The 144,179-nt window shown below is 38.0% G+C and overlaps 6 protein-coding genes and 1 pseudogene across 7 annotated transcripts; 3 read left to right on the top strand and 4 right to left on the bottom strand.

The window, feature by feature from the left end:
* Window positions 1-22,824: 22,824 nt before the first annotated feature.
* LOC107771732 (transcription factor TGA9-like) lies at window positions 22,825-30,496 on the bottom strand. 2 transcript variants are annotated; one of them, XM_016591175.2, is made up of 13 exons: window positions 29,896-30,496; window positions 29,658-29,818; window positions 29,446-29,534; window positions 28,998-29,083; window positions 28,612-28,851; window positions 27,824-27,868; window positions 27,667-27,726; window positions 27,293-27,370; window positions 27,135-27,183; window positions 26,103-26,374; window positions 25,796-26,017; window positions 23,888-24,030; window positions 22,825-23,759 (listed from the first exon to the last, which is right to left on the bottom strand). In XM_016591175.2, exons 2-13 carry the CDS (start codon window positions 29,786-29,788, stop codon window positions 23,672-23,674), a joined length of 1,503 nt encoding a protein of 500 aa, XP_016446661.1. In that variant the 5' UTR covers window positions 29,789-29,818; window positions 29,896-30,496; the 3' UTR covers window positions 22,825-23,671. The 2 variants fall into 2 exon arrangements, with proteins under 2 accessions (XP_016446661.1, XP_016446660.1); XM_016591174.2 differs by having other exon boundaries at window positions 29,658-30,496.
* A 17,754-nt stretch (window positions 30,497-48,250) lies between these two features.
* LOC142175875 (F-box/LRR-repeat protein At1g67190-like) lies at window positions 48,251-49,374 on the bottom strand (annotated as a pseudogene).
* Window positions 49,375-50,271: 897 nt separating this feature from the next.
* On the bottom strand, window positions 50,272-52,882 carry LOC142175874 (protein FRIGIDA-like; the record flags this gene model as incomplete). Its single annotated transcript, XM_075242883.1, is given in 2 exon segments — window positions 50,272-52,599; window positions 52,601-52,882. Coding segments are annotated over 2 exon segments (1,341 nt in total), but the record flags the coding sequence as incomplete, so codon positions are not given.
* A 5,377-nt stretch (window positions 52,883-58,259) lies between these two features.
* Window positions 58,260-93,316, top strand: LOC107771737 (transmembrane 9 superfamily member 5). Its single transcript, XM_075242882.1, has 10 exons — window positions 58,260-58,380; window positions 58,465-58,547; window positions 58,972-59,121; window positions 86,073-86,182; window positions 88,132-88,172; window positions 88,596-89,184; window positions 89,270-89,401; window positions 91,179-91,335; window positions 91,420-91,904; window positions 92,588-93,316. Exons 1-10 carry the CDS (start codon window positions 58,260-58,262, stop codon window positions 92,802-92,804), a joined length of 2,085 nt encoding a protein of 694 aa, XP_075098983.1. The 3' UTR covers window positions 92,805-93,316.
* A 4,778-nt stretch (window positions 93,317-98,094) lies between these two features.
* On the top strand, window positions 98,095-100,663 carry LOC107771734 (large ribosomal subunit protein uL1z). Its single transcript, XM_016591177.2, has 5 exons — window positions 98,095-98,254; window positions 98,789-99,008; window positions 99,697-99,862; window positions 100,048-100,253; window positions 100,391-100,663. The coding sequence occupies exons 1-5, from the start codon at window positions 98,250-98,252 to the stop codon at window positions 100,442-100,444; spliced, it is 651 nt and encodes a 216-aa protein (XP_016446663.1). The 5' UTR covers window positions 98,095-98,249; the 3' UTR covers window positions 100,445-100,663.
* A 1,808-nt stretch (window positions 100,664-102,471) lies between these two features.
* LOC107771736 (ferredoxin-3, chloroplastic-like) lies at window positions 102,472-104,392 on the top strand. The gene is made up of 3 exons (XM_075242881.1): window positions 102,472-102,559; window positions 102,764-102,819; window positions 103,931-104,392. The coding sequence occupies exons 1-3, from the start codon at window positions 102,472-102,474 to the stop codon at window positions 104,390-104,392; spliced, it is 606 nt and encodes a 201-aa protein (XP_075098982.1).
* Window positions 104,393-105,084: 692 nt separating this feature from the next.
* LOC107773788 (retrovirus-related Pol polyprotein from transposon RE1) lies at window positions 105,085-107,090 on the bottom strand. Its single transcript, XM_075242879.1, has 4 exons — window positions 106,850-107,090; window positions 106,676-106,800; window positions 106,016-106,564; window positions 105,085-105,159 (listed from the first exon to the last, which is right to left on the bottom strand). The coding sequence occupies exons 1-4, from the start codon at window positions 107,088-107,090 to the stop codon at window positions 105,085-105,087; spliced, it is 990 nt and encodes a 329-aa protein (XP_075098980.1).
* Between the last annotated feature and the right edge of the window lie 37,089 nt (window positions 107,091-144,179).

Below are 144,179 nucleotides of genomic sequence, written 5' to 3'. Positions count from 1 at the left end.
ACCAAGGTTATCGGAGTACAACTTCAACATTGATGATGTCGGCATCGTATCATCCATCGGACGAATCAAAGATACTAAGTGGCCTCGGCCATTGCAATTTGATCCTGCCCAAAGGGACCCCAGCCTAACGTGTAAATATCATGGCACTCACTGCCACAGAACCGAAGAGTGCCGATAACTGAGAGAAGAAGTAGCCCGGTTATTCAATAACAGACACCTCCGAGAGTTTCTGAGTGATCGAGCCAACAATCACTTCAGGAATAGAGACTCCAACAAGCAAATCGAGCAAGAGGAACCTCAGCACGTCATTAGCATGATCATTGGAGGAGTTGACGTACCCCAAGGGCCGATGTTAAAGCGCACTAAAGTGTCTATTACAAGGGAAAAACGGACTTGAGATTATGTATCAGAGGGAACCGTATCTTTCAACGACGAGTACGCTGAAGGAATCTTACAGCCACACAATGATGCACTCGTAATATCTGTACTCATAAATAAATCTCGAGTTATGCGTGTGTTAATTGATCTAGGTAGCTCGGCCAATATCATCAGATCGAGGGTCATGGAACATCTGGGTCTACAAGACCAAATAGTACCTGCAGTTCGAGTTCTGAACGGATTTAATATGGCATGCGAGACCACTAAAGGGGAGATAACCCTACTGGTGAACACCGGCGGAACCGTCCAGGAAACAAAGTTCTACGTGATCGAAGGAGATATGAGATACAATGCTCTATTCGGGAGGCCATGGATTCACAACATGAGGGCATTACCCTCGACGCTACATCAAACTTTGAAATTCCCCACATTGGGAGGAATCAAAATAGTTTACGGGGAGTAACCGGCCGCAAAAGAAATGTTCGCGGTCGATGAGGTGGTCCCGATATCCGCACTCTCGACATCAAAGAACCCAAGTTCGGCCACCAAGGAAGAAACCAAATAGTAATCATCAACACCAGCCCTGACCGAGCCAGAAAATCTGGAGACAGATGAGGATGACGATTATGGAGTCCCTAGGTCTTTCATAGCCCCTGACGATTTCGATGCCACCAAGTCAACGGTCGAGGAGCTGGAGCAAGTCAGATTGATCGCGCACATGCCCGATTGGAAGGTATATCTGGGCACAGAGCTAACTCCTAAGCTCAGGAAAAAACTCATTGAATTCCTTATAGCTAACATAGATTGTTTCACTTGGTCCCATCTTGACATGACAGGATCCCACCGGAAATAACTACACATAAGCTGAGCTTGGATTCGAAGTTTCATCCGGTTGAACAGAAGAGGAGGCCTCAGTCCGAAGTCAAGCATGTATTCATCAAAGACGGGGTATCCCAACTCCTTAAAATAGGCTCCATTCGGGAAGTTAAGTCCTCAGATTGGTTAGCAAACGTAGTGGTAGTTCCTAAAAAGGAAATAAATTAAGAATGTGTGTAGACTATAAAGACTTGAACAAGGCATGCCCTAAGGATGCTTTTCCTTTGCCTAACATCGATCGCATGATCGATGCGACGGTCGGCCACGAGATACTCAGCTTTCTCGATGCCTATTCCGGGTACAACCAGATCCGGATGGACCCAGGTGACCAAGAAAAGACTTTCTTTATCACTAAATACGGCACCTATTGATATAACGTAATTTCATTCGGACTAAAAAATGTTGGTGCCACTTACCAACACCTATTAAATCGAATGTTCGAAGAGCAAATAGGAAAATCAATGGAGGTCTAAATTGACGACATGTTAGTTACGTCCCTGCGAGCAGAAGACCATTTGGAACATTTGCAGGAAACCTTCAACATACTAAAGAAATACAATATGAAGTTGAACCCGGAGAAATGCGCATTCGGAGTCGAGTCCGGGAAATTCCTTGGATTCATGGTGTCCAACCGGGGGATCAAGATCAATACCGACAAGATCAAGGCCATAAAAGACATCACCGTGGTGGACAATGTCAAGGTCGTCCAAAGGCTAACCGGGCGCATAGCCTCCCTCGGTCGGTTCATTTCAAGGTCCTCCGATAAGAGCCATCGGTTCTTCTCGTTAGTGAAGAAGAAGAATAACTTCTCGTGGACCCTGGAGTGCCAGCAAGCTTTGGAAGAACTCAAACGGTACCTTTTGAGTCCACCTTTGCTTCATACTCCGAAGGCAGACGAGCAGTTGTACCTGTACTTAGCGGTATCTGAAATAACGGTAAGTGGAGTCCTAGTTCGGGAAGAAGTAGGTACGCAATTTCCTATATATTATGTTAGCATGACTCTAGGCGAGGCCGAAACGAGGTATCCTCACCTGGAAAAATTAGCGCTCGCATTGCTAAGCGCCTCCAGGAAGTCAAGGCCCTATTTTCAATGCCATCTCATATGTGTCATGACTACTTACCTATTGAGGAATATAATGCACAAACCTGAGCTCTCGGGACGATTGGTCAAATGATCCATGGAAATTAACAGGTTCGATATTGAATATCGACACCAAACCGCCATCAAATCTCAAAGTTTGGCAGACTTCGTGGCTGACTTCACGCCGGACTTAATACTCGAAGTCGAAAAGTAATTGTTGTTAACCTCGGGGACCTCCTCGAGGATTTGGACCCTCTTTATAGACGATGCCTCGAATGCAAAGGGCACCGGACTCGGCATCGTGTTGAAGCCGCCCACGAGTAACGTAGTTAGGCAATCTATTAGAACTATGAAATTCACTAACAATGAGGCCGAGTATGAGGCCATGATTGTAGGTCTCGAATTGGCTAAAAGCCTGGGGGCCGAAGTGATCGAAGCTAAATGTGATTCCCTCCTTGTGGTGAATCAAGTCAATGGGACATTCGAATTAAAAGAGGAACGAATGCGAAGATACTTGGATAAACTACAGGTAATACTACATTGATTAAGGGAATGGACCCTACAACACGTGCCCTGGGACAAAAATAGTGAAGCCGATGCTCTGGCTAACTTGGGGTCGTCGGTTGATGACGATGAATTCAGCTCAGGAACGATCGTACAACTCATAAAATCGGTAGTGGAAGAAGGCCACGCCGAGATAAACTCGACAAGCTTAACCTGGGACTGGAGAAATAAGTATATAGATTACCTGAAGACCGGGAAGCTACCCTAGGATTCTAAAGAATCGAGAGCTCTACGCACGATGGCGGCTAGGTTCAGCCTGTTCGAATATAATACCTTGTTCAGAAAAACATTCGATGGCCCACTCGACATATGTTTGGGACTAGGAGACACCGAATATCTTTTGAGGGAAGTTCACGAAGGTACCTGCGGGAAACATTCGGGGGCCGAATCGTTGGTTCGTAAGATAATCAGAGTCGGCTATTACTGGATCGACATGGAGAAAGATGCGAATGAGTTTGTGCGAAAATGTGACGGCTGTAAGAGGCACGCACCAATGATCCGTCAGCAAGGGGAGCTACTACATTCGGTCTTGTCACCTTGGCCATTTATGAAATGGGGAATGGACATCGTCAGTCCCCTACCATGGGCACCCGGTAAGGCTCAATTTATATTATCTATTACTGACTTTTTTTCTAAATGGGTTGAAGCTCAGGTATTTGAGAAAGTCAGTGAAAAAGAAGTTATTGATTTTATTTGGGACCACATAATATGTCAGTTCGGCATGCCGGCAGAGATCGTAAGTGACAGCGGAAAGTCGTTCATCGGCAGTAAGGTAAGCAAATATTTTGAGGACCATTAGATCAAAAGGATCTTGTCAACACCCTATCACCCTAGTGGGAACGGGCAGGCGGAGTCTACAAACAAGACCATACTCCAAAACCTTAAGAAAAGGTTGACCGATGCCAAAGGAAAATAGAAGGAAATTTTGCCCGAAGTCGTGTGGGCCTACCGTACGACCTCAAAGTCTATTACCGGGGCTACCCCCTTTTCGTTGGTCTACGGTGCCGAAGCACTAATATCGATCGAGATAGGAGAACCGAGTTTCAGGTTCTGATATGCGACCGAAGAGTCGAACGGTGAGGCCATGAGCACGAGCCTTGAACTATTAGAAGAGAGGCGCGAGGCTGCCCTCGTCCGATTGGCAGCCCAGAAATAGCGGATCGAAAGGTATTACAACCAAAGAGCCAACCTCCGGCACTTCAATATCGGGAACTTGGTGTTAAGAAAGGTGACACTGAACACCCGTAACTCGAATAAAGGGAAGCTGGGACCGAATTGGGAAGGTCCATATCAAATTATCGAGATTACCAATAAAGGTTCGTACAAACTCGAAGTAGGGAATGGTGAGCAGCTACCGAACAACTGGAACGACCCACTTAAAATGATACTACTGCTAAGGTACGACCCCATTCATTCTTGTTTTTATATATATTGCGAATTGGACTAACACTTGTAGGCAACAACCAAAGGATGATGTAGTTGTTAGTCCTGAAAGCACACATTTCACTCTTTTTTCCTTGAACCGATTTTGTCCCAGGTGGGTTTTCCAACAAGGTTTTTAACGAGGCAATAATGGATCGTGCTAACTTAGAATTGAAGACCGGTTTTGAATCGGAGTCGAATATTGGGGGCATCACCCTCGGGTCATGATTTTTAGCAAGGAAGGAAACTCTATGCTCGATCAGTCTAGGCTCGGTAGTGAGGATTCAGTGTAAGGGCAAATGATCAAATGAACCGTGCTCGCGTAGGTCATACCGGCCGCGATACGAGCTTTTATACAATCTTGTACATTATGCACAAAAATGAAAGAAAGTTTCTACCTTGCTAACAAACATTTTTTGCTTCTTAAAAGTAATGAGCCTAAGGGATACAACTGCCCGAGAATTATCGAGCCCAAGGGCCACCCCTATCCGAGCCCAAAGGGCTACCCCCACTCGGGGACTGTCGTCCTTGATAAGTTCAGACGGCTCGGGTTATCGAAACCTGAAGGCACAAGACCTATTAGGCAGTGCCCAAACCTAAAGGGCTTGGCCACCATAAAAGCAGCTCGAAAACGTTCGAAGCCCATAATAAAAAACATAAGTCCTTCAAAATTTCAAACCGGTTTAGAGGTTACCCTCGGCAAAATTATAGTCCAAAAACATTTAAACAAGCATTCTGGGGAAAGCTTCCAGTCATTCTGAGCCCCCACAAGTTTCAAACAAAACTTGCATCGAGAACAAGTCTTGTTCGGACCTCCGAGAAACAACTTATTTTTATTCCGTGCTAAGGCATTTGAAATCTTTGAAATTGTAAAAAAGATGCTAAAGTAATAGACTTGAGAATTGACAAAAGGGAAAAAACCTTATATATACATTTAGAATGTCTTTACAAAGGCCAATGAAAATAGCCTCAACAAAATAAATGTACAAAATGCAAAAACAAAGACAAAGATTCCTAAGGCACCTACGCCTGATCTTGACCAGAACCCGCCTCGTCACCAGAGTTGTCGGGGTCTTCTCCATCTTTGGGTTCGTCGGATCCCTCAGAGCCTTTTTTTCCCTCGGGTTCAGCAAGCTTCTTGGCCTCGACCTCGAGCCTTTTTTTGCCTCTTCGATCTCGGCTGACAGATCGAAACCTCGGGCATGGATCTCTTCGAGGGTCTCCCTTCGAGATAATCGCTTCACTTACTCAACAGTGACTTTCAGTCAGGCCTCGGCTGCCTCAACATCAGCCCTATACTGGACCACTATCTCTTCAACATCAGTCCTAGTTGTTTCCGATCGGACCTCGTGATTTTGAGCTCCTTGCCAAGGACATCCCGTTCAGTAATGGCCGAGCCCCGTTGAGCTTGGAGGTCCTCATTTTATCGAGCTCGTGCATCAGGTCTCTCTTTCGCCACTCGGATTTGAACCTCTACCGATGCCAGCTGCTCCCGGCCGGTCTCTTTCTCTGAAGCCAGCCGGTCAATTTTTGTATTCCAGACATCGGCCATGGCCTAGACCTTGTTCATTTCAGCTCGGAGTTGGTCGATCCAGTCAATATTTTGCTGAACCTGTGAGGTTTGGTCGTTAGTCGCCATGGCTAAGTCGTCATTGCTAACTTCGAAAACCTGTTCCACCAAGTCGGCATGCTCTTTCTGAGCCGCATCCAATTCGTCCCGGAGACTCTTAACGACACCTTCGTGTTGCTCGCTGAGAAGCTTATACATGTCTCTCTTCCCGGCGAGCTCCCTGGCCTCAGCCTCGAGTTGGTTAACCTTAGCCCGATATCAAAGAAAGCTTTCATGATGGAGTATCGAGGCCTGCAAAAAGATAAAGGAAAGAAGATATGAGAAATATCAAGAACTAAGTCAAAGTATGAAAGAGATTAATGGTGCCTTACCCGGTTCAGCGCTTGCTGCGCTTTGTTGAACAAGCACGACGCATCCACCTCATTCATTTTCACCTGGTCTTCTTCGGTTACCAGGCTCTGGAGGTAGCTCGCTACTCTCACGGGAGCAGAAAGAACCCGGGCATCCTCCGGGATGGTGATGATTATCAAGATCTTACGGCCGGGATCCATACTCGGGGCAGGGAACTGGTTGATTAACTTTGGGGTCGAGTTCAGCCCGCCGACCTATGAAGACAGATCTTTCCTCGGCACTTCCAAGTCACCCAGCCCGTAAAAATCCTCCAATATGGATGAGTCCATACCATCGAAAAAGGAACGAAGGGGATCGTCCATGCCATGAGCCCCTTCGTTAGACCTCTCTTTCCCCGCTCGAGCCTCCTCGAGCATGTACTCGGTATAAGAAGGCGATCCTGAAATATCTATTACACCGGGGGCCTCCTTCGGAACGTGGCCGGCATCCCGAAAAGTTTCAGTCCCGGTCTCCTCATCGATCTCCCTGGTCTAAGGGAGATCGGCCTCGTGGATGTCGGCCGGTGGGCCACGAAAAGGTCATCTTCCTCGGGCTCATCTCTGAGTCGAAAAAACGAATCTGAATCGGGTGCTCGAGAACTAGAACTTTCCTTTGGCTTACAGGCCAACCTTCTCTTTGGTTTCTTCTTCTCTGAGCTCGGGGAGCCCGGAGCCTTCCTTTTCTTCTTTTCTCCTACTGCAGCACCGAGCTTCCTCGAAACAGAGGGTTCAATGGACAGATCCCCATCCCCTACTGTAGGCCTAAGCTCGATGGTTTTAGGAAAACCTGCAAAGGGAAAAATGAAGGAAAAAGAGGGTAAGTACGATGCGAATGGGAGAGCCAGATGTTACCTATTCGAGAGTTTGTGCCATGAGAGCACGAAATAAGGCATCTATGAACATATGCCCTCGATCCACTCCTTGAGCCGATGGATCGCGTTTGGAACTCGTGTGACGGCTGCACCACCACAAATACCAGTAAGAAAAGATGAGATGAAGGTAAAATGGAATTCAAGGGGAAACTATACTTACGAGATGTGTTTTATTTCTCGAGGTACGACATGAGTTCGGGGGGAACCAAGTCTTGGTCTTCACCCGAACGAAACATCCCTGCTAGCCCTGGTCCCGGTCCTCATCGATACTCGAGAATGGGGCTTTGATGGCCTGACGTGTGAGCTTTATTAGTCCCCCTCGAAAGATTCGAGGACTGTATAGGTGGAGAAGGTGATCGATGGTAAACCGACGGGGCTCGGTCTTGTTCATGAAATAACGAAGGAGGATCACAATACTCCACAGTGACGGGTGGATTTGACCGAGGCATACTTCGTACCTCTTGCAGAAATTCAAGATAACCAGGTCCACCAGGCCCAACGTGAAGGGATAAGAATAAACACTTAGATAACCCTCCACGTGGGTAGTGATGGAGTCCGCAAGCCCAAGGACTACTGCGTCCTTACCCACCTAGTTGCAGTCCTCTCGGACCGCGAGGAGGACATCTTCGATAATGGAGCATATATATCTTGATACTCCCTCACACCGGCCCTGCACCGACTAGGGCTTCTCAACCTTAAAGTCATCAGCAATCGAACAACCCCCGGGAACGAACATTTTCAAGGGAGGCTCGGCAGCAGGTTCAACGGTAGCCGCGTCAGGAGCAGACCTCTCGAGGACGACCACATTGGGAGTAGTCTCATCGATTTTAGCAGTTAGTTGTGAAGAAGAGAAGCGACATTTTGGGGAACAGATTTGGACGTTTTAGTTATTGTTATCTGGAAAAAGCTTGAAAAATGTGAAGAGAGGTTGAGAGATGAAAGGTCAAGTGCGCTGATTTGGGTAGAAAATAAGTAAAAACTTGCAACTTACTGAGAAGTTTTGAAGAGCGAAGGTGAAAATATTAGAGTGTGATGAAGGGTAGTGATATCCTGAAAACTCGAAGGTAGAAGCTTGGTCAAAAGGTAAAAAATGAACGAATGAGGAAAGTATTATAGAGGTTTTGCGCCGTTTCGCATTCAGGGATGACCTGTCGATGGCTGACGCGTGTTTGAAGTTATAATGACACGACTGACGGGACGTTTCGGATTCTTTGTCATTTCTGTCACGGTGTATTGAAGAAGGAATCGAAGTGCATATGTCGTTTCTCGTCGTTTCCGTAAACTTACTCTCCGAGAAATGAAGGACTATTTGTATACGGGCGAAACCGGGCCCTGTGGACGCCTCGATTCCAGATGAAGTAAACAGAGCAGATATATGACTGTAAGGAACCGGAATCGAGGCAATAAGCCTCTCGAGTCGGGGTCAGGGCAAAACACCTGCCCTCGGAAGAATCGGGGCCACGTCCCCCAGGTCCGATTCGAACCCCAAAACTTCGGAGAGCATTACCAGATAATAAAGCACGACAAACAAAGGGCCGCGATATCCGTGCCCAACCGGATGTTACAGTATGAATATCGGCACGTATCGGCAGAAAATCAGTGATTAGTAAAACAGAAGATTTTTACCTCTTTTGGAATTGTATTTAGGGTAAAACTCCCCTACTATATGAAGGGGAGTCTAACTATTCATTAGGCATGATTGTAACACGCATATCAAGGCAATATACTCTTATTTTCTGTTATTCAAAGTTCTTACTTTTGTTCATCAGTTCTTCATTATTGTGAGCTCAGGACCGAAGGCATGCATTTCATTAAAGTTGTTACTGAGTCCGGGATCACTCCCCTTAATTGGTTTGATAATATATTACGTCTTTTATCTGTTTAATCCAACGCAATTTATCATTTGTATTGAATTAATCCGTGTGTCCTTAAAACCATATATAAATTTAATTGTTATCCGTTTTTGTGGGACTCAAACATTTCAAAGAGGAGAAGCGAAGATGCTTGATTAATAGTATTTGATTCAATGCTCTTTTGTTGCCTCGTGCGGTTGCTTTATTAATATCTGATTCAATGCTCTTCTGCTGCCTCGTGCAGTTGCTTAAGCAGCTCCAACGTTGTTAAAGTAAAAAATTTAAAACTTTAATGTTGGAATTTTTAAAGTTTAAATACTCACAAATGGGTTTTGTGATTTGTTGAAATTTCTGACAAAGTCATTTGGGGATGTCATTTTGAAGTTGTGGTTAAAATTTAAAGCTATTAGGTGAAGATTTAAAATATTTTGTGATGTTTTTTTAGAGTTGAAGTTTGTCGGAGATGAGACTTAATTTTTGTATAATTTTATATAACACTATATAATTTTGTAAAATAGTGTAGAAGTGTGTATAAACACCTCGTATACATCATTACACTTTTATACAAAGCTGACACATTATTTATAATAAGAGAATAATGTTGTATATCATGTGTATAAATACTGTTGTGGAAAAAAATCAAGTACAATCAAATCTCTCTATAACAGCTTTATTTGTTCCGAATTTTTTTGAATATTATAGTGAAGTGCTGTTATAGAGAACATATATTATAACATAATATAAAAATTGGTTCCGGAAAAATTTGGCTTTTATATTGAAGTGTTATTATATAGGGATGACGATGTAAAATGAGAAACCAAATTTTAAGCCAAGTCCTAAATCAATCATTACAAAGAAAAATTGTAAGCAATTAAGCAAGTGTAACTTTTTCTTTCTTCCAGTAGTGTCAAACTATTTTTTGCCAAATTTTCTTAAATGGCAACAATAATAAGTATAAACAGTGGTGTCAAATCATTCTATTCGTGCAAACTCCCCATTTTGAAGGCCCTTCCAAAAGGAGTGTTGGACTGGATTGAGTTGTTACATCGTCCAACCCGCTAGGGATGGGTGGGCCGGCCTATTTGACGGCTCTACAGTGGGATGTTGGATAGTAAGTTTGATCATATCATTTGCAGTTATTATATCGTTCTAAGAAATAATAATCAAAAAATATATATTTTTTATATTAATATATAATATATAAAACATATACCTATTTTATATATGATCAATTTATATTTTTTGTATATTAACTTTTAAATGTAATTACTTTTGGCGATCGGCTAAATGTGTTACTTCCCTAAAAATAATCAATCAGCAATGGAAAATGGACTAAAACATATTTGCTACTCTCTTTTCCCCTCTTTAGTTATTTTATTTTATTTATTTTTCTTTTCGTAATAATGGGTTGTTGGGGATAACGAAAGCTTATTAAGTAACGTAGGATTTGTTTACTCCCCTCTATTTGTCCTTATGTATTTGTTTAAGTTTGGAAAGTCTGGTGAGCTGCTGCAATCATATTTGCTCCAAATTTCAAACATAAAAAAAAGGAAAAAGTTGTACTTGATCATTCAACAGTTAGGTGTATAAGAGCCTAGTGATTCCTCTATAAAACAAATTAGTTGACAACAATTAAGGACTTAACAATGTTAATTTATATATCAAAATTCAAAATTGTTTGGATATAAGTATTGTGAAATTTCAAAAAAAAAAAGTAAAAATATTTTTCAAGTGAAATGATCTTTGAAAATTATAGTAGTGTTTGGAGCTGTTTTTGAATTTTGTGAGTAATTTGAAGTGAAAATTTTGAAAATAACTTTTTAGAATTTTTAAAATTTTCGAAAAATTCTGAAATTCATCTGCAAATAAAACTAACATTGATTCCGAAAAAATAATAAAAAATTTTGAGAAAAAAGTGAAATTTGTTTTACGGGCAAACGGGCTGCTAAGTGTTCAATCATCAGACTGCGACAAAATGTAGTACTCCCTCCGTTTTAATTTATGTGAAACTATTTTTCTTTTAGTCCGTGCCAAAAAAGAATGATCAATTTCCTTATTTGGAAACAATTTACCTTTATGCAATGATTTATAGTCACACAAAATATATGTGCTTCATTTTACACCACAAATTCAAAAGTGTTCTCTCTTTTCTTTAACTTTGTGCTCAGTCAAATGAGTTCACATAAATTGAAACGGAGGGAGTAATAAAGAAACAAGCGCCTAATACGAGGATGGTCCTGAAAAAAATACTTTTCCCGTCCAATTATTCTCTTAATTGTACTGGTTTAATTTTGCAGCTTATTGGTCCTTTAAGAAAAAAGAAAGAGAGAGAGAAAAGGAGGACTAAACATACATTTCTAGTGCAGTTAGTTGTCTTTCCTTCCCCTGGAATCAAATGAACGCAGGCTGCAGAAAATTTAATTGATATAAAAAAATTGAGCGCATAATACACAGACATTAATTTGCAGTTCTCGTATTGGATTTGAACTGAAGATGACAAAACCTGTTGTACAAAGAACGTACGTCAATCTTAGCAGTTGTAATAGCCTAAATGGCACAAAAGTATTGAAAACCTTCAGGTAGAGAGAGACCACTATCTACAATTTACACTAACACACACACACCATCTACTCCAAGATTTGGAATACATGATTTGTTTTTGTATCTAGTGCAATTGGTACTGTATCTTGCTAGAATCAGTGGCGTAACCGCCGTATATAGGGTGGTCAAGCGTACACCCTTCGCCGAAAAATTATATTGTGTATATAAAATAAATATTATTTTATATGGCTATATATTATATTTTGAACACCTTAACACAGTTGAGTAAGGCAGTCCGGCGGTTCAGGATGTTCAAAATAACGTGTTGTTCATGGTTCAAAGAGCTACTCATTTTATTTGCCAAAACTAAACGGAGACCACCATGTATGGTATATTTGATTCTTTTACAATCTAAAAACTTTCCTAATAAAATAACTCTTAAAACTTAAAATTTGTGTAGAAATAAACAACTAATTTTAAAAGTAATTTTTTTACTAAAAGTTATTTCTTAAATAAATTTTATAATTTAAAAGTCAAGTTTTACAAAACTTTCTTCAACAAAAGCTTTCTGAATACAAATCCTCTCGACTCTCTCTTTCCTATGGTCTTGTGCTTATTTTTATTACTAAAATTTTTAATGTTGTTTTTTCGTTATTTTTATTTTGATTTAAAAGTTGTACAAGTTAGCCACATGCATTGGCAAATTTATTTACTTAAGAAAATGAATATTTATGTGAATATACTCTTAAAGATAGAAGGGAATAAATCAAAGTCCTTTTTATTCTTGTCTTATTTTTTTTCCAAATTTTAAGTTAATTTATTTTGTCATTTGAGAGTTAACAAAAATTTCAAATGCTTGTGCCGTAATAAATAGGAGACAACCTCTTCAAGAACACTGTAAACATAAGGGTCCTCTCTTATGAAACCCTCACAGTAAAGAAAATATTTCGAAAATATTTATGCCCGAAGTCAGAAGCTATTAGATGAAAAAATATACCCGAAACTTCATCAACTAAACATAAATAGAATTTATTTTGTACAACACTTAAGCAAAAAAAATTTTTATTAAAGTGTCAAACTTAATAAAAGTTTTGGCATAATTCTAAAAGATAAAAGAAAAAATTCTACATTATTCTTTGCTACCAGAACCCGAGGGGGAGAAGGATCTTCATTCTCTCTAGCGAAAGGAGGTTGTTCCCCTGTCGGCTCGGGGCCCGCATCCTCTTCGGTCTCTCCTTCAATTCCCGAATACTCGAAACTACTATTCGAGGAGTCAGTTACAGTAGGCCGAGCGGGAAGATTCTTACGAGCAGTTAACTTCAATTACCGGGCTTTGGCAATGCAATTGTCAATATCGCTGATGCCCACTTTGGCCTCCTCAAAAGTCCTCCTCTTCATATGGTGTATGGCCTAAGTCTTCTCTTAGACGAGAGAATTTGCTTGATCTTGGAGTTTTGCTCGTAGCTTATCAATTTCGTCCTGGAGCTCCTCTCTATCAGCCTTCATTGCGTTGAGTCAGGAATCAAGCTCAACATTGGCACTTGAGTGAAGCCGGTTTTGTTCCATGACCCTTTTGAGCCTCTCCTCCATTTTGGCCCTCTTCTCCTCGTCAACATTAGCCTCCTCAGTTTTGGAGCATACGTTGGCCTTGAAATTATTAATTTGCTCCTCGAAGGCAGACTCACGCTCGGCAGTAGCGGTTACAGTATCCTAAAGTTTGACCCACTTAGCCTTGGCCTCTTTGAGGTCTTTGTGCAATTGGACAATTTCTTGGTTATGGACCATTTTATCTTGCTCGGTTTGTAGTAACCGAGCTTCAAGCTCGTCCATCTGTGCAACTTTTGCCTCCAGCACCAGGAGGTGAGCGACAAGCAGATTCCTTTCAGCCAAAAGTTGATCCAGCTCGGAAGCAAGTCCTTGTTTATCCAGGATCAAACTTTACAGGTCCTCAAAAGCAAGGAGGTTGGCCTAAAAAAATGTTAGAGTTAAGTTTATCATTGCAACATGTAAACGGAAAAGAAATAGGAGTAAGTTAGGATGGTACCTGTGCCGAACAATACATGCTATTATTTATCAAGCACTCCCCAGAAAGGAAGCCCATCTTTTTGCAATCTTTCGTCATATAACCACCGGCTTGGAGAGGACATGGCATTCCTTCGAAACCAAAAGAGTGGTGCTTCGCCTTCCTTGGGGATCCTGAGAAGGTGTAGCATAAGTGTTCCTCAAGTTCTCGTGGTCAGGAGACTGAGGAGAAGAAATTCCCTTTTTTGTTCAGCAGATACCGGTGGAGAAGATATAGTTGGTACTGGTGGCGAAAGAACAGCTGGTGTCGGTGGATATAAAGATGTCGGTGTAGAAGGAGAAGAAGAAGTTGTGGCAGAAGGAGTAGTTGTTGTTGCTGCTCAGTGGTTGAGGGCAGAAGAAGATCAGGGTCCAAACTCCTTAGACCGGAGATAGCAGTAGGGGCCAAGAAGAGAGAATCATCATTCTCAACCAAGTCCCTTTCACCCTAGAGCGCTCGAACTTCATCTGCTTGTGGGTTTTGAAGCTCCCCCGGCTGAGCATCCGGTTGAGCTGTGAAGATCCTTTACTCCTTTTAAGGGAACACTCTATGTTCCCTTCAAAGGAGAAAAGGATCATTGGCTTCCCCTTCTTCATTGAGGACTATTGTGGCCGGCTCAGTTGGCGTTTTCTTTACTCCCTTCTCTTGAGTCCCAGCCGAGGAGAAACGTCTCCTATTCGGTTTCTTGTTCTTGGACTGGGACTGGGGACTCCAAGAGGAGGTACCCTCACCGAAGGTTCATATAGATCCACGAGCTTTGCTTCGTTCAAGTGCATTCTACAACACCCTTCTAGCCTCCTCGAGGTCATCTATGGCGTCGACATCGGGGCAGATGACGGAACCCCTCGGGAGTCCTACGCAAGTAAAAATATGATTAAGTACAATGCTCTTAAACTACCGAGATAAAAGAAAAAAAGGGGAAGAGAGAAATTTTACTTACCATGGTTCTTAGCTCTCCACTCGTACTTGGGAGCCATTTCTTTCAACCCGTAAAAAGATGAATTGTAATATCCAGAATTTTCTGAACTCATCGGTCCAAACCATGAACCCGTGGTGGTTTCCAGCAGGTAGCTGAAATGAAGGAAGCCAAAAAAGAAAAAATCAGCAAAACAAGAAATTATCTTTTAACGAAGAAAGGAAATGAATATCTGAAGATTTACAGAAAAGATTCCATGATTCGGGGAAAGTTGGAGTTGCGATCGGGATGATATCCCTGGTAGCAATAACAACGAACCGTTTCATCCATCCACGGTAATTTTTGTCACGACCCAAACCGATGGGCCGCGACGGACACCCGGTACCTTACTAAACCGAGTACCAACGTAACGCATCTTTCGTATCATACTATCATAGGTAAATGAGTCGGAGAGGCTATCGTGAGATAAGTAGAATAAAACATGAGGAAATACTCAACATTGGATGACCCAACATGTAATACAAACTTATACATATGACATACGTGCCTATAAGACCAAAATGATCACTCGTACACTGAACATAGTCCGACAAGGCCATACAATCTTTCACGTACATGACATATGTCTATAGGCCTCTAAGAGTAGATAAATACCATAAAGGTCGGGACAGGGCCCTGCCATACTAATCAATACACGACCAAATTATATTGACCAAATAAGCAACTCCTGAGCAAATGGAGTGCACTAACACCTCCCGCTGAACTGATAGCCTACTTGGAGGAATCTCAACCTGTCTATCAGGACCTATGGGCATGAAATACAGCGTTCTCAGGCAAAAGGGACGTCGGTACAAATAATGTACCGAGTATGTAAGCAATAAAAATTAGTAAATAAAAGACATAGATAAACATGGAGTAAAAGACTCAACATGCAAGTCTGAATAGCTCTGTGAATCATTTCATATCTATAATGTCATGCATATGCGTATAAATGTCATACCATGCATAGGTATATGCGTACATAACATCATCAAGCCTCTGAGGGCATCTCATTATATCATCTCGGTCACTGTGGGCAAAATCATCAACATATACCAGCTGATCAGGTGGTGGTGCGTATATAACGCCGTAACCTTTTCACATATCCCATATACATATAATATACGCGTATATAACGCCATCTGGTCATGGGTCAATATACATATATAAATGAATGAAATGCATAAGAAATACGTTAATAAGACTTCTCGGTATGTCATAAGATCAATATGCCTTCGGATAAATTTTATCAACTACGTATTTTTTTTAGACCCATGAACAGAAGATATAATAATAATTCACATGGGGAATCAAGAACATAGGCACCCCTAATACTTCTATGAATAGAGTCATTTATGAAAGTTGTTCTTTTGGTCGTTTCGTTTGTATCATATGAATCATGCCAAAAAGAAAGAAGAGATTGCTTTAACATACCTGAGCCAGTTCTCTTGACAATCCCTCTAACACACGACAATCGCGACAATACGTGACAGCAATATTGGAGTAGGAAAAAATCCGTATGATATTCTTGAGAAAAATTGCACCGTACTCCCTTAAAATTATAAAATCTCACGTTGCTAAGATTCTAAGAAATGTTGTTTTAAATTTGTTGAAGATCCGTATTAACAATTTTGATATATGCACCTCTCTTTGAATTAGAGAGGTCTTATACTTTAATGGGTGTGGACCCCATTTCATGTGGTGACTTAGCCACATAACCCTCTAACTTTGCCACCTTACCATATAAGTTTAAGAGTCACTAATTTGGGGTAGTTTTCTGCCATGTTTTTTGGGAGGGATTAGGCTTATCCAAAATTTATGATTAATTAGCTAATCTCCCACAAAATAATTATTAATTAACCAATTATCCATATAATTTGGTAATATCTTAAATTACTTAAAATACTACTCACTTTTAACACACTTTATATACCCTACTATCATGGTCATGTGGTACCGTGTATGGCACTAGTCCATAAATACCGAGTATTATAGCTCGCACCGTATTTTATTCCAAATTGACAACCTTCAACGAAACTCATTTTTTTTATTCATTTACCCTTTAACATTCACGGCACTTACCTGTCGCCTATTTTAAATAGCATGAATGCGTATGACCTCAAAAATAATCTCATCCCCAAGTATACATCGATTAACTTACGACGAAACTTTAACGTACGAAAACGTGAAATGTAACAAATCTTGTCCTTGAGCTGATGTAAATTATCTTACGACAAATCCAACGTACAACACTATGGGGTGTAATAGTTTTCATCGTCTACATTGGTAAGAAGGGCGCGGTGACCACGCTTGCTGAAGTTTAACACCCCCCACGGAAAAATCTTAGGGGAGTAAAGCTTCATCATATGTGCAAGAGGTAGGGTTTTCCTGGTCTCAGTGCACAATTGACGAAGACAGGCCACCGTCCGCCATATGGATGGGCCTATTTGTGCTAAGCAAACCTGGTACTTGTGGCAAAATTCTAAAATTATTGGGTCGAGCCCTTCACTCGACCCCAAGGAAAAGGGACCCAAAGTATAGTGATATGTATAGACATACATAAATCCCTCTCTGGAGTAGGTAACTCGCTCTACCATATCTGGGGCGAGAATTTCGACATTGGGACAGTTACACTCATCCTTCATAGTAGGGAGACAAGAAGGATGAATGGAGGAGGGGTACCTACGAGCTGGCCAAAACGTGCAGCTTTAAGAGTTTGCAGATGCAGCTTGTTCTTGAAGATCGGATGTGGTGCTAAGATAGAGTGGTATGATGGTGTTAACAGTTAGAGGTTCAAACTCAACGTCAGCCTCTTTGGCTTTGTTTTTCTTTGGGCCTCTACCAAAAAGAAGATCAGTGTTTCCGTAGGAAGCTGTATAAGAAGATATGGTAGTAAAAGATCGATAAAGATATTCTTGCTGAGAAAGTTGAATGTTGTAAAAACGCTTTAAGGAAATTCAGAGAAAGAGAAAGATTATGAGAGTAGTAAAAGTGAAGAAGTAAAAATGATTAGTGACGAAGATATATATAGAAAATATTGTGGTCATGATTACCTTGAAACCCGACGAAAATACTTGTTGAATCACGGGGCAACACATGTTCGTAGCCTTAAAAGCGAGAAGAAGTGCGTCACTTCAAATGTTAGAGACCGTTCAGGAACTTTTCCGCCAAGAAAGGAGTACTCATCTACTTCTCGGTAACACTAAGTTGCGTCACCAGAAAGTATGGGGACTATCTGTATGAGGTGAAATTGATTGATAACATGTGGCAAATAGCGAGGTGACTCGTGGAAATGAGAATAGACAAAAGCTGTGTCGGCAAATAATTGGCACCTATAGTGAAGATTCCTAAGGGAGCACAACCGATAGTGAAGATTCAAAGGCTTGACATCAGATAGCGTTTAATGAGCAGACATTACCGAGAATATTTTTATTCAAAACCAGTCGTTATGCACCCATCAATGACATTTTTATTCTTATTCAAGAGGAGCTTGATTTTAGGATATTGTCTCCCTGGGAATAGCTATAAATATCAGATTGGCAACTCTTGTAAAGACATGAAACATTCTGTATATAAAAGATACAACATATTATTTTACGCTCAATCTGAAGAATTTTGTCATTGCTTCTTCTTTTGCCCTAGGAAAGACCGAGCTTAGAATCAAGCTTGCTATTTTCTCTAACTTCAATCGCTAATCTAATTTTTATTCTTATTCCATTATTATTTTCGGATCAAATAGATTCACTTGTCTATAAAGCACGCTATAAATTTAACTATATCATTTTACGGGTAAACATGAGAAGTGTTACGAAATATTTGATTATGGTGGATGTCGATAACTCTGATCCTAATGGAGTAACACCCTCTACTCTTTTCCAATATCTCTATAATTCCTACTACTCCAACACTTATAGTTGTAACTTTCATATCTCCATAATCTCTATTTTTAAGAACTTTTGACTCTTCAATAGAAATGTCAAACCATATTATATAATTAACCAGATTATACGTGACTACATTAGATATTGACTTACATGTTAATATTTACAAAGTTGTTATGACAGAACTATTTTTACCAACAATTCCTTCGGGATCTTCCCTTATGATTTCAATAATTAATACATGTTCATGACATCCCTTTGTACTATTACCTCAATGTCATCCTATAAATAGAGGGTTAGGATATCACATTACACACACTTGAACACTTGAAAGAAATAAAAAAATTATCTCTTCTTCTCATCATCTATTGTATATTTTCTTGTTTCATATTGTTACTTCGAGCTTAATTTCTTAACGAGGAATAAAATATTGAGGGGATTAATGTAAAAAATGATTATGGGAGAATGTTTACGGGACTAATGTTGAGAGCGTTTTCGATCCGGTACAGCTTATAACAAGATAGTTCCTTAATGCAAATGCTGACTTAAATTGTTGTTGATATTAGGAGCCTGTTTGGATGGACCAGCTTTTAAGCACGTTTTAACTTCTGAAACTGTTTGGCAACCAAAAAAAGGGTTTTAAAAAAGTTAAAATTTGCTTAAAAAAAGACAAACCCAACTTTTTCGAAATTGGCTTGAAAGCCATATTGCTTTGACCAAGGATATTAAATTCTTATCCCTTATAATTTTTCTTAATCCCGAAATTATTCCTTAGTAGAAAACCCTAAAATATACATCTTTTTTTTCCTCCATTTTTGTTGCAGCCTCTGCTTTCTTATTCCATAACTTTCCCTAACTTCATTATATTCTGAATCTTTATTAGTTAGAGGAACAAATTATTTTTCTTTCCTCTTCTAGCATTTTCTTTAGGTGTTTGCAACACTAGTCTTCAGATGCGACATACTTCTGCTTATTGCTCCTTTTGGTTTGGAGCTCTTGCTGGCGAGTTGGACGTTTGTCTACTTAAGAGTCATTACTTGCTCTTTTGAGTTTTATTTTTCTTTTCTTTTTGGAGCAACACCCGAAATGGCTGGTCGGATAGATGCTTCAGACCAAAAAGAGAATGAGAAAGCTATAGATTATTGATTTGTGTAGCTATCCAATTTACTCCATTTATATATGTTGTTTCATATGGTTTAAGACTTACTCCAATTTGTATGACATCATTTCTTTATTAGTCCATACAAAAATAAGCTTGAAATTTATGGAAGTTTACTTGAATGAAAGTGGTGAAAAATGAGCATTCAAGAATTATATTTATAAAAATTATCTAAAGTAATCAATCAGATTGAAATTAAATTAAAATATAAATTATGTTTTATTTTTATTAATTCAGAATTAAATATATTATAGTAATCAACTCATTTTTAATGTTAACAGCTTTAAGAATATTTTTATCTTTTTAACAGAAAAAATACTTACCAACACTTGTTTACCAAACACTTCAATAATTTTTTTAAAGTTTCAGCACTTTTATCCAAACAGGTAACTACTTATTTATAAAATAAGCTCCAGCACTTAAAAGAACTACTTTTTTTCGGCTAATACAAACGGGCTCTAGTTGCATAGATATAGAGGTTCCACGTCACAGGCAATGGGTTCAGGATGCTAAAGCACCCATATGGGTACCACGTGGATCCGCCCATGCTTTTATGATAATCATTCAAGGATTTGAGAGACGGTGCTTTATTATCGTGCAGGGATGTTAACGATTTGATCCGCTTATATCTAATACGTGAACTTTATTAGTATCAAATTAGCATCGAGTAGAAATCGAGAGCTTAGCGAAGTGGTAAGGCAACGGATTCCAACCCATTACTAGTATCAAATTTAGCAACCAATAAGAATCTAAATGGAGCATAGTTAGGTTAAGGACCTCTGTTTTAATTTATACATCTACAGCCCTCTAGCTTGTTTTACGACCCGATCGAGTGGAAGCTCATTAATTTTCATGCAGAAATCACTCTTTCAACAATCACATAGCACTTTCCGGGTAAAGTACACAAGTAGCTTTTAAAGTGATAATCTTCAATTTTTGTTTTTGTTTGCTCTATAAACAGAACTTCAAGTTTAACAAGTGTCGTACGATATAATATTTCTACAATTTTTTGGTACTTTCCAAGTAACTTTTTTTTAGGGTATAACTATAACCACTATTTCTTTCTTCCATTTTCTGATTGGGAAACTTTCATTTTCCTCAGAACGGACATTGTTCTTGAACTCCTTTTCACCTTTTTATAAACTAAAAAGTTACCAATCATTAGCATATCATTAAGAAAACCTAATTACTATAACGACATGAGATTATAATAGCAAAAATATATGGTCATAAATCATTTGGTAGCATCCAATAACAATTTAATTCGGTAAGTGAAAGCACGCGGGTAATGACAGGTAATGTTATTTTTCCCCTTTATTTAATTATATTATCATAATTTAATTTAAAATACTTCTCACTAGGGAAATCAAAAGTAGTACTTAGTTATAAAATGATTTAGAAAAATAATTTAATATGTTTCATTTTTTTGACAAAAACGTATAATAAAATCCATCATAATTGAAGGCATTTTTTCACCTTTCGAGAATTCATGATTAGCTCACATTTTTTGCTGTTGCATTTAAGATCAAAGGGCTGTCCTATTCAAGAGGTAAATTGGGTAAGGGGTTAAGTGAAATTTCTCTCATGTTTCCTATAACTTTTCCTTCAAAAGGTTCCTTGTAATGTATTCTTCAATACTTGCTCATTCTCTTGTTTTTCTTCCATTTCCACTCGTAATTACTATGATATTTTTACAGTTCTTTTGTTAACTGTCCCCTCAAATTGGTTACGTTGTTATGGTAGTAGTATAATATTTTTCGAACTATGAGTTACCGTGCACCTCCTAGCCTAACATAAAAATTGACAATCTTGACACTTGAAGTGTCATCCCAAGTCGAAAATCTATTCGTATAGGCACTATCTTCCTTGTCACCAACCTAAGAGTTGGTGAATTTATAATGAAACCAAATGAAGGTTTAAACAAACAAAAAATCATATATAAAAAAAAAAAAAAAAACAAGTTGCAAACAACTTCCTCAAAATCATGGTAGTGGATAAATTAGGTATTCATAGCAACTCATTTTTGCTTATCTTTTCTTTCCCAATGGCGAATCCACATGTTGTTACGCGTGTGCCATACTTAAATATGCAATCTCGCTAGAGGCGGTGCTAGAATTTGGTTTATGAATTTTAAGTTTGCCAACGAACCCATATTTCATTTTTAATTATTGATTCACAACTAAATATTTATATATATATTTATGTATTTTTCAATAAAAATATAAAATCTAAGCAAAAATTACTGAGTTTGTCCGAATTTGACGGTAATGCTCTATCTCCGCCGTTGAATCTCCTCTACTATATCCCCTCCCCATATATAAAAGTAGGGGTGTACATGGGTCGGGTTGGTTCGCATTTTCTAATTACCAAACTAAACCAATTGTATCGGGTCATTAAATCTAAATACCAAATCAAACCAATAAAAGTCGAATTTTTTAATCTCAATTTTTCTCGGATTTTTCGGATTTTTATTTTTTTTCTTCATAAAGTCTTCATAGAATAAAATGTAAAATTTGTACTCCAAATATTTCTTTAATCATAGTAAGACAGAACTATATAAAGTGTTTTTCAGTAAAATAATAAATATGAGATGAGTCATGGCATTGTACAAAAATATTCAACAATAAAGATAATAAAATCGCATAAAATAAATATTATTAATAAGACATAATAAAAACAAACATAATTTAAAATTATGACTAATAAGTATTATTATTTGCATGACTAACCACTAAAAGAAAAATAAGTTATACATTTTATTTAAACCATGAAAAAACTAAAAATAGATATCTAACATTATTTTCATGCATAGTACAATTGAATTGATTGTCTTTTATTAGCATTAGTATTGATTTGATTTTGGTTTAGGATTTATTTGAGTTACTAATATTTATGGACTATAAAACTTAGCTTATTGGAGCATCCAAAAATTATAAATCCAAGCTTGAAATAATACGTTAAAAGATAAAACTATGAAAACTTAAGAAATATTTATAAACTATACAATCATAAATATTTTTATTTTTATGTATTAAATATATTTAAAACTTCTATACATAGAATGTCGGGTTGGTTTGGTTTGGTTTCGGTTTGACTTTTTTTAGTTAAAACCAAACCAAACCAAATATGGTCGGGTTTTTTTTCCAACACCAAACCAAATCAAATCAAACCATAGTCAGATTTTTTTTCTCGATTTGACTCGGATTATCGGGTTGGTACAATTTGTCAGTTTATTTGTACACCCCTATATAAAAGTGTCACGTTCTCTCTCTCTATGCTTTCTTCATTAAAATATGAATTTAACTTAGTATTTAATATTTTACAACGCCATTAACATATGTAGTATAGTTTCATTGGTTATAATAGATTGCTTAATATCTCTATAGGTTATTATTCTAAGTTTTAAGTTTTTAAGTTTAATTCATACAAAAATTGATAGTCTCTTCATGCACGCCAAGAGTAAGCCACCCTTTTAATTAGCATCATATGTCTTCCATTTGCAAGAGACAATTTTACCCAACTAATAATTTGCTTCTTTTCTGTCTCTTCCTCTTTAAAATAATTTTCTCAACCACTTCACAGAAATAAAGAGCAACCAACCATCTTTCTAAATATCATCTTCACTAGAATACTTCAAAAGAAGACAGTTGAGACACCAACGTAACTCCTCCCTTCTTTCTCTCTTTTCCTATTCCACTAGAAAATAAAGGTGCTTTCTTTTAATTCCCCTCCCCTTTGATCTCCTTTGTGGGAGTTTTTGCTGCTTTGGTGACTCGAACCGACGATCTTGGGGTTATAAGTGGGGTTATGACGGTCTGAGCAACCCCTCTTGTCAGAAAATAAAGGTGCTTAATATTAATTTCATATTATCGCACGCACCCTAGAGGCAGCTTTCTCATGCACATAAACTTGATTCTTTACATTTACACGACAAGTCAGTAATAACATGGAAATATCAAGAAGCTAACAACAAAAAGAATAAATGAAAAGAAAAGAAAATCCTAATCATCGTCTAAGTACGTAGCTCTGATCAGAAATACAATTTGATCATCATCAAGAGTAATATGATCAGAAATTTGAGAAGTGGTTCTGAGAGGAGCGTACCATTTGTAACTCCGTTGTTGTTTGACAAGAACTATCATCTGGGATCAGTGTCCTAAACCACAGATAATTAAAAAAAAAAACATTACAATACTAATTAATTGGAAGACCAAATTCATTCAGATATTGATTCTTTTTCCTTGTCTAATGACAAAATTTCATTACAAGATTATAGAATCTTACTCTCGTGGACGAGATAACCATAGAGAACTTAAGGCTCGTAATCGACCATAATACTCCCCAATCACCAAGAAACATCGGGCTGCTTGCCTAACTGTCAATATTCTGTGTAACTGATGCAACGTTTGTTGTCTCAAATTATCGGCCTGGAATTAAGATTAGATTAACAAAGAATAAGTCAAAACTCTACATTCTGAATTAAATAATATAGACAATTGAGACAAAAAAAATTGATTAAATATTATCTAAACCAAAACCATAACTAGGGGTGTTCAAACCGAACCGGAAAACCGCACCAAACCGAAAAGTCAAACCAAACCGATTATGTTTGGTTTAATTTGGTTTGGTATTGAGTAAAAAAATCCGAACCAAACTGACATATAAATATATAATTTTTATATATACTTTTAAGATTTAATATAAAATTTTCTTTAAAAATATATCTAGAAATATTTGGGATCCTCCCATGGATGTATATTTAATAGAACAATGAAATGCATTCATTTTTATTTACTTTAAATAATAGGTTATATCATTTTTTTATCAAGTGTTATTGAAATACGTCAATCATTTTTTTGTTCTTTCATATTCATAAGTCAATTTCTTATATCTTTTTCGAATTTAAAATGGTATTTCGATAATTTAAAATTAATAGAGCATATCATTATTTAGGTATCAAATTAATTTTTATGTTTATTTATTAAAATCGGTTAACCTTGAAAGCGTACATCAATGAAAAATTATTGTTAGACGGCTAATAAAATAGCTACTATGTGTTATTAAAAAAAATCTCTAATAAGAATATTTTAATAGATCATATGTTTGTCAATTTTTTCAATTTTTACTAAACATATATTCACTTATCATAACTTTAACAAAGTAAGTTTGAAATAATATTCATGTAACAAAAAAACCCGAAAAAATCGAAAAAACCGATAAAACCAAACCAATTCAAACCGATATAGTTGGTTTGGTTTGGTTTTGATAAAACCCGAACCAACCCGATCCATGTACACCCCTAACCATAACAATCAAGTACAAGTTAGAAATGGACCCGTAAGTCAGGCAGGCAGGCAGGCAGGGCATAATCTTTAAAACAATGTTTAAAATGGTTGGAAGTTTGAAACTCTCCAAGTTGTCTTGTATAGTTGTATGAGATACATTGGAATATTCCATTTCATTAAATAATTTTCTAGTAGTATTTTTTCCATTATTTTGAACTATAGCAATATGTTGACATGATATTTATAATTGGAATTCCTGATAGCTCTAGTAGGGCGTTCTATTGGAACATGCATCACTTTCAGATAATTAGACAATGAAATTAAATGTTGCATAAATTAAGTATGATAATGAAGACTGATCAAATCAAGCATACATGTTTTCTTTATCTGCAAATTAACCAGAGTTCTTTATTCTCCTTCTGGCGCTTGAAAGGGAATCAAACGAAAACGAAAAAGGATAAGTGATGCCTAGAGTTACATAATTAAGTGTCTTTAATGTACTATATGGAAGAAGACAAATAATAGAAAATAACAAAGTCATAATCTCAGGTCTAAAGGGGCATCTATCAAGGCTCTGGCTTGCCAATTATTTCAATTGTGGGGACCAATATATTAGGAATTTCATTAAGATCTTCAATGGAACCAAATGACACTGCTTTGACAAAACATGCCAACAAATTCTATATATACTACTTATGAGTTCACCTATGAGGACTGAAAAATAGTATTACTGGAATATGATTGGTTTGTTACAATAGGTGCAAATTAATATAAATATATATGTAGTAAACATTTTAGACTTGATATATATAGTTGGAACAAAAAACATGAATAGTTGAATGTGCCTATAACATATATGCACTTAAAATGCGACGATCATACATGATGATTGGCATAGTAATGTTACCTGACGAACAAATCCTTCAAGATTGGAAAGCTTGCCCAATGCAAGAGCCATATGATGCATCCCATCATTGATAGAACCACTTGCAACAGTATTAATTAAAGATTGTTGCAATTGTTCCAATCCCTGGGAAAGGGCTTCCTCTGCTTGTTGGGAAGATTGCTGGAGGCTATAAATTCCCATAAGTTGCTGCTCTGTTAAAGGGTCCAATTGTCCAATCAACATCTGCTCATTTTCACAACAAACAACATATAGGCTTTAATAATAAGGAACTCATTCTTACAAAATTGCATGCAACGCCAACACTTACCTTAATAAGTTCAGATGGCCTAAAACCACCCATCCAAAGGAAGCAGCGTTCAGCTGGAGTTGTCCACATTCCAGTAATTAAGTGAAATACATCACATTTTGCTGCCACACCCTTGAGGCTGAAAATTTCATCGTAATGAGCTATATATCCATCAACTATTAACCTAAGATCACCATCTGATAAATGTGTTTGTAATGCAGTTCGGAGCTCCGACATGTGCCTGTGATCATCATCCAACCACCTTGAATATTCCATGTCAAATAATGCAGCACCTGCAACAAAAATATGAGCATGCTGTTGTTTAGAACAGAAGAAAGGGACAAACATTCTGTACTCAAACTGAATTACAAAGACTCCACATTCAACATAAAACTATTTTTATCCCTTTTGTACACCAAGAATAATAGGCCTAAAATAATAACTCTAATTTGATGAGCATTATAAAAAATAAAGTAAAAGGCATGCTATAACGAGTTAAAATAGGTTTTAAAAATTAATTATATTTCTAATGTATATCAGTTAAATCCATATTTCCTGGTGGCTCTTAAAAAATGGGAATGGGTTGGTTGAGAAAATAAATAATACTCTCTCTCTTTCAAATTATGTAAACTTATTTGGGTAGACACGGAGTTTAAGAAAAGAGATAGGACTATTGAACTTGTGGTGTAAAATGAGACACATATATTTTGCATGGCTATAAATCATTGTATAAAGGTAAATTATTTTCAAACAAGGAAAATGGTCATTCTTTTTTACACAGACTTAAAAAGAAGATAGGTTCGCATAAATTAAAACAGATGGGGTAAACATCAACAACGAACCCAGTGTAATCCCATAAATAGGGTCTGGAGAGGATAGTGTGTACGCAGACCTTACCCCTGCCTTATAAAGATAGAGAGGTTGTTTTCGATAAACTCTGGCTCAAGAAAAAGTGGAAATAAGACAAAAGTAACAAACAATAATAACAACAATATATTAAGGTAAAGGCACAAATGACATTGAAAAGGATGGGGGTAGTAGTTCAAAATTTACCAGAGCTGATGTTGGCACCAGCAGAAGTACCTCCTCCCAAGAAAACCCCCTGTTTGCCACAACAGTCAGCAGAAAATCTTTAAATACCCACTTGCATTTATTATTCTATATTAAAATAAAAAATAAAAAGATGAGTTATATTTTCAAATATTATTAACCTGAGATCTAGCCCGTTGAAGTTCTTGCTCTAGCTGAGAAAGTCTTATCCTGCTTGATTCTAACTGTTGTACATAAGCCTGCACAAATTATAATGTTAATACTTTTTCCGTTCCAATTTACGTGAACATGTTTGACTGGGCACGAAGTTTAAGAAAAAATAAAACTTTTAGAATTTGTGGTCCTAAACAAGTCAAAAAGAGCTCAGTGTATTTGTGTGGTTATAAAAACTTCTTATTAAAGGTAAAATTGTAAGTTTAAGCTAAATTGTTATCAAATTTAGAAATAAGTTATTTTTTATTGAACGGAACCGAGGGAGTACAAACTAAATTGGCTGTTTTTGACTTTACAATGGGAAGCAAGAAAATCGTCCTACCTTTTTTCTTAGCCTGCTTTTCTTTGCTGCTTCTCTATTTTGTGCTAAACGTCTCAATGTCTGCAGTAAACAAGCAGATAAAAAAAGACTTTAATAATTTTAAAAAGGTCTAATTTCAGAAAAACAAGTTTATTAATTGTAAGTGCTAGACAGCCACCTTAGGATCAGCCATCCTCTCTGAGGTTGAACCAGCACCCTTTCTCTACAACACATATCAAAAGAAAAAACTAATTTTATATTTCTGTTGTTGATTATCTAGAAAAAAATAGACATATTCAAAAAAGAGAATACTTCAATAGCGTGAAGTTAGTTCTTTTCCCCTTATTTTTTTTTATCTCCTTTTGAATTTGTTAAGCAATTACTAAAAGGTATAACGTGTCAAAAAAGGCAGAATCTTTGGAATACTAGTACTATGATTTTTTTGATAGACACTATCTAGTTTAATTATTACTATAATGCTCTGATGTTAAAAAAACATTTGATGTTTACATGAGCTAATCCATGGTATCTTATCACCTGGCATTCTTGTGATACTGGTTTTTATGGTTCCAAGAAAGATTAAATACCTGACCTGAAGGACAAAGAGTTAACTACAGTTCTGGGGATGAGAGGAGATGTTATTAACAGTAACTTAAACTACAGTTATGATTAGTCCACAGAAAAAAGATAAAGTTAAAAAGACAAACAGTATAAGTACTGTAAAGATTCTCTTTTTTTTTCTCATCTCATGTCAGAATGTAAAATCAGAGAATCATTCAGAAAATCAAAAACTCTGTCTTTGGTGTATTCTTTTGCAGTTGTTGGGATTTGTGATTGTATCTATACAAACAGTGAAAGGAGTATAGTTAATTATGAGCCACAATAAAGATGCCACTTTTTTCCTGAGATCTTGGGATATTGTGATAATAGAATAGGAAATTACAATAAATAGTGAGAAAAAGGAACCTTTTCAGTGTTGGGCTTTGAAGCTAGTTCAGTTTGTAAATTTTCAATTCTTGGATTATTATCACTAGACATTTCTTGATGAAGCTGCTGCTGCTGTTGTTGTTGTGTTATCTGAAGTTGATTTTGTTCTGAGGATGCTTTTCTACTGATAGGAGATTCTGGTTCCAAATGGCCTTGAGCTCTACTTGAAAGTGAACCTGAATCTGTACTGATCTCTTCTTCTCTTGATTTTGAGTTTTCCTGTATGTAAAGATAAAGCCAAGAAAAATATTAATACAAACCTTACAAAGCGTTGCCTATTTTGAGTTAAAGTCCAAGCTTATATTGCACAAAGGACAATATAAAAACAATTTGGTCAAAGAAGGATAAGCACAAAAAGGAAGTACTCTAGGGGTCTCTTGGAATCTCATAGGCCAAGAAGGGAACATATCCAGAGTTGCAGCAGGCTTCCCTGTGGCTGCTGCATATAAAGCTGCACAGAATCACAAAAGCAAAATCTTTAAGGATCATCACAAAAAAGATAACCAAAAAACAAAAAAAAAGACTTTCAAGATCAAACATCATTAAAGTGGAGGAACCTAATCCTCCCCTTTAATTTTTTCCTTTTTAGCTGCAGTTATGGAGTCAGTAAATCATGCAAAGGAGTATATGCTTCCTTGTTTGAAACCCCACGCCATTCAAGTCCTTTGCCACAAGAATGATTATTGTACTGAAAATGGCAAGCCCCTTAAATGAGACTTCCATTGACATATTCTAACTCCATAACCACTCTACATTGCAAACGTCAGAAAAGGAGAGAGAGAGAGAGAGAGATAAAAGAGAAAAAAAGCATACATGCTTTAGCTTCATCATTATTGATCTTAAATCCTTGTAGTGCAAAAGCTTCTTCTAGCTCTCCAAAATCAAAAGATCCTTCTTGATTACTATAGCACAAATTTTTTTACAACAAAAGAAAAATGTTAACACATAGAACAAACTTAAAATGCTAAAATTTAAGAGGAAAAAAGGAGGAAGAAACAGAATTCATCACATGAATATATACTTACTTGGGAGTAGAATGATACATGAAGCTTGTGCTAGCAGGATTTAGCCCCCTAAAAACGGCATAAGGCATATTATGGAGATTTGATGGTCCTGAGTTTGTTAAACCAGTCTCTCCAATTCCTTCACTTGCCATGCAAACACCTTTTAGACCATTCTTGGGCTTCTGATTAGAGAATATATTTAAAGATGTTATACTATTAGAAAACGAAAGAAAGTTGCTAACTTGTTGGATTATTCTACCTCTGTTTCTAATTCTTCTTCTGGAGCAAAAACTAAAGACTAAAGAGGAAGAGTGAGGAGCAATAAAGATCAAAGCTTTCTTGTCAAAGCATAATATGTGTGTACACATACACATATATATAACACTTGTCTATCTATCTAAACAGGAGCCGCCAACAAGAGGGTCCAGTCTTTCTACTATAGGTCGACAGCTTTTTTTTAACTCCCTCCTTTTTAATCTAATAGGTACCCAAGTTTCAAGAAAAAAAGATTAAAACTTATAGTCGTAAATATATTCTAATATTTGTCTAAAACCTATACAATATGGTACATATCATAACATTTCTATGACACATAAACTGCTATAGAGGGAGTATCTTTTACTGGTCTAAGAAGAACCATGGTCCATAAAAGCTTGTCCTTGCAAACCTGTCGTCTCTAAAGCCTGTTGTGGGGTTTGAGAACAAAAAATAAATTTTTATGTGTAGTGAAAACACACAAAACAAATCTCTATAATACATATGAAAGAAAAAAGACATTAGTGAGGGGTCTTTGGCTGCAGAAACCCACTGGATCTAACTGCCTGTTGTTTCTCATTCGCCCTTTTCTACTGCCCTTAAGAGTTGCAAACACAAAGACCACCAAACTTGTGATGAACATAAGGTCCTTGTGATATTTTTGGTTGTAAGGTGTTTTTTTTTTTAATCTTATCTCCGATCAGCATATGCATCGTGTAAATATGTCCACTAATAATTAAGCAGATTTAAAAAATAATGTACCATATTATTTGTCTATGCTGAAATTTGAACTATAATTTCCATGGGTTGGTTGTACGTACTAACACAAAGATTACCAAACAAATCTTTTACTAACATAGGGATGAAATGGATTTGAATAGAGCAAAATTTTTATAGAAGAATCATGTTAAAATGGATTGATTGAATAAGCAATTTGTTTTATTTCACAAAAAAGACAATAAAAGCGAGAGAAATAAATGATTTAAAGTTCTAACGAGATACTTTTTATACGCCATATGTACATGCATATGATGTTTGCAGCAAATAAAGCAATTTAACCTTTTAGTGTACTTACTAAAATGAATACTACATATCACTTTAAAAAAAATTATTTGCAATTGACATGTACTGCATTAATTTATTTTGTGCAGACTTGTGGGCAAATAAATATTTTGTCCTTTTCTCCACCTCTAAATAGGCAGAGCAAAGTGAGAAAAATCACCTTACCCCCTTCTTTGAATTCTGCAAATTTGATACCTCAGTTTGAAAACTTGAAAAGTACAGTAATTTTTTATTAGAAAACAAAATTCCAAGTGTGTGGGGAGGGGAGGAGGATAGGGACTAGGGTATATTGGAGTTTTTTACGTGCCTAAGAAAAATATAGAAACGATTTTCAAGCTTTATTGTTGTAGCCTATCAACCAAATATTTTTTTAATAAAGTTGATCACTTCCACTTGTATTTCATAATTAACTAATCAAGGCTTTGAAATGGTTTTTTTGGTATTATCCCCTTTGTTGATAGGTCAACATCCAATCCTTCTCATCACCTAAAATAAGGGCACACTAAAATTATTTTTCTTATAGAAAAATTATTTCCTTATGTCCCTTGCTCTCAATTAATTCCAAGGGAAAGTGGACTTAATAGTAATATAGGGTGCGTTGTTTGTATTGCATTAGGTATATCTTTGGCTTTTTGAAGCCAAATAATGTTCATAAACCTTCTTTCTCTAAGCATAAATTCTCAAGAAATGCCCACTGTGCCTGGAATAATTCTTGAGTGGAACAAAATATTAAACCCTTTGTTGAAGCCCATTAATTGACCAGGCAAATTATTCAGAAATCTTATTTCAGAAATATTTAATTTTCAAAACAATTATAATAATTACGTCTTAGTTTCAAGCTATCTGAAAGTTCATTTTCCAACATATTGTCCAAACGCCACCTTATAATTTGATACTCTCTCCGTTCACTTTTACTTGTCCATTTTGGACTTTTCACGTCCCTTAAGAAATAATAAATGAAGTGCATAATTTATCATGATACTCATATTAATTGATGCATATTTTTAATGGATTTGAGAAAATAATTTAAAATGAGTAATTAATATTGTGGGTATAACAGGAAAAAAGAAAGTGCCTTCTTTTGATATGCTAAAAGTAACAAGTAAAAGTAAAAAAATCTATATTTAAAATACTTGACAAGTAAAAGTGAACGGATGGAGTGTTTATTAAAGATATATAGAGAGAGAGTGTGTGTATCTTATATATAGTAGAAGAGTAAAAGGATTAATATATGCGTGACAATGTGTATTTTTAGTCAATTTCTAATATATAGATGGCATTTTAATCATTTCATTGTTAGCTTTTATATATATATATATATATATATATATATATATATATATATATATATATATATATATATATACACTTTAGACATTGCTATGTAATTAATTATTGAGAGGCACCAGGCGAATAAACAAATCATTTTAAGCTATTAGGATCGACCTTCAATTATGCAAAGTTCAGTTATCTGTTTCCTAGAGTAGTTGGACCTTTAAAAATGTACAAAGTTCCAAAACTTTTTCTTTGTGTAATGTTTAAACAATATTTGTGTTAGTCTACCAAGGAATTAATTGCTCTCTTGTAATTTTCCCTTATTAACAACTGAACAACAACGCATATCTAAATTTGATTTGTAACCTATAATAACTCTATCAAATTGCTTGATCAAAATATTAAATATTTCCCTTCAAGATAGCCAAACACACATATCTTTCATTGTTAACCAGAAGTTTTGGGTTTAAATTTCAAAACCCCAAAAATAATTGCAATAGGAGTCCCAAAATGGATACCAAATAGTGGGTAGGGTGGGGGTAGAACATACATATACACTTTTTTACTCATCAATCATCATAGTCGGAGTTAGAATTTAAAGTTTATGGATTCTAAATTTACCATAAAATTCATAGCTCGTCTTAGTTACGGGATTCGTAATTGAATATTTATACATATTTAATGAATTCTCTAATACAAATACACTAATATTTAAGCAAAAGTAACTAGATTTAGCCAAAATCGCACCTAATTAATAGTCTAGCTCCTCCTCTGTCAACTACCTTTGGAGTTTGGAGGTAGAGGGTAGAGTGCCCTGCCAATAGTTGCTTCCTAAAATCAATGATCGGAAAATTATATTTGAGTGTAAATTAAGGGGGGGGGGGGGGTAGTGCTAAAACTTTTATTCTTTCATGAAAACATGTTCTTCATTTGGGAAATTGTGAACACACTTTTGAGAGATGAGTTCCGTTTGGATCTAACATTCCCTCTTCTTTTTTCCTGAAAAAATGATTGGAAGGTATTATTCTATGGCTTTAATTATTAATTAATCTTGTCAGACTAGATATTCAAGCCATTGCTTGTCACTTAAGCATGGAACTTATTTACTAAGTGGAGTATATTATATTAGTTGCGTGACATGTTACGTATCATTAAAACTAAATTCCGTTCTCTATCGTTTAGGTTTATTTACTAATTTTAATCTTGCGCAACTTCTTTTCAACAAAGTATTATATGTATAAAAAACTTACCCCCTCTCCCACCCCACGCTACCATATATATATATATATATTCCCGAGCCCTAACCTAGGTGAGAAAGAAAGTGTACTTTTGGAAAAGAAAAAAGAAGAGTAGGACAAAAGAAGAGACGATTCTGCAAAATCAACGCCACAAAAAATCCCCTAAAAGCTAAATACTGGTTTAGCTTGCTACTTCCATCCATGTTCGGGTGATTCTTATAGATTTTTGGTGTATTGAATTCAGCCTCTCGTTAGCGAAAGACTACAAATTTAACTCCTGTAAAAACCTCAAGGGTCGTTTGGTACAATGATGGGATATCCCGGGATATCTCATGGGATTAGTTATCCCACCTTTTATATAGGATAACTAATTAATCCCATCATTTTAGAGGTCGTTTGGTTGGGAAATAAGTTATCTCATAATTAATTATCCCGGAATTAGTTATCTCATCCTCACATTGGGATAAAAAAAATACTACAATCCTGGGATAACTAATCTCATTATTAATTATAGCACGATTTTATTCCAACCAAATGTGAGATTAACTCATCTCAAATTTAATCCCAGAATTAATTATCTCTTACCCCTCGTACCAAACGAGCCCTTAGTGTAAAAATTATCCCGGAATTAGTTAATACCTCAAATCAAATATGGGATAAAATTAATCCCAAATTTTATCCCCGAACCATGTACCAAACGACCCCTAAAAGTACAGTTTCAAGACTTAACGTAACGCTTCTTATAAGATTTTATTTACAATTTGACAAGACCTTGCATTAATAAAAAGGTGAGATGGGCTGCCTAAAAAAGCTTTGCTTCTTCCTAGTGATAGAAAAATAATTTTAATCTAAAGTAAAACATAAAATAAAATAACGTGTATAGTTTTTTTTTTTTTTAACAATTACGCCGTATGGTGGCGTAGCCCTATCATTCAACCAACAAAGAGTACAAAAATATGAAGAGGGCCTATATTGTTACCTCGCACAAAGGAGGCAACGACTGCCCCTATTTTCTAACTACTTACTGCCCTTATGCATTACATACATAAACAAAAGTGCTCTGTGCTGTTTGGCATACTACCAATCAACAAAAACTCTTCACAAAAATGTATTCTTCCTATGTTTATGCCTTAGTGACACCATCTGGATGTAATCCAATCTGTAAGGTCCAACTGCAGAAGAAAGAAGATCATGATGGGAGAAAATAAGAAGTTCTTCATTGTCAATGCTCCATTTTGCTAATGCATCCGCAACTTGATTAGCTTTTCTATAACAATGGCGAATAACACAATTGAGTTGACCGGCAATGTCTTGAATCTGTCTGATAATGCCTTGTATTTGCCAAGGAGGTTTTGATTTACCATTGATCAAATCAACCACAAGCTGGGAATTGCACTCCAGTATAATATTATTGCAACCATTGCGACTACACCATTCCACCCCCGCTAAGGCTGCACTAGCTTCAGCCATGTTGCTACTTGTTCTGCCAATTAAAGAAGCAAACGCCATAGTTAGCTTACCCCTATGATCTCTGCAAATGCCACTAATACCCGAATTTTCATCCGCGTCTTTGCTTCCATCAGTATTAACCTTAAGCCAATATTCAGGAAGTTTATGCCATTTAACAACTATGTAATCAATTTTAGGAATAAGTAATAACACATGTTGACAGATATCTACCCAACTCCCTGCCCACTGCCTATTACACTTAGCCTTTGATATCACCCATTTCAAGTGGGATAAAATCTGGTAATGTATTCTCTTCAAGTAAACTCTAGCATCGCCATATCTTACTAAGCATCTGGCCTTCTATATCTCTCAAAAGATTACCACAGGTGTTATCTGAAGAATAGTTTGATGAATAGAGTTCTTTGGTTTGATGTCCCACCATCTTTGTATCATAACTCTAATAGGTATATCATCCCATGTAATACTGAGTGGTCTCCCAAAGAACTTCCAAGTCTGTTCAGCTACCGTACCACTAATAAAAGTATGATGAAGAGTTTCTCTTTGTGGGTTAACACAACAGAAATATTTGGATACCATACTCAGTCCAAACTTAATAATTATGTCATCAAAAGGTAATTTCCTTTTGAATATTCTCCATAGCAGAAAAGATATTTGAAAAGTTAATTGCTTTTGCCAAATTTTCTTCAAGAAGATACAAGAATCTTTTCTTTGTCTAACTCTATCCCAAGCTGAAGATGTAGTAAAGTTACCAGTACTATTAGGCATCCAAACTGGTATATCACAACAACTTTGGTTCCCTATGCCAATAGATCGAATTTGTTCTATAAGGAACTCTGGTAACTGCTGTCACACCTCCTTTTTCCCGAGGGGATAGGGGATAGGGAGTTTTTCTAATTTAAGTGACATTATTCGAAATGGGATTATTTATTTATTCAGAGTCGCTACTTGAAATAATTTATGCTGTCCCAAGTCACCGATTTATTTTAGAATTCCAAATCGAGAAAATTTGACTCTTATTTTTGGTTCGCGAATACAAAAGAACGGGTAAGGAATTCTGTTAACCTGGAGAAGGTGTGAGACACTCCCGAGTTCCGTAATTTTAGGACGGTCGCTTAACAATTAATACTTGGCGTAATTATCTGATTTATTACATGTTTTAAACCCATTGTGTATTTTTATCTTTTACCGCTTTTTAATATTTATAAAATTTATTTTAACAAGTCGCGATGTCGCACACTTGTCGTTTTGGTACACATTGCAAACCGCTCCACGTGAAACGCACCCGCGATTTATAACATATTTATTTTTATTATTATTTAAAGTTATGGTCAAGTCGCGTGAAATGCGCACTTGAATTGGGGTTTACGTATCATGATTATGCCACAGGAACCGTACCCATAGTCACAATAATTTATTATTAATCGCGCCTAAATCAAGCTACGGTGTTCGAATATTATTCAATTACTAATTTTGACATTATTGTAAGGTCATGAGGTATGTATATTGTTATGGAGGAAATGAAGTAAATTAATTATGGAGAAAAAGTTGGCTAGCTTGTGAACGTTTATTTATTTTTGGTCATGTGCAACAATTAGCCCATAAATACGCTAGGGAAGTTCATTTAAATTCTTACACCAATCATGGTCCAACCTAATCTCTTATAATTTTACTGCTAACCAATATTTGAAATTAGACTAAATTTATGGCAGAAAAATATAGATACAGGCAGGATCAATTTAGTCACTAAGATAGGAGATCAAAATGAAACTAAAGCATGCTAAAATGGAAAGCCATTCCTTCATTGAATAAACAAGAAAAGTAACGAATTAATACATATTCATCAATAAAATTAATCATATGAACTACTAAAAAGGACAATAAATTAATCTTAACAAATACTCAACATGAAAACACATTAATCTTAGCACACTGATATGCGAACTCGATCATATCATACTCAAAGTTAAATTAAAACAGAGTGACCCAAAACATTAATGAGAAAAAAAAAATAGAAAGAGAAGTGAACCTCAGTATTGATGATTGTGGATTTAAATTACAACCACTCAATGATCAGATAGCTCTCAACTGGACCCTTCGGACCACGGAAAACTCGAGCGGCAAATCTCAACTTGCAACCTCAATCGACCTTGCAAAACTGACGATTTAGTGGCTATTTTTGGAACTTTTTTCTTTTCTGGCTATTTTTGGAGCTTTTTTTGGGGTTAATGATGGATCAAAAGTGGTCAAGGGCTGGTTGTTTTGGGGTGGTGAAGCTGTTGGAGTTTTCGAAAGAAAGCCGAAGAAAGAATGACACGAGTAGAAATTTTCTTATCCTAGAAGAAGAAAATAATTTTTTTCTCAATTCCTTCCTCCCTATTTTTTCCTTTTTCTCCCTCTCCTCTTTTTTTTCATCACATTTCTCTTCTATTTATAGAAAAATAATTTCGGAATTTTCAGATTTTTATTTTTTATTTTTTATTTATTTTTTATTTTAAATTAAAAAGAATTTCCACTTCCCATTTTTCTTATTTTTTTAAAAAAATAATTCCCCACTTTTATTTACTTTTATTTTTTAATTTCTTACTTTTTTACTTTTAATATATTTAAAATCCCACTTTTTACTTTTCTTTTTTTATTTCCCACTTATTTTACTTTTATTTTATTTTATTTCCCACTTACTTTTACTTTTTTTTAAAAAAAAATCAGATACACTTACTTTTATTTTTTAATTCCAACTTTATTTTACTTTTTATTTTTTTAAATTTCCACATTCTTTTACTTTTATTTTTTAAAATTTTTCTCTTCCCTTTACCTTTTTTTATTAAACAATTTCTACCTACTTTTACTTTTACTTTTTAATTTTATATTTATACTTTTCCTATTTTTTAATTCCCATCCGAAATTTGTTTTAAAAAAAATAATTAATTTTTATTTATTTTCGGTTTTTAATTTATTTTATTTAAAAATAAAGATAAAAATAATAATAAAAATAATACTTATAGTAATAATTGACCTTTTAAATTATTAATAATTTTTCTATATATATATATAAGTGTAACAAAACTAAAAAATATATATATTATATTCTGAAAATATTTACATAGTAGAAGGTGATAAAAATTCAAATATAGTAAAAAATTAGGTGCTCACATCTGCAACCGATCCACGTCCCATTTATCATCAGTAATAACATCTCTAACAATCTAGACCCTATAAATGTCTTGTCTATGAATGATTTGAGCCACATCACCCATTTCAGACCAATTGTCCCACCGAAAACTACTATTTAATTTTCCATAGTAGTTTTTCCTCCACCTTATCTCTTATTTTGAGTAAGTTCTTCCATGCATGAGATTGAGAAATATGAGCATGAACAGAAACAGGATGATTAGTACAATATTTGGCCATTAAGAAAATCGACCATGAGGATTTATAGGTTCTGAACCTCCACCACCTTTTCATAGTCAAACTTTCACTAACATCCATAATACTTCTAAACCTTAACCCTCCCTCCTCTTTATGGTAACATAGATTGGACCATGAACTCCAGTGATATTTTTGCTTACCTTCATCTGATCTCCAGAAAAATCTCACCATATAAGTCTCAAGTTGTTTTAGCACTGTTTTTGGAGGTTCCAATGCTGATAGCAAGTAAATGGGTTGTGATTGCAAAACATGTTTGATGAGTAGTGTGGCTCTGCCACCAAAAGACAAAAGTTTTCCTTGCCAACTAGTGGTCCTTTTCACAAGTTTAGATACTATCTCACTAAAATGCGATATTCTCTTTCTTCCTACATATAATGGGCATCCCAGATATGTTATAGGGAAGTTAGCATGCATGTAGCCAGTCACCTCTTTAATCCTTTGGATGGTAATGTTGGATGCTTTAGGATCCACCAGAAAGCAGCTCTTTCTTGTATTGATCAGTTGCACGGAGCACTTCTCAAAATTCTGTAATTGATGCATGACTAGTTTCAATGTCCTCTTGTCACCAGAAGAGAATATTACTATATCATTTGCATATATAAAATGAGTAACCTGTGGACCACTTTGCACCATGCTAAATCCCCTAAACTGATGAATATGAGGTAACTAATTAAGCATAATAGACAAAACCTCTGCCCCTAGAATAAAGAGAGATGGAGACAAGGGGTCTCATTGTTTCAAACCTCTAGTAGAATGAAAGAATCCTTTCCTGCCCCCATTAATAAGCATAGAGTACCAGACATTTGAAATAGACCTCTAAACTAAATCAATCTAATTCTCTGAAAATCCAAACTTTCTCAATGCATTCAACAAGAACTTTCAGTTGACTCTATCATAGGCCTTAGCCATATCCAGTTTAATGATAGTGTTCCCTCCAAAATTCTTCTTACCAATACCATGGATAATCTCCTGAGCTAATAAAATATTTTTTTGTAATGGATCTTCCTTTTAGAAACCCAGTCTAATTGTCAGAAATGATCTTTGGCAATATGGAGTTCAATCTAGAACTCATGATTTTGGAAATTATCTTATTAGAGCAGTTACTGAGACTAATCGGTCTCATATCATTGAATGAAGAAGGATTCTCAACCTTAGGTAGTAAAATAAGGCATGAGCTGGTAAAGAATCTGCTAAGTATTGCTCCACCAAAAAATTGCTGGATAAACTCTATCAACTCTGGCTTGATGATATCCCAACAACTTTGGTAGAAAGACCCTCCAAATCCATCTGGTCCTGGAGAACTATTCGGATTTAGATCAAAAACAGCTTTCCTAATCTCCTCTTCATCAGGGATGCCACAAAGCCTAATACTATCCTCATGAGTAACCTTTTGATCAATACAATCCAAGTGTTCCAACTCTGGTTCTCCTTCATTTTTAAACATAGCTGAAAAATATTCCACAGCCTCCCTAGCAATATCTTCCTCCCCATTGATCAATTGCCCATCAGATCTTTGGATTTTCTGTATAGATGCCCTTCTTCTTCTTTCGTTGATGATTGCGTGAAAATATTTAGTATTGGAATCTCCCTCCTCAATCCATTTGATATTTGTCCTCTGCTTGAGGATAGATTCCTCATATTTTAACCATTTTGTGTGTTCCGCTTGAGCTCTGTGCACTTAAGGTCTGAGGTCTTCAACATCATTATCAATGTATTCTATTTCAAGATCTTGCATTTTATGCTCCCATTCTTTGACTTGATCAAATACATTCCCAATTTGCTCTCTGGACCACTGACTAAGCTTGGTACTAACTTGTTTCAGCTTGAATTGTAGTCTTCTCATGCAGTTTCCCCCAACGTCTACATTTCGTGCCTCTTGTACAATCGTTTTAAAATTTGGTTGGTCAGTCTAAAAGTTCAAGAATTTGAAATATTTGATAACAGGTTGTTCTAAATTAGAACACTTCACTAGCATAGGTGTGTGGTCTGACCCTGTACTTGCTAAATGTTCTATATCAATAAAAGAAAATTTGTCAGTCCGATGATGATTAATAAACACCCTAACTAGCCTTTTCCAGATTCTTTGATGCCTTCCCCTTGCATTACACCAAGTGAACCTCAGACTTTTGTAACTTGCATCCACCATACCACAATCCTCTATACACGATATAAATTCCTAACTCTTCTCCATTCTGTGAGGATTGCCTCCTTTATTTTTTTCTGGACTCATAATTGCATTGAAATCTCCACATATGCACCAGGGATCATCAATATAGTTGTTGCAGTGTATCAAATTATCCTACAAAGGAACTCTTAGATGTTGTTTAGATTTAGCATATACTGTTATGAACTAGACAACTTCACCGTCATTCTTCCTGGTAATCTTGAGTGTAATTTGTTGCTCATTATTCTCTGCCACTACTACATCAAATTCAGCTGACCATAAGACTCCGATTTTTTCATTACAATTTGTATAACAGCCTTCGAAACCCAAACCTCTTCTATATTTGTCTATTTTCTCTGCTTTAACAAAGGGTTCTTGTATAGCTATGATTTGAATTTTATGAAGACCTGTTAAAAATTTCAACCTTTTAAAAGCCCCCCCTGGACTTTACTCCTCTAATATTCCAAATGATTGTGCTAATCATTAAGAACACCAGAAGAAACTTCAACACTTTGAGCTGCTTTCCCCATAGCCCTTGTGATCGGGCGAGGCTTTGGCATGCCTTTGTGGCCTTCATGTTTACTTTTGCAAAAATTCCTTGGAGATAAGTTTCCTGTATCGATGAGCTCCTTCCTCTGTTGTGAAACAGCATCCTCCATCACCTCATATTTTCATGAAGTTTTAAGCGCAAAAGCTTCAATAAGAGCCTCTTCATCTGAAGAATTACATTATTCATATTCGTACTCCGGAATATCTTCAGTTTCACTCTCTTGTTCTTCTCCATAATTAGAATTATAATCACTCGAATCCTTCACCTTGTCATTAATCATCCTATCAGCAGCAACATCTGGTTCCGGAATAACCACATGAAGTGGAACATTCACAGCAAACTAGGATTTCAAAGTTGGACCTCCAAGTTAATAGCTTGTACTTCAGTTGTCTTAGAAGATCTAGGCTTTAATGTTTCAAAATTCTTCTTGTTAGAACTAGATGGTATCCTCTGCTTAGCTGAAGCATCAGACTTGCTCAACACTTGCCTTGATTCCTCATTCTCTTGATGTTCACATGTCTCTTCTTCCACTTTTAGTTGTTGAAAAGAGATTGAAATAGGAACATGACTGTATGTGATGTTGGGGATATTAGATCGCATATTCTGAACTATGTTGTCTTCATTAATCTTTCCTTCTGCACTAGCCTCTACCACTACAACATTATTCTTTTGTAGAAGCTTTTCAAAAACTTCCTTAGCTTGTTCAATTTTCTGTTGTTGACAATTACTAGCAGATGGTCTTGCTACCCATTTCATCTTGTCTTTCCTCCGCAGCTTGGTTCTAATCCCTTGCTGGATTCTCTGTCTGTTCATCACTTTCTTCTTCTGTATAGTTGCCCCTTTATTACCAACAGGTAGTTGATGAACTTGAGGTAATTTCTTGTTTGCTAGTTGAGAGAGCCTAGGTATATCACTAGTGGATGCAATTACCACTTTGTGATTGCCCCTATTATTAGGAATAACATTCTGCTTGGCAGAGATTACATCTGTATTAGCTACAACTTTAGGATTAACACTTGTTGATGCTTTGTTAGACACAACATTGTCTCCAACTAGCTTCTTGTATCATTTTTGTTGGGTGCTAAGCATACCTCCTCCACATGACCTTGATGTCTACAAGCATAACAGTAATCCGGAACAAAGTCATATTTAATATTTTGCCACAATCCACCCTTCTCCTCTCCTCCTTTCTCCTTGATACCCACCCAAATAACGTGTATAGTGAATTTAAGTGAAAATACACATTTAACGTCACGGAATAAGAAGTGAGAAGATGGCCATTATATGTTGTTTTTTTTTCGGGGCCATTATGTTGTCGAATGTTCAGTCTTTTGTTTTTCACATTATTTGATGATTGCAACTTCTTGACTCTCAAATTAGTTCAATCTTCAAATACTCATTCCAATTAGGACACGTCACGTTATCAGAATATACAAAAACGAACTCTTAATATATACTACTATATGATCTAGATGGTATTTGAAAAGTTTTTTTTTTTTTGAGTGATTCTTCTTTATCCTTTGAACAAGTCTTGTAAGCAATTGAACGAGGCATTCCTGAAACTTGAGACCTTTCGAACAAATTGATAACTCATCTAAAGAGTAGCAGACCATGGTTCATGCATATAGAGTATAAAAGAGGAAGAATTAACCTAAACAGCCGTCCGCTTAAACTTAAAATAGCCAATAGATGAATATTATATAAATAATTAATATGGCTGGCTATTTGCGTAAAAATCTCTATAAAGAGCCACTTAAAGGAGATATCTTACTGAAATTCTATTGTAGATCCTTCTGTTGTAATAATATCTGCCTCTACCATTAATACTTATGTTTAGCACTGGAAGTACAATGACTTCCTCACAATGTTCCTATAAATAATCTTGGTTAAATTTATTTTGCAGTTAGCACCATCATTACTAGAAGTAATATAAGTACAGTCTCCACTTAATTAATCGAATGAATATTGACTAATAAAATATAAGATTCTTGAACCATTGGAAGGAGAAACAAAGTTCTTAAAGCAAGATGTCAATCATTTTAATATATCCTACTCAAACCTATATGTAGAGCCTTGTTCATGTCAAAACTATCTTGAATAAATCAAACAATTTATTAAAAAGATCAACAAGCAAAGATAAAACCAACTGCCACCTTGACAGCTACAAGTTCTCTTTATAAATACAAGTGATAATAACATATCATATGCAGTTTAGAAGTGTTTGAAACTCTTATCAGTATGCCAGATACATGCTGCTACCTTATCCTTAACTGGAAAATAATAAATGTCTATAAAGTTAAAGCTACTATTCTTTGATCTGAGCATACCAGCCAATACATTAACTAGATAAGTACAAAAAGTCAAACTTCACCTGCACTATGAAATACAACAAAAACAAGTTTTAAATGTGGATACCAGATAATGTGTATCTGCAGCTCAGAAACTAAGATGGAAAGTTAGAATTTTGAGAAGATGGGTGCTTTTGTTAAGAAGATCAACATGTTTATTAAGACCAAATAACGGATCTTAGGCCCTTCATCTTTCGACACATAAGGAGCAATTTGTTCTAAACTGATTTTCTAACATGATTAGGCCAATAACAGAAGTCAGAAACAGTTAACCATGGAATTGATTTGATAAATCTCCATAGCTATATGTTTTGATAAACGCCTCTATATGTGGATTTAACGAAATCCTACATCAATTGCTTAAGAACCAAAAGATAATGACAGCATTGTTTTACTATAATACCATATATGAGAGACGAGCACAGAATATTTATTTTTATAGGGTACAAAGGAGAGAGGAGATGATGAAACAGAGACTATACCATATATGAGAGACGAGCACAGAATATTTATTTTTATAGGGTACAAAGGAGAGAGGAGATGATGAAACAGAGACTTTTACTTCAGACTTCTAGAAAAATGTTAAATCATGGTTTTCAGGATATGTCAAATTCCTTGACATTTACATGAGAAGAATCAAAGGCAACTCGCCAGCTCTCGTTTACAGTATTGACCAAATCTCGCTTTCAGAAATATAATATCACACACTCAGCCACTTAGCTAGGCAGGGAAGAAACATCGACAAAAATTAATTCCTAAGTCAACAACAACATGCCCAGTGAAATCTCACAAGTGGGGTCTGGGGAGGGTAAGATGTACGCAGCCTTACTCCTATCCTGGAAGGGCAGAGAGACTGTTTTCGATAGACACTCGGCTAAAGAAAGGATGAAAAGAAGTAATGGCAACAAATAGTAACAAGAACATGATAAAAGAAAACCGAAGCAAAGGTAGCAATGAAACGGTAGGTAATAATAGCAATCTAAGAGTAAGGATATCAAACTAGCACTAATGCTATCGAACAGAGGAAGACAAAGGGAAACGCTCTCCTACCTACTACCTTTCTACACTAATCCTCAACCTCCACACCCTACTATCAAGAGAGTCATGTCCCGCCTAATCACCTCTCTCTAAGACTTTTTAGGCCTACAGAGGTGGATCTAGAATTTTTTGGACATGGGTGCACCACTAAAAAAGTAGGGGGAAAAGTATTAATTGGGAACTGATCTTTGTTCCTCAAGGTAAATAACCCAATATACAACCAAGTGCACCATTCAATCATTTTGGAGCATGGGTGCCAATAAATAATATTAGACTAATTCTAACAAATACGTACATAAAATACCTAGTTTAACAGTAAGACCATGGGTTCACGTGCCCCATGATTGGGGCTATAAATCCACCCCTGCACCTACCCCAACCCCTCCTCATACCCACCAAAGCTAACCTCTTACACCTCTTAACTGGGGCTTTTATGCTTCTCCTCTTAACATGACCGAACCATCTCAACCTTGTTTCCCGCATCTTATCTTCCACAGGGCACTCCCACCTTATCCCGGATAACTTCATTTCTAATCTTATCTAACCTGCTATGCCCGCACATCCATCTCAACATCTTCATTTCAGCTACTTTCATCATAAGTCAAAAATATTAATTCATAGGCTGAAGGTCAACTACTAAACTCTTCACCAACAAGAATATCATACTCAAGACTCTCAGGCTGAATGGCCAAAGATCGGACAATTTACAGCAAGCAACGAATTACAACCTTTTGTAGGCAATCCATACAAGAAAATCTCAAAGTTCAACTTACTTTTATTGAAACTAAAATGCAAAAAAATTATAACATTTTATACCACCAGGGGGCCAACTAAAAAGAGGCAAGTCCAACATTTAATCATAAAAATGGAGAGACAAACATATACAAGTACGCATGCCCACATAGACTCCAGTCAACAATTGAATAGATCATCAAAACAACAAACAACAACGCCTCAGATCTAAACAAGATAGGATCAGCTACAGGAATCCTCACTGACAATCCATTTAATTTCATTCTCAGGCAAAAGATACGAGTGTCACACTTGGGAAAAGAGGACGATGCATGTTTGAGGAATTGAGCCCTTTACCTTAGATTTTCCAAGGAACCAGAGTTACCAGCTGAAGTGGAATCCTTTTCACAATTGAACAGATCATCACAATACTAAAAAGTGCTTCAACAATTACACTTAGGAAATTCAATAAAACTTGAGACAAAAAAATAAGAAAGTAGAAGCTTTCAATTATTCTATTGTAAAATGTTGTAAAACGACTAGAACAAGACAATAATGATCAAACACGGTGGAATATATATATTAATAAAGTGTTTCAAACCACCATGACAAACAGTGGATCAGGGCATAAGACCTGTAGGTCCTATTAATGAGCTCAAATACATATGTGAAAACAGAGAAGCATAATGTAAGAGTTAAAAAGCTATAGTTATCACCTCTTGAATGCATTTTAGATGAATATGTAATGTAGAAATAGTGATCTTAAAAATAGGTGAACTAGGATCTGTCTGGTCTTCTGGATGAAAATAGAAGAAAAGAATTCAAGATGTCAATTTAAAATCCATACAGGTAATTAGCACTAGTCATGATTACAGCAAACAAGAAAACTATTTATGAAGCAAGAAAAAGTGCAGGTGCAGGATCACTTCCTGCTTCTGCGTTAAGGGCAAGAACTGTTAGAACATGCAATATAAGGAGACAGACTGCTGGCACCTGATTTGCACTATATGGTACACTAGCCCATTTGTTCCAATCTTGTCTAACTTTGCTAACTCCCCCTTCTCAACCAGTATCTTGTTCCTTCTGCGAACACGTCTTCCTATACCGTAGAGGTCCCAACATTTGAGACAGTTATCACATTAACAGGTCAAATTTGAGCACATACCATTCAGTCACCAAAAGAATCGTAGTAATATACATCACCATGAAGTCATCTAAATAAGATACCATGTAATAACGTACAGTGAAGTAAAGCCCACAAAATTGAGAAGATAAACTACCAAATGAAAAATATATTTTGATATGAGGCGTTCTCACAAGATTTACAAAAAAAAAAAGAGAAACATAAAAGATACTCATGACATTTAAACATAAGAACAATATATTATCAAATCAATAGGACAGCCTTCATCAAGAGGTTTAGGAATATCACACGGCGAAGGTCATTAGATGCAATGCAGCATACACAAAAAAAGACAGTTCACCATTAGAAACTCAGAATATGGTAAAAAACAAGTAAAAACAGATAACAAGTTCCATGAGCAGCTCCTTCACCTCTATGATCAGCTCCTTCACCGCTATGATTTGACATTATTCCTTTCCCATCTCTTTTTCTAGCTTAGCTTTCCTGTCTTTTCTTTTTCTTTTTCTTTTTTGGTTTTGGGGGGGGAAGGGGGGGAGGGGGGATGATCTTGCTGTGGGAGCTTTATCATAATTGTATAGCACTACAAACAGAGGCGGAGCTAAAAGGTTGGTTCAAACTCGGTATTTCTTTAAGAAATTCATTGAATATATACAAATTATTAGTAATTTAGAACCCAATAACTTAAAAAGAACTAGAATTCCGAACTCCTAAGCTTCAAATCTTGGCTCCGCCTCAGACTATAGCTGCAGATGATTGCTCTTTCTATTTTCCTTGTAGTTCATTACTCCATAAATAGGAACTCGAACAGTCACGTGCTAGTGTAGTAACTAAGAGAACACAATTTCATGTTCAGTGACTAATGAAATCCAGTCTCCTAGAAAATGTATCCCATATGTAAATATTTGGATGTCGGTACTTTACAGCAATAGAAAGCAAGCAATTTAATTTCCATCCAAAAGGTAATCCAGTGGAAAGGATCATTAAACAGAAGAGAATCCTAACTTCTTTTTCACTTTGAATCAACTAAAGGGGAATCACAAGAAGATGATAAGAAACTTCATTGGAAAATGATTCAAAAATCTCAACCAGTTCATTTTATAATATTAGTAACAAATTATAGAAAACAAGAGAGGAACAGGCTTGTCATACCTGCTTCTGTTATTGTAGATTTAGAAGATTCCACATCTATGTAGGTTTCTAATCTATTTATATACAAATTGCAGATCCACATGCATGTATCTCATCATCAGCTGAACACTATGTGTGGGAAAGCTGGAAAATCTTTGACACTCTAAAATTACTAAATGAATAACTACTTTACTAAGATTAGGGCATCTTTGCAGCAGACCAGCAACCCAATGTGTAAAAACATCATAATTGCTATCAAACTCAGCTCCAATACATGACATTCTCTAACAGCCTCATATTCATAATTAAATACATATCAAAACAGGAGCCTTTTAATTTTTTGATGATTTAGACAACATCTGATAGAACTTAACCAACGTATTCTGAAGTACCTAACGTCTACAGACTCAAGATTATGAACAGCTCACCAATGTCAATGTCGCAGGCAGTCCGGTGCATTAAGCTCCCGCTATGCGCAGGGTCCGGGGAAGGACCGCACCACCAGTGGCGGAGGTAGGATTTCCGCTAAGGGGGTTCAAAAAGAAAAAAAGTTCAAAAAGATTGTAGCTAGTGGGAATTGAACCTCTGACCTTACAAAGGTTTTGAACCCCCTTGACCACTAAGCTATGCTTTTAGGCTATGTCAAGGGAATTCAAAACTTAATATATAGAGGTAAAAAACAGATTTTGCTTCATATATACAGTGTAAGTTTTCGGTGAAGGGGGTTTCCGCCCCCTAAATCCGCCCCTGTGCACCACAAGGGTCTATTGTATGCAGTCTTATCCTACATTTCTCCAAGAGGCTGTTTCCACGGCTCGAACAGCTCACCAATGTCAATGTATTGACAATAATATCATAATTCTTTAGAACACTTCAATCTTCATTTTGAAACGAGCTACAGAGGCTCAATTGCACAATCTATTAAGTGGAATTTTCAAGGCTGTCAGCCTCCAATATAAATGTGTCCAAACATATTGCTTCAATGCAATGCTCTTCTTTGTCGTGCTGTTCAGATCACCAGTTACTTTTTTTACAAGAGCTAACATTTCAATCTTTGGACAAACTTTCAGTTACAAACTAATATCTAATGCCAAAACACTGATATAAATCAAAGAAAGGAACTTGAGAAAAAGGAAGCCTTGATTAGGTTCGACTCCTATATAAAATTATGAGAGAGAAACAACATTTCCAGCTTCAAAAAAAAAATAGTTCAGACCATTGTAAACAAACATTCCAAGGACCCTCGTGTACATGAACCAAGCAACCACAGTGGAAGCTAAGAACTAATCATTATCATCCATCAGTACAGATAACCAATTGTTTGAAACCATTTCTGAGAAATAGGTATCTCCGGCCTCGAAGGGGATCCTTTAAAGTTGATGTATTCGAGCTTTTAAGTTCTTAGTACGAAACTATGTAAGTTATCTCTAGATTTTGTTGAAATTTTAGTAATATACTTCACGTCGAAATACTTGGTTCAGATGAACGAGGTAGCTAAGGGCTGCATCCACTCTTGTCTGGCCTACTAGTAGTAAGATCTCAACAAATAGGCCACTCATTAGAATAGGCATCGAGAAGTTTCAGGCAAAGAGTGATATCATGGCAACGAGACTATAGGAGACTGTATTAGCAGGAATCTTCTCACCACTTCCTACACATTGCAGAGGGTAGAATGGTATGGCTGGCTGACTCAAGTGGGAGAGGCATATTCCCAATTGCCTCAACAGGAAGATTATCCATACACTGAACCAAGTAAATAAAGTAAGATCTCCGCCACAAGATGGACTTCCCAACATAAGCTTAGAAGTCAAACAAAATACAATCCTAAGAATTTATAAAATATACCAAGCCATTAGTATTATCCTTGTGATTCCATAATCATCATTTCGCAGATTAAGCAAGATTGTATCTTTTTCTAATTTCTTGAACAATTGCTGTGAAGTTTCAGCAAGCGAATATGAAACTACATAGCCTATGTCCACCAATGGAGAGACAAAACCAAACAACATTGCATCAAATGAGAACTCCAACACATCATAATTTACAGCTTCTGGAAACAAATGCAATTAGCAAACAAAAGAAAAGAATAAGAAACCAATCCACTCAGTCCCAAGGGGATGGTTGAGTAGTTTGAATGTAGAAGTAACAACCTAGAGATCGCAGATTCCAAAAGCAGGTACAACACTGTAGGTTTGCTCTAGCTTTCATCACTGCGAGCCCATCGCTCCAGCTTTCATCCACAGGTTTTTCTAACAATGTATTGTAGTAAGCTGTCCGTGGATTAGTTACGGTGTACGCAAGCATCACCTAAGATAAACCAAACCGTGCAGTCTAAAGCAACTTGTTAACTGAACATAGTGAGATTTACATACCCAATTAATTGAGAATACTGCCAAAAGTTGTGAATGATTGATGTCATCCCACACGATCTCCAAGAATTCTTTTCAAATCTTTCAGATTTCGCTGTTGTGCTCAACTGCCTTGGATTGGGAAGTAATGGAATGAAAATTGGTTGAAATGAAGGGCACGACATGAGACAGAGGAGGATAATCTGTTTACTGAAAATGGGTACATGATAAACAAGAAAGGAACCTGAGGGAGGGAAAAAGGAAAAAGGAAAGAACTGTTTGAAAATCATGTTTGTTTGGGGGGGGGGGGGAATTAAGGAAATGGAGGAGAAAGCAAAGGAAAAAATCAGTTGTTTATCTCTTTTGTCTGTTTTCTTTTTCCTTTTGACATCGTAATCTTAAATCTTTCCAAACAAAAGAAAATTTTGCCAGGTAGAGCTTAGACAGCACTATGCTCCTTGAACATCGGACAGAGACTTTTCTTTTAATCAGGTAAGATGGAATTTCATCCAATAAATATCTAGAGGATGCAAATCAGTATAAAAAATTGTTAGCTCCTGTACTTCCTATGAACATTAGCCAGAGACTTTTAGCAGCCAATGAAACACAAACAATTAAGAGACTATGTGCCTCTAAAGAGACCTTAGCGAAATCACTTCTAGACTGGCTATACTACAGAAAAGGGAAACTAAGGTAAAAAGTAATGCCTGCACAAGCAAAACTATCTCGACCAGTACAAGGAGGATGAAGGATGAGCAGGCGCAGTAGATGGAACAGCATCAACTGCTGGCGAGCCACCGCTTCGGTATAGTGCAGTTGCTGGAACAGTATCAGCAAATTGACAAGTATGAGACACAGAGCTCCAGCCAGCAACAACACTGGGTATAGTGTTTGGCAACCACGTAGAGCCTTGCAAATATGGTGGAGGCTTATAAACATCACCACATATGGTGTTTGGCAACTTCATAGAGGTTTTCAAGTATGGTGGAGGCCGATAAGCATCACCAGATATGGTGTTTGGCAACCCCATAGAGCCTTTCAAGCATGGTGGTGGTGGCCTATAAGCATCACCAGGTACGGTGCTTGGCAACCCCCTAGAGCCTTCTAAGTATGGTGGAGGCTTATAAGCATCACAAGGTATGGTGTTTGGCAACCCCGTAGAGGCTTCCAAATATGGTGGAGGCCTATAAACATCACCAGATATGGTGTTTGGCAACCCCATAGAGCCTTTCAAGAATGGTAGTGGTGGCCTATAAGCATCACCGAGTACAGTGTTTGGCAACCCCCTAGAGGCTTCTAAGTATGGTGGAGGCTTATAAGCATCGCCAGGTATGGTGTTTGGCAACCCTGTAGAGACTTTCAAGTATGGTGGTGGTGGCCTATAAGCATCACCAAGTATGGCATTTGGCAAACCCGTAGATCTTGAGCCTTCCAAGTAGGATGATGGCCTATAAGCGTCACCAGATATGGCGCTTGGCAACTCCGTAGATCCTGAGCCTTCCAAGTAGGATGATGACCTATAAGCATCACCAGATATAGCGCTCGGCAACCCCGTAAACCCTGAGCCTTCCAAGTAGGATGATGGCCTATAAGCATCACCAGATATGGCGTTTGGTAACCCCTTAGAGGCTTCCAAGTAAGGTAGAGGCCGATAAGCATCACCATTAATGGTGTTTGGCAACCCCAAAGAGCCTGAGCCTTCCAAGTGGGATGATGGCCTATAAGCCTAGCTGTGGGAGGCCAATCTATCAAGCAAGGCTTGACCAGTATGACTTCCTATTTGCCCAGGTGTACCATCAACTAGCGTCCCTCCATGAACTTCAGCAGATGAACCTCCCAGCACTGATTTACCTGCTCCGGATACACCCATGACCACAACACCTCCCACGGGTCCTGTCAGTGAGCCAACAACATTTTCACGTATCGAGCCTGCAACAGGTTCACGCAATGCTGATGGGGAGACAGAGTAACCATAAATGAGGCCAGTAGTTCCACCACCTTCTAACAAGGTGCTGTTGTAGTTATCGACATGATTAACAACTTTCTGCTGTTGTGGAGGCCATGGATTTGGATTTGAGGGTTTCATTTCTTTGTTGCTGAAACTTCCAGACGACTCAGTCTCATCAATTTTTCTCTTTTGTGCCATCTTCTGGTCACGTATATTCTTAATCACTTCAGCAAGTTCTTCCTGACCTATATGCTTATCCAATTCATCAATTTCTTTCGCCAAGCGCATTATTTTTACATCAATTTTCCAGTCGGGAAGAAGTTTCCAAGAATCAATCTTGTGACGTGCCAGACATCTGCTGACAGATTTCAGAGCAAACGAGTAGTTCTTTTTTGCTGCACGCACATTAATAGCTTGTGCAACTCCCTTAATTTTGTTCAACAATGTCTCTTCAGACTTTTGTAAAAATGATATCAAGAGTGCCTGAGGGTTAAATCTGCCCTCAACACCAAAAGTATAGACAAGGTCAACTGCCTCCACTACATTTTCCTTCACCCTCCACTCAATTACTTTTGGGATCTTTTCCATGAAAGCACTTGATCTCCTGAGGACACCCGAAATCCCCCTGCCGCTCAACACCAAATCCTTGAAATCCCGATTCAAAAGTGCATTTGGAATCTCGAAGCAGGCAACGAACAACAGCAAACCACGGGCATCCATTTCACTAGCCTTTTGCAGACCTCCCTGGGAAATCAACCTCTTCCTCCATGCTAAAGCTGCCTTCTTCGCCTCTTTCTTCAACCGTTGCTCAATCTCAACTACTCCTTCCCCGCCCTCTTGGCTCTTGGGTCATCATCAGCAAGAAGCACTCCAAAACCAATAAAGAAGCCTTCTTTCGATGGACTATATGTGAACCCTGAACGTGCTCCTCGAGGCAGTCCAGAACAAGCCTCGCTGGATTGGGGGAGAGTTTCAATGCATTGGGGAGTTGTTCACGCAGTCTGTCTATATTGGAGAGATGCCTTACCATGTACTCCTTCAGACCACGACTGCTCATTGTTTCACAGAGCCTTTTCAGCTCTAAACAAGGAGGGGTTTGCACTGCCTCCTCTTCAGATGGTCATTTCACGTCCTCTTCCTCTTCGACCTCTTCTTCCTCTTCCTCTTCGACCTCTTCCTCTTCTTCTACATCTTCCTCTTCCTCTTCAGAGGGTTCAGATTCTGGCTCCGCGACTGGGACTGAAAGTTCCGGTGCTGGCGGTGATGAAGCGGATAAAGGAGTGGTATTACTTGTTGTGTATAGGGAAGAGTCGACTGAGGTCCGGAAAGAATGGATGTGTAGTTGTAGGTCAGTGAAGCATCGTTGGAACGCAGAGAGGGAGGCAGAGAGATTGCGGAGATCGGCAATGATCGAGTTTGTTGCTGTATATTCCAACTCTTTCTGCTGCGAAGCGTTTTCTGCTTGGACTAATTGGGTGGCCAATGGCGACTGTGACAGAGGCATCGCTCCGGCGGAATCCGCTGCTTTGTCCATCGTATTCATACAAAATTGACAATAGAAGCAGCACCGATAATAATCCTTAAATCATCAAACGATTCCTAACCAAATCCGTATTTATTGTATTTGGAATTGAAATGAAATAAAATTAAATTTTCCATCTTGACCGATTTACTTAAAAAATTAAGCATTTTGTAATTTTATATGAAAAGATAAATCGCGACTTAACTAGTCAAAATGTGAATGACTTTTCAACAAAAGTTCCTTAATGTTTCTTTTCACCTAGGCTAATTGGCGGATTACACATCACCTGTATCCCAGTAACTGCATCACAATTACATATTGGCATCACTTAACTGGCAATGGAAGTTTGGTACAGGCTTCAACTCTTCACATGGTCTCGGCCACTAAATTATGGAACATCTATACGAAATAAAAGGATCATATTAACTCAAGTGACAGCATAATAAAAAATTATTTTAAAATTTTAGAATAAAAAAATAATTATTCATAAGATTAAGTCTAGTGTCAAAATACTACAGAACCACTTGATAAATTTTGCAATTATTCATAAAAAAATTTAAACACGAAAAAGAAATAACCAAGTTAAAATTATAAATTCGATAAATAATATACAGAAGTATTATTTATAAATTTAGACAAATTGGAGAATGTGAATAATAGAAAGCTTCTCTCTTTAGACTTTTGAACAAAACACTAAAAGGTTTCTCTCTTTATACTTTTCATGAATTCAAAATTATAATTTAATAAAAATTAAGTGTATTTTTATTATAAGTAAAATACTAAATAAAAAAACTAATCAAATATAGTAGTAAAATAAATATACGAAAAGAGATAATAAATATAATGTTAGGATATTTATAATTTGAATTCATTCAACAAAAAAATTAAATAAATATCACTTAAAAATCTATTAATAAATTTATACACTCGAAGAATTTTGAATAGTAGACAAAGATTTGATAATATTTCCATGAATTTTGTGCCAAGTGTCATAACTAACATGTCAAGTTTAAATTTTTAGAATAAAATTCAAACAAATTTCAAAATTATTTTAAAAAATAGAAGATAGAAAATTAAAACTAAAAAAAACTAAACCTACCAATTTTAAAAAATTAAATACTTCCTCCAACGTTTAAGGAAAATTTAATACTTCCTCCCGCGTTTATTTGGTAGTTTTTTTATTTATTTATTAAATCTTTCCGTGCAAAAAGAAATTAATATTTTTCCCATATTTTTTGTGCTGCAATTTATAATTATTTATATACTTAAAAAAAATTACACAGAAACAAGAAAAAAGAAGAAAAAATAAATCATCCGAAAATTCAACCCACGGCTGATATCTTCCCAAACGTGGGCTTGGAATAACAATTCTAACCTACCTCTATAATTGATTCCTATCCATATTCTCCTATGCAAATAAATATTTATGCAATTTTTCTCTTTCAAGTATACATTAAGCCAAGTGGTAGCCTAATAATAAGTCACTTGGTATTGCTGACAATTGGCAATATTAGGATAAAATAAATAAATAATTTAGTGTGGTTAATTTAGCTAATATGATTGTGAAATACGGCATTTCTAATTACATTAGACGTGAAAGATTTTTATGATGTTTGTTGCTAAGTTATGTGGAAGTTGGATGTAATTTTGTGACTATCAACACTATTAATTATTTTATTATTGATCTAATTTCATATTGTTTCACTAATATTTATCAGTTGACGGATTTATATGATACTATTATCTACTATTTCATAAAGATACAAAAAGATAATAAATATTTTTAAATATTTTAAAAGCAAACTTTATTCTGAATTTTTTTTTAATTTCTTCAGATACTTAAAATAAAATTATAATTCAAAAAATAATAGTAGAATTTGGATAGACTTGAATGTATGGCTATGTAGTGCATTTACATGTTTATAAAATAATATCATTTATATACTTATCGTATTTTTCAAGTAATATCTTCTTAAGAAAAAAATATATTTAATATTCTTCGCGTAACGCGCAGATATCAATACTAGTTTTGTTGATAAAAATCATAACTTTTTGAACAACCACAAAGTTATATAGTCAGGGGCGGCTCTAAAGGGATGGATAGTGAGATCGTCGCCTTAGGCCCCCGAAATTTGAAGGCCCCAAATTTATTTTAATTTTTTCTTATTATTATTACTATATATTATATAAATAATTAGTATAAAGAAAAGTGTTACATTTTTTTTTTATTTGATTGAGGTTATTTTATATCAATAAATTCATAAATAATGATAATTTGCTTTACTGATTAATTAGTATATTTTCCACAGCATTCAATTTTAATTTTATTCCTTTTATATATATGAATTAAGTTATATATATCGACAACATAATGAATTTCTTTTACAATGTTCTCTCAAACTGCATGAACACAAAAGCATTCATGCACCATTTTTTTTAGTGTAATTCGACATATTATATTAGGTTATTTATAATTTATTTTAGATATTCACCAATAAGTGCTACTTAATAGAATGAACTACAATTATCGTTTAAATTGATCATAAGGAGTAAATATTTTTGACACCGTTAATACTCAAAACTTAAGTTATTACGTTATGTACGTTTATTTCTTTTTCTTGTTTGTGATGATATCCAAATCAAAATTTGTGGTTCTCAACATCCGATAGTCCACCACTTTATTTTTTATGCTCTTCTTTCTAGTATTTGTTTTTTGAAATTTGCTTATTTTTGTCTTAAATGGTTAATTTATTATTTAAAAAGTAAATTTTATTGTTAGTGTAAATATTTTATAAAATAAATTTAAGGGTCTAACAATATAATTTCGCTGTAGGCCATGAGATCCATTGAGCCGCACCGCACTGTATACCGTTGCCTGGCCTTTAAAGTAATATCATCATGAAAACTACTGAATTTGTCCTCCTTACTAACAACAAAGTAAGAAGATATAAATCAGGAAGCGCGGGAAAAGAGGTAGTACAATCTTGCGTGATAGCGATGGAAACAACATATTGAGTGTACATATGCAACATACTTAGCAAGGGGTGTCAATTGAAATTCTTTTGTCAAAAAAAATATATACGTAGGTAAGTAATTTTATTTTAATATATGTAATTTTTTTTGTAGGAGAAAAATCCCCTTGTTTTTTTTCGTAATGTTCGTAAATATACTTTTATTTACTATGTGTTGTAGCATAGTCTTCATTACGCTGAGATCGTGGCAGATTCCAAAGAGGTATTAATATGAGAAAAATGACAAATTTTCTGTACACTAACTTAATTCATGATTGCAAGTTAATGCTCAAACACTTGGTGGATCTCTTGAGCATAGGTTTGGAGAACATACACAGTGGCAAATTCACTAACAAGTACAGGGGCGAATTGATCTTCCGACTTGCGGGTTCAAATGAACCCAGTAAATTTTGTCCAAACGGTATAAATATGTTCGAAAAATTTATTAAATATCTATAAATATTTGAATGTGAACTCAGTTACTATTAAAAATTTACTTGAGGTTCTTACAGGAACCCATAAGTATTAAATTTTGAATCCGCCTATGAACAAGTAATGGCAACATACTTTTTAGCAGTTTTCCCTCTGTATGTTTTGGACATTTTTTGAAATTAGACAAAAAGCTAGTAACATATACTAGAAAAGCCTCGATTATAATGAAAAATCACAACTTGTTAGTGAATGAAACTAGAAGCACTTCATCTTGTAAAGATGCATATAAACTATCATGGGTCTTTCTAGTCATGCCCCATTGACCCCTTAGATGCGCCCCATGGTGTCCTGGCAAGCCTCCTAACGCCTAGCGAACTGCAGGCAGATGCCAATAGCGCCGCATGCGCAGACTCTGATGCTAAAGACAAGGTTGCTGCCAACAGATCTGCTTCTACCTTGTAGAAATCTAAGTCCTTTCTGTTGTAAATATAGAGTAGTTTTACTTCATGTATTTTCATTATGTCTCTCTAGCTTAATTATGTCAAGTCCTCGAACTTTGGTTTATTTTTTTAAGCATTATTAGGGGGATCAAGCAATCAAACTTTCAAGCAAGCAAACAATTCTCTGTACTGGTGTCTCTCCCCCTCGACACCATGTTGCTTTTTTATAATAGCTTTCATTAATGCAATCACTTTCTTTCATTCTCATTCTCTTTTCTGTTCTCTCAATTGCTCTTGACATTGGTTTTTCCATACAGCACTAACAGTCTCGTCTAGCGTACGGAGGGGACCCCAGTTAGCGGATAGTAACCGCACAGATATCTGTTGCTTAGCCTTACGTCGCCCTTCCAAGGAATCTCAGGAGGCGCTGTGTAACAGTTGGTATCAGAGCCTAGGCTCGACATCGGATGAGGGAACACATTGCCATTACCACCATTTCTAACCATGGTGAATCATGTGAACCGTATTGCGGCCTTTGAAGAGACGGTTAACGTATTACAACCCATCATGAATATGGTACCTAATCTAAGAACCAGCTTAGTGCAAAGGTTGGACGACCTGGACCGCAGGATAGGGTGGGCATAAAATCCGAAAAATCGAATTCTGAATCGGACCGAATTAATTCGGTATTTTGATTTCATTTTTTTCGGTATTTCGGTGTAAAGGTATGGTCCTCGGTATTAGGATCTTGAATTTTCGGTATACCGAAATACCGAATTTTAAGTTGGACTTATAGCTATAGTGCCCAACCCAAGTTGTATATCTAATGCCCATTGCCCAGCACCCCAGCCCAACCCAATAAGGCCCTACTCTCTAGTCTTTCACTTATCTGCTTTGTTCAATTAGGGATTAGCCGATTAGGGAATTAGAATTTAGAAAGGGAGAAAGACAGAAAGTCAGAAACGGCGATAGTTTTTTTCAGCCAGAAGACCTTTGCTGTGAGAATACTAACTACTAAGAGATCGGCTGCTGTGACTTCAAAGAATCAAAGGTATGTTTCTAGTTTCTTCAAAAGTATCTTTAGTTTCTTCAATGGTATCTTTAGTTTCTTCAAAGAAAAATAGATATTATCTGTTTCTGGATGAATTAGATGTAACTGGTTCGAGTAAAGACTACTTTTTCCTTTTATCTTTCTCTACATTAAAGACTTCAGGTACTATTTTTTAGGCAAGCCACTTTTAAACTGGTCTACTGATTTGCTGGATTTTTTGTGGGGTTTAACAATTTTTCTTGGTAGGGTTTTCTTTGAAAGAAAAAGGTGGGTCTTTTGCACAAGATCTGTGTGCTTTCATTGACCCTTCTTCTATTTCGTTTTCATCTGTGTGGTGGGGTTGTTCTTATCTCTTTCTTTTGTGGTCTTCGAGTATTTTTTTAGCTAAAATTAGCTAACCCCTCATTTTTTGGGCACACGTTGTCACTTAAAATTAGGAATCACTTAGAATGTTAGATTTAATTCCTTTGTCTGTTTGTTTCATTGTGTATCATTCCCTAAATTCTGCACAAATAAATTTTTATATCTTGGTGATATGTTTTGATTGTTGACTGAGAAAGTTAGTCCAATAGTCCTTAGTTTGAACATATCATAGTAACTTTTTTTTTTATATAACCAAGTTTACACCTTCCTGACTCTTTAGATATTGCCACATCGTGCATATGACTGTTTTAAAACTTCTATTTTATGAGTACTACCTGTGCTAACTTGTTTGCATGTTAATGATCTAGGAAAAATGATTCTGCGGTATGATCACCTTTAGGAATAATATATAATCTTAGCAGCTATGGATGGTTGCCCCTGCTTAATCTTCATTTTTTTGTGCTTTACATATATCCTTTTGATGAAGCTGCCACTGTGGCTATATCTACTGTCAAAGAATTTGGCAGTGACCTCAAAGAGGTATTATCTGCTTATGGATTTTAGTTTGCTCAGAACTTGATTGCAATATAGGTCACATATCTGTTGAGACTAAAATCCTTCATAGTGTTCTTATCCTATGTTGGTGAAATTGTTCGCCTGAAGCAGAAATATTGATAATGGTGGATGTGGCTCCACTGTTACTAATAGTATGTTGGCATCTTGTTACTAGTTTTTATTTTCTTTTTGCTTATAAATGTATATATATGTAATTACTAGCGTCTTAATAGTACCCAAGAAAGTGATTGTATATAATGATTTGTGAAGTCTTAAGACCTCCATGAAGCAGCCAGAGCCTCCTCCTTTACTGCATACTATTCTGATTGAGATGAGCAATTTAATAACTTAAACAATTAAACGTCATAGTAAAACATAATATTTATAGCCTTGTAATATAAAAGTCATGTGGTCTGAATTTTCTCCTGCAACTTCAACTCTATTTATTTCCCATGTACTGGTCTTGACAACTTTCTTATATACTTTAGTATGATTACACATTTGGAACTTGGAAATTCTTTTCATTAATTATGATCTTACATGGAAGTTCTAGAACAGCTTGTGTGCTCTTAGTTCAACTTTTAATCCCTTAGAACTAGAAGTTGTATAATCTCCAGGATTGAATATAAAAGAGCCATGTCTAATTGTTGAAACACTGCAATTGCTTGAGTAATTATTCTAGTTATTCTTGCTTAGTAACTATTACTTTGATCTTGACACGTCTCTGAAAAATTTGTCGATATCATTTTCTGATGGAACTCGCTGAGGGACTTTTTTAGTTTCACTCGAAGGTGAGAAGTTTTAATATCTGCATTTTGATTATTTTTGAGGTAAATGTACACTATCAAGTGCAATCATGCCCCATGCTCTTAAAGTACGCTTTCATATTTGGGAACACTTTGAGGTGAAAGAAGATAACAGAGAAGTTCGCAAAATAGAGTGCAAGCATTGTGGTCGAGTCTATAATATTCATCCAAAGAGGGATGGCACATATTGTTTAAGGAAGCATATTATGTGTTGTCTTGAGCGTCTTCCTGACATCCGTATTTAAGAATTAAGACTAAGTTGATTCGAGACTATTTAAGAATTGAATCCGTATTTAACAATTTTGTTTATCCATGTTGTATCATTTTTTTAGCGTCTAGACAGTTTCTGTTTCTTGCCTTGAATTGTGCTTACTCCTTAGACCTTAAACTGCACGGAGCATTGTGATCACTGAATTGTGAATTGTGAAAGAAATTGCCAGGCATCAGTTGCACTCCTTAGAATTGTGAATTGTGAATTGTCAAAGGAAATAATGGTGCTTAACTGCTTACTGTTAGCGACAGCGTTGTCAAAGAGGGCTGACCGAGTTAATTTGCTTATTTAACGATTATTAAACCAAAATCGTACCGAACCAAAATAAGAAATATCGAACCGTACCGAAATAATTTGGTACGGTATTTGATATACACAATTGATAAATCGAATACCGAAATACCGAACCGAAATTCTTAAATACCAAACTGAAATACCGAATGTCCACCCTACCGCAGGATACGGCAGGCCGGAGGTGACATCGCAAATATCAGTCATAACTCTGAAGGAGACCGACAAACGGCAACCACAGAGGCAGCCAAACTTTTCAGTAAATTCGAGGGCCTCCAATAGGAGAGGACCGAGGATTAGTCTATAGGGCACAAGAGGCAGACAGAATGACTGCCATGCAACAAACCATAGACAACTTAACATGCCAGCTCAATGTTGTCAACGTTGCATTACAAGGCCTACTTCGGGGTGGCAGAAACCACACCGGGGGTGTTGTGAACCTCGCCCATGTGCCACAAAAACTGAAGCTTCCTGAGCCAAAACCCTACAATGGGGCTCGGAATGCCGAGAAGGTTGAGAACTTCATCTTCGACATCGAACAGTTCTTCGATGTCGTAGGAGATTTAGAAGAAGCAAAAAATGTAGCAATTGTTGCAATGTATCTTCCAGGTGATGCTAAACTCTAGTGGCGGTGAAATACAAACCCATCGGGGCCGGTGAAGATTATAAGCCTTGGGAAGACCTAAAGGCAGCCACACACCTACAGTTTTTCCCCGAAAATATTGAGTACAGTGCACGGAGAAAACTCTGGGAGATCCGCCAGACCAAGGCAGTCCGGGATTACGTGCGGGAATTCTCCGCACATATGCGAGATATATGGGATATGGGGACAAAGACAAACTATTCACATTCTTGGAAAGTTTGAAACCTTATGCCCGTATAGAGCAACAAAGACAAAGGGTAGACATTTTACCCAAGGCAATCTAAGCAGTGGAATTCCTTGGGGACTACCAAGTGGAAGCTCGGACGGAGATGCCTCAACCGCCTGTCCGAGGAGGATACAAAGGGGACCAACCTAGCAATGGTGGCCCTAGCAGAAGTGGTAGGGATTGAAGTGTAACCGATGAATCAATTCAATTAGACGTCGCTTACCTTAATGCAATCTAAAACTCCTTCCTCAGGAAGCAACAATGCTTCGTCTCACAATAATGATCGGAGGAGGAAGCCCCTACAGGATGTCGCCAATGCGGTGGGCCACATTTGAACAATGAATACCCACATGCATAAATGAATGCCCATCAAACTTTTGATGATGGAACAGATGACGACCAAATAATGTTGACTAGACAGAACCAATAGGTGCGTTTAACGTACTTATTTGTTTTATTTCTGAGGCCTTAGCGGGAACCAGTGCCGGCATCTATAAGAATAAGGACTTATGCCCAACCACCAAGAAAGGGAAAAAGAAGGCAGATGAGGGGCTTCCTTTTAACCAAGAGAAGACCATGATGTTCATCGAAATGAATGTGAATGGCAAACCCATTCAGGCGATGATAGACACAAGCGCCAGTGAAGCTTAGGCCTTATGAAGAAAAATTCAACTTGCACATGGTGATCATAGATGACTTCGAGCTGATAGTTGGATTGGAATTCATGAGGCAAAACAACACCATTCTTGTACCTTATGCCGACATGCTACTGATGATGAGAGCAAATGGGGCCAAGCCCTGAATTATCCCATGAATAACTATAAAGATAACCGCAGAGAACATCTCGGCCTTGCAGTTGAAGAAGTGAGTCATAAGACATGAACCTACATTCCTAGCTACCCTCTGTATTGAAGATATTGAACGCTCTTGGGGTCTCATTGTTGCACCCATGAATGAGCTGCTAAAGGAGTTTGAAGACGTCATGCCACAGGACATGCCAAAGCGACTCCCATGTAGGCGCACTGTGGACCATGAGATTAGTTGGTGCCGAGTACAAAGCCACCCGCCCGGGCGCCTTACAGAATGCCACAACCCGAACTTACCGAGCTTCGGAGACAATTGACGGAAATGCTGAACACAGGGATCATTATTCCCTCTAAGTCCCCTGATGGGTCCTCTGTGTTGTTCCAAAAGAAACACAATGGCACCTATGACTATGTATTGATTATTGGGCTCTAAACAAAATCACCGTGATGAACAAGTATCTTATCCCGCTAATGGTAGACTTGTTCGATATACTAGGTAGTGCTACAATGTTCACCAAAATAGACCTGAAGACAGGTTACTAGCAAGTCTGAATTGCTGAGGGAGATGAACACAAGACGACCTGTGTGACAAGATATGGGTTTACGACTTCCTGGTCATGCCATTCGGCTTGACTAATGCTCCAGCCACATTTTGCACCCTGATGAACCAAGTCTTCCGAGAGTACATTGATGAATTTGTAGTGGTCTACTTGGATGACATTGTGGTATATAGCAAAACATTTTAGGAACACCTGGAGCACCAGCGGAAGGTCTCCGACTGTGGGAACACAAATTATATGTGAAGTTATCCAAGTGCTCATTCGCCCTAAAATAGATTGACTACCTCGGGCATGTCATCGAGGAAGGGTGGATCAAGATATACTAACTGAAGATTCAGGTTGTCACAGATTGGTCGCCGCCTAAGGATATCCACGCCTTGAGGGAGTTCCTTAGCCTATGCAACTTTTATCGGCGGTTTGTAAAAAATTGCTCTCTCATTGCAGTACCATTGACAGAACTCCTAAATAAAGTCACGCCTTGGGATTGGGGTCCCCAGCGATAAGAGGCCTTCAACACATTGAAAGCGGCTATGTCTAGTAGCCCCATCTTGGCCAAATAAGACTTCTTGGCCTTTCCTGATTTGGCCAAACTATTCGAAGTACAAACGGATGCCTCTAACTATGCTCTGGGCAGAGTCTTGCTATAAGAGATGCATCCAATTGCGTATGAGAGCCAGAAGTTGAAAGAGCAGAAGGGCGCTATGCCACCTACGAAAAAGAATTATCGGATGTTGTCCATTACTCATGCCTTTAGAGACACTATCTATTGGGAACCTTGTTTGTGGTCAAGACGGACAATACAGTTGTTAGTCATTTCATGACCTAGCCAAAGCTGAATGGCTGGCAGGCCAGGTGGCAGTAACTCCTAGAAGAATTTCACTTCGACCTGGAGTAAAAGTAGTAAACTACAACAACTACAACTCAAAACACTATAAAACTTGCCCTAAAAAGTGATTCCCGTCTATTTATAGTGGCCCAAAATTAGCTGATAAAAATGCCCTTCGGGAGGTTTGGCGGCCGCACAATTCCATGTGCAGTCCGCACTTTACTTGGTTCTGCAAGTTGAGGAATTAGGCAGCCACAAAATTTGGTCTGCGACTGCACTTCAGCTTCTGCGACTGCACTTTTGGCAGGGCTTCACTCTTGGTCGCTTTGGCACACTCTCTGAACTTTTTGAATTCTTGTAAGTGAGACCATGTTTTGCAGGCACACAATTTATGTGCGGCCCACACTTTGTTTCAACCATCATCTGAGCTTTAACACTAAATCTGCAGCCACATAGAGAATTCTGCGGTCTGCGCTTTCTTCTACGGTCGTAGAATTACTTACGTGGACCGTACTTTTGGCCTGCTCCACTCCTTCTTGCCTTTTGAGCCGGAACACTCCTTTTTGAGTTAGATTTCTTCATTAAAGTCTAATTCTCAAACATTCCTGCAATTTTAACAATTTCATTAGTTTTGGGAATATAAATCAACACTTTCGAACTAAAACTAAAGCAAGAAGGTTATAAGTGGTTAAAATCCACAGTTATTAACTCCTCCAAACTTAAGTCTTTGCTTGTCCACAAGCAGATAGATTAGTTCCCACCTCTGCAGAGTGAAAGCTCATTTCAGAGAGTCAATGATAAGCCATTCATACTCAGTTGGGACCAACAATTATCCACAATACTTATGCATTTTCAACAAGGTGACAAATCACATATTATGCACACATGGTTCTAATGTGACATTTGAGATTTAAGATTGACTTTACTCATCAAGGACTCTTGTTCTATCATGTAGATCATGGTGGACTCCAAACTCTTCCTGCTCTACCTTTTATTTGCCAAGCTCACTTCAAGAGTTAGAACTCAATTTTTAGATCAATGAAAGGTTCACTCTTTGCTCACCAAAGAATGTCACAAGTTAGGCTTCAAGTACCATAGGCTTGCCATTCATGTAGATCACCACTAATGTAAGTTTACTCGGTTCAAAATTAAGTAGGACTTCTTTCGAGTTGTAATGAAGGATTTTGGATTAGGGTAGGATACATTTTGGGTAAGTGGTTATACCTTTCCTTAAGCACTCCACATTTTATTTTCTTGGCTCACATTTACCATCTCTTAGAGGCATTTTCTTTTTCGTGGGGGATAAAAAGATTTAGCATTATTCATTCTTATTCATTTCATTATTTTTTCCCTTGATGCTCATACTCGAGATAGTTGCCTCTTTTTGATTTCATCAACCCTCATTTTTATTCTCTTTTTTGGCATTTTCTTTTTGTTCTTTTTCTTTTCTTGCCTTCTCTTTTCATAGAGATCATTTCTTTCCCCTTTTTGGTGCCTTGATACCTTTTTAAAACTTCTCAACTCTCCCCCCAAACTTATGCCTTAAGACACTTATTTCATAAGAGTGATAAGGAAGGTCCGGGTGCCAAGAGAAGATTACGACAGAACAGGTAAAGGCTTATAGCATGGTTACCAAATGAGAAAGGCTAAAGGCTCAAAGGGGGTTGACTAGGGATAACAATATTGGTTGGCAATAGAAAGCTTAAACAGACCAAGGAAAGCCTACAATCATCTCCCAAACCAAGCAATCATCCCCTGGATATTTGGACTAGCAACGAAAAATTACCTCACCCCTCATGCAACTAGACCATAAAAGAGGATAGAGTCGAGAGAAGCTTCTCATCAAGATCCGTAGAAACATGTGGTGCATGTATGGATGACTTCCCTACAACAGTACTAGATATCTTAGACAGCTTTGAAGTAGCTGCCTACATCCAGTTGTTAAGACTCGCCAATGTCTGGAAGACATGCAGAGCAGATAGTGGAGCTGTAGGCATGGGCACCGGCCTTATAACTGGAGTAGGGGCTGCCCTAGGGCTATGGATGGAGCTGAAGATGGTGGCAGAGGCATGGCAGTTGCACTAGAAGAGGGCTCAACAGGATATAGATGGAATATCAGTTGTGTTAGAAACTACCACTGCCAGTCTGCCAGCTCATCAAACTGGCCTGTAGTGGTAGAAGGCGAAGCGCTCTTCTTTGGGTTGGTCAGATCCATCAACGAGTGCCACTCAAACGGCTTCTTTGACTTCACCTTTATATCAAATGTTCTTGGCTCTACCTTTGCATTAGTAAAATACTCTGTTATAGTGCTAGGATAGGGGTAAGCCATATTGGTCTGATGTGCTACCAATGAGATGTTGGCTGATATCACACCACCCATATTGATCGGGTACCCCGCCATGATAGAAGCCATTAGAACTGAATGGGGAATAGGCAAAATATTCTTATTCTGGCTCGGATCAAGCCTGCTACACACAAATATCTGCCAACCTTTTGCCTCAAAGCTCAGTGTGTTCTACTGAATGGGAACCCCAACACTGATCCATGATGGAAGTGAGCCCCGGTGATTCTAAGATCTCAGCTAGCCATGGTCGGGATTCTTCTTTCAAAGCAAACTTCTCAAGTACTCTTTTGGCTCTAATCCTTAAAACCCAAGTACGCGTTCAGCGTGTGCTGGTCAAACCTCACTTTGAGGTTACATACTTTGGTTACCTTTGTCCCCTTGCGGATATAAGAAATGTTGGCATAGAACTCACAGACAAGGTGCTCCTTGGCATATATGACTCTCTCAGTGAACAACATCCAACCCTTCTTTGATGTAAACTGCCTCAACAATGCAGGGTTGTATCTATCTAGATCCTTCAACAGAAACTACCTCTCATGCGTCAATGATCTCATCTGCCACCACATCCTGAAATCAATAAAAGCAGCCAAACTAACAAATCTGTCTTCCCATATTTCCTTCTTCTTTGACCTCTCAACACCAGTGGATGTACCCTCTACCATCATCAGGGACATCCTGAACATTCTGCGCATCTAACTCTGGAACAACTGCTGGCTCGGTATCCTAGCTAGCACTTTTCGAACCCTCGGAAGTTTTGTGAGATGATGCAGCCACATCCATAGGCTCAAATCTCCCCTGTGGCCTGGACTGTGCAACCGCCTGCTCCTCCGAAATAGACACGGAGTTTCCATCAAAAGCTTCCCTAGAAGGGACATAAAAGCTTGACTTAGAGAGGTATGCACCCCTCCCTCTGTGGACTTTTTCCTGATGGTTTTGGGCACACTAAGGGGCAAGGTACCTCTGCCTCCACCCCCTTGAAGAGTCACCTCTACCTTTTGCAGTTTCATCGCGGCCTCGCGATCGAACTATTGTCTGTATCAAAACAAGGAGGATATTTAGTTACAAGTCATCATTCAACACAGTCAAGACTCATGTAGGCAGGGGAGAACATTGTGGACACAGTAGGGTTACTATAGAATAACATGTTGTAGGAAAATGGGAACTACGATCCGAACATTTGTGATGTGCGACTGTGAAAAGGGAGTGCAGTCCGCAATATTTCAAGTGCGGCCGCGCTTCTGACAAAAAAGTTTAGAGGCTCAAGTGCTCTTCTCTGAAGACAGTGCGATGGCCAAACTACAACTGCATAATTCATCTACGGTCCGCCGAATTTAAAGTGCGGTCCTCACATTTATTTTCTCATGAGGTAGATCTCTGAGAGACAATGCAGATATAAATGCGGCCACTCTTAGTATTATGCGGTCCGCATAATGAAAGTGCGACAGCAGAAGCACTCGCCTTCACCAGTTGCCCAAAATAACCAAACTGCGGACTGCACAAATTCAAGTACAGTTGCAGATTTTAAATTTTCACGAACAATAGTCTTTTTCACTTAGATTTTATAATTACTTGTACAAATCAGTATGGCAACATGGTATACACATCAAATCTAACTAACCCAGCCCATTTGAGTATATATTAACAACTACCCAGTATAGATCTACCCCACATGGACACATGGATGAACTCTAATAATAGATGGCCTAAAAAGAAACTAAAGTTTCAAAATTTAAACTAACACAAAGATTAATATGAAGTGAGGCATACCAGATAAAGTGAGTGTATTAGGTGTGTATGCACAGGTAGTGTGTGTGGTGGACAGTGAAAATCTCTCAGTAAAACTTGCAGAGCAACAATGATTATAAGGAGGGTGAAAAGTGTAAAATAAAATCAAAACTTCTATTTATACTTAGAGTTATTGAGGTGGAAAATGACCGAGTGCGGCCGCATAAATCCAAGTGCGGTCCGCACTCTTTCACTTGGGCCTCAGTTCTCTGCTCCTCATGTGTTGTTCGCATATTTTCTAGTGCGGCTGCATAATTCTTCTTGCGGTCGGAGATCAACCGCGCACTGACAGCCTTAAACTTCAGAGAGTTAGGATTTTGACACTTTGGCAAGCTTCTAATTATGCGGTCCGCATGTGAAATGTGCGGCCGCATAAGCACTTCTGCTGTGCCACACGAAATTCAGCGGTCCACACAATTAAAGTGCAGTCTGCAGTTCCTTCAACACTTAGCCATTTTAAGTCCACCCTTCTTGCATATAACACTCAACCATATAGCACACTTCAAATCAAGTTAGAACAAGAAATAACATTTAACTACAAAAGAAGAAGAAAAAAAGTAGAACATGGGTTGCCTCCCAAGAAGCACCTAATTTAATGTCGCGGTACAATATAATGTGAAAGCATCCTCAAGTGAAGTAAATGACCGATATTCAACCTTGTCCAAGTAATGCTTTACCCGGTTACCATTGACTCGGAATACTTCATTTTTCTTGTTCTTCAAGTCTAATGCACCAATAGGTGTCACACTAACAATTTCAAACGGACCACTCCACTTGGATTTTAGCTTCCCGGGAAACATCCTCAACCTTGAGTTAAATAACAATACAAGATCGCCCAACTTGAACTCTTTGTTCCAAATGTATTTTTCATGAAGATATTTCATCCTTTCTTTGTATAAGGACGAACTCGCATATGCATGGTACCAGAACTCATCCAATTCATTCAAGTGTGCAACCTGCAAGTTACAGCTACATCCCAATCAAGATTCAATTTCTTTAAAGCCCGCATTGCCTTGTGCTCTAGTTCCACCTGAAGATGACAAGCTTTCCCAAACACTAACTAGTATAGAGACATTCCGATAGGTATTTTGTAATCCGTCTGATAAGCCCATAACGCATCATTAAGCTTCTTGGACCAATCCGTCCAATTAACATTCACAGTTTTAGACAAGATACTCTTTATCTCCCGGTTAAAAACTTCCACTTGCCCACTAGCTTGTGGGTAATAGGGAGTAGTGACCTTGTGAGTAACATCATACTTGCTAAGTGAAGTGTCAAAAGCTTAGTTGCAAAAGTGTGACCCCCCATCGCTTATGATTGCACGTGGAGTACCAAATCTTGTAAAAATATTCTTCTTCAAGAAAGCCACTACACTACTCCCTTCATTATTGGGTAAGGCGACGGCCTCAACCCATTTGGACACATAATCCACCGCGACCAAAATGTAAGCGTTCCCACAAGAACTCACAAAATTCCCATAAAGTCAATGCCCAAACATCAAAAATATCAATCTTCAAGATGGTTGTGCGAGGCATTTCAGTTTTCTTTGAGATTCTACCAGCCCGTTGACATTCATCACATATTTTCACTAAATCGCTTGCATCCTTGTAAAAGTAGGCCAATAGAAACCACAACTAAGTACTTTGGAAGCTATTCTTGCTCCACCATGATGACCACCATATGGTGAAGAATGACAAGTACCAAGAATATCGCCTTGCTCTTCTTCCAGTACATACCTTCTAATCACCCCATCCGTACAAATCAAGAAAAAGGTATGGTTCATCCTAACAATAATCTTGACAATCTCTCTTGATCTTCTTCCTTTGGTTTGAAGAGAACTCATACGGAATAATTCCACTCACAAGAAAATTTGCCAAATCCACAAATCATGGCACCTCTTTTATTGAAATTGCCAAAAGTTTCTCATCGGGAAATGAGTCATTGATTTCAAGGCCATCATGCGGCCTCCCCTCCTCCTACAAACGAGACAAGTGGTCCGCCACTTAGTTTTCACTACATTTCCTATCTTGGGTATCAATATCAAATTCTTTCAACAAGAGTACCCATCTCATCAACCGGGCTTTAGAATCCTTTTTGCTCATAAGATATCGAAGCGCCTCATGATCCGTGTGGACAATAATTTTGGCACCCATCAAGTACGGGCAGAACTTCTCAATTGCAAACGCAATAGTAAGGAGCTCTTTCTCCGTGACGGTATAATTGACTTGGGCACTATTCATGGTCTTACTAGCACAGTAAAGCAGATAAAAACCTTTGTTGATACGTTACCCCAAAACATCCCCAACCGCTATATCACTTGCATCACATATGAGTTCAAAAGGCAAACTCCAATTTGGAGCGGTAATGATAGAAGTAGTTGTCAACTTGAGCTTTAATAGTTCAAAATCCCTCATACAATTATCATTGAAATTGAACTTGGCATCCTTCTCATGGAGCTTACACAATGGGTTAACCACTTTAGAGAAATCTTTGATAAAGCGTCGGTAGAAACCTGCATGGCCTAGGAAACTCCGCACACCCTTCATCGAAGTTGGGAGTGGAAGCTTAGAAATCACCTCAATCTTCTCCTTGTCAACTTCAATTCCATTCCTTGAGATTTTATGGTCAAGGACAATACCTTCCTCAACATGAAATGGCATTTCTCCCAATTGAGCACTAACTTGGTCTCTTTACATCAAGTCAACACTTTGTCCAAATTTGCAAGACAATCATCAAAATAATCCCTAACCACCGAGAAGTCATCCATAAAAACTTCAAGATAGTCCTCCACCATGTCCGTAAAAATAGCCATCATACACCGTTGAAAAGTCATTGGTGCATTACACAAACCAAATGGCATCCTCTTGAAAGCAAAAGTACAATAAGAACATGCAAAGGTTATTTTATCTTGATCTTCCGGAGTAATGAGAATTTGGTTGTAGCCCGAGTACCCATCAAGAAAATAATAGAAAGCTTGGACGGCTAATCTATCGAGCATTTGATCTAAGAAAGGAAGTGGAAAGTTATCCTTCCTTGTAACTTTGTTGAGCTTGCGATAATCCATTCAAAACCTCCAACCGGTCACCGTTCTTGTAGGAATCAACTCATTCTTATCATTGGTAACCACCGTCATGTCCCCCTTCTTTGGGACACATTAAATCGGAGAGGTCCATGAACTATCGAAAATGGGGTGGACAACGCATCCAACCACTTGATAATCTCCTTCTAGACAACTTCTTGCATAGCCTTATTGAGTTTTCTTTGATGTTCAACGGACGTTTTAGCACCATCCTCCAACTTGATCTTATGCATGCAAAAGGCGGGGCTTATACCCCGAATATCCTCCAAAGTCAACCCAATAGCCTTCTTCCTCTTTTGTAACACTGTCGATGTGGAATCAACCTGCACGTTAGTCAAACAAGAGAAAAGAATAATCGGTGAAGTAGAGCAAAGGCCAAGAAATTCATACCAAAGATGTAGAGGCAATGGCTTCAACTCCAAAATAGGGGGCTCTTTAATGGAAGCTTTGTAGGAGGAGTTTTCCTATTCTCAAGATCCAAAGATAGTTTTCGGGGTGCATAGTTGTACGACCCCATTCCTTACAAAAAGTTCACACATTTCATGAAACCATCCATCTCATCATCATCAAAATTGAGCAAAACAGCCTCCAACATATCACAAACATTGATTATTGCACTTGTATCATCAACAATGACATCGGTCACCAAGTCCACAAAAGAACATACCTCATTGCTATTTGGTTTCCCCATGAACTTACACATATGGAATACCACTTTTTCATCACCAACCGGAAAGTGAGTTCTCCGACTTCTATCTCACAAAGAGTCTTACATGTAGCAAGGAAATGTCTCCCAAGAATGATATGCACATCATAATCAACTTCACAATCTAGAATAACAAAGTCCGCTGAAAGAATGAATTTATCAAGCCAGACCAAAAAATCTTCAATCACACCCAACAGCCTTTTCATGGTTTAATCGGCCATTTTCAACCTCATGGAAGTGGGTCGTGATTTCCCAATTCCTAAAATCTTAAAAACCGAATAGGGCATCAAATTTATACTTGCCCCAAGAAGAGTTTTAGCAAACTCGGCACTCCCAATTATACAAGAAATCATGTAAGTACCGGGATCCATCAACTTAGGAGTCATTGAATGAACAATTGCACTCACTTGATGAGACTTAATAGTTTCAAAATTCATCGACGGCTTCTTGGTCACAAGATCTTTCATAAACTTTGCATAACCGGGAATTTGTTCCAAAGCTTCTACCAATGGCACATTGATTGAAAGACTCTTCATCATTTGAATGAACTTCTTGAATTGATTCTCACCATTTTGCTTGGAAAGTCGTTGAGGGCATGGAGGTGGAGGCATAGGCAATGGCGCCTTCACCTCTTTCACTACCGGTTCCAGTATGTCAATGATGTATTCCCTAGATGGGTTCACCTCCTCTTGAGTCTCTTCAACACTATCATAAATAGCAATCCGAACTTCGTCATTTGCTTGAGCAACATTGTTTGGGATCTCCCCTTCCTGCATCACTTGGTCATCATCGACAAGTCGCCTTTCACTTGTGGTCGGTGCATTCCCGCCTCTTCTACTTCTTTTGATAACTGTCATACATGCCTCTTATTGTTAGCACCCTTTGGGTTCACCACCGTGTCACTTGGTAGTGCACCCTTAGGATGAGAATTTAGAGCTTGAGAGATTTGCCCCATTTGAACTTCTAGATTATGGATTGATGTGTTGTGTGAGGCAAGTTAGGCATCCGAATCGGCATTCTTTTCCATCATTTGCTTGAAAATATTCTCAATACGTCCCACCTCATTGTTTGAAGAACTTGAAGAATGGGAAGGATAAGGAGGTGGGTTGCTTGGTTGTTGATACGTCGGGGGCCTTTGAAAACCCGACCCTCAGTTGCCTTGATTGTTTCCCCAACCACCTTGATTGTTGCCTCCCCAATTTACTTAGTTGATTCTACTCTAATTTTCTTAATTGTTAGAACTCCAATTGTCGTGGTTATTTTGTGGTCGCCATTGTTGTTGATTTGAGCCTTGAAAGTTATTTTGGTGCCCTTGAAAATTTTTCACATATTGAACTTCCTCCTCTTGCTCATTGTAAGAATCATCTTGATCAAAACCGCCATCATCTTTCACATAGTTCTCCACTCGGGTTTGCATTTGTGGACCCTTGGTCCTCTTCTTGTTCACCAAAACATTAACTCCCTCCATAGCATGAACTTGCTTAGGAGCTTGCACTTGAATGAGTTGGGCCTTTGCTAGTTGAGTCATGATTGTTTTCAATTCGGCAATGGCTTGCCCATGGTCTTGCAACTCTTTGTGGAGGAGTATCATATTCGGATCATCTTGTAGGACATTAGCCCGGGATTGCCAAGCCGATGACGTTTCTACCATCTCATCTAGAATGTCACACGCCTACGCATAAGGCGTTGTCATGAAGTTTCCACCGGCTAGTTGATTCACTATACATTGGTTGGTTGTGTTAATCTCACGATAAAATGTTTATTGCAACACGTTCTCCATCATATCATTGTTAGGTCATTCCTTAACCATTATTCTATGGCGTTCCCAAATTTCGTGTAGTGGTTCATTCGGTTCTTACTTGAATGCCAAGATTTCATTCCGAAGGGTAGCCATGTGCCTGGGAAAAAAATAAATAGTAATAAACTTGGCCGCCAACTCATCCCAAGTGTGTATTGAATGGTTCGGTAAACGCTACAACTAATCTAAAGCTTTACCCCGTAGAGAGAAGGGAAAAAGCCTTAGCCTCAAGGCATCTTCGGAAATATTAGTTTGCTTGCTCCCCCAAAATGTATCCACTAAGCCCTTCAAATGTTTGTAAGCATTTTGAGTTTGTGCACCGGTGAAGAAGCCTTGTTGCTCAAGCAAACTGAGCATTACATGTGGATTTGAAAGTTGCCTGCCCTAATACGGGGAGGGACTATTACACTAGCATAACCTTCGTTGGGAAATATCCGGTGTTGAACCGCTTGTGGTTGAGGTGGTGGAGGTGGTACGGGCACGTTGTCTTGTGGCACCCAGCCTCGCCTATTAGGATGTTTCTCCTCACCGTCCAAGTCCCCCAAAGACATATTTTCGAGCTCATTGTTCGCCATAATTATACCTATGATTTCTTTAACAAGTTAGTAATACGGAAGGGAAAGAAGATATTCCAAAAATACACTCAAATATATAGCTAACACCGATAAAAACTTCCCAGCAACGACGCCAAAAATTGATCCACGCCCAATCCACACTCAACAATGAGCTAAAATGGTCGTTGGAAGAATAGTACCTAACAATGAGTTGGGGTCGATTTTCTCATGGAGTTAATTATGAGTGTTGGTGTGTACACTTGATGAATGTAGAAGAAATAACTCAATTACGCTTCCAAACAAGATGGTTTTGTAATTTATTTCTATAATCTATACTAGCAATGATTAAGTAGAGAAAAGAAACTAGAGATAAAGCGATTATTTATGTTGTTTTTCAAATGGGTAAAAGGCCTAGGGATGTAACCTTCACCTAGGTGTTAGCCTAATGGGTTAATTACGTTAACGCTTGTTTTAGTGATCGAGGTGTATTATAGCTCTCAACTCTAAATTACCCACTCAATACCTCTCGAGCATAAAGTGATTTTGCCCAATTTGACTTTCTCGGGCCCTATTAGGTATCAAGTCAAATAGTTGATATGAGCTCAAGTTGGATTTTCCTTATCTCTAGGTCAAACCCTTTAATTAGGCTAGCCAAAACTTAACTAGCCCAATTTATTGTTAGCCAACTTTTCCTACATTAGGTCCCTCTTTCTCAAGTAAAGACCAAGTCAAAAAGGCATGAATCAATGTTTGCAACTATTAATTCTATAAATAATGCATAAACAAGGCTAAATAACAAACACCCAATCATAAACAAGCATTAGATTAATTATCCATAAGGTTTACACACTAGGGGTGGGTCACAACCCTAGAAAATATCTAGCTACTCATACTTAGAAATGGAAGAAAACAAAGAAGAAACACTAATTAAAGCCATAATACAAAATTAAAATGATAAACTAATGTGTTTTAACCCAAATTGGTCACAAATTACCAAAAGTAGTAAAATATAACGGCTACAGCTCAAAAAACTACAAAACTTGCCCTAAAAAGTGATTCCCGTCTATTTATAGTGGCCCAAAATTCGCTGACAAAAATGCCCTTTGGGAGGTTCGGCGACCGCACAATTCCATGTGTGGTCCGCACTTTACTTGGTTCTGCAGGTTGAGGAATTCGGTAGCTGCACAATTTGGTCTGCGGCTGCACTTCAGCTTCTGCGGCCGCACTTTTCCTTCTGCGGCTGCACTTTTGGCAGGACTTCACTCTTGGTCATTTTGCACACTCTCTGAACTTTTTGAATTCTTGTCACTGCGACCATGTTTTGCAGCCGCACTTTTACGACCCAAAATCCATTAAAGGCCGTGATGGCGCCGGACACCGCTGTCAGGGAAGCCAAAAATAAATACTTAATTTGGTTCTCATTTTAAATATTCTTTTTTGAAAATCACATTTCCTTCAATTAAATAGTAAAAGATGAAATTTACAAAATAAATAATAATATTTTTTAACAATTTCAATACAGGACAACCCATAACACCCAAAAACCCGGTGTCACAAGTGCATGAGCCTCAACTAGGAATGTAAAATAAAATACAACATCTGTCCGGAATACAAATTCGGACAGGAGAAATAAAAATACTCTGAAGGAGACTCCGCTGGCTGCAGACTCATAACGTTGGATGCAGCTCACCTAATTCCCCGCAATAACAGCGCCTCTGTGCCCACAAGACCTCTAGACATATTTGCACCTGCATAAAAAGTGCAGCAAATGTAGTATGAGTACGTAAATCAACGCGTACCCAATAAGTATCCTGCCTAACTTCGAAGAAGTAGTGATGAGGTGTCGACTTCGACACTTACTATGGGCTATAAATAAAACGTCAATGATATAATTAAGCATGGATTACGTAGAACGGATGTAAGATCAATATCATAAAATAAGTAAATAATTTTTTTTGTTCATAAGAAATTTCCAAATTTATTTTCGTCATTTAACATTTTTTGGACCTCTGGCCAATGAAAACAATATCAATTATTATCAATTTCAAAGATATATCATGCGCAAATCATGCCAAGGTCGTACGGTCCGTTCCAACATAAATATTTAAATCGTACACTACCGAGGGTCGAACAGCGCGAACCATAGATGCATCTATTTAACCTGCCGAGGCGTTCGGCCCAATCCACAAAAGAGAAAATACAATTTAAAACAACCAAATTCAAGATTTATTAAGGCAACTATTCAAGAAATACAAATTCTCCTTTACGGTCAAGAAGAATGGAGTTTAACCTTTTAAAGTCCCTTTACCAAGTTTCGATATGATTTAAGCAATTTAGATTAACAAGTAGGATGCAAGTATCACAAGTACGACATGATATGGGTCCTAGACTACCCAGACATAAGCATATTAGTAGCTACGCACGGACTATCGTCACCTCGTGCGTACGTAGCCCCCACAAATAGAAGTACATATTGAATTATTTCACCTATGGAGTTAATTCCCTCTTACAAGGTTAGAAAGGAGACTTACCTCGCTCCGAAGTTCCACAGCCGGCTCCCAAGGCTTTCCAACAACTCAAACCAATGCCCATCGCTTTGCGACCACGCCTCCGCTTTTGCGGAACTCACCGAAACACAAGGCCTCGCACCTGCGGAAAGACCCCCGCTTCTGCGACATCGCAGGTGCGAGCTTCCTTTTGCTCCTGCGCCTTCTTCCGCTTCTGCGCCCCACGCTTCGCTTCTGCGCTTGCGCATATGCGTCCTAAACTCCACACCTGCGGTCCTTCCCCTAGCTGACTTGCTCCGCTTCTGCGACCCCTGGGCCACTTCTGCGGCCCCGCACCTGCGGCCAAAACCTCGCAGGTGCGGTTACACCAGGTGACAGCAACTTCAGCATTTCATAAGTCCAAATTTGATCCGTTAACCATCCGGAATCCACCCGAGGCCCCCGGGACCTTAACCAACTATACCAACACATCCCAAAACACATTACAAACTTAGTAGATGCCTCAAATCACGCCAAACAATATCGAAACTATGAATCACCCTCCAACTCAAACCTAATGAACTTTGAAGCTTCAAACTTCTACCTTCGATGCCGAAACCTATCAAATCACGTCCGATTGACCTCAAATTTTGTACACAAGTCATAATTGACATTACAGACCTACTCCAACTTTCGGAATCAAAATCTGACCGCGATATCAAAAAGTCCACTCCCGGACAAACTCTCCAAAAACCTTCAAATTTCTAGCTTTCGCCAAATGACCCTGAAATGACCTACGGACCTCCAAATCCACTTCCGGACATAACGCCCAAGTCCAAAATCATCATATGAACCTGTCGGAACCCTCAAATCCCGATTCTGAGGTCATTTACTCAAAAATCACACCTAAGTCAATTTCTCCAACTTAAAGCTTCCGAAATTAGAATTTTCTTTCCAAATCAACTCCGAACTTCCCAAAATTCAATTCCGACCACGCGCACAAGTCATAATACCTGAATTGAAGCTACTCAAGGTCTCAAACTGACGAATGACGCAATGGAGCTCAAAACGACCGGTCGGGTCATTACATTCTCTCCCACTTAAACATACGTTCGTCCTCGAACGTGCTAAGAACTGCTCTGGAGTTGTCCGAAATCATTGTTTAATACCTCGTGCACCTACCCGTGCTACCACAACCCAGTTGAGCACATTAGTTCGAGCCAATCTGAAGATCTTCCTCTTTATTTAGTCAAGTAAGTCTTAGAGCCAAATTCCAACATCCGAAATTCTCCACCAGACCTGTTTCTAACATATGAACACCGTATCAATCACTACACATTACACCAAACACGATTATGTACCCTTACTAAATTCTTACCATGCACCGCATAATTCACATAACTATAATAACTTCCTCCGATAAAAATAGCCGAAATTCTACGAATCTGATGCCCATAATACACCTCATGACACGTATAAGTCTTGTTCCAACTTTTGAAATGCTGCCATGACGGAAGAGATGTGCAAAAATTCATAACCAACTACCGAGTCAACAAATCATTGGGTTCCTTCTCTTGACAAGGACCATTACCCCATTATGAAGCAAATGATGATATTTGCTTTTTAATATGCCTCATATAATCCGATAGCACTGATCCCAGGTCCAATAATCTTGTCTCACCCAATATAAGTTATTCCGGTAATAAGCCACCACAAACATTACCAAAGGTCTCATATGATGCCACCATGTGCCAACAATCCACAAACTCGCATGTGATACATAAGGAAAAATGAACTCCGGAAAGAACTCCTCAACCCACGTGACTAATTAAACAACCGAAAAGATGTTATGAACCTTCCTCAAAAAATGAGAAGCAAAACACACAAGAATATGTATAGGGAACAGTACTCAACATCACACCGTTGCGGCGTGCAACTCGATCCACACATGATACTGTTGCGGCATGCAACCCGATCCAACCATGATACTCGTTGCGGCATGTAACCGGATCCAAACAACATCTCTCTGGCGGCGTGCCACCCGATCCGCACATAGAAATAAATGGGGAAATACCCATCAAGCTAGAAATGTTTATACCTTACGAAATGCCCGAATATCAACCATAATCACGCCAAGCGCATAATATAAATCCTGAGGAGACGGGTAGCGCCATACGCTAAAAAACTCAAGCACAACTAAGGTAAGATATATGATCTGCATCTCGAGAGCCATCCCGCTCACATAACACCACCGCTACGCATGACCTCATCACATTGTACAAATAATCAAGACGTCTCACAACTCACTCGGCACAATAGAGTATTACATGAAGTAGCTATCGACGAAATTAACATCTAACACCCGAATACTTATCCATAAGGAATGTTATGCTGAATGAACACACCCGGGCTGGTGTAGAGTACACATCCACATTTGGACCCATCAACGAACCCCAAACCGATTCTAATCGTACCGCACTGGGCTAATAACCTTTAAAGGATCCACAACACCCCTCTTTCCATAACACACAAGAACATCTGTCAAATCCAGAACAAACTTCCATAATTCACAACCAACTGAATAACGCGCCTTTCAGGCCTAAACTCTCATATTAGCGATAGTACCAAACCTCTATACTTGGTTTCAAATCTTAATCAATCAAGTGACTACATGTCACACTTATACAATCTTCCCGTGGGATACACTCCAACGACCTTTCGCACCAGGTAACAAGTCTGCACATCCATACCACCAGCCACACTAATGATGTAAAGCAAATCAAGAAGCCGCAAATCAGTACACAAAGCCTCTTACACAGGACACCAATCTCAGGTGACGCTAAAGACAATACCAACTTACTCTAAACATCTGAATTCTTCCCTAATCATCCGAGCTCGTGACATTCTTGTCAACACCGAACCGCAACCTTGGTCCTCAGCTTCCAATTTCCCATGTCGCCCACTGCACCTAACATGCCAATATGTGTGAGTACCAGAATTCCATAATAACCCCTGATCCACTAATAAGATAAACACTTCATCATATAGAAACTTTTTACTTAGCTCATTTCAGAAGAACCAATGCAACACACAACTAAATTCCCTAATCGCAGAAAATATAACCTCATGTCGTATTCTAAACTGCCATAACTCTTCCGGAAATCCCTTTACACAACAAAGCCATACGAATCGAATACCTCCCAAATCAACCAAGTTATGGTGGCGCTCAAGCCCAAATGTACAACCACAAACCACATGTATAACTTCACACTGGAGAAACTGGTCACTGCCATAACCGTGCTGATTCAACCATTACCAACCGAGCCACTTCTTCTAATTTACTCGGGACTTGCCCTAGAAATAATAATAGCTCCATTCAAAATATCATGAACCCAAATCCGCACTCATCCTGAGTGACCTTATTTCATGAGACCACGTTGTCTCCAAAACTCACGAACCATTTTATACCCTCCTTATGCGCATATTCGCATCTTCAACTGGTATACCCATTTTGAAAATCCCTCTATGAATCCGAGAAGTTATTTTCTCCCATTTCTCCAATGCCACACCGCAGACCGAAGATAACATAAAACACTCCAAGCCACTTTTCATAATCCACTGCAAAAGCTCAATACTTAACCATACTACTGGCTCGAAATCCTTAGGCACCGCACTTTGAATTTTTTGAACCCACTAGAACCATTGTTGAGAGTCACCCACTCTAACTTGTTCTCAATTATGATCAAACTCCAAGGCCCTGCTGGCACATGAACACCCTCTCAAAGAAGCAACCGCTGAATTCCTTTCCTTGTACATCATATCTATACGAAGCATAAACTCCGAGTCTTTCCAAAGCCTGAACATGAATCGATGAGGCCAATTGTAGCACACATTCCTCAAATTCAAATCACCACTGATATTCTCTTTCCTCAGTCATAACAACCTACCAATATGCCGATAACCAGAAATCTAACAAGTAGACACTCATGAAATCGCGGTGGGGCTCTCCCACTTAAGCTTGAAGCTACCATTATATGACCCTAGAACTTACCTGGATTCCTTCTTCCTTACTGACATGACCTTGTGTAATCGACCTGCCAAATTCCTCGAAATCTTCCTGTTAACTATTTCATGAACGCTTTGAATCTCTAGCCACATTTACATATTCGACCTCTTACCAGATAGCTAGTAAAATTCTTTGTAGAAGCTTCTTCAACACCACGCAACAGTTAACCTGCTCATCAGAAATAACCCATATGTGGAAATTCCATGCCGACATCTTCCAACAACGCTGCACCGAGCCCAATTACCATGAAACTAATAAACCATCCTGAGCCCGTGCTCATTCACCCGATGTACAGGCCCGTTCACTCCCCATTGACATCAACTAAACGTGTGACGATACATTCCAATCCAAAGTCATGTTGTATCCTTCTTCATATCATGCAACACTTTTCCGTTGTAACCCTTCTCCATATAACAACCAATATTCCAAATTAAGTTCGTAGACTTAGTCACTGTCCACCATGAGTTCCAAATTACTCTAAACTTTCCTCAACGCGTGTAGCTATCCTACCACAGAACACATCTGCTACTCTGCCACTCTCCCACTTTGGTCAAACCATCTCCTTTAAGCAACTACCCGACTTCTGTTTCTCACACTTGGCCTTCTAGAAATTTAACCACCGCATACGGCGCTCTCTGACAGCCACTTCCCCGCCACTATTTCATACTACCCTGCCTCGAAGGCAAATTGATGAAGACCATAACATCGGCGAACTTAACACATTCAACCCAGGGCGACGACACCACATCACAGATAAAAATTCCACCATGCTCGAAATACCAAATTTCGTTACTCCGTCAACCCAAACCTGAACATTCATAGTCCGATTGCCTTTCCTTCGTCGGAAATAAAATACTGGATCTCTGAATCATGCACTGAGTAAACCTCTTTGCAAGTCATTCACTGCTTTGACGCATAGACAAGCATCCTACCATTATGCAAACACGGTGCGATAACAACACATGAATCATCATAACAATCAATGCCAAACCTCAAAACCTTAGGTAATACTGATACCGAGCTAAAACGACAGAACGACCTTCCGTAAGGCGACGACAATAGACCAATCAAATATGCAGGGAGAAACATCCCGCACCACATCTGCAGTACCATTAAAATTTCTCGATTCCTAATTTATCACAAGCTCTTCACGTCGTATAAGACTGAATAGGAAGGGAGTGAAGGCATAAGCCTCAAAGGAATCGAATCACACGATGAGGAATCAAGAAGGGAAGTGCTCCTAACAGTCTTGTAGCCTCTCGAAGATAAGTACAGACGTCTCCGTACTGATCCGCAAGACTCTACTAGACTTGCTCATGACTCGTGAGACCTAAGTGAAGCTAGTGCTCTGATACCATATTGTCATGACCCAAAATCCATTAAAAGTCGTGATGCGCCGGACACCGCTGTCAGACAAGCCAAAAAGAAATACTTAACTTGTTTCTCATTTTAAATAATTTTTTTTGAAAATCACATTTCCTTTAATTAAATAGTAAAAGATGAAATTTACAAAATAAATAATAATATATTTTAACAATTTCAATACAGGATAACCTATAACCACCCCAAACCCCGGTGTCACAAGTGCATGAGCCTCAACTAGGAATGTAAAATAAAATACAACATCTGTCCGGAATATAAATTCGGACAGGAGAAATATAAATACTCTAAAGGAGACTCTACTGGCTGCGGACTCGTAACGTGGAATGCAAATCACCTAAATCCCCGCAATAACCGCACCTCTGCTCCCACAAGGCCTCTAGACATATATGCACCTGCAAAAAAATGTGCAACAAGTGTAGTATAAGTATGTAAATCAACGCGTACCCAGAAAGTATCCCGCCTAACCTCAAAAAAATAGTGACGAGGGGTCGACTTCGACCCTTACTATGGCCTATAAATAAAACGTCGATGATATAATTAAGCATGGATTGCATAGAACGGCTGTAAGCTCAATATCATAAAATAAGTAAACAATTCTTTTGTTCATAAGAAATTTCCAAATTTATTTTCGTCATTTAACATTTTTTGGAACTCGGGCCAATGAAAATAATATCAATTATTATCAATTTCAAAGATATATCATGCGCAAATCATGCCGAGGTCGTACGATCCGCTCCAACATAAATATTTAAATTGTGCACTGCCGAGGGTCGAACGGCGCAAACCATAGATGCATCTATTTAACCCGCGCGAGGCGTTCGGCCCGCTCCACAAAAGAGAAAATATAATTTAAAACAACCAAATTCAAGATTTATTAAGGCAACTATTCAAGAAATACAAATTCTCGTTTACGGTCAAGAAGAATGGAGTTTAACCTTTTAAAGTCCCTTTACCAAGTTTCGATATGATTTAAGCAATTTAGATTAACAAGTAGGATGCAAGTATCGGAAGTACGACATGATATGGGTCCTAGACTACCCAGACATAAGCATATTAGTAGCTACGCACGGACTATCGTCACCTCGTGCGTACGTAGCCCCCACAAATAGAAGCGCATATTGAATTATTTCACCTATGGGGTTAATTTCCTCTTACAAGGTTAGAAAGGAGACTTACCTCGCTCCGAAGTTCCATAGCTGGCTCCCAAGCCTTTCCAACAGCTCAAACCAATGCCCATCACTCCAAAACTAGTCAATAAAGGTGCAAATTCATAAATATATACTCTAATACTCATAATAATTCAATTTATAACAAATTTCCAACTCCGTTCGAAAAATAGATAAAGATACCCTAGGGCCCACGTGCTCGGATTTCGAAAGTTTTCAAAGATAACTATTACCCATGACCTCACGAACTCAAATATATAATTTATTTCCAATTCCATGCCCAAATTCGTGGTCGAAATCTAAAAATACACATTTCTAGGGTTTTCTTCAAAATCCCAAATTTCTACAAATTTTCATGCTTAAATCCATGTATAAATCTTGTATTTAACTCACAATACGCGAAAATCACTTACCTTGACATAGATGATGAAAATCCCTCCTTGAAGCTATCCAAAATCGCCCAACCAAGTGAAAAATGGGGGGAAAATGAACCAAGTCCCGTTCTTAAATTAATTTGCCAAACGATATTTTCGCACCTGCGGAACAGTAGCCGTACATGCGGCATCGCTTCTGTGACCACGTCTCCGCTTTTGCGGAACTCACCCCAAACACAAGGCCTCGCACCTGCGGAAAGACCCCCCGCTTCTGCGACATCGCAGGTGCGAGCTTCCTTCCGCTTCTGCGCCCCACGCTTCGCTTATGCGCTTGCGCAGATGCGGCCAAAACTCCGCACCTGCGGTCCTTCCCCTGGCTGACTTGCTCTACTTCTACGACCCCTGGGCCGCTTCTGCAGCCCGCACTTGTGGTCAAAACCTCGCAGGTTCGGTTACACCAGGTGACAACAGATTCAGCATTTCATAAGGCCAAATTCGATCCGTTAACCATCCGGAATCCACCCAAGGTCCCCAGGACCTTAACCAACTATACCAACGCGTCTTAAAATACATTACGAACTTAGTCGAGGCTTCAAATCATGCCAAACAATATCGAAACTACGAATCACCCTCCAATTCAAACCTAATGGACTTTGAAGCTTCAAACTTCTACCTTCGATGCTGAAACCTATCAAATCACGTCCGATTGATCTCAAATTTTGTACACAAGTCATAATTGACATTACAGGCCTGCTCCAACTTCCGGAATAGTAATCCGACCCTGATATCAAAAAGTCCACTCCCGGTCAAACTCTCCAAAACCTTCAAATTTCTAACGTTCGCCAAATGACCCCGAAATGACCTACAGACATCCAAATCCACTTCCGGACGCGTTTCCAATAACAGAATCACCATACGGAGCTATTCCCAGACTCAGAATCCCAAACAGCCATCGATAGCATTGAAATGCACTCCAACCCAAACTTATGAAATCCTTCCAAAATGCCAACTTCTACAATAGGCGCCGAAACGCTCTCGGGTCATCCAAAATCCGATCCGGACATACGCCCAAGTCCAAAATCATCATACGGACATGTTGGAACCTTCCAATCTCGATTCCGAGGTCGTTTACTCAAAAATCAAACCTTAGTCAATTCTTCCAACTTAAAGCTTCCGAAATTAGAATTTTCTTTCCAAATTAACTCCGAACTTTCCGAAATTCAATTCCGACCACGCGCACAAGTCATAATACCTGAAGTGAAGCTACTCAATGTCTTAAACCGCCGAACGACGCGCTGGAGCTCAAAAAAATCGGTCGGATTATTACACGCACAATTTGTGTACGGTCCGCACTTTGTTTCAAACATCATCTGAGCTTCAACATCAGGTCTGCGGTTCGTGCTTTCTTCTGAGGATGCAGTCTGCGGACCGTACTTTTGGATAGCTGCGCTCCTTCTTGCCTTATGAGGCGGAACACTCCTTTTTGAGTTAGATTTCTTCATTAAAGTTTAATTCTCCAACATTCCTGTAATTTGTACAATTTCATTAGTTTTGGGAACAAAAATCAACACTTTCGGACTAAAACTAAAGCAAGAAGGTATTAATAAGTGGTTAAAATCCACACTTATCACGCCGCGCGCGCAGACTCTGATGCTAAAGACAAGGTTCCTGCCAACGGACATGCTTCTGCCTTGTAGGAATCTAAGTCATTTCTATTGTAAATATAGAGTAGTTTTACTTCATGTATTTCTATTATGTCTCTCTATCTTAGTTATGCCAAGTTCTGTAACTTTGATTTATTTTTTTTAAGCATTATTAGAAGTTTCAAGCAAGCAAACAATTCTCTGTACTGATGTCTCTCTCCCTTGACACCGTGTTACTTTTCTGTAATAGCTTTCGTTAATGTAATCAAGCTTTCTTTCATTCTCATTCTCTTTTTTGTTCTCTCAATTGCTCTTGACATTGGTTTTTCCGTACGACAGTGACAATCTCGTCTAGCGTACGGAGAAAATCCCAGTTGACGAATAGTAACCGCACGGATATCAGTTGTTTAGCCTTACGTCGTCCTTCGTGAAATCTTAGGAAGCACCACCTAACAAAACGTATGATAGCATAAGAAACGTCTATTGGAGAACATTCACCTTTTTTTTCTTCGAAACTGAAGTGGAACCACACGAGCACATATTCCTATTTCGTTTTATATTTCTTTTCATTTATTTTGCCAATTCATTTTCTTTTGCTTATTTAGAAATGATTGTTTTACACATATCATATGATAAATATTTGAGTATATCAATCAATCAAATACGTCCTAAATCCAAAAAAAATGATTAATTGGTAATATAAAATTATAGATCTCCATTTTTCATCCCTTTTGATTCAAGCTGATTTCATTTTTTATGAAAAATATTATTTGAATACTCATTAAAAGAATTCAAATACTAGTAAATAACCTACTCTAATTTTAGCATTTCTCAAATTTTTTGAACATTTAATACAAGAGTAACTTAAGAAAGAAAAAAGAAGAAAAATATAGTAGTAGTTCTTTTCTTATTAAAGTTTTGGGTCACCTTTTTACAGAAACTTTTTTTCTTTTCTTATTTCATTCAGAAATCAGTACCCCCACGTCACAGCTTCCAGTCATTAAGTTGACTATTTAGCAAATCCATCCCGTTTCTTGTTTATTCAATTCAAGAAGTTGTCTTTCTTCCTCTGGATCCACTAATGGACCGTCGTATAATTCCACAGTTTATTGTACCATTTCAGTTGCTGCTAATAGTGGGTCTGTCTCTGGCTTCACCAAATGATCATCGCTACAACTTTGGAGATGAAGTCCCTCTTTCTGTCAACAAAATTGGTCCCTTGAATAATCCCAGGTATCCCTCCTTTTATTTATTTATTTTTCAATTCGGGGGTTTCTTTTTTGCTTAGTTTATAAAATTTGCTTTTGATTCCATGAGGATTGTTGTTAAAATTTTAATTCTTAAGACTTTCAAATGTTGTGCGGTTATTAAAAATGATGTTGCCATTAATCAGACTTGTTGCCAAAAACCTCTTCCCTTTACCTGAGGTAGATCCAGGATTTAGTGGGTGTTTGAATATCACTACACTCATTGCTGCTCTGTGATAGTGGCCACATACTTGGACAAACATAGGATTTTTTTTATGACTCTGGTGTCCTAGCTAGCTTGCAAGCACCTAGACTATTCCATCGTGCATCTGCTACCTCCCACAACACATTTAGCTGGTAATTCTACCTGCCAAGGCTTTGGCAGATAGGAGTGTGTGTTTGCGTGAGTGAGTGTGTGTTTGTGTGTGCATTGACCAAGCCACAGCCAAAGCACCAATGTAACAATACCGAACTTCCTCACTATATTGATAAGAATTGGAATACTGGTTACAACCTTGAGATATCAATTGCAATACTCAAACTAATGAATTACAATGGAAACTATTGAAATAACAAGTAACTAAGGATAGAGATAAGAATGGGGATGAGAAGCAACTCAGACGAAGGGGTTGAGGGAATACAAATACTTCATAATATTTCGCATAATTCTCAAAACTGTCGATGAAACCCTTTTATCCATTTGTCACGTGCTTCCCTACTAATCCTGGATCCCAAGCAAATCTCTTGTTGGGCTGTCTAATTCCTTGGCCTTTTCGCAGTTTAGCCTTAGGCCCAACAGCTTGGCTAGCCTCCGTCCAAATAACTGGCCCATAAGCATTATGGGAGTTATCCATGTTCACAACACACTACATCCGCCTCTAGGACCCTCCCCTGTTCTGAAAACGTGTATGATGATGCAAGGATTTATAAAAATTATTGCTACGTGTCAAAAGTTTCAGGTTTTATAGAATTGAGAATGAGGGTGTAGAGAAGTTTAAGTTTTTTTTTTTTGAGTTACGCGAAGATCCATATTCTTAACAAATTGTTCCTCATTTTTGTGGCAAGTCATTTTTGACTTGCAAGCTTGATAATGTTTCAGAGAGAAAGAGATTGTGTTCATGGTACACATATTTTACAAGTCTTCAACACATGTTAGGAAATTTGACGCTTAATTTTCCTATAGTCTTACATTGTAAAGGGTGTTAGAATACCTGAAGTTTTTTACACTTTTAGACATGCGCTTGCTTCTTACATGGAGCCTTCCTTCTTCTGCCATGATGTTATGCTAGTTTTTGTAGAATACTTCTAAGTCGTCCTCGGGTCGTCTATCATTCTGGCTTCTTTCTTCCCTTTTTTTCTTCTTGTTTCTCCTTTTGAGTTCTTATCGAACAACTAGCCGTCAAAAGCCAAAAAGAACTATTAGATCTCTCAGCAAAATGTATCCTCCTTGGGAAGTCAATAATATTTTTCATTATTGCACTTCTTGATATCTTACAGGGATTTTCAAGGCCGTTATCATATATGCTAATAACTTCATTTGCTGCGTTAATGGAGCATTTAAGCTTCTTGAAGAACTTTCAGCATCTCCATTTTAAATGTCTTCAAATTTCAATATCCCCATTCTCTGGTCTTCTTTTAAGCATGAAATATTTCCCCTTAACTTTTTAAATCCAACACAAACCAACATAAAAGAATATTCTTCTTTCCTTTTTAGCTGGAAGTTCGCCAACTGTTCGTCTTTAGTAATATGTAGAGGGTCTTTCTCATTCTTGTGCTATGAAATTAGAATCATAAAAACAAGTGAAATGAGTCAAGGACCTTAATGTGAAATATCCAAGTTTTCTTACTTACTGAAAAAGTAAAACGTCTGAGTTTTCTTGATTCCCTATTACAGGAGATAATCCTAACATTCCTATATCTGTTATTCTTTTGCAGTGAAACGTACCAATACTATGACCTGCCATTCTGCCAGCCAGGTCAGCATTTTTGGGCTCGCACTTGAGATAGACCATCCCAACTAGTTTGTGATTGAGGCATAGTTGATTGGTCGTCTTACTAAGTGTCATTTATCATCCAAATAAAATCCTGTTTTCTTTTTCTTCTGCTGAGTTGTGTTGGACACATGCTATTAGAGGACCAATACTGACGAGGCAGAATACCGTGAAGTACGTAGAATACACTGTAGTATTACCATCTTCTGCTTCTTATCTGTTTACATAAATTCAAAATATTATTACTGATTAGACCAAAAGGAAAGCTAGGTCTGTGATAAGATGTTATTCATGGTACCCTTTTATATTTTTTTTGTTTAGTATCACTGGTAATCTGTGGAGTTAGTTATGTTAAAACTTTAACTATCTTATCTTCAAGAAGTCTGACCTTTTAGTTTTACTTGACAGGTGAGGTGCTTCCGAAAAAGGAATCCCTTGGGGAAGTTCTGAATGGTGACCGTTTAACCAATACCTTGTATCAGTTGAAATTTGGAGTAGACAAAGATGGGGTTGTCCTGTGTCACAAGAAGCTTAATCAAAATGATGTCTCAAAGTTCAGGGATGCTATTATTAAAGATTACTACTATCAGATGTACTTTGACGATCTCCCTTTCTGGGGATTTGTCGGGAAAATTGAAGATGAACACTGGACCTTGGACGGAAAGGGCCCCAAGTATTTTCTCTTTAAGCATGTCCAATTTGATGTCCTTCACAATGAAAACCAAGTTATAGAAATACATGCTTTCAGTGATCCAAGCCATGTTGTGGATATAACAGAAGATATAGACCAAAGTGTTACCTTCACGTATAGTGTACTCTGGAATGAAACCTCAACTCTATTCAAAAATAGAATGACAAGATACTCTAGGGCTTCGGGAAATCCAGTGAACCAACAAGTTCATTGGTTCTCGGTAGTTAATTCAATTGTTATTACTGTTTTGCTGATGGCCTTTTTTGCTGTGAGCATGGTGCATTGTCTTAAGAATGATCTGAGAAAGTAAGCACAAAAAGTGATCCATTATTTGCATGAATGCACCTGAAGCTGAAAGCACCGTCCTCATATTTGTATGATTGGTATGCAGATGGTCTAGTGGTGATGAAGAGGAAGACAAAGAAGTGGGTTGGAAGTACCTTCATGGTGACGTATTTAGATGTCCCTCAAACATGCCTCTGCTTTGTGCAGTTCTCGGTGCTGGTACCCAGCTGCTGACCTTGTAAGCTGTAATACTCATTTATTCATCAGATGATACATAAGTTCATTAAGTTCTCTATAGGGAACTGATAATAGTTGTTCATTTCATTTTGATATGACCAGTAAGCCAATCTTCTATTTCTTTTCCGACTTATCATTGAGAGAAGATCTCTGTGCATAAGTTTGGTCCAGTGATAGTTTTTTTGATACTGGTACCAATATATTAAGAAAAGAAAAGCACTAAGGCAGTGCAAAGCCATATGTACAAGGGGGAAGATCAAATCTGATCCACCAGACTTACAAAAAACCTAACATGTCAACCAGGGACTCTGTATTCTCCACATGCCTTTCTTTACACCAAAAATAAAACAGAAGAATACAATTCATCTTAACATTCTGAAGAGTATTGTATCTGTCTTCAAAAACTCTTGAGTTCCTCTCTATCCACACTGTCCACCATACACAAGCAGGTATCACTCTCCACCATGTCTTCTGACTGACTACACCTCCCATGTTATTCCAGGATTTTAGAAGCTCCAGAGTAGTTGCAGGCATTGTCCATCTGAGGCCCACAATGTTAAGGAACAATTGCCACAATTGACTAGTGATAGGACAATGCAGAAACAGATGACTGTTGGTCTCCAGATCTCTGCCACATAACAAACATCTCGAGCATAACAGAAATCCCCTTCTTTGTAGGTTGTCTTGGGTTAAACAGGCTTCTCTTGCTACCAGCCATGTGAAACAAACCACCTTAAAGGGAGCTTTTGCTTTCCATATGTTCTTCCATGGCCATCCCACTGTATGCTGATCTGCATTTGTAAGCATGAAATAGGCAGATTTGACAGTGTATACCCCGTTCTTGCAGCAGTGCCATAATAAGGTGTCCTCATTTTCCGACGTGTCTTCTGAATAAAGTACATTTATGGAGGTATAGTTCTAGGAGTTACCTCCCCATCATCTCTTAGTCACACACATTTGTATTGACAACTGACCCGAGCTGCTAATGGAACAATAGTGATGGTGATGCGGGTAAAGCCTCCTGAATGTCTGTCTTCCCTTGTTTTAGACTGGTTGCTGGGGACTTGCCTCGTCTTCAAATTGAAGAAAATTTTCTGCGTTGTGAACTTGGACCTTCGGGCAAAAATGAAAAAGGAAAGAAGAATCTAAAGTGAGAATCTGGCGAATCAAGAGGTCAAACTGCGACGCTCAAGCCAGTTAGTTACTAACTTGAATTTTACATCTCGGCCAAATAGTTATTTTATCTTGCCTCTTGCTGTCCGTCCTTACCATCTTATAGAACCCACATCCCCATTGCTCTTTTATTTTGAGCCTTACCCATCTTTCGATTTCTCAACTAATCCCATTAATAGAATATACGGGGAGGCCCTGGCAGGCGAGGTCTATTTTGTCCAGCTTCCAAGAGCGATCTTTCACTTTCCAAGACAAACTCTTACATTGCGTTCGCGATTCATATTTGGTAACAATGTTACCCCACCAAATGTTACATAGTATCATCATCATTTATCTTTTCTGCATTGTTCTGGTAAAGTTAAAAATACAATGGAAAGATAGCTTTGAGAATTTTTTTTAACCTTGGCAATAAGAGCTTTGATATGGAAAAGGTCCTGCGTATTCTCTAAAAAATTGGTAGGGTTTCCATCATCTGCAAAAATTCTTCCATGTAAGGGTGGTGTTTACTGGATGATCATATTTGACCTATTTATTTTACTTAATTGATCATCCAAGGTTGAAGGTACATCTTTGCCTTTAGCTAATGGTTTCTGCTGCACTTACAGGTTCTGCTTCTTATTTGTTTTGGCATTTCTTGGTGTGCTATATCCATATAACCGTGGAACTCTCCTCACATCATTGGCCATAATTTATACCCTTACATCTGCAGTTGCCGGCTACAGCTCTGCCTCTTTCTACAGTCAATTTGCTGAAACAGGATGGGTAACTTTTATCAATTTCCTTCCAACTTTTTGTTTCTGTATTTTTGTTAATCCAGGAACTGAATTTTTTTCTCTTCGTCACTAGGAAAGGAGCGTTACTTTCTCTGCCGTGCTCTTTCTTGGACCATTCCTCTTAACGGAGTTTTTCCTTAATTTAGTTGCTGCATCATTTGGGGCTACTTTAGCAATTCCATTTGGCACTGTATTTGTCATTGTTCTTGTGTATACCCTCATTGCTATGCCACTGCTTGCTCTTGGTGGGGTAATTGGTTATCGGTGTAGGTCTGAGTTTCAAGCACCTTCTGCCACAAAAAAGTGTGCAAGACAGATACCATCACTAGCTTGGTACAGGAAGACACCTGGTCAAATGTTTCTGGCTGGTCTTCTACCGTTCAGCGCCATTGTTGTTGAGTTACACCAGTTGTATGCAACCCTTTGGGGCTACAAAATTTCGACTCTTCCTGGTATTCTATTTTTTATGTTTATAATCCTCATACTGCTCACTGTGATCTTAAGCATCGGTTTGACATACATTCAGCTGACAGTGGAAGACCATGAATGGTGGTGGCGGTATGTATCAATTTGGATATTTCATTGAACTAGTCATACCTGAGGACTGCATGCATACACATCTTGTCCATCTTTATATCTTTGTTCTTTTCATTCTTTGGGTGCTAATTGATGGAGCTTTGATTAAATTCGTTTTAACTTTTATGGGATTAAAAACTATAGTTTCTCGTTAACATAGTTTTACTTCGATATTTCAAAATTTCAAGGCAGAATGCTAATATGCAGATCGTATTTCTACTATCTGGAACTTAGTAACCAGTACTAACCACAGTCCGCAGTGGAGGCTATCGGCAAATTTCTTCAAACGTTGAATGATTTCTTATTTGCTTCAATGCAGTAACTACTTTGTTGTGTCTTATGACATTATTGAGTGATTCATGGAATCAATGATGCTGTGAGTATATTGTGTTACTCAAATGGATGACAACTGAGTATTATTGAACAGTAGTTGAACCCTCATATGTGCTGGATCAATATATATGTTGAGCGAGATGTAAACCTGGAGTCAAAAGTTTAATGTGTTCCAAAAAAATGAAAGGTTTTCAAACAATTATTAGCGGATATCTAAGAAATTACTGTTAAGTAACTATTTTACTCAGTTGCGCTTGCTCTTCTTATTTGCTAGCTCATTTACAACATCTATGGCTGCCTCCATAGACTGATAACTATGTTGTTTGATGCAGGTCTATTTTCCGTGGGGGCTCAACAGCTGTATTTATGTTTGCCTACTCGGTATACTTCTACTGCAAATCAAACATGAGCGGGGTCTTGCAAACTACCATCTTCTTTGTATATAACACTTGCATATGCTATGCATTTTTCCTTATGCTTGGAACAATCAGTCTCCATGCTTCCTTGATGTTTATTCGTCACATCTACCATGCTGTAAAGAGTGAATGAGAATCCGTCCTCAATCTCTTTGAATTGCTATCATTTGAAGCTCTCTTCCGTGATTTGACAAGTTAAACAAGAAAGGGTCTCCATCGTCGAGCTTGTATCATTTCAATACCTCTTCGGTGGTTTGAGAAGCTTAACAAAATGAGGAAGGTTTCATCTTTGTTTCGACAAATGAGCATTAGGAGCTATGTTAATCAAGTATCCTGCAATTTCATAACATCAAGACTAGCAGAAGTTGATGGCAAATTGAGAAGTATTCAGCGTTCTTGTATGAGTAGGAAATGTGATTGGATGTTGGATATGAACGGCGTTTCTCTGCAAAGTAAAGTTTCGAAGCTATGTAATTCCAATTATTTTATTTCCCTATGCGTTAGATAATATGGTTCTTATATTTTGTTTTTTTAATCTTCGACAAGGCTTTGACTAACCTTTGATTTATAGACATTGAGAATATTGCTATCAGAAGAGTGAAGGCTAAAATTCCATATCCTAGAGCAGTTCTTAAACAATAATGCAGATTTAGTACTACACTAGTTTTCTTCTTACTGCATTTGTTCCTATTAAGTTCAAATCTGTTTCAGTGAAAAGTTGTTTTGCAATTGATGGACCATCTATTTATCAACAGTGAGAATATGTCAATTCTGCACATTTTAACTGCTTAAGCCTTCAGGTTTCCCATTCTGTTTTTCATATGATCTCTTCTCCAACCCAAAGATGGAGTATTTTGCTCAACCACAAGTTCTTTCCATGAAATAAGTGAAAATAACAACAGAAGCTGAATCCCCTACTTTCCCCCACTCCAACCCCCACTTTCCTAACACACAAAAATGATGCAATCATAAAAGGTATAAAATCCTTGGCGAGCTTTAGGAAGTGTCAAAAAGCAGAAACCCTTAAAACGTGCATTAAAATTTACCTACCATTTTCTTCACGAGTAACAAAGACTCTCCCCATTAGAACATGCACCGGTTACTGTCTTCAATTTTGAAGCATGGCAAACTGCTTTGAAGGTAAGTGGAGATAAGTCTGTTAGTTGAAATTCAATGCTATATCAAGAACTTAAGATCTTCATCATTGGTGAGTGGAGACTTAAGGGGAGATTATGTCGTCAAACGGGAGAAGATGACGGTGCAAGAAGATTGTTCATTAGCATGATGGAGTGACAAACTGAAGAGGCGTTGGAAGGAACAGGAGGGTTTTCTCACCGTTGTGGACGGATTATTCTTCCCTTGATGAATTACTAGCTCTTCAGGCTTTGATTTCCCAAATGTTCACACTCCAAAGTTTAAGACTTGGAATCAAGAGCAGGTAGTATTATAAAACAAGAACAAAGCAGATATAAGGACTCCAAACAAATAAAGTCGAACTGTAAGCTTGAACCAAGGAGTGAAAGTGGAGTTCATTGCTTAGCCAAGACCTCAGTGGGGGCCGAAAGAAGTAATGCTCTTTTCATGTAATGCTGCAGAGTTCAAATGAAAAGTGATCCCTAAGCAGGCTAGATTTCTGTTCGTCAAATTTTCTCTTAACTATGACACAAGGAGCAAATTCATCCATTTATGGATTACTGTACAGTCTTAATTAGTATGAAAAAAGGAAGGTAGGTACCAACTTTAACAATTTCCTCCAAGCCACAATAAATATCTAAATGAATCAGTCTTCTTTCTTAATGCATTGAAGCATTCTGGCGATACAAGATAATTGCAAGGATACAGAACAACACGAAGGCTGCTCTTTGTTTTACCATGGAAATTGTAAGTAACATTTTTCACTTGAAATTTCCTCCAAAGATCAGCAGATATATAAAAAAAAATCAGCCATGACAAGCATGATCAGTAAGAATAATTATTGAAAGATAATTGAAATGTTCGTCTTTGACACAAATGAGCATTCAATAGAGCAAATTTATTCAGACGGCCACTGTCCCAATACTGAAATATCCTCATAACGCTTCTGTATTTCAACAACAAAAACTTGAGTTACAAAATTGACACAAGCCCAGCAAGAACAAAATGAAAAGAACACTAGGAGCAAGAGGCATGGCCTGGGAACCAAACAAATACTAGAATGAACAAAAAGTTAATCATGCTTTGCAATGCGAGTTCGAAATTTAAAATGGAATAGGAGTATTTAAATTCTCAATACCATCATAGGCCAGCCTCTTCTAAATAGTCTAACCAGGAAACTTGTTAAGACTATGATAAAGGACGTAACGAAGAGAAATCTATTTTAACTAAGACTGGTGGTGAAGCATACATTATGCAGCTCAAAATTTACATTTTCTTTTTGTTGTTGTTGTTTATTTTGAGGTTCTTTTATACTTGGTTAGAGCCAAGGTTGTTTAGCTCTTTTGGCGTCAAGGTTGTTGCTTAAATTACTTCCATAATATTAGTTAAAAGTTACATATGACGAGGCGTCATTGAAGCCTAAAGCAATTACTGAGTGATAACAGATGATCCCCTTTTTCTTTTCAGTTCTACGTATTAATTCTCAAGCAAATCAGACATTCAACAAGTCAGAACATTATGTTTTGCCTACTTAGAAAAATCATTCTCCTCCTATTAACTCCGTGTATCAGAGCTTTGCAAAGTATAAACCATCTCAAAACCGGACAGTGGTAAGTTGACGGTGTAAAAAGTCTAGCTATGAGTTGCATCTGGTGATGTCAGAGAGTCCTTTTACTCTGGTTAGAGACGTGTATGCCAGTGTAGGGATAAGTATGAGATTTAGAGAATCTCTAGTTTTAGAGAACTCTTAATTTTCCTTGAAAGATAATTAGAATTGGAATGAGATGGACTAGAATAGAACGTAGCTGATAAACACGATTCATATAGCCATCCACAATTAATTTGGAACTAAGGTATAGTTGATTGATTGATCTATTGATTTTCCTCCTATTTTCTTCCCACTGGAATGCTTTCTAGCTAAAACTTCAGCATAAATGTCCAGAATTTGATTTCTTCAAGACTTTTGCTTAAATTGGTATTGAAGACCATAGATGAAGTCAAATACCAACTCTTCTTCACGAGGAGGAGAGCAAAGAAAATTTCAGCACCAGTAATGACATAGTAGAAAATAGAAACAGTTGAAAGATGGGATGCAAAAGAAGGGGGAATTTGCAAGTGAAGGGCCAGAACATAGAAGAAGAGGAGGAGCTGACAGCAGCTAGAAGAAGGCGAATTGGAAAAACCGGAGAAGAGGGAAAAAGATTCCGACAAAAGAGAAAAGATAACAGAATCAGATTTTGAAACACAAAAGGGTGGGAATGGAGAAACGAGATAGATAAAGTAGGACAACGTTCCTCAAATTCAGTTTAAGGAATAAAAGCATGTAGACCCATATACATTGCAAGCAAAGTCGCAATTTTAGTCTCTTAATTAGCATGTCAAGGACAATGTTCACCGTCTTTAACCAATAAAGTTGAAAGTGAAAGCTAAAAGAGTTTCAAGTACAACCTATATTATATGATGATACTTGTCAGTAATTAGCTAAAACAAAGCTGGTGATAGGCGAAGTCAATAATTTTTTACATTTAATTGAAAACACCCTGTCCTTGAGAGTTAAAAAAAAAAACAATTCCCTACACATCCCTTCTAAATTAGAACCCTGATAAACTATCCCAATTGCATAACCCATTTTAGACAGCATTCTAAAGTATCAATAGCACAACAAACTCTTGAAACTTTAAATGAAAACAAGAAAAAAGAATTATAAGATTGATGAAAGAATATAAAAATAGCATTTTTCATAAAAAGCTCCTAGGAGGAATTGAAAAGGAAACAAAATAACATACCCCAACATTATTGTGCTCCCAGACCTTATGAACCCCATAATCCACTGCCTGCAATTAATAAAAATGAAATCAAACTCTGACACATCTGATAAAAATTTGCATCACATGAATCAGATCCAATCTTAAACATACCAAAATAACACAAATAATAGAAATACACATATGAAAAATACAGCTATATGTATATATGTATAAAAGGAAGAAGACGGACCCGTTCACCAAGGAAAGCGCCAGCGATGACGAAGGTGACATAAACAGAGTTGCGGCGCATAAGCACTCTGTAAAGCCCTTCAAATAGGCCGCCTCTGCTTCTTCTGGCTGCTGTCTCCATTGCTGTCTCAGGGGATTTCAAGCTCTGCTCCTTCGGAAGAGAAATCGGAACGTAGAGAAATGCGATGATTGCTTATAGTTTATTCTAATAATAAAAATATATTCTAAAATACTACTATCCATTAGACCGGTTCAACTTTGGCAACCCTTTATTTTGTTTTTTGGAGAATTTTTTGAATAATTTTTCGAGGTACAAAACATGTAAGTTTTGTTTTAAAGAAGTTTTCACAAAATAAAAATTAAAAAATAACAACTAAAAGTAAGAAAGGTGCCTAAAAGTATTTTTTGCATTTGTTTTAATTCAAGCTTTGTACGATTACGATTATTGTACGGAATCTCATACGAAAATAATGAAAAGTGAAGAGAAGATAATCGGTATGATCGTACAATGTGTTTCAATATACAATCACAATTACGTAATCAAAGCAAATCACTCATTTTTTTTATTTATCCACATAAGATAAGCATAATTAACCAGATTCGAACCTTTTTAAAAAAATATCCAAGCATATTTTGCAAACTTTTATTGCAAAAGTTTGACCAAACCGCCACGGCCGACGTCGTGCCATGATCACGTCTTCTACACATGAGATTGGTTCTATTTTGGATTGATGTTTCTATTTGAGCATGATTTTGAATTGATCTAACAAAAAATTCCTCTCCAAATTAGGAGCAATATATAGAGATTACATTACCTACATTAATCTTGGACAATGTCTCTTGTTAAGTTCATGTGCTTATGTCATGTGCAATGTAGCTCGGTTATGAACACATGGAGAAAATAATAATTAAGAGATAAAGTGTATAGAACAGTTGATTCTAAAAATAAGAGTTAAGCGTCAAAATTATAACAATCTTTTCATGTTAAATTTTTTATCATTTCGTGTTATTATAAAAATAATAAAGCAAATATGTTTTGCTTCCCATTAGTCCTATCTAATGTTCAGAAAAACTAGAAAATTGCAACCAAACTAGAAACTAGAAGAATTGAAACGAACAAAATGGGCCATACATTAATGGGCCAGCTGAGATAGCCCACTTTTTGTACCATTTCGCTCGACCCCGGTCCACTTGCAGCCCTTTAAGTAGATAGCAATCCACCGAAGCAAACCCTAATCGAGGGTTTTCTCTTACAGGTAACGTACTATCTTCTCATCCACCTCTCTCATATACACAGATGCATCATTTCTAGGGTTTTGAATTTGGATCTAGTGATTAAGGATATTAAGCATTTGTTTAACTTTATCTTAGCTGCTGATAAAGTTGAAAATTTTATGTTTTGTGATTTTTTATTGACAGTGAAGCTTGAAGGAGAAGATTTTTGAGCCATGAGGTTTGAATGAAGCTCCAAACTTCTCTCTGCTGTTCTCAATATGTTATATTTTTTTCTGAATATGTTATCAAAGTCCATTTTTGTTCTAATAATTTATTTTTTAAAGAAATTGATTTAAGCTTTCCTAGAGTGCATTTTGGTAAACAACCTAGTTTCAGATCGACAATTTGACATTATTGCCTTTATAATTAAACTCTGAGACAGATATTTTTCTGAATTTGTCAATATTTGCTTATTTAGGTCTTCATTGAAAGGGGAAGTTCCTACTTCTTTTTGGATTTGGAGGTTGCTTGATATGTATAAAGGAAAAAAAATAATGATATCTATTTTGATTCTTTTACAAAAATCTTTCGTTATTTGGAGAATCATAGGTTATTTGATGGTGAAGATTACATGAAAATGTTAATTGAAAGAGTTTGGCAAAATTTGTTTGTCTAGCAATATGTTTGTCAAGAACATTGCAAACTTGACATCTTATAGTTTTTATGGTATTGTTGGATACATGTCTTTATCTTTGATACTATTCCTTTACAGTAAGCTTCAGAGTGATGCCCTTAGAGAAGCCATCTCTGTGATTAAGAATGATTGTGCGGAGAAGAAAAGAAAATTCACTGAAACTATTGAGCTCCAGATCGGGCTGAAGAACTATGACCCCCAAAAGGACAAACGTTTCAGTGGGTCCGTTAAGTTGCCCCACATTCCTCGCCCTAAAATGAAGATTTGTATGCTTGGAGATGCTCAGCATGTTGAGGAGGTAATCCTACTGTACTTTTAAATTAGTGTCAATTACTACACGGACAATTTCAAACAATATTTGCAGAAAGGCTAACAGTTGCAAATACTGCTGATGAAAAGCTTTTACTGATTGAATAACTACTGCTTGTGTGATTTAGCTTAATAATGAGATGATTTGATTTGTCATTAAATAAGCTTCTAATATGTTTACGTTTGTTTGCTCACCTATGATTACATATGCCTTTCTGTGCTTTCTCTGAGATTGTGTTGTGTTCGCTAGCTGCGTTTGTCTGCACTTATCCTGTTTCTTTGGTGTAGTTTTACATAAATCCTGGATAGTTGTAGCTTTTTCCATTACTAGTATCTTGGAAATGCAATTAGTTTTAGAAGTTAGGTGCATCCTAGCTTAAAAGAATCTATTGTTCAATGACCGTTTTTCTTCCATTTGGTGGACCTCCTTGGTGAATTAGCTTGTTAATGTGGTTATCATAGTTTAGAGAGGAAATCCATCAGAAGTCTTTTTTCTTGATTCATGGGACGTGGCTCTTTAATGTCTACCATTTAGCCTTTGTTATTGATGTTGTCTTCTCTCTTGGAAATTTTGTGGCTACTGCAGATTGCCCAAAAATTACATGTGTTGTAATCTTTCCTGAATCTTCATTTTGTTTTTGAAAAGATGATTAACACTTGGTACCATATGTCTGCAGGCAGAAAAGATAGGTTTGGAGTACATGGATGTGGAAAGCTTGAAAAAGCTTAACAAAAATAAGAAATTGGTTAAGAAGCTTGCAAAGAAATACCATGCTTTCTTGGCTTCAGAGTCTGTCATCAAGCAGATTCCTCGTTTGTTGGGGCCCGGCCTGAACAAGGCGGGTAAGTTAATAGATTCTCTTAATGCTTTGAATGTATGTATTCAGGGCTGCTGCTTTTCTCATTCTGGAGAACTTGCATCTCTTAGTTACTGTCAGGACTATTCAATGTCCTTGTGGCTGCTTATTTCAGACTATATACTCACCTTTAAGCTCATGTTCAATTGGCTCTGTTCATTGTAAATGCAGGTAAGTTTCCGAGTCTTGTTTCACACCAGGAGTCACTTGAATCCAAGGTTAATGAGACCAAAGCTACTATCAAGTTTCAATTGAAAAAGGTGCTTTGCATGGGTGTTGCTGTTGGAAACTTGGATATGGAGGAGAAACAGATCTTCCAGAATGTGCAAATGAGTGTCAATTTTCTAGTGTCGTTGCTGAAAAAGAATTGGCAAAATGTGAGTTCATTTGGCATCCTAGTTTAGCCATCGCCATATAGATTTGCTATGTTCTTGTTGACTGAATGCGTTGTCTTTTTTAGTTCCATTCCTTCTTAAATTCAGATCTAATCTGGTATAATTGGTTGTCAATGCAGGTAAGGTGCCTGTACTTGAAGAGCACCATGGGAAAGCCACAGCGCGTCTTTTAAGGAGATTTTTGTTTCGCTGTTGGAAGTTTTCAGCATTTTGGGTTTGTGAGCGATAGATACTCTTGAAATTTTTGGGTAGTAGTTCTGGTTCTATTTGAATACTATAACATTGTTCGGGATTGTTTTGCTTCAACTTTGTCTTCTTTAAAGATGTTAGCAGTGATTGCAATAGCATTCAAGGTGCCAATTTCTTCTCTAAATTTCTTATTTATCATTTCAGCCGATGTGTTTGCATATTTACGTGTAGGCTCAAAGTAAAAAAATGAACGGAGTATCAGTGCTTTACAGTACTATATACGTTTTGCATCTAAATAAACAGTGGACAAAAGACGTTTAGGAGAGCAAGCGTAAACGGCCATTTACAAGAAGTGCATTAGGAATTGCTACGACCGCCAAACCTATCTCACCCTTGTTTGTTTCTCACTTTCTCTTATTGACTTGAAGTTGTCAGTTGTAAAAATGTTTGAAGATTTACTTGGATAGTGGAAGTGGATTATAAATTATCCAAAAATAGTAATCGATGGAAACTTTGAAGATACATTAGTTGGTGTTTTCTCAAATTGAACAAGAATACCTGTCAAACACTCTTTAGAAAATTAAATTTACTGTAGAATTTAATTATCCAGTCTGTAAATAAGTTACTTAACTTAGATGGTGTTTGAGATTGCGCCTTTTTGGGACCTTAACTGAGGGTGGTGTTTGAGTGTGCACCTTTGGGAGCAGCTCTGTACATAATACTCCCTTAAAACTTTTAAACTTGTGGTATAAAATGAGGTACATACATTTATATTTTGTGTGACTTTAAATTATTGCATAAAGGTAAATTCTTTTCAAATATGAAAAGATGTCATTTTTTTTGGCACAGACTAAATAAGTTCGCATAAATTGAAACGGAGGGCATAAATTGAAACGGAGGGAGTATTGTTAGATCCATCTTTCTAAAAGCGGACTAACAAGTACGGCTTTGAAAACAGACTTGCATTCTCTTAAAAAAGTTTTATAAAAAAGATGTTAAAAGTTGTCCCAAAAATAAAAAATCAACGGAAATTGTCCAAGCACCATATCAAACTTACTAAAAATTTAAAGCTTCCACAAAGGTGCACGCACAATTGCAGCCGGTACTCCCTTCCCCTGCCCCAACAATGTAGTTCTAGTTTCAGTGCCCCTAAAGTTAGCCTCTAACTTCACTGTACCTGTTATATAGGTACAATTTCCCCCCAACTATTATGTTATTTATGTAGCTACATACATAAAAAACACTTGCAAAAAAGGACTAATCTTTTCGTGAACGGTAAGATTTTGAAGCCAAACGAGCAGTAATATTTTTAAAAAGTTGCAGCCACAACAGTAGTATCCCACTTCAATTTCTTTTGAATAAGCTTATCTTTTTCGGAATTTTGGAATCCATTTATTCAAAATTAACATATTGAAGATATTAATACAAGAATTGTTAGGTGAGAGCAATATAATAAGACTGATAATTCTTTGGTAGATATCTTAAAATATTTTTAAGAAACCTACTTAAACATTGAAGGAGAAAAGCACCAGATATGATGATTTTTTTAGATAGATAAATTTGGGGATCTTTACCCAAATAGCAAAACCAAAATTTCGTGGGCCATTCAAAACTTTCATTTCGGTTCTGGTGGACAAATGGAATTTAAGAAATTAGGCACTTTGAGGGAAAGGAGTACAAAAAAAGTAGCAAGGGCAAATAAGTAACAACGTCCGTTGTAATTCGAATATAGTGGGAAAGAGAAACCCATGGGCGGTAGGTTTATTAGGGTATCATATTACTAGTGTAACACACACACACACACACACACAGCTCTCTTTGGAGTCTTCTTGTTCCTCTCCTCGATAACTCCGCTTAATCCTCAAACTGTAAGGTTTTCTTTAACTTTAAGCACTGTTCCTTGTCCAAATTTTAAAAAAAAAAGCTCTTTCTTTTTAAAATATAAACTAATGGGTTTTGGTTCTGGGCTTGTGTGGTTCCTGTGATAAATGTTTCGTGTTATACTTTGCATATGGATTCTGATAATTGGGTTTGTCTTGTTCTGGTTTTGATTGTTGAAATTGTCAATTTTCCTTTACATTTCCTGGTGAATTCTTTTGGTATATGATATTATGATTAAAGGTTGGATCTTGAGTGCTAACTGGATTTTGGATTTTGGGTGGTTTCAAACTTTTCGTAATTCTTTCGATTCTAAATTCAGTTTGATGCCTTTTTTGTTGATAAGCTTGATTTCATGTTTAAACAACATAACATGGAATTGTAACTCTTTTTTTTTTTTTTTTCCTTTTCATATTGTGTGTCAGCTGCATCTGTGTCTTCTTCTCCATTCACAGCCATTGGCCCTCAAATGTTATTAAGGGTGAACTTTACATTTATTAGAAAAGCTGCATATATCTTAATGTAAACTTAGTTTATGATATGGAGCTTCGAGTGAAGAGCAGAAAGCCACTCGCTTGCTTCTTCTCATAATGCTCCAAACATTTAAATTCCTTGTTATCATGAAATGGACAATCAGATATCCATTTCTTTCATTTTAGCACAGGGTATACATTTTTTAATGTCAAATTGGTTCTCTAATTTGTTGGCTTGCAGATAGCAGGTCTGTGTCAATCTATAAAGTTGTTAGTTAATAATTAAGTCTTCATATCATATTTTACCATTATGTTTAACAAAACAGAAACAGTTTGTTTGGATGGTTGTTATGTATTGTTTCATAATGTATCGTATAGTATTGTATTGTATCGTTTTGATGTAAACAATGTTTGGATAGATTGTATTGTTTTCCGTCGTTTCATGATGTCATGCACTAACAATATAAAAAATAAATTTACAATATTATAAAGAAAAAGTAAGGTACAGGGTAAAATTATTATATAAACAGATAGGATAAAAAATAAAATAGGATTATTTAATAATATGGAAGGACAAGATTCGAGAAAAAAAATAAGGGAACGACGCGATCACAACAAATCGGTCGTCCATACACCTTGTTCCAATAATCTCGCAGTGTACCAAGCCCTCATACTTGACTTGAGATGGTTGTAGATTTGAAAGAGTTGCAACTCTTATGGAGATTTTTAATTGGTGATCAATCAACTCCTTCCTTGAAAGCTTCAGTTTTTCAGTTTACGATACGATACAATAAAATTTAAGTAACAATCAAAACAAACATTATATTTTAAGTAACAATACGATACAATACAGTAGGTAACAACCATCCAAACAAGCTGCTAGTTTTCCACTTTTCCCTGATATGCAACATGAATTGGTGAAGGTAAAAATTCAAGTTTCATTTGTCTTATCTTGAATTTGGATTCAATAGTTAAATACTTTGATTTAAACAGCGCACATTCTGCAGAGCACATTGATGGATTTTGAGCATCAACAAGACATTATTTCTTGAACATTAGCACTTCTATCAATTCAATAATCTGTGTTCTGAGTAATCAAACTGCTATCTTTTGTATCAGGTAAACATGTCAACTGTCAGACTTCCTGCCACCTGTATGGTAAAAATTGCTCCTCAGACCCAAAGAAAGAGCGTCTTTATTAAGAGCCCATCGTCTCTAGGGTCTGCGAGGAGCTTTTCTAAAGCCTTTGGATTGAAATCTAGCTGTGGGTTTAGAGCATCAGCATCAGCAGTCTACAAGGTCAAGTTGGTTTGTCCAGATGGTGTAGAGCATGAATTCGAGGCACCTTCGGATACTTACATCCTCGATGCAGCTGAGAATGCTGGAGTCGAACTCCCTTATTCGTGCAGGGCAGGTGCTTGCTCGACATGCGCCGGGAAGATTGTATCGGGATCTGTTGATCAATCTGATGGATCTTTTCTGGATGATAATCAAATGGAGGAAGGCTATTTGCTCACCTGTGTTTCTTATCCAACGTCAGATTGTGTGATTCATACTCACAAGGAATCTGATCTTTACTAGTTATGCTATCTCAAATTATGTCTACGGTCTTGTTTAAGGTGAAACAGTTGGAAAATTGCTCTGTTCTTGAGAATGGTCAACTGTAGAGTTCAATCAGGAACATATTGTGTTTAAATGATGTTTTTGTGATGAAACCTTGTTTTAGCTCTTATTGGTCATATATGTTTCACTTTGCTTAACAATCTATCAGGTGTAGACGTGTAGTGTTCAATCAGACCAAGGGTCCTCTATGAACCAAAGGATCATCAGAAATTGAAACAAGCAGCAAGAGATTTGAAATCAAGAACTTCATACACAAGCTCCAAATATTCATGCATTTCTTAATATGTTTCAAGCATTCGATAATCAAGAAAGAAGGCAAATCAATAATCTAAAACGTTCTCAGTAATACTTGTTCGTGTTATTTGAGCCAACACAGTTTCTCATGGCAACTGGGGGTGGCGTTCGGTATTTTGGTACAGTATTTATGAATTACGGTTCGGTACTTCGGTATATCAATTATGCATATCAAATACCTCATACCAAATACCGTATCAAAGTAGTTCGATCATACCAAATACCGTATCAAAGTAGTTCGGTACGATTCAATATTTTCTTGTTTGGTTCGGTACGATTTCAGTATCGCACCATCCCTATCTAACGTGACAAGCCGTGGCACTGAAGGAGTGGCAATTTGCATATTATGTCTTCCATTAAGCAGAAAGAAGAGTCAAAAGGAAACCAATATGCTCATCATTTTCCATAATTTTCTCCACACTGCTTGGCTCCTAGAAGAATATCAAAACTGTGCCATGAATGAAGAATACACAAAATAAAATATCAGGGGATTAGCAGGTTCTCTATTTTTTAGCACATGAATTTGAGTCATAACCAAGCAAGCAATAAACAAAAAGATTATAATTCATCATCAGGATGTTTGATTTCAAGGATAAGATAATGAAAAATTGAGATGTTGTGAAAGTTTTCTCTGTATATCCAAACGTTTGTTGTACCAGAATATATACAAGAGAATGGAGGAAAAAATAGAATCTTATTTATACACTTGTGTAATTCCTACTAGCTATTGTATAACTAACTATCTGACATAGTAAAAAGAATATTCAATCAATTCCTATCATAAATTATATACACGTATGCAAGATTGTTCCAGAAGGTGCAAGGAATTAGCTTGACACCTGTGACACAGCCTTGCTAAATGGAGAGCCAGGATTTAATCAATCAGAAAATGAATGGACGGTGGTGATCTAAGTCTCATAATTAACCTTTTGAACATTGTAATCTCCGAACTCTCTCATTAGTTGTGTTCGAAGTCATATCTGCTTTCTTCTTCGTTTCATCTTCTTCATTCAAAACTAGAATCTTCTGTAAATCACCACCATCTTCTATAGAATTTGAATTCTTGAGTCCAACCCCCCCCCCCCCCCCCCTCAAGTTGGAGGGTGATGAAATGACCCCCAACTTGCCCAGAATAGACTGATGATTAGGGCCAGAGAGGGTTTTTGTAAAAACATCCGCAATTTGAGCAATTAAAGGAATAAAATACAAAGAAATGAGCCCAACAAGGTATTTTTGACGCACAAAGTGGCAATCAAGGTCGACGTGCTTTGTACGCTCATGGAATACCAGGTTTTTGGCGATATGAATTGCTGCCTGACTATCAGTATGAAGAGCCACCGGAAATAATGGAGAAACAGAGAGATTTTGCAAAAGTCGTACAAGCCAAGTTATTTCAGCCACTACTCGACGCATTGACCTATATTCTGCCTCTGCCGATGACAAAGAGACCAAAGCTTGTTTCTTGGACTTCCAAGATACAGGAGAATTGCCAAAAGTGATGAAGTATCCACTGATGGAACGTCGCGTGTCTGGGCAAGTTCCCCAATCCGAGTCATAAAAAGCAATTAAATCAAAAGAACGAGAAGATGACAGAAACAATCCCATTCCTGGATTGTTGAGAAGATAACGCAAACATCGCAAAGCTGCCTCAAAATGAGGGACACAAGGGGTCTGCATATACTGACTCAAATGCTGGACTGCAAAAGAGAGATCCGACCGAGTGTGTGTGAGAAAATTCAACTTGCCTAGAAGTTGGCAATAAAGTGTAGGATTAGAGAACAAGGCACCTTCATTTGCTCGAAGTTTGGAGCAAGGATCAATAGGAGAGGAAGCATGCTTCAAATTTAGAACACCAAATTCAGACAAAAGGTCCAAGGTAAATTTTCTTTGGCTCAGTATGATCCCTTGTGGTTCACGTAGAATTTCCAGTCCTAAAAAATAATGAACCTTCCCTAAATCCTTAATTTTGAATTCATGATCGAGGAAAAGTTTAAGAAATGCAATCTCTGTGGGGTCATTACCAGTTAATAATATGTCGTCTACATAAACTGCAACAAGAGAAGTCTTCCCCTCTGAACTTTTAAAGAAATAGGGAATAATCATTGAGTGAATGTGAATAACCTTTGAAATTGAGGGCTGCTGTGTGCTTAGCATACCATCGTCGAGAGGCTTGCCGCAACCCATATAATGACTTTTTGAGTCGACAAACATGATTAAGGGAAGGAGGTATCATTCCGGCAGGAAATTTCATTAAAACCTCCTCTTGCAAATCCCCATGCAAGAATGCGTTGTTGACGTCTATTTGAGAAATGTCCCAATTCCTTTTAACAGCAACAACCAATAAGCAATATACAATAGTCATTTTTACAACTGGGGAATAAGTCTCAAAGAAGGCTATTCTTTCTCTTTGTATGTCCCCTCAAATGACTAAACGAGCTTTAAATCTTTCAACTGTCCCATCTTATTTGTATTTGACCTTGTATACCCACTTGCAAGGTAGAGCCTTTCTATCTTTGGGCAATTCCACAACTTCCCAAGTTTTGTTGGCTTCAAGGGTTTGAAGTTCCTTAGACATTGCCTCTGTCCAATCAGGATGCAATGAGGCTTGGGAATATGTGGTAGGTTCAGATAAATAAGAAACAGAATTTAAGAGAGGCTGATTTGAATAGGATAAAGATGAGAAAGGTAGAACATTGGGAGAAACAAGAGAAGCAAAACAACTAGAAGAAAGATTTGTGACATACTGAATTACAAATATAGTCATTCAAATAACTTGGTAGATGATGGTCCCTGGCAGATCTTCTAAGAATAGGCTGAGTAACTGCAGAAGTGGAACCCGAATTCATAGGAGAAGAGCTTGAACCTGGTGAATTAGTCTGTAAAGTAGAAATGTGTTGAGGAGAAGAAACAACAGAGTGTTGTTTTGAAGAAGGGTGATTAGTGCTGGACTGAAATGGTGTGATAGGAGAGTGTGTTATGATAGAGGGAACAAGAGAAGAGGAAAAAGGATAGAACCAGACTGCAAAGGAGTAGGAGCAGGTTGAATGACACTAGGAGGAATAGGAGAAGATGAATGAAAATCATTGCTAGTCATCTGAGTAGTAGTAGGGAATCAATGGAAACAAAGGGGAAAATAGTTTCATAAAACACCATATCCAAGAAACAAAAACTTTGTTAGTTTGTAGATTGAGTAACTTGTATCCCTGTTTTCCCAAAGGGATATCCCAGAAAGATGTATTTGATTGATCTAGGATCTAATTTGGATCTATGCACAAGAAAGCTAGAGGCATAAGAAAGACATCCAAAAGATTTAAGACTGTGATATGAAGGAGCCTGACTAAATAAAATTTCATAAGGTGTTTTCTCGTTCAAAACCTTAGAAGGAAACCTATTTATCAAATATGTAGCTGTGAGCAAACATTCTCCGCAAAACTTAATAGGTAAATTGGACTGATACAACAGAGCCCTGCAAGTCTCAAGTAAAATATCTGTGTTTCCTCTCAACAACACCATTTTGTTGGGGAGAGGAAACACAAGTTGTTTGGTGTAGGATTCCCTGTGAAGCAAAGAATTGAGAATTCTGTGAACTGCAACCCAACTCTAGTGCATTATCTGACCTTACTATCTTAACTTTGGTATGAAATTGTCTCTCTTTCATAGCAAGAAAGTGTTTAAGAATAGGGAAGGCATTAGATTTTGTGCTAAGAAGAAAGGTCAGGCCCCCTACTATAATCATCAACTTTGGTGAGAAAATATTTGAAACCATCACGAGTAGGAGCCTTATAAGGCCCCCAAGTATCAACACGAATGAGATCAAACACATGTTTGGTTGAAATTTTACTGGAAGGAAAGGGTAACTTTGCCTGTCTTGCTTTAGCATAAATATCACAAGGATGGCAATTAGAGGGTAAAGCAGAATAAGAAATAGAGGCAATGGTCGTCATATTAGAAAATAGCATGTGTCCTAACCTGTTATTACAAAGGTTTACATCATTAGAAACGGAACTTAAACATAAAACAGAATTTGAAAACTTAGTACTATTGTTTTGTTTACAAAGAGAATGGCATATTGCCTTGATTCTACTAATAACTCTAGCTCTAGGCTTGACTTGATTTTGATTTAAAATATAGAGTCGCTGCTTTACTTCACCAAGCACCACTGGCCTCTTCATTGAAGGGGCCTTCAAAATAACATCAAAGGAAGTAAACATTAGGATGGAACTAAACTGGAGACATAACTTATGAACAAAGAGTAAGTTGTAATTGAAACTGGGAATAAATAAAATATTTTGAAGAGTGAAATTAGGTAAGATAGTAGCACAACCTGATTGAAAAACTAAAACTGTAAGTGAATTGGGTAAATTCACATAAATTGGCTTCGGAAGATTTCTAACATTGAACAAAAGTCCCAAATACGAGGTCATATGCTCAGAAGCACCAGAGTCTAGTATCCATGGAACAAAATTTAAAGATACACTAATATAGGATCTAGAAGGGGAGAAACAAGATGATATACCGACACAATTGGCAGAAGAAATGTACTCATTAATCAATTCACCATGTGTTCCAATTTTAACATGTTGAAGAAGCTGATTTAGACTGTGATATTGGTCCTGAGTCATTGGCTTTTCACTAGAGTTAACTGACTGGTTCCCTTGTTTTTCTGCAATAAGAACTACATTGCTTTTAGGGCCAAAAGGAAGTTTTTTAGACTTGGTGAATTTGAAATCAGTTGGGAACCCAATGAGCACGTAGCAATTATCAATGGTATGATTCTGCTTCTTGCAATAGGAGCAGAACTATTTCCTTCCATATGCATATGTTTTCTTGTCATTATATAACTTGTGTGCTCCATATTGTTGTTTTGCTGCGAGGAAAGATTCTTCACCAGGATGATGTGAAAGTTGAACTTCTCTTTGTTTCTCATCCCTAATGAGCAAGGAGTAGGCATGGTTGATAGAAGGCAGAGGTGATAGCATAAGCAAGTTGCTTCTAGTGCCTGAATAGGCATCATTCAAGCCCATAAGAAATTGAATCAACCTTCCATCCTGCTGTGATTTGAAGGTCTTGGACTTTCCTCCACAAGAGCAATCACAAGTGCAGTATTGACAAGTGTCCAAACTGTCGAGCTCACCCCAAAGCCTTTTGAGCTTGGTGTAGTAAGATGCTATATCCAAACTTCCTTGGACTGACTCACTGATTTACTTTTGCAAATGGTAAAGTTGGGGACCATTGCTCTGTCCAAACCTCTCTTCAAGCTCAGTCCAAATCTCCCTGGCAGTCTTGGAGTAGAGAACACTCTCCGCTATCTCCTTAGAGAGAGTGTTTAATAGCCAGGAGATCACCACGTCATTACACCGATCCCAAGATTTGAAAGAATCAGAGGAGATATTTGGTTGAACAGAGGTGCCATCTATGAATCCCACTTTATTTTTAGCATACAAAGCAATGAGAATTCCCCTGCGCCAGCCTCCATACCCTTTTCCATCAAATACATAGTTCGCTAAAAACATCCCCGGGGAATCGGATGGATGGAGATAAAAAGGATGATTGCAATCACCCATAGCTTTCTCAGATGCAGTAGAAGCAGTAACGTTTGTGAGCTATGGAGTCCTAGATTCTGAATCAGAAGGATCTCCCATAGTATAGATGAAATGAGCTAACCAAGAAAGACTGAAAGAAATTAGAAAAAAAAAATGAGGAAGAAGATGGAGGAATCGTTCTTTAGCGCTCTGATACCACGTTTGATTTCAAGGATAAGATAATGAAAAATTGAGATGTTGTGAAAGTTTTCTCTGTATATCCAAACGTTTGTTGTGCCGGAATATATATACAAGATAATGGAGGAAAAACTATAATCCTATTTGTACACTTGTGTAATTACTACTAGCTATTGTATAATTAATTATATGACATAATAAAAAGAATATTCAATCAATTCCTATCCTAAATTATATACACGTATGCAAGATTGTTCCAGAAGGTGCAAGGAATTAGCTTGACATTTGTGACACAGCCTTGCTAAATGGAGAGCAAGGATTTAATCAATCAGAAAATGAATGGACGGTGGTGATCTAAGTCTCATAATTAACCCTTTGAACATTGTAATCTCCGAACTCTCTCATTAGTTGTGTTCGAAGTCATATCTGCTTTCTTCTTCGTTTCATCTTCTTCATTCAAAACTAGAATCTTCTGTAAATCACCACCATCTTCTATAGAATTTGAATTCTTGAGTCCAACATAGGAAGACCGAAGATCCCCAATCCTATATTCCACAAAATCCATAATTCAATTTACTAGGTGAAGCTCTACTAGCACTTCTAATGGGTGTTCTGGTGCTAAATAATTCAACTTTTCAGCCAATTACAGTCGAGGAAGTATAAAAATCAGCTCATGCACAAAACATGAACCTAATTATCAAAACATATAGAAGTACTGACATATAACCATCCCTAAATAATATTAATAATTAAAAAATAATAGAGAAAACAAGGGTTACAAACCAAAAGTGGTGAAGTAACGCGCTTGTCCACATCAAGAATGACTCCTCCCTTAGTCTTTAATTCGTTATATACCAAAATACCGAAACCTCAATACCGAATAACCAATAAATTGATATCAAATTATATCGAATAAACCAATACCGAAATACTAAATTAATTCGGTCCGGTTCGAAATTCGATTTTTCGAATTTTATGCCCACCCCTAATGGCAACTACTAGTAATAAAGTGTTTGCAGCAGTATCAGTAAAATTAAACTTCAAGCTCATCATTCATGATCTAGTTCAAGAGGGAACTCTAGAGGTTGTAACATCCTATTTTCCGTGGTCTTATTTTTCACACACAAAAAATTACAATAGGACCATTTAAGCCTCTATCTTAGAGATCCAAGTGGCTCATGTATTTGCCGAGGTAGACTCATCTTTTCCATACGATAATAAGAAAGCTCAGCCGCAAATAACCCAACACCAGAAATGGGTAAAAAAGAACAGCGTCATCAATTTCAGCTACATAGTGCAACAACGTCTTCCTCTCCATGCTTCTGACTTGAATGAGGTTTGGATCGAACTTTATGAGCTATTTCACGGTGTCCCTATGGCCATTACATAGTGCTACATCCAGAGGGCTATATTGCCAATCACACATATTCAGCTTCCTCCCAAACGAAGGCCTTAAGCTCAACATTTCAGTGGCAAAGTAAGTGCAGCCATCATATGCAGTTGTATTCAATGGGGTTTCTACCAATTCTTTCTTATCTCATCAATGTTTTTAAGAATTAATGGTTCTTTATCGGCAACGTAACTCTGTAGAAAGTATCAATTTCCCCTGCTCGAGCTATCTCTTCTTCTATTTCTTAACGATGAACAATCTACAACAATAACAACCACACCTCAATCCCAAACAAGTTGGTCAGTGGTATGAATTTTACTTTTGAATAGTAAACTTCATATCAAGTGGTGCCTGCATGAATCGACCGAGACTCTGAACAATATAACAGATGTCCGGCTTAGTAATTGTGAGATACAAAAGCTTGCCAATGAGATTGTGATAACTGGTTATGTCCACTAAGGGATCTGCAGTAGGGGAATAGCCTGCCACCTTATCAAACTCGACTAAGGTCAGTGTTTGATTGATTTCTAGAGGGGTGACTGCTGGTTTAGCTCCACTGAGCCCTATTTCTGATATCAACTCTAGAGTGTATTTCTTTTCATTGAGTAGAATCCCATGTTTATATCTCAATACCTCAATACCAAGGAAGTATTTCAACTCACCTAAATCCTTGACTTTAAACTGCTGATGCAAGGAATGTTTGGCTTCACAGATTAACTCTATGCTGCTCCCAGTTATCAAAAAATCATCAACATAAATCAGTATCACAACAATGTGCTGACCAACTTTCTTAGTGAACAAGGAATAGTCAAATCTACTCTGCTTGAAGCCTGTATTAGCAAGGCTTGAGTAAGCTTCAAGTTCCACTGTTTGGAGGCTTGAGCCAACACAAAAATTTCAACAGTCTGCAAACTTTTTCTCTGCTCCCCATGTGGCAAATCCATGTATACCTCTTCTGAGAGATCTCCTTGTAAGAAGGCATTAAAGACATCCATCTGGTGCAATTCCCAGTCCTTAGAGGCTGTAATTGCAACAGATGACCTAACTGCCACCATTTTGGTAACGGGTGAAAATGTTTCATTGTAATTCAATCCTTCTTATTGGTTGTATGCCTTAGCTACTAATTGGCTTTATATTTGATCTTGTACACCCATTTGGAACCTATAGAGTTATTCCCAGGAGGCAAGTCCACCACTTCCCATGTTTTGTTTTCTTCCAAAGCCAGGATTTTCCGCTTCACTGATAAGCGTGGATTTTGACCACTTATTAGTACCTTTTTACTTTTGTTTTAGTATGAAAATATTGATTTATGTTCCCAAAATTAATGAAAGTGTGAAAATTACAGGAATGTTGGAGATTTGGGCTAAAATGAAGAAACCCAACTCAAAAAGGAGTGTTCCAGCTCACAAGACAAGAAGGGGCGCAACAGACCAAAAGTGCGGCCCACAGAAGTATTTCTGCAGCCGCAGAAGCAAGTGCGGACCGTAGAATTCTCCTTGCAACCATAGAAATATTGCCGAAGCTCAGAGATGGAATGAAGAGAAGTGCATACCGCACACAATTTGTGCGGCCGCAGAACACGGTCCGCACTGACAAGAATTCAAAAAAGTTCAGCGAGTGTGCAAAATGACCAAGATTGAAGCCTTGCCTGAAGTGCGGACCGCACATGAATTGTGCGGCCACAAAAGCTGAATTGAAACTGCGGACCAAATTGTGCGGCTGCAGAATCCATTCCCCTGCAAACTCAAGCAATTTGCGGACCGCACATGGAATTGTGCGACCGCAGAACCTCCTGAGGGTTATTTTTATCAGCGAATTTTGAGCCACTATAAATAGACGAGAATCACATTTTTAGGTCAAGTTTTAAAGTTTTCTCAGTTGTAGCCGTTGTAGTTTACTATTTTAGGAAATTTGTGATCATTTTGGGACAAAAACATCATAGTTTATCATTTTAATTTTATATTATGGGTTTAATTAACATTTCTTCTTTGTTTTGTTCATTTTTCACTATGAGTAGCTAGATATTTACTAGGGTTATGACCCAACCCTAGTGTGTAAATTTTATGGGTATTTAATTTAATGCTTGTTTATGATTGGGTGTTTGTTATTTAGCCTTATTCATGCTTTAATTTTAGAATTAATGATTGCAAACATTGATTCAAGCCTTTTTGACTTGGTATTTACTTGAGAAAGAGGGACCTAGTCTAGAAAAATTTGGCTAACAAGAAATTGGGCTAGTTAAGGATTTGACTGGCCTAGTTAAAGGGTTTTGAGCTAGAGATATGAAAAACACAACTTTAGCTCATATCAACTATTTAGCTTGATACCCATTTGGACTTGAGAAAGCCAAATTAGATAAAATCACTCTATGTCCGAGAGGTATTGAGTGGGTAGTTTAGAGTTGAGAGCTATAATACACCCTGATCAATAAAATAAGTGTTAACGTACTTAACCCATTAGGCGAACACCTAGGCGAAGGTTACATCCCTAGGCTTTTTACCTATATGAAAACAACCAAAAATAAATAATCAATTTCTAGTTTCATTTCTCTTATTGAGCATTGATAGTGTAGTTTATAGAATTAAATCGCAAACCAATTTGATTGGAAGTGTATTTAAGTTGTTTCGTCTTCACGCATCAAGTATACATTCTAACACCCAATGTTAGCTCCCTAAGGAAATTGACCCTGACTAATAGTTGGGTACTATTCTTCCAACGACCTCTTCCACTCATTGTTGAGTGTGGATTGAGAGTGGATCATTCATGGACATTATCCACTTAGGAGTTTTTACTGCTTCTCTGAAGTTGCGTGGCTCCCTTAAGGTGAAAAAGCTAAGACATAGTCCTTGTACTTCTGTGACACCTGGTCGTATGACAGTTAGTGAGAGATAGGGTAGACACAATATGATGATGTTGAACTAGTGGTGTCACAATCTTGTAACCATATAGGAGGATGTTTGGTTCTGGTAGACTGCCTAGTTACTGTAATAGAGCTGGACTCCTCTAGTATATTGGATTGATTGTCAGGTGTATTGTGACCCAACCCTAGTATGTAACCCTAATGGGTATTTAATTTAATGCTTGTTTATAATTTGGTGTTTGTTATTTAGCCTTGTTCATGCTTTAATTTTAGAAATAATGGTTGCAAACATTGATTCATGCCTTTTTGACTTGGTCTTTACTTTAGAAAGAGGGACCTAATCTAGGAAAACTTGGCTAACAAGAAATTGGGCTAGTTAAAGATTTGACTAGCCTAATTAAAGGGTTTGAACTAGATATAGGGAAAACCCGACTTTAGCTCATATCAACTATTTAGCTTGATACCCATTTGGGCTTGAGAAAGCCAAATTTGGCAAAATTACTCTATGACCGAGAGGTATTGAGTGAGTAGCTTAAAGTTGAGAGCTATAATACACCTGATCAATAAAATAAGTGTTAACGTACTTAACCCATTAGGCGAACACCCAGCTGAAGGTTACATCCATAGGCTTTTTACCTATTTGAAAACAACCAAAAATAAATAGTCAATTTCTAGTTTCATTTCTCTTATTGAGCATTGATACTGTAGTTTATAGAAGTAAATTGCAAACCAATTTGATTGGAAGTGTATTTAAGTTGTTTCGTCTTCACGCATCAAGTATACACTCTAACACCCAATGTTAGCTCCCTGAGGAAATTGACCCCGACTCATAGTTGGGTACTATTCTTCCAACGACCTCTTCCACTCATTGTTGAGTGTGGATTGGGAGTGGATCAATTTTTGGTGCCGTTGCCGGGGAGTTAAAACGGTGTTAGTTATATATTTGAGTGTGTTTTTGGAATATCTTCTTTCTCTTCTGCGTTACTAATTTGTTTAAGAAATTATAGGTACAACCATGGCGAACAATGAGCTCAAAAATTTACCTTCGGGGGAATTGGACGGCGAAGAGGAACAAGTAGATGAGGTACCTCAAGTGCCAAAACGAAGAGGCCGGGGACCGCAAGATAATGTGGCCGTTTCTCCTCCATCTTCACCAAATCCACCACAAGCAACTCTACACCGGATATTGCCTAAGGAAGGATATGCTAGTGAAATAGTCCCTCCCCGCATTAGGGCGGGAAACTTTCAAATCACCAATGTGATTCTCACTTTGCTTGAGTAACAGGGTTTCTTTACCGGTGTTCTAACTCAAAATGCTTGCAAACATTTGAAAGGCTTTGTGGATACATATCGGAGGAGCAAGCAAACTAATGTTTTCGAAGATGCATTGAGGCTAAGGCCTTTTCCCTTCTCTCTACGGAGGAAAGCTTTAGATTGGTTGAAACGATTGTCGAATCATTCAATTCACACTTGGGATGAGTTGGCGGCCAAGTTCATTGCTAAATTTTTCTCTCCCGGAAACATGGCTACACTTAGAGATGAGATCTTGGCTTTCAAACAAGAGCCAAATGAACCACTGCATGAAATATGAGAGCGCTATAGAACAATAGTTAAGGAATGTCCCAACAACGCTATGACGGAAAACATGATACAACAAACCTTTTATCGCAGGATTAACACAACCAACCAATGTGTAGTGAATCAACTAGCCGGTGGGAAATTTATGACTATGCCTTATGCAGAGGCATGAGAAATCTTAGATGAGATGGCGGAAATTTCATCGGCTTGGCAATCCCGGGCTAATGTTCCACAAGGTGATCCGAATATGATCCATCTTCACAAAGAATTGCAAAATCATGGACAAGCCATTGCCAAATTGACCACTACTATGACTCAACTAGAAAAGTCCCAACTAAATCAAGTGCAAGCTCCTAAGAAAGTTCATGCTATGGAGGGAGTGAATGTTTCGGTGAACAAGAGGACCATGGGTCCACAAGTGTAAACCCGAGTGGATAACTATGTACAAAATGATAGCGGTTTTGATCAAGATGATTCTTACAATGAGCAAGAGGAAGAAATGCAATATGTGAATAATTTTCAAGGGAAAGGAAACAACTTCCAAGGCCCAAACCAACAACAATGGCGACCACAAAACAATCATGGAAATTAGAATTCTAACAATCAAGGGAATTGGCATAACAACAACAATCAAGGAAATTGGAGTAGAAACAATCAAGAAAATTGGGGAGGCAACAACCAAGGTTGTTGGGGTAACAACCAAGGCAATTGGGGGTCAGGTTTTCAAAGTCCCCCAATGTATCAACAACCGAGCAACCCACCTCCTTATCCTTCCCATGGTTCAAGTTCTTCAAATAATGAGATGAGACGTATTGAGATTATGTTCAAGCAAATGATGAAAAGGAATGCCAATTCGGATGCCCAACTTGCCTCACATAACACATCAATCCGCAACCTAGAAGTTCAAATAGGGAAAATCTCTCAAGCTCTAAATTCTCTTCCTAAGGGTGCACTACCAAGTGACATGGTGGTAAACCCAAAGGGTGGTAACAATACGGGGCATGCTATGGTGGTTATCACAAGAAGTGGAAGAGGCAGGAATGCACCCACCTCAAGTGGAAGGCGACTTGTTGATGATGATAAAGTAATGCAAGAAGAGATCCCGAACAATATTGTTCAACCAAATGAGGAAGTTCAGATTGATATTGATGATAGTATGGAAGAGACTCAAAAGGAGGTGAACCCGTCTAGGTAACACATTATTGATATACCGGAGCCGGTAGTGCAAAAGGAAAAGGCACCATTGCCTAAGACTCCACTTCCATACCCTCAAATACTTGCTAAGCAAAATGGTGAGAATCAATTCAAGAAGTTCATTCAAATGATGAAGCGCCTTTCAATCAATGTGCCATTGGTCGAAGCTTTGGAACCCGATTATGCAAAGTTTATGAAAGATCTTGTGACAATGAAGCGGACAATGAATTTTGAGACTATCAAAGTCACTTATCAAGTCAGTTAAATTGTTCATTTAATGGCTCCTAAGTTGGAGGATCCCGGTGCTTTCACGATTCCTTGTACAATTGGAAGTGTCGAGTTTTTTAAAGCTCTTTGTGATCTTGGGGTAAGTATAAATTTGATTCCCTATTCGGGTTTCAAGACTTTGTGGACTGGGGAACCAAGACTCACTTCTATGATATTGGAAATGGCCGATTGTACCATGAAAAAGCCGTTCGGTGTGATTGAGGGATGTTTTGGTACAGGTTGATAAATTCATTCTTCCGGCAGACTTTGTCATTCTAGATTATGAGGTTGATTATGAAGTGTCAATTATTCTTGGGAGACCTTTCCTTGCTACGGGTAAGGCTCTTTGTGATGTTGAAGATGGAGAGCTCACTTTTCGGGTTGGTGATGAAAAAGTGATATTTCATGTGTGTAAGTCCATGCGGAAACCAAATAGCAATGAGGTGTATTCTTTTGTGGATTTGGTGACCGATGTCATTGTTGATGATACAAGTGCTACAATCAATGTTGGTGATATGTTGGAGGCTGTCTTGCTCAACTTTGATGATGGCGAGATGGATGGTTTCATGGAATGTGTGAACTCTGTGCAAGGAATAGGGTCGTACAACTATGCACTCAGGAAATTGTCCTTAGATCTTGAAAATAGGAAGATTCCTCCTACAAAGCCTTCTATTGAAGAGCCACCTACCTTAGAGTTAAAGCCATTGCCTCCACATCTTCGGTATGAATTTCTTGGTCCTTGTTCTACTTTACCGGCCATTCTTTCCTCTTATTTGACTAACGTGCAGATAGATTCCACATTGGTGGTGTTACAAAAAAGGAAGAAGGCTATTAGGTGGACCTTGGCGGATATTCGGAGTATAAGTCCTGCCGTTTGCATGCATAAGATAAATTTGGAGGATGGCGCTAAACAATCTATTGAACATCAAAGAAGACTCAATGAGTATATGCAAGATTTTATCAAGGAGATTATCAAGTGGTTGGATGCCGGGGTTGTCTACCCCGTCTCCGATAGTTCATAGACTTGTCCGGTTTAATGTGTCCCACAGAAGGGGGCATGATTATGGTCACCAATGACAAGAATGAACTGATTCCTACAAGAACCGTGACCGGTTAGAGGGTGTGTATGGATTATCGCAAGCTCAACAAAGTAACAAGGAGGGATCACTTTCCACTTCCTTTCTTAGATCAAATGCTCGATTGGTTGGCCGGCCATGCTTTATATCGCTTTCTTGATGGGTACTCGGGCTACAACCAAATTCTCATTGCCCCGGAAGATCAAGAGAAAATAACTTTTACATGTCCCTATGGTACTTTTGCTTTCAAGCGGATGCCATTTGGTTTGTGCAATGCACCAACGACTTTTCAACGGTGTATGATGGATATTTTCACAGACATGGTGGAAGACTACCTTGAAGTTTTCATGAATGACTTCCCGGTGGTTGGGGATTCTTTTGATGAAGTGTTGGCTAGATGTGAAGAAACTAACTTGGTACTCAATTGGGAGAAATGTCATTTCATGGTTGAGGAAGGTATTGTCCTTGGCCATAAAATCTCAAGGAATGGAATTGGAGTTGACAAGGCAAAGATTTAGGTGATTTCTAAGCTTCCACCCCCAACTTCGGTGAAGGGCGTGCGGAGTTTCTCAAGCCATGCGGGTTTTTACCGGCGCTTTATCAAAGATTTCTCTAAAGTAGTGAACCCGTTGTGCAAGCTCCTTGAGAAGGATTCCAAGTTTAGTTTCAATGATGATTGCATGAGAGCTTTTGAATTTTTGAAGCTCAAGTTGACAACTACCTATCATAACCGCTCCAAATTGGAGTGTGCCTTTTGAATTCTTGTGTGATGCAAGTGACGTAGCGGTTGGGGCTATTTTGGTGCAATATATCAAGAAGATTTTTCATCCGGTCTACTATGCTAGTAAGACCATGAATAGTGCCCAAGTCAACTATACTGTTACGGAGAAAGAGCTCCTTGCTATTGTGTTTGCAATTGAGAAGTTTCATCCATACTGGATGGGTGCAATAGTCATTGTCCACACGGATCATGCGGCGTTGATTATCTTATGAGGAAAAAGGACTGCAAAGCTTGATTGATGAGATGGGTACTCTTGTTACAAGAATTTGATATTGACATCCAAGATAGGAAAGGTAGTGAAAACCAAATGGCGGACCACTTGTCTCGTTTGGAGGAGGAGGGGAGGCCACATGATGGCCTTGTAATCAATGACTCCTTCCCCGATGAACACCTTTTGGCAATTTCAATGAAAGAGGTGCCATGGTTTGCGGACTAGGCAAATTTTCTTGCGAGTGGAATCATTCTGGATGAGTTCTCTTCAAACCAAAGGAAGAAGATCAAGAGAGATTGTCAAGATTATTATTGGGATGAACCATACCTTTTCGAATTTGTATGGATGGGGTGATTAAGAGGTGTGTATTGGAGGAAGAGCAAGGTGATATTTTTGGAGCTTGTCATTTTTTGCCATATGGTGGTCATCATGGTGGAGCAAAAAGGGCGGCCAAAGTACTTAGTTGTGGTTTCTGTTGGCCTACTCTTTACAATGATGCTAGTGAGTTAGTGAAAAGATGTGATGAATGTCAACGGGCCAGTGGAATCTCAAAGAAAAATGAAATACCTCTCACAACCATCTTGGAGATTGATATTTTTGATGTTTGGGGCATTGACTTCATGGGCCCTTTTGTGAGTTTTTGTGGAAACACCTACATTTTGGTCGCAGTGGATTATGTGTCCAAATAGGTTGAAGCCATCGCTTTACCAAACAATGAGGCGAGAAGTGTAGTGGCCTTCTTGAAAAAGAATAATTTCACAAGATTTGTTACTCCACGTGCAATCATAAGCGATGGGGGGTCACACTTTTGCAACAAAACTTTTGACACTTTACTTGGAAAGTATGGTGTTACTCATAAGGTAACGACTCCCTATTATCCACAAGCTAGTGGGCAAGTGGAAGTCTCCAACCGGGAGATAAAGAATATCCTATCTAAAACGGTGAATGCTAATCAGACGGATTGGTCCAGGAAGTTTGATGATGCATTATGGGCTTATCAGACGGCTTACAAAACACCTATCAGAATGTTTCCGCACCGGTTGGTGTTCGAAAAAGCTTGTCATCTTCCGGTGGAGTTAGAACACAAGGCAATGTGGGCTCTAAAGAAGTTGAATCTTGATTGGGATGTAGCCGCTAACTTGAGGGTGGCACATTTGAATGAATTGGATGAGTTCCGGTACTATGCATATGCTAGTTCATCCTTGTACAAAGAAAAGATGAAATATCTTCATGACTAATATATTTGGAACAAAGAGTTCAAGGTGGGCGATCTTGTATTGATTTTTAACTCAAGGATGAGAATGTTTTCCGGGAAGCTAAAATCCAAGTAGAGTGATCCATTTGAAATTGTTGGAGTGACATCTTTTGGTGCATTAGACTTGAAGAACAAAAATAATGAAGTATTCCGAGTCAATGATCATCGGGTGAAGCACTACTTGGTCAAGGTTGGATATAGCCACATGGTGGCGGTTGATAATATGCTACAACTATATGTAATTGGATATGTTTTACCCCGACTTTTGGTGTGTTTTTAGGTGTTTTGAATGTTGAAAGATGACCAATCGAGCTTTATTGTTGAAGTTTGTTACGTAGGAAGCCAAGAGTGAAGAATAGAGGCAATTTGAGCAAAAATGAAGCTAAAAGGCAATTTTTGAAGAAAAGGAAAATCGAACCAGGCAGTGAAATAACTTCGAAAAGCACAAAAAAATCTGGAAAACACAACTAGGCCCTGTGCGAAGCACAACTATAGCATAAGGGCAAATTTGCCCACGCTTTATCTTGAGGGGAAACTTAGTCAATTGTCTTAGCTTATATTTTTGAGGATTGGCTTAGATATTGGCTAAACTCATAACACTACTCAAACACTAGTCAATTGGCTTAGCCAATAGGTTCTATGAATATTGTCTTAGCTACTCAAAAATTTATAAACCATTGTCAAACCAATATTTTTGAGTAGTGTTATGAGTAGCTAAACTCTTTAATCTAAGGTTTGACGGAGCCTATTGGCGGATGATTTTCTACTGCATTTAAAATAGATTTGCCTTTGATTTTTCTCTACTTGTTCAACTATATTTTTATTGTTGTTAATTGAAGAGCTCTCAATTAGCTGTGCCTATTTAGTATGTATATTGCTCGAGAGAGAGTACATATTTAGGTAGTTGTTGAACAACACCACTCCTAACGTAGTTGAGAGATCGATACAGAGGGTTTAAAGGCGGGATTAGAGATAACGAAGCCTTGGTGCGATTGTTGTGAGCGGTAAATTAGTGGCAGCTAGCGTAGTTCGAGAGAATACGTCTAATAAATTGTAGTAGTTGCTCGAGAGAGAGCTACGACACTTAAAGTACTCACGATCGGTAGAGAATATTTATTCGAATTTATAGAAAACATAGCAGGGAAGATTCCGACAATAGGGGAAATCATAACCTTAGACTTTTCCAAATCTTGTCTGCAATATTTGCTTTGTTAGTTAAATTACTGCATTTTTAATTACTTTGATCTTAGTTAGTAAACTCTCAAATTGTTATATAATATTTCTAAAGGTTGATTACTTAAATTTGTGCAAAACTATTAGTTGTAATTAGCATGTTATTTCCCTGTGGGATTCACTCCGGACTTGTAAATCGAATTATATTTGCAACGACCGCTAGACCTCTTAGGAGGCATAGTTGGGCGTGATCAGCGGTCATTCACTTCACTTGAGAGTGTATTTTGTGTCGTGCTGCGATGTTAAATCAGGCGCTTCTTGGGAGGCAGCCTATATTTTTTTCATTTTTCTTTTGTAGTTAGGTGTTATTTGTGTTCTAACTTGATTTGAAGTATGCTACAGGGATAAGTGTGACTTGCAAGAAAGATGGACAAAAATATGGCTAAGTGTTCAAACGATCTGCGGACCACACAACTATGTGTGCCACGACAGGAAGGCAATCACGGCCATATTTTTCTTGTGCGGACCACATAATTAGAACCTTACAAAAGTGTAAAAATGTTAACTCTCTGAAGTTGAGCTTGTTAGTACGGAGGCTGATCTGCAACCGCACGTGAAATTTGCGGCCGCATCCAAAAATGTGCGGACCACACAATAAGATCAGAGACAATTGCCACAGGTGACAGAGTGCGGACCGCACATGGTATTGTGCGGCCGCACTCGACCCTTTGCCCTTTTAAAACTCTTGGTATAAATAGAAGTTTGGAATCATTTTTCACTTCACTCTTTTAACAAACACTGTTGCTCTGTTGATTTTCTTGAGGCATTTTCACTGTTCCCACACAAACCCACATGTTCTTATTCACCTAGTGAACTCATTCTATCTGGTATGCTTCATTTCATGTTAAAGTTTTATGTTAGTTTAATTTTTTTTAATTTTTTTTTAGTTTTTTTAGGCCCTTTGTTTTTAGAGTTCATCCATGTATCCATGTGGGGTAGATCTGAACTGGGTAACATAATACATGCTCTATTAGTTATAATTAGCATGTTATTTTCCCTGTGAGATTCGACTCCGGACTTGTAAATTGGATTATATTTGCAACGACCGCTAGACCTCTTAGGAGGCATAGTTGGGCGTGATTAAATTTTGGAGCCGTTGCTGGAAAAAGCAACAATGTTACTAATTACAGCTATAAGAATTGTTAGGATTCTTAGTTAGTCAATTTTCTCCATTTTTATTCATTAGATTGAAATTCTAACGTTTGTGGTCTTGTGTGTTATAAGTGTATGCCTAGAATCTCTTCAAGACCTGGTGAATTGTTCGAAGCATTACTAGATCCTGAGAAAACTTTCAAGGTATTAAATCGTGCAAACAAGAAAGACAAACAACATCATCACCTAAGAGAACAAACTGAACCAGACATGGATGACGCTTTGGATAATCAAAACAATCGAAATAATGTGAATGATCCGAACAATCAGGGTGTGGCACCTCTTGTTCCAGAAGCAGCTTTGTATGATTGGACACAACCCACCGCTAAAAATTTGGCAACTGCAATTGCAGTGCCTCAGATACAAGCAGAGTCATTTCAAATCACAAACAACATGCTACATCTATTGCAGAACAAAGGGTTGTTCTCTGGGTCTTACATCGAAGACCCGCAACAATATCTGAAGAATTTCCTATCAATTTGTGTCACTCAAAGACAGCCGAATGCGACACCCGGAGCAATCAGATTGTTATTGTTTCCATTCTCAGTGACAGGAGAAGCCCAGACTTGGCTTAATTCGCTCCCCATAAATTCCATCACCACTTGGGAGGAATTAGTCAAGTAGTTTTTGAATAAGTTCTACCCATCCAATAAGACCGCCAAGCAAGTTGATGAAATATTGAGCTTCAAGCAGAGACCAACTAAAACATTGCAAGAAACGTGGGAGAGGTTCAAAGGTATGCTGGTTAAGTGTCCACATCATGACATTCCAGATCAGATGTTGGGACAACGGTTTTACATGGGATTAGCAGATAGCTTGAAGGCAAATATTGATGCTTCAGCAAGTGGAGCATTTTTGAGCAAGTCATTTAGAGAATGTAAGGTCCTACTAGATAAAATGGCTCAAAACTCGGGCTGGATGACAAAGGACACTACAATCACTCCTATAGTTCACTCAGTAGCATTGGACCCGAACAACTCCATAACCGAGAATATGGCTACTTTGATGACGCAAATGAGTATCCTCACCAAGAAGATTGATAAATCAGGCCAGAAGCAAGTACACATAGTTGACACGACTACTGGGGAATTATGTACACCATGCATTGACCAACCATACGTGTGCTCATGGAGTGGTAAAAATGACAACCAAAACTATCAGGAGAATATGAACTATGTGGGCAACTATGAAGGCCAGAGTCAAGGTGATCAGAATTGGGGGCAGCAGAATCAGCAGTATAAACCAACACAACAACAATATAATAACACCAACAATCCTGGAGCTATGCGACCACAGGGCCAGGTGGTGCCTTACCAAAGGCAACAGGGATACAGTCAGCAAAATCACCAGCTAGCTTATCAACAGCCTCAACAACAACAGCTAGTGAGACAAGATGATGAGATGTCTGAAATTAAAGGAATGCTGCAACAACTGATTGGGTCTAATGGAAAAATGCGAGAGACGGTGGAAGCACATGAGTCAACGATAAAAGGCATTAAGATTCAATTAGGGCAGATATCTATGGCTCTAAATAATCGTCCCCAAGGTACTTTACCTGCAGACACAAATGTCAATCTGAAGGAGTAGGGCCCGAATCAGCTTATGACAGTGAGTTTAAGAAATGGTAGAGATCTTGATTTAGAACAAGAAATCGCTTGTGAGAACCGATCAACTGAAACACTTGTGTTAGTGATAATTGAGGTAGATGAGTCAACTGAGCTAACAGAAGTAAGAGTGCAACCAGCCCAAGAGGAAATAAACAAGGAAAAAGAGGTTGCGGAGAAGACTGAAAAAGTGCAGGAGAAGGCATTAGAAAAAGTGCCTGAGTAGAATATAACTCAAGCTACAGGAAAGAAGCGACCTCCAGCACCCTTCCCGCAGAGGTTGGCCAAATATCAGAAGTATGAGCAGTATAAAAAGTTCATGGAAATGCTAAAGCAAATTCAGGTAAACATTCCTCTAATCGATGCTTTGAGGGAGATGCCCGGTTATGCAAAAATGATGAAGGACTTGATGTCTCGTAAGTTTGACTTCCAAGACTTGGCAACTGTCACATTAACACAGACTTGTAGTGCTGTTGTGTCAAGACCTATAGCTGAAAAGTTATCTGACCCTTGAAGTTTCACAATTCCATGCACCATAGGTAGCTATGCATTTGCCAAAGCATTGTGTGATTTGGGAGCAAGTATAAATCTCATGCCATTGTCTATCTATAAAAAGTTAGGCATTGGAAGAGCAAGTCTCACATCCATGTTAGTGCAACTAGATGACCGAACGGTGAAAGGCCATCAAGTATACTTGATGATGTAGTTGTGCAAGCTGGAAAATTCGTGTTTCTAGCAGATTTTGTCATTCTAGATTGCAAGGTTGATGAGGAGATTCCCATAATTTTTGGAAGGCCGTTCTTGGCCACAGGGAGAGCTCTGATTGATTGTGAAATAGGGGAGCTGAAGATGAGGCTGAATAATGAAGAAATAAAATTTAATGTGCAAAAGTCTATGCGACGATCCAGTGAGTTTGCAAATGTTCTTTGTTAGACATGGTGGATGTAATCATGGAGGAAGATGATGAGGCACTTAATGAAAAAGACCCTCTAATAGCCTGCCTTATGAACTTAGAAGAAGTAAATAGTGAGGACTTGGCGGAATGGGTGTTGGCTCTTCAAGGGCAAGGGTACTAGAAAGGAGAGCTCGAATTCGAGCCTTTACACTCGGAAGAAGGAAAGACCCCTCCATCCAAGCCATCGATTGAAGCACCACCACAATTGGAGATGAAACCGCTACCATCTCACCTCAGGTATGCTTTCTTGGGACCTAACTTAACTTTACCTGCTATTATCTCATCTGGTTTGTTAGATGTGTAGGTAGAATAACTTTTGCAGGTGTTGAAAGAGTGCAAGAATGCAATTGGTTGGACCATTACATACATTAAGGGTATCAACCCGGCCTTCTGTATGCATAAAATTCTACTGGAAGATGGACACAAACCTTCAAGAGAACATCCAAGAAGGCTGAAGCATAAATCTAGAAAAGCATTGTGTGATTTTGGAGCAAGTATAAATCTGATGCCATTGTCTATCTATAAAAATTTAGGCATTGGAAGAGCAAGGCCCACATCCATGTTAGTTCAACTAGCTGACCGAACAGTGAAAAGGCCATCAGGTATACTTGACGATGCACTTGTGCAAGTTGGAAAATTTGTGTTTTCAGCATAATTTGTCATTCTGGACTGCAAGGTTGATGAGGAGATTCCCATAATTTTGGGAAGGCCGTTCTTGGCTACAGGGAGAGCTCTGATTGATTGTGAAACGGAGGAGCTGAAGATAAGGCTGAATAATAAAGAAATAACATTTAATGTGCAAAAGTCTATGCATCGACCCAGTGAGTTTGCAAATTCCTCTTTGTTAGACACGATGGATGTACTCATGGAGGAAGATGATGAGGCACTTAATGAAAAAGACCCTCTAACAGCCTGCCTTATGAACATAGAATAAGTAAATAGTGAGGACTTGGTGGAATGGGTGTTGGATCTTCAAGGGAAAAGGTACTAGAAAGGAGAGCTCGAATTCGAGCCTTTACACTCGGAAGAAAGAAAGAACCCTCCATCCAATCCATCGATTGAAGCACCACCACAATTAGAGCTGAAACCACTACCATCTCACCTCAGGTATGCTTTCTTGGGACCTAACTTAACTTTACCTGTTATTATCTCATCTGGTTTGTTAGATGTGTAGGTAGAACAACTTTTGCAGGTGTTGAAAGAGTGCATGAATACAATTGGTTGGACCATTACATACATTAAGGGTATCAACCCGGCCTTCTGTATGCATAAAATTCTACTGGAAGATGGACACAAACCTTCAAGAGAACATCAAAGAAGGCTGAAGCATAAATCTGGCAAAGCATTGTGTGATTTTGGAGCAAGTATAAATCTGATGCCATTGTCTATCTATAAAAAGTTAGGCATTGGAAGAGCAAGGCCTACATCCATGTTAGTGCAACTAGTTGACCGAACAGTGAAAAGGCCATCGGGTATACTTGACGATGTACTTGTACAAGTTGGAAAATTTGTGTTTTCAGCATATTTTGTCATTCTGGACTGCAAGGTTGATGAGGAGATTCCCATAATTTTGGGAAGGCCGTTCTTGGCCACAGGGAGAGCTCTGATTGATTGTGAAACGGAGGAGATGAAGATAAGGCTGAATAATGAAGAAATAACATTTAATGTGCAAAAGTCTATGCGGCAAACTAGTGAGTTTGCAAATTCCTCTTTGTTAGACACGATGGATGTACTTATGGAGGAAGATGATGAGGCACTTAATGAAAAAGACCCTATAACAGCCTGCCTTATGAACTTAGAAGAAGTAAATGGTGAGGACTTGGTGGAATGGGTGTTGGCTCTTCAAAGGAAAGGGTACTAGAAAGGAGAGCTCGAATTCGAGCCTTTACACTCGGAAGAAAGAATGACCCCTCCATCCAAGCCATCGATTGAAGCACCACCACAATTGGAGCTGAAACCGCTACCATCTCACCTCAGGTATGCTTTCTTGGGACTTAACTTAACTTTACCTGTTATTATCTCATCTGGTTTGTTTGATGTATAGGTAGAACAACTTTTGCAGGTTTTGAAAGAGTGCAAGAATGCAATTGGTTGGACCATTACATACATTAAGGGTATCAACCCGGCCTTCTGTATGCATAAAATTCTACTAAAAGATGAACACAAACCTTCAAGAGAACATCAAAGAAGGCTGAAGCATAAATCTGGCAAAGCATTATGTGATTTTGGAGCAAGTATAAATCTGATGCCATTGTCTATCTATAAAAGGTTAGGCATTGGAAGAGCAAGGCCCACATCCATGTTAGTGTAACTAGCTGACCGAACAGTGAAAATGCCATCAGGTATACTTGACGATGTACTTGTGCAAGTTGGAAAATTTGTGTTTCCAGTAGATTTTGTCATTCTGGACTGCAAGGTTGATGAGGAGATTCCCATAATTTTGGGAAGGCCGTTCTTAGCCACAGGGAGAGCTCGATTGATTGTGAAATGGGGCGCTGAAAATGAGGATGAATAATGAAGAAATAACATTTAATGTGCAAAAGTCTATGTGGCGACCTAGTGAGTTTGCAAATTACTCTTTGTTAGACACGGTGGATGTAATCATGGAGGAAGATGATGAGGCACTTAATGCAAAAGACCCTCTAACAGCCTGCCTTATGAACTTAGAAGAAGTAAATGGTGAGGACTTGGCGGAATGTGTCTTGGCTCTTCAAGGGCAAGTGTACTAGAAAAGAGAGCTCGAATTCAAGCCATTACACTCGGAAGAAAGAAAGACCCCTCCAGTCAAGCCATCAATCAAAGCACCACCAAAATTAGAGCTGAAATCGCTACCATCTTACCTCAGGTATGCTTTCTTGGGACCTAACTTAACTTACCTGTTATTATCTCATCTGGTTTGTTAGATGTGTAGGTAGAACAACTTTTGCAGGTGTTGAAAGAGTGCAAGAATGCAATTGGTTGGACCATTGCAGACATTAAGGGTATCAGCCCGGCCTTCTATATGCAACTATTCTACTGGAAGATTGGCACAAACATTCATGAGAACATCAATGAAGGCTGAACCCTAACATGAAGGAAGTTGTAAAGAAGGAAATGATCAAGTGGTTAGATGCGAGAATTATTTTTCCCTTCTCAGATAGCAACTAGGTTAGCCCAGTTCAATGTGTGCCAAAGAAGGTGGGATGACTGTTGTACAAAATGAGAACAATTAATTAATCTCAACAAGAATAGTCACGGGATGGAGAATTTGTATGGACTACAGAAGATTGAACAAGGCCACCCGAAAATATCATTTCCCCTTGCCGTTTATTGATCAGATGCTAGATAGATTGGCAGGGAAGTCCCATTTTTGCTTCTTGGATGGATACTCGGGGTACAATCAGATATCTATTGCCCCGGAGGATAGAGAGAAAATGTCATTCACCTATCCATATGGCATTTATGCTTTTCGGAAAATGCTGTTTGGTCTATGCAATGCACCCGCCACATTCCAAAGGTGCATGATGGCCATCTTCACAGATATGGTAGAGGACATAATGGAGGTTTTCATGGATGATTTCTCAATGGTGGGAAACTCTTTTGATGATTGCCTTAAAAATTTGAAAAGAGTGATGCGGAGACGTATGGAGACTAATTTGGTTCTAAACTGGGAAAATGCTATTTTATGGTACATGAGGGTATAGTCTTGGGACACCTAGTGTCAAGTAAGGGCATTGAGGTAGACTGTGCCAAGATTGATGTAATAGATAAGCTTCCACCACCCACTTCTATCAAGGCAATAAGAAGTTTCCTTGGTCAAGCCGGTTTCTACTGGCGTTTTATAAAAGATTTTTCCAAGATCGCTAACCCTTTGTGTAAATTGCTTGAAAAAAGTCACCCCTTTGTGTTTTCTGATGACTACAGGGTAGCTTTTGAGGGATTAAAGAAGAGGCTAGTGTCTGCACCTATCATAGTTGCACCCGACTGGGAGAAACCATTTGAGCTGATGTGTGATGCAAGTGACCATGCTGTGGGAGCAGTACTTGGACAGAGAAAAGATAAAATCATGCATCCAATCTACTATGCAAGTAGAACATTGAATAGCGCTCAACTGAATTACACAGTGACAGAAAAAGAGATGCTAGTAGTGGTGTTCATATTTGACAAATTCCGGTCCTACTTGATATGCTCGAAGGTAATTGTTTATACTGACCATGCTGCTCTCAGGTACCTAATTGATAAGAATGAGGCAAATTTGTGCCTGATTAGTTGGGTTCTTTTGCTACAAGAGTTCGATTTGGAGAACCGCGATAGGAAAGGAATGGAGAACTAAGTGGCAGACCACCTTTCAAGGTTGGAGGGAGCTAAAAAGAAAGTAGAGGTTGAAGACATAACGGAGATATTCCCGGATGAACAATTACTAGCAGTGACAATGGAAGAGACACCTTGGTATGCTGATATTGCTAACTATTTGGGAAGCGGTATTGTACCTTATGAATTCTCTGCGATCCAAAAGAAAAAGTTCTTTCGTGATTGTCGGTCTTGTTATTGGGATGACCCTCTACTTTTTAAAATATGTGTGGATAACATGATCCGGAGGTGTATCCTCGAGAAAGATCAATCTTCTGTTTTCCAGACCTGTCATGCTTCACCATATGGTGGGCACTTTGGAGTAATTAGGATGGCTGTGAAAGTGTTGGAGTCGGGTTTGTATTGGCCTACTCTATTCAAGGATGCCCATGACTGGGTGAAAAGTTGTGATGAGTGCCAAAGAACCGACAACATATCTCGCCGTCATGAGATGCCAATGACTACAATTCAAGAGGTGAAAGTATTTGACGTGTGTGGAATTGATTTTATGGGACCATTTGTCAGCTCGTATAGTAACAAGTACATATTGGTAGCAGTTGACTATGTCTCTAAATGGGATGAAATTATGGCTCTTCCAACAATTGATGCAAAAGGAGTAATAGAATTTTTAAGGAAAAATATTTTCACACGATTTGGCACTCCGAGAGCTGTAATCAGTGATGGTGGAACTCATTTCTGCAATAATGCTTTGGCAAGGCTACTAGAAAAGTATGGAGTTCGCCATAAGATTTCCACGCCTTACCACCCGCAAAAGAGCGGGCAAGTGGAAGTGTCCAACATGGAAATCAAAAGTGTCCTGACCAAGACAGTGAATGCGACTCAGACTGATTGGGCAAGGAAGTTGGATGATGCATTATGGGCTTACCGCACAACATTTAAAACTCCAATCGGTATGTCTCTGTATAAGTTGGTGTTTGGGAAAGCCTGCCATCTTCCGGTAGAGCTTGAGCATAAAGCCTTATGGGCATTACGACAGTTGAAATTGGATATGGAAACCGCGGGCACAAGTAGAGTTACAGAGTTGAATGAACTCGAGGAGTTCCGGTTCTAGGCATTCGAGAGTACAAGATTGTATAAGGAAAGGATGAAGATGATGTACGATAAGCACATTCTAGATTGGAACTTCAAACCCAGAGATTTGGTGTTGTTATACAACTCGAGATTGAGATTATTTCCGGGTAAGCTAAAATCTAGATGGTCGGGACCATTTAGAGTTGTGCAAGTGTTCCCAAGTGGAGCTGTAGAAATTGAGTCCGGAGGTGGAACTAACAGGTTTAAAGTGAATGGGCAAAGACTGAAACACTACCTTAGAATGATTGAAGAAAAAAGAGAGAAAGATGTGATGTACTTGAAAGAGCCCCAATATGTGAGCGAAACGGAATCCTGAAAGCCTGCATCGTGTCACGACGTTAAACAAGGCGCTGCGTGGGAGGCATCCCATGACTTTAAGTCATTATTAGTATTTTTTTAATTTATTTTTGTTAGGGTAAATTAATTTTAGCTGGTTAGTTCATTTGTTTTGTAGGATTAATACACAGATGCAAAGTCTATGGAGCAAATAAGGTCACCCAAGAAGGGATTAGCTTGAAAGTTTCACGAATTGTTGTAAATTTTAAAGGAAAAAAAGCGTAACAATGTGCTAAGAGAATATAGCACAGGGATAGAACAACAAGGCAGAATATTTCTTCCCTTAACAGTGTGCTAAGAGAGTATAGCACATGGATAGCACAACAAGGCAAAAGAAACTCTTCCCTTAACAGTGTGCTATGAGAGTATAGCATAACAAGGCAACCAAATATTTCTTCCCTTAACAGTGTGCTACGAGAGTATAGCACAGAGATAGCACAATAAGGCAAAAATTATTCTTCCCTTAATAGTGTGCTTAGAGAATATAGCACAGGGATAGCACAACAGGTAACTAATTTTTTTTTTCTTTTAGTCAAAAAAACAAAATGCAGCCTTCTCTCAAATAAACTCTTCTCCTTAATTCCCCTCCTCCAATTCGAAGAGAACCCAAACCCTCGCTACATACCTTCCCCTCTCTCAAATACTCTCCCCCACCGCTGCTGCTCCGACTAGCGCCCACCACCATCCGTCGACCTTGTAAGTGTCTCTCTCTCCTCTTCTCTTTTACATATGTATAGTTTAACTTGGGATTGAAGTTGAATGGTGTAGCGTAATTGTCGTTGATGATTATTGATGCTTTGATAGCACAAGGTGCAAGTTCCAAGTTAAGCACACCAATTATTTGATAATTTTCCTCAACAACGAAATGGTAGTTTTCGCGAAGTCTGAGTAACGAGTGTGGACGACATCGGTGACTCTGATGCTGGCGACTCCGACTATGATACTTAGAGGGAGTATTTCTTCACCCCTGTTCTTTATTTTACTACATTGGGGACATTGCAGATTCTTAAGTGTGGGGTGGGGAAATATCTTATCTGTAGTGTAGTTAAATTTGTTTTTTAGCATAGTAATCTCATTGGATTTTCTTGGACTTGGTTCTTTCCCAGTGAGTTTTTCTTTTGAACCAAGCATTTTTCTTTCTTTCCTTCTGTTTGTAATATATATAAAATAAAATTAAAAGTAAAAAAAGATAGAGAGAACTTGAAGCAAATAGAATTCACTCCTTGAAAAGCTGTATTTTGTGAGAGTCACCTAAGTTGTCTTGAACTTCCATTTTGAGCTCATGTTTGTACATTGACGATGAAACAGAGTGACTTATAAATCCCATGTATATTGTGTAGGGATTCTTTGTTGTGCATTTCTATGTATGCATGTCAGTCTAGAACTTACCCTGCCTATTGTTTGAGGCGAAATCTTAGGAAGTTTTGATCCTTAGGGTGATAGTAGGCCTTCTTTGATATAAACCACTTGTGCCTAAATTAGCCTACCAAATGAATGAATATCCCTAGCATCCCAATTTGCGCCTATTAACATTTTCTTTGGCAACCCATGTTACAAGCCATGTTCATTTTGCATTAATCTCTCTTGTTAACCCATCTCCCCCTTAACTACTTTAGGTTGTGTGATTGGGAAGAAGTTGTGGTTATGAGAAAATATTATGCACTTGGAAACTCAAAGTTGCACCAAATAATGAAAGTTAAGTTCCTTGATACTCCCTTTTTGAAGATCCATTAATTAAAAAAAAAGATGTAGTTGGGAAAAGTAAGAGGGAGACAAAAGAAAATAATAAGATGGGACTTCAGTGCTTGAGCTGCGAAAAAAAAATGTGGAAAGTGTCTACAGAGAGAAGAGTGGGGGACGTAGAAGTTAGTGATACTTAAAGTGTTTAGGGGAAGATTTAGTCACTATATAACCAAAAGTATCCATACCTTATCCCAAGCCAACATTACAAGCTTTGAAAAGTTTTACTTCACTCTGGATTGAGACTCCTACATTAATGGATAGTGACAGAATGGGCAAGCTTATGGTACTGTATGTGTTGCATGTGAAATTCCTTGATGAGTATGAGTGTTTTATTTTATATGCCTTAGTGCTTGTGATTTGTTTCTATAGATGTGTGTTTTCGGTCTTTGTTTATGAGATGCTATGGGATTTGTGAGGAGCTAAGTTTCGAGTTTCAATAGACGAATCTGAGAAAAAGAAAGGTGTTCACTTTTGTGGTTGATATCTCTGAATAATTGCTTGACAGGGAGTTTGAATGAGCTTGACTGCTTCTTTGTAATTTGTCTATGATATCATGTGTTTGCTCGAGGACAAGCAAAAGTCTAAATGTAGGGTGGTGGTAATATGCTAGAATTACATGTAATTGGATATGTTTTACCCCTACTTTGGTGTGTTTTTAGGTGTTTTGAATGTTGAAAGATGACCAATTGAGCTTAATTGTTGAAGTTTGTTATGTAGGAAGCCAAGAGTGAAGAATAAAGGCGATTTGAGCAAAAATGAAGCTCAAAGGCAATTTTTGAAGAAAAGAAAAATCGGACCAGGCGGTGAACTAACTTTGAAAAGCACAGGGAAAGCACAGAAAAATCTAGAAAACACAACTATGCCCTGTGCGAAGCACAACTATAGCACAAGGGCAAATTTGCATGCGTTTTATCTTGAGGGGAAACTTAGTCAATTGGATTAGGGACGTGATATAAAAGCTTTTAACCCTAATTGAAGACACACACTTGACCTGAGAAGGAAAGAAACACCATTGTTGAAGCAAAGTTGAGCTCGAAAGATCCTTAAGTTCATTCAAGAAGATGAATCGAAGAGTTTCTCTCTACTTTTCTATCTTTATTTCTATGAATATTGGTTTGACAATGGTTTATGTATTTTTGAGTAGTGTTATGAGTAGCTAAACTTTTTAATCTAAGGTTTGATGGAACCTATTGGAGGATGATTTTCTACTGCATTTAAAATAGATTTGCCTTTAATATTTTTCTACTTGTTCAACTATATTTTCATTGTTGTTAATTGAAGAGCTCTCAATTATCTATGCCTATTTAGTGTGTATATTGCTCGAGAGAGAGTACGTATTTAGGTAGTTGGTGAACAACACCACTCCTAACGTAGTTGAGAGATCGATACGGAGGATTTAAAGGCGGGATTAGAGATAACGAAGCCTTGGTGCGATCGTCGTGAGCGGTAAATTAGTGCCAGCTAGCATAGTTCGAGAGAATACGTCTAGTAAATTGTAGTAGTTGCTCGAGAGAGAGCTACGACACTTAATTTACTCATGATCGGTAGAGAATATTTAGGCGAGTTTATAGGAAACGTAGCAGGGAAGATTCCGACAATAGGGGAAATCATAACCTTTGACTTTTCCAAATCTTGTCTGTAATATTTGTTTTGTTAATTATAAATTACTGCACTTTTAATTACTTTGACCTTAGTTAGTAATTTCTCAAATTGTTATATAATATTTCTGAAGGTCGATTACTTGAATTTTTAAAAAATTTAGTTTCTTTTTAGGCCCTTTGTTTTCAGAGTTCATCCATTTATCCATGTGGGGTAGATCTGAACTAGGTAATCACAATACATGCTCTAATGGGATTGGGTTAGTGAAATTTCATGTTTATATCATGTTGCCATGTCTATTTATGCAAGTAATTGAAAAGTCTAAGTAGAAAGATTTGACTGTACATAGTTTTTGAAATCTGCGGCCGCACTTGAATTTGTGCGGTCCACAGATTAGGAGATCTAGGCAACTGAGTGAAGCAAGTGCATCTGTGATCGTAATTTAAAATTTGCGGATTACATATTTCTCATGCGGTCGCAAAACGGCCATCACGCTGTCTTCGGAGAGGCTTCCGAGCCTCTGAACTTTGAATGTATGAAGTGTGGCTGCACTTGCAATTGTGCGGACTGCAGTTCCATTCTGCGACAACACATAAAAATTTGGTGGACCGTAGTTCCATTTTGCGGCCGCACATCAAAATGTGCGGACCGCAGAACCCAATATTTGCACACCTATTGTTTTAGTCATAACCCTACTGTGTCCACATTGTCCCCCATTGCCTACATAAGTCTTGAATGATGACTTCCAACTAACAATCTTCTTTTCTTTGATACAGACAATGGTTCGATCGCGAGGCCGAGGCGACACTACAAAGGGAAGAGGTGAATCTTCTAGGGGTCGAGGTAGAGGTACCTTGCTTCTTTGCTAGCCCAAAACCATCATAGAGAAAGCCACAACAGACAGAGGGAGATGTGCAAACCGCTCCAAGTCTAGTTCTTATGTCTAGTATAGGGAACTTTCAGAGGACAACTCAGCCTCTATTTAGGAGAAGTAGACAACCACACAGTCTAGGCCACATGGGCAATTCCAGCTCAGGGTTGAGGCCTATTCATCTCATAGCACCTTCGAGGGGTCGGAGAGTGTTAGCCAGACTTCTGAGCCAGCAGCTTCCCCAGACACAGAGGCACAGTCTGTACAGGATATCCCCGATGAGGGGGAGATGGTACATCCACGAGTGTGGAGAGAAGAAGTAGATATGGGAGGATAGGGTTGTCAGCTTAGCTGCCTTCATTGATTTTCATATGTGGTGTCCAGTGAGATCTTTGACCTTGAGCAACAGTTCCTATTGAAGGATTTGGATAAATACAACCCGGCGATGTTGAGGCAGTTCAGAGCAAGAAAGGCTTGGTTGTGGTTTATGGAGAGAGTCGAGGACGCCAAGGAGTACCTCATCCGAGAGTTCTACGCAAATGTTTCTCACATCAAGAAGGGGACGAAGTTGACCAAAGTACGCAAACTCAAGGTGAGGTTTGATCAGCATACGCTAAACGCATACTTGGGGTTTGAGGACTTGGAGCCAAAGGAGTATTTGGAGAAATATGCAATGAAGGAAGAAGTCTGACCTTGGCTCGCAGAGATCTTAGCACCACCAGGGCCACCACCACCATGGATTACTGCTGGGGTTCCCATTCAGTGGAACACATTGAGCTTCTAGGCGAAGGGATGGAAAACCTTTATTTGTAGCAGACTTGGTTCGTGCCAGAATGAGACTCATCTACCTCTTCCTCGGGCTATTCTTATGGCTTCTATCATGGCTGGGTACCCAATTAATGTGGGTGCTGTGATGTCGGCCAATATTTCATTGATATCACAATAGACTAGCTCGACCTGCCCTTATCCCAACACTATCACAGAGTACCTCACTGATGCAAAGGTAGAGCCGAGATCATTTGACACCAAGGTGAAGTCGAAGAAGCCATTTGACTAGTCTTCATTGATGGATGAGACCAATCCAAAGATGAGAGCCCAGCCTTCTACCACCATAGGACAACATGATGAGATGGTAGTGGTAGTTACTGAGATAGTTGACATTCCATTCACCTCTGCTAAGCCCCCTTCCAGTGCTGCTGCTATGCCTCTGTCATCATATTCATCTCCTACTACATCCCCAGGGCATCCCCTGATCCAGCTCCGAGGAAAGTGTCCATTCCTACAACTCCATTATATGCTCTGCGAGTCTCCTAGACATTGGCGAGTCTTAACAATTGATATAGACATACACTTCAAAACTGTCTGACTTATCTAGTATTATTGCAGTGCAGTCATCTACACAAGCACCATAAGTCTCCTCTGATCTTGATGAGAAGTTGAAGAAGATTCTGGACAACCATAAGATGATCATGGACACTCTAGTACAACACAGGTCGGTTATTGAGGAGTTGGGCAAAGAAGTGAAGAAGATGAGGAAGTCCCAGGCAATCAAGAAATCAGTTGACAAGCTCAAAAAGGAGGTGGCTGGACTTGCGACGGCTAGGGATCTACCCTTTGATATGTTACTTAACCCAGACTAGTCCTCCCCATATCCAACAACACCATCTGCACCGGTTGCACCAGCTGGCCAGTCTGAAGAGCCCAGCCTTGTTGCCGACATTGCTGAGGCAGTACATGCGATGTTTATCACTCCCGCCTCTAGATTTAATGATGATGAGATACTGTTGGCTGACCCAATGGGAGATGATATTGCTAGGGACACTGAGATGTCAAATGATCCTTAGGGTGTTTTCTTAAACCTCTCTTCTTTTACTCTTACTTTGTTAAGCATTGTGGACAATGCTTACTTTTATTGGGGAGGAGGGGGAATGGAGTTTATTTGATTTGACATTGACACATTTTGGATTTATTTGGACTGTAATAATTGGATGATTCTATTCCTTTTCTTATTTGTAGTTTATCTATATTTAGTAGTTATTGTTCATTAGCTTCTTTATTTTTCCACTTTAGTTCTTGTTGGTTAGTAGCTTCTTTTTTATGTTTTCGTAGATAATAAGCCTTTGATTTTCTTAACGCCATGGTTCTTTTCAAAGGTAGTTTTTGTGTGAACCGGGTGACTCGTCCGACTGATGGATGGAGTGACAACCTTCTTAAGGTAATGTGTCCTTTTTTATGTTTAGGTGATAATAATAATAATAGTAATGAATAAAAGGCCTAATCAAGTCATTCTCGAAAAAGAGTTATTCATGCTTCATTTGGTACCAACACACTTAACTACGTGATTATGGTTTGAAACAAGGTTTTAAAAAGAAAATAGCTCTAGTTAGTGACTTTGAGACTCTTGAGTTGACTTTGGCAATCATCGAGTGGTTTATTGGACCATAATGATCTTTAAACTTGAGTGTGGTTGTTGTAGGCTCTCGACTCTATCCTCTTTTACGGTCTAGTTGCGTGAAGGGTGAGATGATTTGTTGGTAGTCCAAGTCTCCGTGCAAATGGTCTAGAACTTACCCCGAATGTGCTTCAAGACGAAATCCTAAGTTTTGCTTGGTTTGAGAAATAATTGTGGGCTTTCCTTGGCCCGTTTGAGCTTTCTATTGCCAACCAATGTCGTTATCCCTAGTCAACTCCCTTTGAGACTCTAGCCTTTCTCATTTGATAACCATATTATAAGTCTTTATCCGTTTTGTCGTGATCCTCTCTTGGCACTCGGACCTTCCTTAACACTCTTGCGAAATAAGTGGCTTAAGGCATACATTTGGGGGGATAGTTGAGGAATTTGAAAGAGGTATCAAGGCACCAAAAAGAGAAAAGAAATGATCTCTATGAAAAGAGAAGGCAAGAAAAGAAAAATAACAAAAATAAATGCAAAAAAAAGAGTAAGTGGAAGGGTTGATGGATTCAGAAAGAGAGAATGATCCCTAACATGAGCATCAAGGGAGAAAAAGAATGAAATGAGCAAAAAAGAGTGATGTCAAGTCTCTCTAGCCTCCAATAAAAAGAGAATGCCTCTAAGAATTGGTAATTGTGAGTTGAGAAACGAAAATGTGGAGTACTTAAGGAAATGTGTAACCACTTACCCATATGGTGTCTTACCCTAATCAAAAAGCCTTCATTACAACCCGAAAGAAGTCCGACTTGATTTCGAACCGAGTGAGCTTACATTAGTGGTAATCTACATGATGGAAAAGCCTATGGTACTTGAAGCCGTACTTGTGACATTCTCTTGTGAGAGAAGAGTGAACTTTTTATGAATCTTAAGATTGAGTGCAAACTTTTGAAGTGAGCTTGGCAAATGGAAGGTAGATGAGGAAGCGTTTGTGGTCCACCATGACCTACATGATAGAACAAGAGTCCTTGATGAGTAAAGTCAATTCTTGAAGCTCAAATTTCATATTAGAACTATATGTGCATGATACTTGACTTGTCATCTCGTTGATAATGCATATGTGGGTAATTGTTGGTCCCAACTGAGTATGGATGGCTTACCGTTGACTCGCTAAAATGATCTTTCACTTTAAGGAGGTGGGAACTAATCTATTTGCTTGAGGACAAGAAAAGACTTAAGTTTGGGGGAGTTGATAAGTGTGGATTTTGACCATTTATTAGTACCTTTTTACTTTTATTTTAGTCTGAAAGTATTGATTTATATTCTCAAAACTAATGAAAGTGTGAAAATTGCAGGAATGTGGGATATTTATGCTAAAATGAAGAAATCCAACTAAAAAAGGAGTGTTCTGGCTCACAAGGTAAGAAGGGGCGCAACAGACCAAAAGTGCGGTCCGTAGAAGTATTTCTGTAGCCGCAGAAGAAAGTTCGGACCGCAAAATTCTCCTTGTAACCGCAGAACTGTTGCTGAAGCTCAGAGATGGAATGAAGAGAAGTACAGACCGCACACAATTTGTGCGTCCACAAAACATGGTCCGCACTGACAAGAATTCAAATAAGTTCAGAGAGTGTGCAAAATGACCAAGACTGAAGCCTTGCCTGAAGTGCGGACCGCACATGAATTGTGCAGCCGCAGAAGATGAATTGCAGCCGTAGACAAAATTGTGTTGCTGCAGAATCCATTCCCCTGCAAACTCAAGCAATGTGCGGACCACACATGGAATCGTGCAGCCGTAGAACCTCCCGAGGGGCATTTTTGTCAGCGAATTGGAACCACTATAAATAGACAAGAATCACATTTTAGGTCAAGTTTTGAAGTTTTCTCAGCTATAGCCGTTGTAGTTTACTATTTTAGGAAATTTGTGATCATTTTGGGACAAAACATCATAGTTTATCATTTTAATTTTATATTATGGGTTTAATTAGTATTTCTTCTTTGTTTTCTTCATTTTCTATTATGAGTAGCTAGACATTTACTAGGGTTGTGACCCAACCCTAGTGTGTAAACTTTATGGGTATTTAATTTAATGCTTGTTTATGATTGGGTGTTTGTTATTTAGCCTTATTCATGCTTTAATTTTAGAATTAATGATTGCAAACATTGATTCATGCCTTTTTGACTTAGTATTTACTTGAGAAAAAGGGACCTAGTCTAGAAATATTTGGCTAACAAGAAATTGGGCTAGTTAAGGATTTGACTAGCCTAATTAAAGGGTTTGAACTATAGATATGGAAAACCCAACTTTAGCTCATATTAACTATTTAGCTTGATACACATTTGGACTTGAGAAAGCCAAATTAGGCAAAATCACTCTATGTCCGAGAGGTATTGAGTGGGTAGCTTAGAGTTGAGAGCTATAATACACCCTGATCAATAAAATAAGTATTAACGTACTTAACCCATTAGGCGAATACCTAGACGAAGGTTACATCCCTAGGCTTTTTACCTATATGAAAATAACCAAAAATAAATAGTCAATTTCTAGTTTCATTTCTCTTATTGAGCATTGATAGTGTAGTTTATAGAAGTAAATCGCAAACCAATTTGATTGGAAGTGTATTTAAGTTATTTCGTCTTCACGCATCAAGTATACACTCTAACACCCAATGTTAGCTCCCTGAGAAAATTGACCCTGACTAATAGTTGGGTAATATTCTTCCAACGACCTCTTTCACTCATTGTTGAGTGTGGATTGAGAGTGGATCATTCATGGACATTATCCACTTAGGATTTTTTATTGCTTCTCTGAAGCTGCGTGGCTCCCTTAAGGTGAAAAAGCTAAGACATAGTCCTTGTACTTCTATGACACCTGGTCGTATGACAGTTAGTGAGAGATAGGGTAGACACAATGTGATGATGTTGAACTAGTGGTGTCACAATCTTGTAACCATATAGGAGGATGTTTGGTTCTGGTAGACTGCCTAGTTGCTGTAATAGAGCTGAACTCCTCTAGTATATTGGATTGATTGTCAGGTGTATTAGAAATTGGAGACTCCACCTCAGTTGGGCCAACTACTTTATCAACATAGGAGTCTACTACTTGATCACCATATACTACTTGGTCTTCCATCATATCTGTAGTTTTATCACCAATTGGAGTTCTTGGTTCTTCCATCCTTTCTGCTGCTACTAATGTGTAGGCTCATGCTGAGGAGACAAAACATCTGTAGAATAATCCAATAATGATGGAACATGTATCTCATGTGACTTGGGAAAGGGGAATTCATACTCCCTAAACACAACATCCCTGCTAACAAAAAAGATGTTAGTGGACAGATCATATAACCCGTATCCTTTCGGAGTTATAGAGTAGACCATAAGCGCTGCATGTCTTTCTCTTGCAGCAAATTTATCCTTTTTCAATACATTTGTGGCATAAAATAAATAACCAAACACACTCAAGTGAGCAAGTGATGATGCCCTACCATATAACAATTCAAAAGGACTTTTACCATTCAGAATTCTAGAAGGTAATCTGTTCAGTATGTAAACAGCAGTTTGTACACACTCACCCCAAAATCTACAAGGAATAGATGCCTGAAACTTCAAGGCCCTTGCAATATCCAGGATATGGCTGTGATTTCTCTCCACCATGCCATTTTGTTATGGTGTATACAAACAACTACTTTGGTAAATGACACCATGTGCCTGCAAATAGTTATTCCACATACAATTGAAAAATTCAGTCCCATTGTCTATTCGAATCACTTTAACTGTGGTATCAAACTGAGTTTGCACCATGCAAAAAAATTGCTTTAATAAAACAATAGTCTCACTCTTTAATTGCATAAAAAATATCCATGTTTCTCTAGAGAAATCATCCACAACAGTGAGAAAATAGTGTTTGTTATCATGAGTAACAGTCCTATTAGGAAAGCTTAGTCTAGGATGTTTTGCCAGAGGGCAAACATTACATTTATTATGAACTGCATTGTCTACTCTATGGTACAAGAAGGAGATATGTTGCATCACTGGAATAGAAGGATGCCCTAGTCTTTTGCGCCACAAACTACTAGAGTTTTCACTTGTCTTTCCTGCTGCATTAGCCCGAGATACCAGCTGTTTGACACCTTTTCCTTTTAGCAGATACAAGCCATCATACTCTCTACCAATCTCCTTCACCCAGCCATTGTAGAGATCCTGAAATATACACAATTCAGGTAGAAAATGGAAGCACAACACAATTCCCTAGTTAGTTATGAAACTGACATCAGGATAAACTTAAAGTTAGAGACAGAGAGCACATTTTCCAGTTTGCTATCTCCTGTCAAACAAGCACTACCAATGTGAGTACTATCTGTGCTATCTCCATTAGGCAGTTTAACTTTATTGTTACCAAAATTATCAACACTTTTTCACATCATTCAATAGATCTAATGTAGAGGTTATATGATGTGTAGCCCCTGAGTCCACTATCCAATTTGTTGTATGCACAGTTGATGAAAGAGAGATAGTTGTATCATATGTGCATAACTCTGTGTCTCATTAGGTTCATCTTTACTGAGCAAATTTAGAATTTACTGGTACTGTACTTCTATAAAGAAATAGTCTCCACTCCTGGTTTGTGAGGTTCCTGGTGTGTTCATATTAGTAGGTCCTGCATGATTATTAGATGCTGTGAGAGTGCCTCTTGGCTGACCATTTCTTATCTGATATCTACCTCTTTTGTTCTTGTAGTCATCCGGATAACTAATCATCTTGTAACAATTCTCTTTAGTGTGTCCTCTCATGTGACAATGCTCACATTGCAAAGGCTATTTCTTCCAACGATATGGTTGACCTCTTCTAATGTGTAATGCCAAAGGATCTACCTTTTTCATCCCTGTGTTGTTATTGATGGCTTATTGACTTTCATCCTATGTTATCATAGCATAGGCTTGATTGAGTGTTGGCTCAATTTTCTTCATAAGGATCTGCCTCCGTGCCTGATCATAAGTGTTATTAAGCCCATTCAAAAATTGCATCATCCTCTGTTGCTGACGATGCACAATATGTTCCTTTGACTTAGGACAACCTCAGTTTGGAAAGGGAACCAAAACATCATACTCTTCCCATAGTTCTTTCAATTTGGTAAAATACACAGCCATAATATCACCTCCTTGTGACAATTTTGAGATTTCACGATGTAATTGAGAGATTCTCACTCGATTTACTTTGTCAAAGCGCTCTTTAAGATCCTCCAACACAGCACAAGCATCAGATGCATAAATGATTGCACTGATTAATTCTTTCAAAACTGAGTTCATAATCCAGGAATGAACAATTACATTGCATGTTTCCCACTCTTCATGGAGTGCCTCTTTAAACGATGCCTTAGTACAAGTTCCTGTTATAAACCCTAGCTTTAGTTTTCCTTTCAATGCGAGTCGCATTGATCTACTCCACATGTCGTAATTTTCAGAACCGATGAGTTGAATAGGAACCAACACCAAACCAGGTGTGCAAGAAAGTTGCAAATACAAGGGATGATTGTGATCGATATTCTCTTCCGCCATTGAAGGTCGATTGAAGAAGCTCAGAAAACACAAAGAAATACTGAGATTGATCATGAGATACTTACAAATTGCCTAGTTGTGTGAGTGAAATCAAATGAAGCTCCTACATTTTTACTCTCTCATGGCTCTGATACCATGTTAGAATCAGCAATGGAAACACAGAAGAAGAGCTAAGCAGAGGAGTAGTTTTGGGAATTTTTCCTGTTGTATTGCATTAACATATATGATGTACATGCTGTAATATAAAGCTCCACTAACCGA

Source organism: Nicotiana tabacum, chromosome 22 (genome assembly GCF_000715075.1).
Source record: "Nicotiana tabacum cultivar K326 chromosome 22, ASM71507v2, whole genome shotgun sequence".
NCBI classification, from domain to species: domain Eukaryota; kingdom Viridiplantae; phylum Streptophyta; class Magnoliopsida; order Solanales; family Solanaceae; genus Nicotiana; species Nicotiana tabacum.
Note: the sequence above shows the minus strand (reverse complement) of the source record. Positions and strands in the feature narration are given on the sequence as shown.

What these genes read in the sequence shown, in the direction of transcription:
- LOC107771732 (XM_016591174.2), bottom strand. Translation starts at nt 30,010, where the DNA reads ATGTGTATGTGTACACACATATTATGCTTTGACAAGAAAGCTTTGATC. An exon ending in AAAGCAGGCTAAGAAAAAAG is followed by an intron (nt 27,371 to 27,666) that starts GTAGGACGATTT and finishes TAATTTGTGCAG; the next exon opens with GCTTATGTACAACAGTTAGA. An exon ending in TTCAACGGGCTAGATCTCAG is followed by an intron (nt 27,184 to 27,292) that starts GTTAATAATATT and finishes TGTGGCAAACAG; the next exon opens with GGGGTTTTCTTGGGAGGAGG.
- LOC107771737 (XM_075242882.1), top strand. Translation starts at nt 58,260, where the DNA reads ATGGTATCTTTAGTTTCTTCAAAGAAAAATAGATATTATCTGTTTCTG. An exon ending in TTGGCAGTGACCTCAAAGAG is followed by an intron (nt 59,122 to 86,072) that starts GTATTATCTGCT and finishes GTACCATTTCAG; the next exon opens with TTGCTGCTAATAGTGGGTCT. An exon ending in GACCATGAATGGTGGTGGCG is followed by an intron (nt 91,905 to 92,587) that starts GTATGTATCAAT and finishes TGTTTGATGCAG; the next exon opens with GTCTATTTTCCGTGGGGGCT.
- LOC107771734 (XM_016591177.2), top strand. An exon ending in ATGCTCAGCATGTTGAGGAG is followed by an intron (nt 99,009 to 99,696) that starts GTAATCCTACTG and finishes ATATGTCTGCAG; the next exon opens with GCAGAAAAGATAGGTTTGGA. An exon ending in GCCCGGCCTGAACAAGGCGG is followed by an intron (nt 99,863 to 100,047) that starts GTAAGTTAATAG and finishes TTGTAAATGCAG; the next exon opens with GTAAGTTTCCGAGTCTTGTT.
- LOC107771736 (XM_075242881.1), top strand. Translation starts at nt 102,472, where the DNA reads ATGGATTCTGATAATTGGGTTTGTCTTGTTCTGGTTTTGATTGTTGAA. An exon ending in TTTCCTGGTGAATTCTTTTG is followed by an intron (nt 102,560 to 102,763) that starts GTATATGATATT and finishes ATTGTGTGTCAG; the next exon opens with CTGCATCTGTGTCTTCTTCT. An exon ending in GCCCTCAAATGTTATTAAGG is followed by an intron (nt 102,820 to 103,930) that starts GTGAACTTTACA and finishes CTTTTGTATCAG; the next exon opens with GTAAACATGTCAACTGTCAG.
- LOC107773788 (XM_075242879.1), bottom strand. Translation starts at nt 107,090, where the DNA reads ATGACTATTGTATATTGCTTATTGGTTGTTGCTGTTAAAAGGAATTGG. An exon ending in AGCAGCCCTCAATTTCAAAG is followed by an intron (nt 106,801 to 106,849) that starts GTTATTCACATT and finishes TTAAAAGTTCAG; the next exon opens with AGGGGAAGACTTCTCTTGTT. An exon ending in AAATTAAGGATTTAGGGAAG is followed by an intron (nt 106,565 to 106,675) that starts GTTCATTATTTT and finishes CTAAATTTGAAG; the next exon opens with CATGCTTCCTCTCCTATTGA.